The sequence below is a fragment of the Gobius niger genome, assembly GCF_951799975.1.
Source record: "Gobius niger genome assembly, chromosome: 8".
In the NCBI taxonomy this organism is placed as follows: Eukaryota; Metazoa; Chordata; class Actinopteri; order Gobiiformes; family Gobiidae; genus Gobius; species Gobius niger.
The window spans coordinates 20,443,037-20,583,067 of NC_136859.1; the positions used below are offsets into that span (position 1 = coordinate 20,443,037).

General features: G+C 40.5%; 12 protein-coding genes across 19 annotated transcripts; 7 read left to right on the top strand and 5 right to left on the bottom strand.

Moving 5' to 3' along the window:
- The first annotated feature begins 8,616 nt into the window (after window positions 1-8,616).
- LOC306966215 (uncharacterized protein) lies at window positions 8,617-16,630 on the top strand. Of its 3 annotated transcripts, XM_079560892.1 has the most exons (4): window positions 8,617-8,917; window positions 9,333-9,602; window positions 16,163-16,285; window positions 16,575-16,630. In XM_079560892.1, the coding sequence occupies exons 1-4, from the start codon at window positions 8,807-8,809 to the stop codon at window positions 16,584-16,586; spliced, it is 516 nt and encodes a 171-aa protein (XP_079417018.1). In that variant the 5' UTR covers window positions 8,617-8,806; the 3' UTR covers window positions 16,587-16,630. The 3 variants fall into 3 exon arrangements, with proteins under 3 accessions (XP_079417018.1, XP_079417017.1, XP_079417016.1); XM_079560891.1 differs by lacking the exon at window positions 16,575-16,630 and having other exon boundaries at window positions 9,351-9,602; window positions 16,163-16,357; XM_079560890.1 differs by lacking the exon at window positions 16,575-16,630 and having other exon boundaries at window positions 16,163-16,356.
- Window positions 16,631-20,225: 3,595 nt separating this feature from the next.
- On the bottom strand, window positions 20,226-25,210 carry sdha (succinate dehydrogenase complex, subunit A, flavoprotein (Fp)). Its single transcript, XM_079561808.1, has 15 exons — window positions 25,085-25,210; window positions 24,426-24,509; window positions 24,183-24,344; window positions 23,963-24,106; window positions 23,482-23,646; window positions 23,251-23,399; window positions 23,044-23,168; window positions 22,340-22,508; window positions 22,062-22,257; window positions 21,821-21,992; window positions 21,622-21,740; window positions 21,426-21,537; window positions 21,218-21,348; window positions 21,028-21,141; window positions 20,226-20,956 (listed from the first exon to the last, which is right to left on the bottom strand). Exons 1-15 carry the CDS (start codon window positions 25,202-25,204, stop codon window positions 20,870-20,872), a joined length of 2,049 nt encoding a protein of 682 aa, XP_079417934.1. The 5' UTR covers window positions 25,205-25,210; the 3' UTR covers window positions 20,226-20,869.
- A 210-nt stretch (window positions 25,211-25,420) lies between these two features.
- LOC306966409 (coiled-coil domain-containing protein 127-like) lies at window positions 25,421-27,246 on the top strand. Its single transcript, XM_079561171.1, has 4 exons — window positions 25,421-25,520; window positions 25,858-25,993; window positions 26,366-26,610; window positions 26,738-27,246. Exons 2-4 carry the CDS (start codon window positions 25,864-25,866, stop codon window positions 27,167-27,169), a joined length of 807 nt encoding a protein of 268 aa, XP_079417297.1. The 5' UTR covers window positions 25,421-25,520; window positions 25,858-25,863; the 3' UTR covers window positions 27,170-27,246.
- Window positions 27,247-29,251: 2,005 nt separating this feature from the next.
- mrpl32 (mitochondrial ribosomal protein L32) lies at window positions 29,252-30,343 on the bottom strand. The gene is made up of 3 exons (XM_079560911.1): window positions 30,143-30,343; window positions 29,681-29,880; window positions 29,252-29,608 (listed from the first exon to the last, which is right to left on the bottom strand). Exons 1-3 carry the CDS (start codon window positions 30,237-30,239, stop codon window positions 29,357-29,359), a joined length of 549 nt encoding a protein of 182 aa, XP_079417037.1. The 5' UTR covers window positions 30,240-30,343; the 3' UTR covers window positions 29,252-29,356.
- A 268-nt stretch (window positions 30,344-30,611) lies between these two features.
- psma2a (proteasome 20S subunit alpha 2a) lies at window positions 30,612-33,684 on the top strand. The gene is made up of 8 exons (XM_079561733.1): window positions 30,612-30,705; window positions 32,194-32,270; window positions 32,348-32,480; window positions 32,553-32,675; window positions 32,941-33,022; window positions 33,123-33,196; window positions 33,342-33,399; window positions 33,519-33,684. The coding sequence occupies exons 1-8, from the start codon at window positions 30,665-30,667 to the stop codon at window positions 33,633-33,635; spliced, it is 705 nt and encodes a 234-aa protein (XP_079417859.1). The 5' UTR covers window positions 30,612-30,664; the 3' UTR covers window positions 33,636-33,684.
- Window positions 33,685-34,635: 951 nt separating this feature from the next.
- Window positions 34,636-45,070, top strand: atad2 (ATPase family AAA domain containing 2). Of its 2 annotated transcripts, none has more exons than XM_079561221.1 (30): window positions 34,636-34,991; window positions 35,813-35,964; window positions 36,063-36,103; window positions 36,189-36,363; window positions 36,439-36,526; window positions 36,611-36,680; window positions 36,752-36,958; window positions 37,038-37,155; window positions 37,929-37,940; window positions 38,191-38,298; window positions 38,419-38,527; window positions 38,606-38,721; window positions 39,204-39,378; window positions 39,457-39,545; window positions 39,629-39,788; window positions 40,824-40,914; window positions 40,995-41,172; window positions 41,268-41,410; window positions 41,495-41,615; window positions 41,728-41,914; window positions 41,980-42,165; window positions 42,233-42,368; window positions 42,814-43,010; window positions 43,098-43,257; window positions 43,374-43,496; window positions 43,595-43,768; window positions 43,841-44,401; window positions 44,481-44,614; window positions 44,711-44,839; window positions 44,933-45,070. In XM_079561221.1, the coding sequence occupies exons 1-30, from the start codon at window positions 34,794-34,796 to the stop codon at window positions 44,966-44,968; spliced, it is 4,374 nt and encodes a 1,457-aa protein (XP_079417347.1). In that variant the 5' UTR covers window positions 34,636-34,793; the 3' UTR covers window positions 44,969-45,070. The 2 variants fall into 2 exon arrangements, with proteins under 2 accessions (XP_079417347.1, XP_079417348.1); XM_079561222.1 differs by having other exon boundaries at window positions 36,755-36,958.
- Window positions 45,071-45,556: 486 nt separating this feature from the next.
- On the top strand, window positions 45,557-53,462 carry zhx1 (zinc fingers and homeoboxes 1). 2 transcript variants are annotated; one of them, XM_079562347.1, is made up of 8 exons: window positions 45,557-45,938; window positions 46,820-47,011; window positions 47,329-47,789; window positions 47,889-48,098; window positions 48,216-48,431; window positions 48,550-48,714; window positions 48,794-49,942; window positions 50,153-53,462. In XM_079562347.1, the coding sequence occupies exons 2-8, from the start codon at window positions 46,828-46,830 to the stop codon at window positions 50,393-50,395; spliced, it is 2,628 nt and encodes an 875-aa protein (XP_079418473.1). In that variant the 5' UTR covers window positions 45,557-45,938; window positions 46,820-46,827; the 3' UTR covers window positions 50,396-53,462. The 2 variants fall into 2 exon arrangements, with proteins under 2 accessions (XP_079418473.1, XP_079418472.1); XM_079562346.1 differs by lacking the exons at window positions 45,557-45,938; window positions 46,820-47,011 and having other exon boundaries at window positions 47,254-47,789; window positions 47,907-48,098.
- Window positions 53,463-55,994: 2,532 nt separating this feature from the next.
- Window positions 55,995-58,943, top strand: cUnh8orf76 (chromosome Un C8orf76 homolog). Of its 2 annotated transcripts, XM_079562348.1 has the most exons (8): window positions 55,995-56,184; window positions 56,372-56,473; window positions 56,551-56,694; window positions 57,175-57,225; window positions 57,308-57,458; window positions 57,532-57,646; window positions 57,723-57,855; window positions 57,937-58,943. In XM_079562348.1, the coding sequence occupies exons 1-8, from the start codon at window positions 56,080-56,082 to the stop codon at window positions 58,090-58,092; spliced, it is 957 nt and encodes a 318-aa protein (XP_079418474.1). In that variant the 5' UTR covers window positions 55,995-56,079; the 3' UTR covers window positions 58,093-58,943. The 2 variants fall into 2 exon arrangements, with proteins under 2 accessions (XP_079418474.1, XP_079418475.1); XM_079562349.1 differs by lacking the exon at window positions 57,175-57,225.
- LOC306966040 (protein FAM83G-like) lies at window positions 58,190-61,972 on the bottom strand (the record flags this gene model as incomplete). Its single annotated transcript, XM_079560674.1, has 6 exons — window positions 61,001-61,972; window positions 60,799-60,936; window positions 60,381-60,496; window positions 60,024-60,191; window positions 59,462-59,586; window positions 58,190-59,384 (listed from the first exon to the last, which is right to left on the bottom strand). Exons 1-6 carry the CDS (start codon window positions 61,284-61,286, stop codon window positions 58,190-58,192), a joined length of 2,028 nt encoding a protein of 675 aa, XP_079416800.1. The 5' UTR covers window positions 61,287-61,972.
- A 162-nt stretch (window positions 61,973-62,134) lies between these two features.
- tbc1d31 (TBC1 domain family, member 31) lies at window positions 62,135-93,131 on the bottom strand. Of its 2 annotated transcripts, XM_079562343.1 has the most exons (24): window positions 93,121-93,131; window positions 69,353-69,435; window positions 68,950-69,090; window positions 68,533-68,648; window positions 68,274-68,452; window positions 67,940-68,091; window positions 67,687-67,846; window positions 67,284-67,484; window positions 67,021-67,182; window positions 66,876-66,955; window positions 66,654-66,800; window positions 66,442-66,575; window positions 66,192-66,325; window positions 65,940-66,119; window positions 65,618-65,850; window positions 65,485-65,557; window positions 65,192-65,271; window positions 64,977-65,112; window positions 64,816-64,908; window positions 64,466-64,594; window positions 63,917-64,111; window positions 63,775-63,844; window positions 62,768-62,965; window positions 62,135-62,419 (listed from the first exon to the last, which is right to left on the bottom strand). In XM_079562343.1, exons 2-24 carry the CDS (start codon window positions 69,421-69,423, stop codon window positions 62,262-62,264), a joined length of 3,222 nt encoding a protein of 1,073 aa, XP_079418469.1. In that variant the 5' UTR covers window positions 69,424-69,435; window positions 93,121-93,131; the 3' UTR covers window positions 62,135-62,261. The 2 variants fall into 2 exon arrangements, with proteins under 2 accessions (XP_079418469.1, XP_079418468.1); XM_079562342.1 differs by lacking the exon at window positions 93,121-93,131 and having other exon boundaries at window positions 69,353-69,518.
- On the top strand, window positions 70,214-73,667 carry derl1 (derlin 1). The gene is made up of 8 exons (XM_079562350.1): window positions 70,214-70,525; window positions 71,351-71,462; window positions 71,738-71,802; window positions 72,327-72,353; window positions 72,432-72,527; window positions 72,600-72,652; window positions 72,734-72,844; window positions 72,941-73,667. The coding sequence occupies exons 1-8, from the start codon at window positions 70,373-70,375 to the stop codon at window positions 73,080-73,082; spliced, it is 759 nt and encodes a 252-aa protein (XP_079418476.1). The 5' UTR covers window positions 70,214-70,372; the 3' UTR covers window positions 73,083-73,667.
- Window positions 74,699-94,569, bottom strand: zhx2a (zinc fingers and homeoboxes 2a). Of its 2 annotated transcripts, none has more exons than XM_079562345.1 (13): window positions 94,118-94,569; window positions 79,504-79,889; window positions 78,721-79,437; window positions 78,317-78,529; window positions 77,989-78,243; window positions 77,568-77,783; window positions 77,318-77,402; window positions 77,018-77,200; window positions 76,271-76,632; window positions 75,874-76,111; window positions 75,651-75,798; window positions 75,486-75,587; window positions 74,699-75,089 (listed from the first exon to the last, which is right to left on the bottom strand). In XM_079562345.1, exons 2-12 carry the CDS (start codon window positions 79,603-79,605, stop codon window positions 75,488-75,490), a joined length of 2,619 nt encoding a protein of 872 aa, XP_079418471.1. In that variant the 5' UTR covers window positions 79,606-79,889; window positions 94,118-94,569; the 3' UTR covers window positions 74,699-75,089; window positions 75,486-75,487. The 2 variants fall into 2 exon arrangements, with proteins under 2 accessions (XP_079418471.1, XP_079418470.1); XM_079562344.1 differs by having other exon boundaries at window positions 75,651-75,801.
- Window positions 94,570-140,031: the final 45,462 nt, after the last annotated feature.

Sequence of the window (140,031 nt, forward strand, 5' to 3'; positions counted from 1 at the left end):
AGATCCCACGCGAACCTCACTGTCCGCCCCTCCCCCTAGGCTTATTTATGCTATTTTAGGAGCCTTATATGTATTTTTTGTTCGGTTCTGATTGGTTTATGCCACAAATTATGTTTGGTAATTTCGTTATGGTTTTGGTAAATTCTTATTTTGACCAAATGTAGGCCTACTTTTCTTCAAATGATTTGGTTAAGTTGGCTAATCATAATTCATAATCATAATTTAGGTCTTTGTTATTGCCGTATTGTCTTTGGTAATGGCTCAGGCCCGGAGCCGAGACGGATTCACAGTTACAGTGCGCCCTCTGCTGGTAGGAGCGGATCCACGACGGCATTATTAGGCCCGAGCGGCCTGCCGTCGCAAGGGCCTATTGTAATCGCAATCACAGCGCAGTGCGCGCAGCGCACTGAACCTAAGTGCGCGGAGCGCACAAAAACAGCGCGAAGCGCTGTCCCCATGTCAACCGTAAACTCACCATGTAAAACAGTGAAGCCCACACCGGAGGTGTGGGCCCTTTATACTTATTATTGCATTAAAATGAATGGGGGTATATAGTGTGAATGGGGGTATATAGTGGATGACGAGCGCGAAGCGCTCGTCATCCACCCAGGAACCCCACGGGTGCGTGCGGATCGTTGAAAGCTTTCCAAAAATGTATAATATAACATTGTCGCGAAAGCGACTATATTGTTTTTCTCGGAAATATTATTAGGCCCGAGCGGCCTGCCGTCGCAAGGGCCTATTGTAATCGTAATCACAGCGCAGTGCGCGCAGCGCACTGAACCTAAGTGCGCGGAGCGCACAAAAACAGCGCGAAGCGCTGTCCCCATGTCAACCGTAAACTCACCGTGTAAAACAGTGACAGCCCACACCGGAGGTGTGGGCCCTTTATACTTATTATTGCATTAAAATGAATGGGGGTATATAGTGTGAATGGGGGTATATAGTGGATGACGAGCGCGAAGCGCTCGTCATCCACCCAGGACCCCCACGGGTGCGTGCGGTTCGTTGAAAGCTTTCCAAAAATGTATATTATGATATCGTCGCGAAAGCGACGATATTGTTTTTGTAAAAAATATTATTATTATTAGGCCCGAGCGGCCTGCCGTCGCAAGGGCCTATTGTAATCGCAATCACAGCGCAGTGCGCGCAGCGCACTGACCCTAAGTGCGCGGAGCGCACAAAAACAGCGCGAAGCGCTGTCCCCATGTCAACCGTAAACTCACCGTGTAAAACAGTGACAGCCCACACCGGAGGTGTGGGCCCTTTATACTTATTATTGCATTAAAATGAATGGGGGTATATAGTGTGAATGGGGGTATATAGTGGATGACGAGCGCGAAGCGCTCGTCATCCACCCAGGAACCCCACGGATGCGTGCGGATCGCTTAGAGCTTTCCAAAAATGTATAATATGATATCGTCGCGAAAGCGACGATATTGTTTTTCTCGGAAATATTATTATTAGGCCCGAGCGGCCTGCCGTCGCAAGGGCCTATTGTAATCGCAATCACAGCGCAGTGCGCGCAGCGCACTGAACCTAAGTGCGCGGAGCGCACAAAAACAGCGCGAAGCGCTGTCCCCATGTCAACCGTAAACTCACCATGTAAAACAGTGACAGCCCACACCAAAGGTGTGGGGCCTTTATACTTATTATTGCATTAAAATGAATGGGGGTATATAGTGTGACTGGGGGTATATAGTGGATGACGAGCGCGAAGCGCTCGTCATCCACCCAGGAACCCCACGGGTGCGTGCGGATCGTTGAAAGCTTTCCAAAAATGTATAATATGACATCGTCGCGAAAGCGACGATATTGTTTTTGTAAAAAATATTATTATTCTTTCTTTCTTTCTTCTTCTTTCTTCTTTCTTCTGCTCTTTGAGCAGGAATTTGACCCCCTGAACATAGTCGAAAACTCACCAAACTTTGCCCAAAATTCAGGTCCGGCGAAAAATTAATTAAAATGTGTGTTTCATGTTGGGGAAAAAAAAAATGGCGCGATAGCGCCACCTACAAAAGTGAAAATACATTACGCCAATGGGGGAGGGGCCGACGTAAACTTTGTCGTAGAGCGACGAGATTCGGTACAGATATTCGTCATGTGACGACAAATTTTTTTTTTTATTGTGGCCACGCCCCCTGACAAACCGGAAGTCCGCCATTTTGACAGGAAGCCCGGAGAATGCTGAGTCAGCGTTTTCGCTGACGTCGCATTTTAACGAACTCCTCCTAGGGCGTTTGACCAAATGAGCTCAAAATCGCTCCAGCTCATCTCGAGATGTGGGGCATCAAAAGTTATCCAAATTTTTTGGCTAAGTTTTACAGTTTGTTTGCGGCGAAGCCGCAATCTTTCCGAAGTATTTTGCGATTCATCAAAAACTAAAAATCGCTCCCATTCGCACAAACAAACTCCGATTAAAAATCGGAAATATACATTTTATTGACCTTTCACCACTGGACACAACAAATGTGAAAAAGTGACACTGGGCGCGATAGCGCCCCCTCCAGGTGCAGAAGAAAAATTGCATTATGGGAAAAAAATTAGTTTGTCGGAAATTAATGAAATTTGGTACAAAAATAGTTGATGGCGTCCCGATCCAAAAAGCCAATGAGACCCATATCGCACTTTGTACGGTATTGCCATGGTGACGCCCGGGGCCCCCCATGTAATTCTAATGGGGCTGACACATGAATCTCACATTATGCAACATTACAGCGCGTTAGCGCCCCCTGTCAGGAGCTTGTGGACAGTGGACATGGAAGTACGGCCCGTTAGGGCTGTCTGATGCTACTTGTTAAATTAAAAAGTTTATGGGCGCGCTAGCGCCCTCTGCAGGCTGGAGCCATTATTCACATGGAGAGGCTAAAAATGTAGTTTTGACGTTTACTGACAAATATTAATGGCACATCAGGGCAAAAAAATGCAGTGTGGCGCCCTTGGTACGGTTATGGCACGGCAATAGAGGCGCTAAAGGAGGCACGGCCCGCGAGGGCCGTTCGATGCCGCTTGCGGCTTTAATTCTTTCTTCTTTCTTCTTTCTTCTTTCTTCTGCTCTTTGAGCAGGAATTTGACCCCCTGAACATAGTCGAAAACTCACCAAACTTTGCCCAAAATTCAGTTTTGGTGAAAAATTAATTAAAATGTGTGTTTCATATTGGGGAAAAAAAAAATGGCGCGACAGCGCCACCTACAAAAGTCAAAATACATTACGCCAATGGGGGAGGGGCCGAAGTAAACTTTGTCGTAGAGCGACGAGATTCGGTACAGACATTCGTCATGTGACGACAAAAAAAAAATATTATTGTGGCCACGCCCCCTGACAAACCGGAAGTCCGCCATTTTGAAAGGAAGACCGGAGAATGCTGAGTCAGCGTTTTCGCTGACATCGCATTTTCACGAACTCCTCCTAGGGTGTTTCACCAAATGAGCTCAAAATCGCTCCAGCTCATCTCGAGATGTGGGGCATCAAAAGTTATCCAAATTTTTTGGCTAAGTTTTACGGTTTGTTTGCGGCGAAGCCGCAATCTTTCCGAAGTATTTTGCGATTCATCAAAAACTAAAAATCGCTCCCATTCGCACAAACAAACTCCGATTAAAAATCGGAAATATACATTTTATTGACCTTTCACCCCTGGACACAGCAAATGTGAAAAAGTGACATTGGGCGCGATAGCGCCCCCTCCAGGTGCAGAAGAAAAAATGCATTATGGGAAAAAAATTAGTTTGTCGGAAATGGATGAAATTCGGTACGAAAATAGTTGATGGCGTCCCGATCCAAAAAGCCAATGAGACCCATATCGTATTTTGTACGGTGTTGCCATGGTGAATCAAAATACATTGCGTCGATGGAGGCGGGACCAATCTGGGCCAACGTCAACTTTGTCGTAGAGCGACGAGATTCGGTACATATATTCGTCATGTGACGACAAACAAAAATTATTATTGTGGCCACGACCCCTGACAAACCGGAAGTCCGCCATTTTGACTGGAAGCCTGGAGAATGCTGAGTCAGCGTTTTCGGTGCCATCGCATTTTAACAAACTCCTCCTAGGGCGTTTCACCGAATGAGCTCAAAATCGCTCCAGCTCATCTCGAGATGTGGGGCATCAAATGTTATCAAAATTTTTTGGCTATGTTTTACGGTTTGTTTGCGGCGAAGCCGCAATCTTTCCGAAGTATTTTGCGATTCATCAAAAACTAAAAATCGCTCCCATTCGCACAAACAAACTCCGATTTAAAATCGGACATATACATTTTGTTGACCTGTCACCCCTGGACGCAACAAATGTGAAAATATGCCATTGGGCGCGATAGCGCCCCCTCCAGGTGCAAAATAAAAATTGCATTATGGGAAAAAAATTAGTTTCTCGGAAATGGACAAAATTCGGCACAAAAATAGTTGATGGCGTCCCGATCCAAAAAGCCAATGAGACCCATATCGTATTTTGTACGGTGTTGCCATGGTGACGCCCAGGGCCTCCCATGTAATTCTAATGGGACTGACACATAAATCTCACATTATACAAAATTACAGCGCGTTAGCGCCCCCTGTCAGGAGCTTGTGGACAGTGGTCATGGAAGTACGGCCCGTTAGGGCCGTCTGATGCTAATTGTGAAATTAAAAAGATTACGGGCGCGCTAGCGCCCTCTGCAGACTGGAGCCATTATTCACATGGAGAGGCTAAAAATGTATTTTTGATGTTTACTGACAAAGATTAATGGCTCATCGGGGCAATAAAATGCAGTCTGGCGCCCTTGAGTGGGTTATGGCGCGGCAATAGAGGCGCTAAAGGAGGCACGGCCCGCGAGGGCCTTTCGATGCCGCTTGCGGCTTTAATTCTTTCTTTCTTCTTCTTCTGCTCTTTGAGCAGGAATTTGACCCCCTGAACATTGTCGAAAACTCACCAAACTTTGCCCAAAATTCAGGTCCGGTGAAAAATTAATTTAAATGTGTGTTTCATATTGGGGGGAAAAAAAATGGCGCGACAGCGCCACCTACAAAAATCAAAATACATTGCGCCAATGGGGGAGGGGCCGAAGTAAACTTTGTCGTAGAGCGACGAGATTCGGTCCAGACATTCGTCATGTGACGACAAAAAAAAAATATTATTGTGGCCACGCCCCCTGACAAACCGGAAGTCCGCCATTTTGACAGGAAGTCCTGAGAATGCTGAGTCAGCGTTTTCGCTGACGTCGCATTTTAACGAACTCCTCCTAGGGCGTTTCACCAAATGAGCTCAAAATCGCTCCAGCTCATCTCCAGATGTGGGGCATCAAAAGTTATCCAAATTTTTTGGCTAAGTTTTATGGTTCGTTTGCGGCGAAGCCGCAATCTTTCCGAAGTATTTTGCGATTCATCAAAAACTAAAAATCGCTCCCATTCGCACAAACAAACTCCGATTAAAAATCGGAAATATACATTTTGTTGACCTTTCACCCCTGGACGCAACAAATGTGGAAAAAGTGCCATTGGGCGCGATAGCGCCCCCTCCAGGTGCAGAAGAAAAAATGCATTATGGGAAAAAAATTAGTTTGTCGGAAATGGATGACATTCGGTACAAAAATAGTTGATGGCGTCCCGATCCAAAAAGCCAATGACACCCATATCGTATTTTGTACGGTGTTGCCATGGTGACCCCCGGGGCCCCCCATGTTATCCAATGGGGCTGACACATACATCTCACATTATACAACATTACAGCGCGTTAGCGCCCCCTGTCAGGAGCTTGTGGACAGTGGTCATGGAAATACGGCCCGTTAGGGTCATCTGATGCCAGTTGTGAAATTAAAAAGATTACGGGCGCGCTAGCGCCCTCTGCAGGCTTGAGCCATTGCTTACATGGAGAGGCTAAAAATGTAGCTCTGATGTTTACTGACAAAGATTAATGGCACATCAGGGCAATAAAATGCAGTGTGGCGCCCTTGGTACGGTTACATAGACGCGGCAATAGAGGCGCTAAAGGAGGCACGGCCCGCGAGGGCCGTTCGATGCCGCTTGCGGCTTTAATTATTCTTTCTTTCTTTCTTTCTTTCTTTCTTTCTTCTTCTTCTGCTCTTTGAGCAGGAATTTGACCCCCTGAACATTGTCGAAAACTCACCAAACTTTGCCCAAAATTCAGGTCCGGCGAAAAATTAATTAAAATGTGTGTTTCATATTGGGGAAAAAAAAAATGGCGCGACAGCGCCACCTACAAAAATCGAAATACATTACGCCAATGGGGGAGGGGCCGAAGTAAACTTTGTCGTAGAGCGACGAGATTCGGTACAGATATTCGTCATGTGACGACAAAAAAAAAATATTATTGTGGCCACGCCCCCTGACAAACCGGAAGTGCGCCATTTTGACAGGAAGTCCAGAGAATGCTGAGTCAGCGTTTTCGCTGACGTCGCATTTTAACGAACTCCTCCTAGGGCGTTTGACCAAATGAGCTCAGAATCGCTCCAGCTCATCTCGAGATGTGGGGCATCAAAAGTTATCCAATTTTTTTGCATATGTTTTACGGTTTGTGTGCGGCGAAGCCGCAATCTTTACGAAGTATTTTGCGATTCATCAAAAACTGAAAATCGCTCCCATTCGCACAAACAAACTCCGATTAAAAATCGGAAATATACATTTTATTGACCTTTCACTCCTGGACTCAGCAAATGTGAAAAAGTGACATTGGGCGCGATAGCGCCCCCTCCAGGTGCAGAAGAAAAAATGCATTATGGGAAAAAAATTAGTTTGTCGGAAATGGATGAAATTCGGTACAAAAATAGTTGATGGCATCCCGATCCAAAAAGCCAATGAGACCCATATCGTATTTTGTATGGTGTTGCCATGGTGAATCAAAATACATTGCGTCGATGGAGGCGGGACCAACCGGAGCCAACGTCAACTTTGTCGTAGAGCGACGAGATTCGGTACAGATATTCGTCACGTGACGACATACAAAAAATATTATTGTGGCCATGCCCCGTGACAAACCGGAAGTCTGCCATTTTGACAAGAAGTCTGGAAAATGCTGAGTCAGCGTTTTCGCTGACATCGCATTTTAACGAACTCCTCCTAGGGCGTTTCACCAAATGAGCTCAAAATTGCTCCAGTTCATCTCGAGATGTGGGGCATCAAAAGTTATCCAAATTTTTTGGCTAAGTTTTACGGTTTGTTTGCGGCGAAGCCGCAATCTTTACGAAGTATTTTGCGATTCATCAGAAACTAAAAATTGCTCCAATTTGCGCAAACAAACTCCGATTAAAAATCGGAAATATACATTTTATGGACCTTTCACCCCTGGACACAGCAAATGTGAAAAAGTGCCATTCGGCGCGATAGCGCCCCCTATAGGTGCAGAAGAAAAATTGCATTATGGGAAAAAAGAGATTGTGGACAGTGGACATGGAAGTACGGCCCGTTAGGGCCGTCTGATGCTACTTGTTAAATTAGAAAGTTTATGGGCGCGCTAGCGCCCTCTGCAGGCTGGAGCCATTATTCACATGGAGAGGCTAAAAATTTTGTTTTGATGTCTAATGACAAGATTAATGACACATCAGGACAATAAAATGCAGTGTGGCAACGCTGGCGCCCTTGGTAGGGTTGTGGCACGGATAGATAGAGGCGCTAAAGGAGGCACGGCCCGCGAGGGCCGTTCGATGCCGCTTGCGGCTTTAATTTATTAATATTTTTTGTTTTACAATTATTTTTATGGTTAGTTTAGGGTGGCTAGGATTAGGATTAGGTTCAATCCGGTAGGGTTGGGGTCGTTAGTGACAAAAATAACAAGCAATTCCTACGCTGTTTTGTTATCTTGATCAATCAACAGAAGCGTGATTGCACTTCCCAAATGTGTTCACAAGATTTTGTTTTCATGAAAACATTGAATAACTCAGACTCAGTTACTAACTCCCCACGTGCGTTAAGTAGCCTCGATCTACATATCAGCTGATTGGTCTAGATCCGTTTTATCCAGCAGAGGGCGCACCATCACGGTGCATCACGCTTTCCCCTTCTCTCATGAGCCAAACCGTTTTTTGACGTCCTCTGCTACCCCTTATTTGTGTTCCCCCGTCTGTTTTTCATGTCATTTTTTTACTGATTAAAGCTCTTCACTGCACCTTTGGTGTCCGTGGATTTTATTATTGACATGGTATCGGACTATACTTTGGACATGCTTAGGGCGCAGCGAGCCATGCAGGCGTCATCTAACTTTAGAGCCTACAACTGGCTTCAAGTCTGGTCAAGTGTGACCTCTGGAGGCCACGCGCATCCGAGATAAAGCCTCTGACAGTAAAAGCCCAGCGCAAACGAACTAATAAGGTGAACAATAGGCCTACGTCATCGCCTTCCTCTTTTGACCCTGTGGCTATAAATAACTGGGTGGTCAGAAGAATCACTAAAACATGTCTGTAGGTTGTTGTAGTGACGGTGCTTGTGTTAATTCTTTTTTGACTCTAGTGCTTGAGCAATTTCAAAGAATTACACTTTTGCACTTTCTACTGGGCATTCCTGGGTCTAATTGTGAAGTGAGTGTCTCTCATTGCTGTTGCAGGGCAGGAACTCTAAGCTTACGGTTATTATGATTATATTGATTACTCTGAAGATGTAGGCGGAAGTTCTTTGCCTCATTTTGTGTTGTCGTCTATGGTTGTCGAAATGTCCAGTCCATAGTCCAGTCATTGGGCTTTACCAATTATGCAGTTGTGGGTGTGGCGAAGCGGACACTGCGCTCTCTGTGTGGCACAGGCTCCGTTACTTTAAAACAACAGGAGAAACGAAACGACGACAGAAGTGCGCTGCTCTTGTTCAAAGACGCAGAAGTAAATCATGGACTCTCAGTATGGGGACGAGAAGGCGTCTATGGCGCAGGAGAAACAGAACCCCCCGCCCTACCAGGAAGCGACTCAGATGGGGTACCCGCAGCCTGGTCCGGCACAAGTAAGGAAAACATTAAGTTTAATTTGCATCATATAGACACGACATTACATTCTTCTTTCTTTCTTTCATTATTATTATTATTATTATTAGAATATGGACTATTTCTGAGCAACATGTGAAAAAGACATCTGAAATATATTAATTCTAGATTAGAGATGTGTATCAATGAGAGCTATGGATAAATTCCACATTCTTCTGCCACTGAGGGCCTAGACATTGTCACTGCTATTCAATTTCAATAAGCGAATAGGTCTATAGGTATAATAACTCAAGCTGAATGTGAATAATTTATAGACTACATTTTATAGCCTAACTCTGAATCAGGAACTGGTTACGTTTGGTTTGGTTTAGATTAAACACTAGTCTATGTTTGAGTTTGCCCCAGTTAAACATTTGATTTTCCTTTTTTTTACAGTTTGGTGGATACTCACAGCAGCCGTACCCAGGACAGCAGCCGTACCCAGGACAGCAGCCGTACCCAGGACAGCAGCCGTACCCAGGACAGCAGCCGTACCCAGGACAGCAGCCGTACCCAGGACAGGTTTATCCCGGGCAGACTGTGATCGCTGTTCAGCCACAGATGCCTCTGGTCACCCCTCAAAAGGATTACCTGGGATACTCCATCTTCACTCTGCTGTGCTGCTGTATGCCACTGGGGATTGCTGCACTCATCTACTCGATTCTTGTAAGTTACTATTTTAGTTGCAGTTATCAGAAATCACCACTTTGTAAGCGATACACAAAAGCAGAAATACAAAAGGGAGCAGTAGATAGCTGCTTCCAAAAGTCCAGGTTTATATCAAAAGATTGACTTGTCTCGGCATAGAAAATCAAATGTTGTCGATTATCAATATAGGCTGAGTATAAGTACAAACATATATTACAAAAAGAGAGATTCACACTCAGCGGAAGTTTTTAAGTCTCTAAAATCATTATTAGACGGGATAGTTCAAGGTGAAAGGGATGAAGAGTGTGGAAAGACATACATCAAACTCAATTCATCAATTAATTTTTACAAGGAGAGGCAGATGAGTTATATGAGGTGATTCAATGAAGAGCAGTCTCTCTGCTGCTCTTCATTGAAATTGCATTGACTTAGAAGATGTGTTGTATAATTTTAGTGTCACTTTGCATAAGTAAAGTAAAGAAAATGAAATGAAAAATATTAAATGAAAAAAAAATATAGAGCCTCTGATACACCACTTTGCAATTTGGCATGGAAGATGCAGGAATAATATATAGATTATGGACAAAGGGTTGAGGGCCAGACAAATTTGCTTGGGGGGCCAGATTTGGCCCACGGACCGCAGTTTGCCCACTTCTGCTCTAGACACACCCATGTGTACAGTGTGTAAATGACTGACCCTCTGAGGAAGGGTGTGTAAGCAGTGTAGATTTTATTCTTTCTACTTTGTCTTCATGTGTATATTTGGATGTTTATAGGATTCTTCTTATGTGTTTTTGTCTTGTTCATGTCTTATTTCTCTTTTCTGCTGTTGCTGCAACGTCACTGCATTTCCTGACTCCTATCTGATGATCAAAGTCTATTATTTCTTGTCCGCCATTTTGCTCAAACTCAATTGCCTTGAAGCTGAACCTGAAAGACATTCTCTTAATTGTTTCTATGTGGATATACCCAAGTATTGAGCGAGGGGAGGGTGACTCCAGCTACTTTCATTAATTAGCTTCCTATGGTTTATTTGGTTGTTGTTTGTGTTATATATAAGAAAAATCTAAGTTAAATGTGTATTATATTTGCACAAAGATTGAATCTATTGTACAAGTATCTTCGAGTTGGACTTAGTAGTTGCGCTCATCACCAAACGCTCATGGACTGGTTAATACAGTGTACAGAGCTGAGCACATTATACATAATTGCATCTGGTCTTTATTCTGCCTCTGGGTCGCATGACTGGAGCCAATTTCCGGGAATGCCCACGCAGCCAGTATCCTCACTTGAACTTTGTATTTGAAGCTTGTGATTGGGAATAAAAGATAATGGCTGGTGTGGCAGGGAATGAAAAAAAACACATTTAAGTTATGGCATTATATAGTAGATACAAAATCACACATTGGTTCAGTCAGTAACCCTCTTTTGACATAACTGTTGTAACTACGGTAATAACATGGCAAAATGAGAAAACCGAGATTAGAAACAAAACACAAATTATACACTTTTAACATCATGCTTTTGCTACTGCCATAGCTCTGTTTCTGCAAATGAAAGCTAAAAAAAAAGGTTTCAGATGCTGATTATTCACTTGTACTCTTTTGTGTTCATTAATGTAGCTAATAGTGATGAATAATGGAAAGGAAAAAAAGTAAACTATTATTATTTAGTACATCTAAAAGATTAATACATTTTCAAAATTGATGAACCTTATTTTATATTAACTGAAACATTATATGAACCGACTGAATGTTGAGTAGTCAGGACATGTATATTGTGTATGTTAACTCATTTTACTATATCTTTCTTATTTTTTATCCTTTTTTTTGCATGCCCTTATAGACTTATTATTATTTATCTTATTACTAGTTTATGCTACATGTTGCACAATTGCACCGAAAAAAACAAAAAACAATTCTAGATTGTGAATGTATCGACACCGACAGTGGCGATAAAACGTATTCTGAAATAGGCCATTTTATTTAATGTCACGTATCGACGACTTCCTGTCACATTGGGGGGTTAGCAAGACAAAAAAAGAAAAAATATATATAATGGCATATTTTTTAATCTGACTTTATTGTTTAAACTGTATATTAGAAACAGTATTTTTCCATAGGAATATAACAGGACAGGAAGTGGCGTTTGAGCCTCACGCTCCATGAAAAGGGTCTGTTGTGTCCCAAAGTTAGAGGCACTTCAGGACTATTGAGCTCCACTGCAATGATAAACTGAAAGATAGATGATAATGATGAGAAAACTTGCATTGAGAAATATAATAATAACAATAATACAATTGTGTGTGAGTCTGATACCAACACCATATGGGCTGCTTTTATTTTGAATTGGTAAAAAAAAACTCCACCAATTGCCTTTCAGTAAAACATTACATTTTAAAGACTATAATGATAATAATAAAACTACAACATTTTAGCATAGTAGAATAAGTTTTGGCATAGAGTTTTAACCGTCAGAACCTGAGGAAAAGGTTTCAAATAAAAAAAATGATTTCATCAATACTACCATTCATCAATTCATCAATATTAACATTAACACTGAAATAACACTGAAATATTAGATTTTTTTTCTTCTAGTGGTTCATTCCCTTTTCTTTTCTGTGAAACAAAAACAGCACCTTTGTGAATTTTATAAATAACCATTTATACTGAACATTGTTATTTTATTTTTTAACCCTTTAATTACAAACTTTTGACCCAAAGTTACTGTAGTGCATGTTCAACAGCATGCACAATATTTTTTTTTTTTTAACTTTTTTTGTCATATATTGAAGGCCTAACTCTCCTCTTTACATACATACATACAAAAATATATAATAATATAACTTTTAAAATATTTTAACCCTTTCTTTGCCAACTTCATGTTGCAAAGTCATGTATTTACATCGTGGGCCACTTGATTCGAGAGACTTACATTGTAATCACTATTTTTGAAAAACCACCAATGTTAAACGGATTAAAATGTATTTTCAAACTTCTGCATATTTTCAAACTTCTGCTTCAAACTAACGTCCTGACACATTTTTTTCGCTACGAGATCATTTTCACATAGTTTGGCAAGAGGAGGAACATGGCTGTCAGTAAACAACTGCATTACTTCATTTTTACTGAATCTTGCACTTTATTTTGTGACTTTACGCAACAGAGTGAATCTGTAGAAGTGTTTAGTAAGAGGCAAGACAGTGTTAGAGCTTTTTGAACCAGTGTTTGTAAAAAAAAAAAAGAAAATAAAAGAAGTAGACGAACATTGGCATTTGAAAATAGATCAGACTTGATGACCAGCTGTAAACACAGGGTATGGAGATGACAGAGAATTCCAATATGATAATAATATAAGTTTTGAAAAACATGATATTTTAGTATATTATTACAAGTGCTGGTGTGATAAATATGAAAAAAAAAAAGTATTTCATAGCATATTTGTTGTGAGCAGCAGAAGGGCTTCAATGGGAAGTCGCTGCTTGTTCCGTTGATCATAAAAGGCAAAAAACAAACAGGCATTTTCTTCCTTTTGCCAAACAAGGTAAAAATTACCTCATGGTGAAAAAAATATGTCCGGGAGATAGATTGAAGCCTCAATGTTCAGAAAATATGCAGGAGTTTAAAATTACATTTCAATCCGTTTTTATATTAGTGGTTTGAAAATAGTGATTAAAATGTAAGTCTATGGACGACATTTCATTTACATAGTAGATAGTACATAGTTAATTTACACAGTGGTCCATTTGAGTAACTGCAACAGAAAGTGGGCAATGAAAGGGTGTAAGTATTTAAAAAGTGATATTATTTTTATATGTATGAAAAGAGGAGAGTCAGCCCTTCAAAATAAAAGAAAACGTTTCATAAAATATTAATCCTTCATTTTTTTTTATAGCTCTCTGAAGTTTCAAGCACATTTTTGTGTCGAAGGGACCTTAACGTCACTTTTTAAAGGTGTGATTGAGGGTAAAGTCCTGTTACAATGTGCAGTTAGTTAACTTCTCTTGAAACCAGTGTGGTGACCTAATGGAGAGATGTCAGTAAAGGGCATTAGACAGAGGTCTGTGCTGGGACAGTGAAACAGCGACTGCCTCTTTCTGTCGCAGTGTGTGGGAAACAGAGCAGCTCTTTGATTTCTGTTCCACACTGTCTTTCATCAACTGTATCCAATTCTTTCAGCCAACCCGTATCTGCCACAAGTGCAAGTTTCAACCTAGAGGAACTATTATCAAGGGAATTTGCAGAACAATACAAGCATGTAGATACATATTTTTGACTTAAAACTTTAGAGTCAAGAGAGACAGGTTGAATATACAAGAATGTTTGTGTGTATTGTAAACATTTCATCCTTTCCTATAGTTGAACTGAAAATGACAACTTGATCACTTAAAGTTAAGTGATCAATCATTATTTATCACATCATTATTCATCACTATTTACGATTAATTAGCAATTACATTTTTCCCCCTTTCAGCAGTAAAAGCCTGAGATTAAGTTTTGTTTCAAAGCTCCACTTAGAAAGCATGAGTTATTTTGTCTCAGATTAAGGTGAATACTGGAAATGTTCAGGCTGCTTCAGGAAATACTCTGTTTCACCCTGTTTAGTTTAGTTTAGTTTATTTCAGCTGTAAACATTCTGCTCAAAAGGAGTGGGCCGAAGCAAGAAGCTCATGAGCACCTAGGCAATAAAAAAATCTCTTTTCACAATAGTACAAAAGGAATATAGTAGAAAAGGAACATAGTACAACAACAAAGAAACAATAGCAAAAAAAAAAAATGGATTACATACACGTGCTTTATTTGATCATGGTAGAAATGTCCATTTTCAAGATGATGACATTAAGGAAACATTATCCTTTCGTAATTGCATTATCCATCATACAATTAGCAACATCATTTTGTGATTAGCCTCACTGACAAAAGCAGAAACCAAAGTCATAAACCACTGTTTGAACTGTTCATATACAGTACAGGCCAAAGGTTTGGACACACTTTTAGTGTCTTGGCTTTTCTTTATTTTCAACATTATTAACACACTATGATTCTCATTGAAGGCGTTAAACTATGAATGAACACATGGGATTATGAAGGAACAGGTTACTCCAAATATGTTTTATATTCTGAATTCTTCAAATTCGCGGCCCTTTATTCTTGGCATTTTCTCCATGAGCTTCATAAGGTCGTCTTCTGAGATAGTTTTCAACATGTTTGAGACGTCCAAACCATTTCTGTGACGACACCGTGAAGCTCACTGAGCAAATGTTAAAAGTGTAAAGCAGTCATCAAAACGACAGGTGGCGATTTGGAAGAATGTTATGTTAATATGTGTTCACTCATAAATGATCGGCTTCAGTGAGAATCAATCAAGGGAACAGTTTTGAAATGAAAGGAAGGCACATTAATATACATATTATAATATGTTTGCTCCGTGCTCTTGCTACTTCCCAGTTGTCTTTGCCATCCTCGGTTCAGTATTAATTTGTGTAGTGCCTTAAAAAGCCAGGGTGTTGAGCGGGCCACTTGAAGAGAAGAGGCTCAGTGCCCGGTCACATGCTTCACAACAGGAAACACAGGCTGCAGTAATTTTGGAGGTCTTTACATTCCAGGAGCAGCTGCTGTGAGGAGGAGTGAGGGGAAGTGATTCAAAGCAAAGATTTTGTGATGTCGTAAAAATGTGTTTTCCGAACCATTTTACAGACATGGACCACAGAAATTAAATCAATAACACATTTAACTGTATAATCAGCACATATCGTCTGTGGCTTATGTGTTTGGGAAGAGGAGATGATGAGGCATACACTCTTTTTTTTTATTTTTTTTTTACAGTTTTCAGGAAAGATGTTGAAATAGGTTTTATTGGTTGCTGACGTGAGCATGGATTGTAAATGTGTCACAAGGCAGTGCAGTGACTTCTATTCCTCTTACGATCATAGTTCAGCATATAGTTAGTACAGCAAACAAATATTTACAGCTGCTGCCAGGACGGAGGCAATAAAATAATGGGTAAAGGGTAATAAAGTGGATTACGGTTTGATAAGGTCAATAATAACTAGAATCATTGCCCATGTGAGAGTGAGAGGTCATACTTGTAGCTCAACAATTTGTGCAATTACCTCTGAACTACAAGATCCATGGTTGGGGTCCAGGTTTGTCTCTTTCTCTTTACTATTGTGTCATGTGAGAGAAGGACAAAGCCAGGTCAATGTGTCTGTGCTCTGCATGAGAACTTGCTTTCTTAAATGTTTGTTTCTTGTTTGTCATGACTATTTGACAATGCATGTGTTATTATGCCTATATAATGAACCTTTCAAAGCTACTGTCAATGTCCTAGAACTATATATTTACTATCCATATCTAAGTTAGCTATGCTGATGCCTGCTTGATATTATAGAGCCCATATTATTCTTTGCTTTTTCCTAATTTCAACTTTCAGCTTCAGCTACTGTATATGGTCAGAGACTTCCCATACTGTTGCTTTCTCTGTTCACTGTATCTCATCTAAGCACGTACAGTATCTAACAGTTAAGGCTCTCTGTTAGCGCCTGCTCAATTCACCATTGTATGTGTTTCTCCTGTCAGACCCGGGACGCCAACAGCCGTGGAAATCTTACAGAAGCCACGGAAAACAGTCGTCTTGCTCGAAACCTGAACAACGCGGCCCTTGCAGTTGGACTTGTGGTCATCATCGGCGCCATAATCTATGTAGTTGTTGTTGTGACACAAATAAATTATTAATATGGAGCTAAATGAGAGAACATAATGGGGTCTTATAAGCAAAATGTTAATGTAATGTTATATACCCATATCTTGTTATTGCTTCTTCTTATATGTAATAGAAATATAAAATAATACACTACAATACACTCCTTCATTGTGGAGGGTAGACACGTTTTCAAATCAAAGTCTTTGTAAACTGATTTCATACATCACTGCACTGTGTTCGCTGTTGCGCATAAAGCAAATAATTGTTGGTTTGTCTGTTCTTTTGCAGCTCAACATCTAGGAGTGTTTGGAGACACCTGGCTGTCAAAAGTGGTCCAAGAAAGATACAAACCTAATGACTCGGGATGTGCGTGTCTGTCTGTCCAACCCACATACCTAATGTGTACCATGTGTATCATGTTTGCTTTTTGTATGCTTTTGTAATCATGAACACTTTATCTGTATTTACTTGACATGAATTTCAAATAAAACACTTCTTACACTGTTTAAAGAGAAACGAGTCACACACTGCTCAGAAAGTCAATACCATAACGTCGGCGATTTTTGGGGGGGTGCTTTTTTAGGGAACAGAACAGAAACTTCTCTATTTACGTTTATCAGCTCCAACTAGGCTTAAAGGCTTTTTAGAAAATGTAAATAGAGCATTAAGATGTGGGAGGAGTGCCTTTTTTTTGGTTTTGTTTTTTTAATTTCTCTTAACTTTTGTTTAAGCTTTTGCTCTAATGGCTATTAAGCTGCTCTACTGCATAGCTTTTCTGAGGTATTTGTGTTTGTCATATAGCCATGTACACAATATATTTTGTTTTCACTATTTGGTATGATTGTTTTCTGCTTGGACTCGATATTTTTCGACTTTTCTCTTCGAACACAGAGGAAGTACAGATACAAGAAGGTAAGGTGCACTACACGAGTATGTTTCACAACAAGTGGGTGTGTTGCTGTGGTCAGACAGTAGGAATTTCTTGATTGTAAAAATAGAGGAACTGCCTCTCCTTGTTACTGTATGTTGCCTAACTAAATGGGGTGTTTTCACTTCCACTGTAACTATGGAGTCTGTCTCAACCCAAATTTACCGAATCTTAATTTTCTTCTTTGTCCCATCAGACCCGAGACGCGAATCACCGTGGAGACCGTGAAGCCGCAGTGCAAAACAGCCAATGTGCCTTCAAACTGAACAGCTGGTCGGTTGGAATCAACATTGCCGTCATCATTGTTATTATTACTGTTTATGTTATTATTGAATTAAATCATGACATTTAATTGTCAGATTCATGTAGCGCCTTTCTACCTGCTTTACATCAAGGGATCAATCACCCATATGCTCACCAGTGTACGCAGGCAACCGCAGCAAGGTGGGTGAGGTGTCTTGCCCAAGGACACAATGACAGTGTGCATGATCTAAACCCCCAACCCTCTGATCACAAGGCGACACGTCACACGCTCTACTACACTGTCGCCCCATTTAAGCTCACTATTTAATATAAGTAATTCACTTAAATTTCTGTCCCTTGTAGCCAATATCTCAAACATTATAAATAGCATTTTATGTGACTTGTCAATGTGTTCAATTGCTGGCAATTTTATAGTCCAAAAAGTTTCACAGTGTGCCTTTAAACTTGCAGTAACAATTTCCACAGACTCCAGTCGCAATTTTCGGGACTTGAGACTTACTTGACCAAAGCTGCAAAAAGACTTGACTTGACTTGGGACTTGCTGTTTGTGACTCGAGACTTAACTTGGACTTGAGGCCAGTGACTCTCAATGACTTGCTGTGACTTTATAGTTATTATTTATTTGAGTGAAACTGTCGAAAGATCAGGATTCATTGCGTAAAAGCGGCGCATCTATGTTTACATGATGGTAATTAGCCACATGCGTGTTCGGTTTCCGACACAGCGCTTCTAATCAATACAGCGCGTAAAGGCAGGAGGAAATATGACGTCGAAATACGTGCATTAAAAGTTTTCTAAACAGAGTGAAGAGGTGGAGATTTACGGACAGGAAAACGTTTGAAACAATGGACTGGACCTGCAGCGCAGACGGAGCCTCCAGAACGACGATGCGTAAGAGCTGATTAATCAACAGAAATCTTGGGGCTTTTCGATGTTTTAAGGTGTTCACACAAAGTTTACAGCATTTAGTGGCTATTTTACGCATCCGCACACAGCCCAGTGACAGCGGGACTGAAGGCTACGCAGACTCTACTTTGAGCAGGGGCGAATCCGAGTATACAGGGGCTGGGGCATTACAGGGGAACCACTGACAGAAAAACTGCCAGAAACTAACAAAAATAAACAATATTATTTTAGATTTACCTTTCAGACTGCAGGGAAAAGCAGCTCATATTTAAAACACTATATTTCATATTTTTTAAGTCGCCCAAGTACCCCCCCCCCCCCCCCTTTTGAATGTTGTGGCGTTTAAATATCAATTAGACTTTAAATCCAAATCCATGAGTTTTTAAAAGTTTGATTTTAGTCTAAATTTTCTAAATTACGGTATCTTGAGAAAGCACTTGTTATTTTCAAGATTAAACACATGAAAAGTAGACACGCTGGCGTTTGTGACTTGAGGTGACTTGCCGGCTAAAGCAAGACTTGACTTGACTTGACAAAAGTTATGACTTGACTTGACTTGACATGAGCCCATGATCGATTGACTTGGACTTACTTGAGACTTGGTCCTTCACGACTTGGACTTGACTCGAGACTTGCATTTAGTGACTTACTCCCACCTCTGACAATTTCTATCTCTGGCAATGTTTGCCAATTTGCCAAAAAATTAATCTGAGGGGCATTTGGCCCCAGGCCGCAGTTAGAGCATCCCTGACTTTGGCCAATCACATTTCACCCACATGAATGGGGGACTATAATGCATTGCTTACTGAAATCCATTTAGCCATTTATTACTAGGATCTTTGAAATGTGCATTATGAATGGCATCTGTTATAGCGCAAGCTGAACACTGATCATGTCGAATGCTTTCATGTGTACTGCTGTATTATGGTTGCATCCCTTTTTGGTTGACTACCAGTAAGGTGACTGAAGTTTTCTTTTTTAAAGTTTGTTTTAAGTGCACCATGTAGGTCTCTGAGAGAGGCTATTTGGCCAACATTTTGGGACGTTCTGAAGGAAAGATGTAGCTTAAAGGCAGAACTTCCTACCAATACTGTCAGCATACAAGATAAAATATACAATTTTCCTCAAGCCATATAATATAGGTGTAATAATTTCAGTACAAGTACAACTAATATATACAAGACTGTTGGGCGGCATGGTAACACAGCGGTTAGTGCTTGTGCTTAACAGCAAGAAGGTCTGCATGTTCACCCAGTGTTTGCATAGGTTTCCTCCGGGCCACTAAAAACATGTACAATAGGCCAGAATGAAAGAAAGAGTGTGAGTGCGGGACAACAGGAAAGTAGCCTGTATGCATGTATCCAAGTCCCGACCAAATTAACAAATAAAAAACATAATCGCACCTAGTTCACAATTATAAGCTTTAGGCCGGGGGCAATGTGTTCACAGGCCAAGGCCCCTTAACTGTAAGCAAGACTGAGGTCTCTCTGCAGACCCTTTTTCTGCCACTAACCTCATGTTGTAGAACCCTCATGTTCTATACCACAGATTATTTTCTATTATTCAAATAAAGAGCTTTTGAAAACTGCAGTAAATAAAACAATGAAATGTGGTATGTATTATCCTATACCTAAACTCATGTTGCATTTCTTTTCAAACTGTCCATGTGGGATGCCAAGTGCTTTGTTTTCACTGTCATAAAGCACCCTCTGATGTATTAAAAAAAATCTATAGATATCCGTGTATATATTTTTATGTAAAACTAAAACCTCTTGTGACATAGACCTACTCTAAAATGAAGATTGGGTTCTTATATATATATATATATGTATATTATTCCATGCAAGCTTTATTGAACACGTAGAAATGTGCCAAGAAAAGAAAAAAGAAAATAAATATTACAAAGCACTATCACAATAGTTTACAATAAGTAAAAATAGGCAGATGCAAACGTACTGAAGACACTTATGGTTTCAATCTGTGAGTCGCTATGTGTGATTCTGGATGTGCAAATAAAACTTTTGTGATAGCCGTTATTTGAATTTGTACAATATTGATTACTACCACACAAGACTGAAGGTCAAACAGTGTTCAGTTTTTAACACAGTACACATATAGTCATATTTATTGTACATTTATGCAGTATCTACACTTCCCTTCTGCTGCTTGAAAGCAACATACCATTTGAAAAAAATGCATTTCTAAAATCTTTTCACAAGAGCAAAGAGCTGTGAATAAAGACGTAAGATTGAATACTACACTCAACTAGATGAAGTGCCGCGACCAAAGAGAGCTACATTTCCCTCAATGAAAGATATGCAAGTTATTAGTGCTTCAACATGTCCGTCAAGCAGTGAAATTTGATATCAATTTTAAACAACCACGACAGGAGCATAACATTAACTGTTAAGTACTTTGATGAAATCTTTCATGAAGAAAATGAATGACAAACTCTCATGACCACAATGAATGAGAAAATATGTTCTTAATAAGAGCGAATGGCAGGTGGAACATGAGCGCAGTCCTGCTCATCCAGAGAGTGATCAATAACAGGACGGTACTCCAGTGTCACCTGCGAGAAGAGGAACAATGGTTAAATTAATCTTATACTGAACAAAATACAGTGAAATAGTGGCATGGTACCTTTCCAGTGTTATGATCGACGTATGACAGAGTGTGTTTCCTCCAGTGCTGTTCGTAGGGCGTTTTCTCCTGACCTTGCAGCGGCTTGGAGTAGTCATACTCGTCAATGCGATCCTAGAGAGGCAGAAATGTAAATAAAAACACTACAAAAAGAAAAGAACTGCACAACAGAGAAAGTCAATCAGCAAACCTTGAAGTCCTCTCTGGCGTGAGCTCCTCTGCTCTCCTTCCTTTGTTCAGCAGAGTGGATTGTCTGCACTGCATTCAACATGAGATTCTGCAACTCCAGAGTCTCCACCAGGTCAGTATTCCACACAATGCCTGTAAAATAATAACATTTTAGAAATAAAACCAAAAATGTGAATTGCATAAAGGGAAAAAAAAAGACATATTAGGACCTCTGTCAAATGTCTTGAGGTCTTCCATGGTTGAGTAAATGGCATCCATCTTGTCACAGCCTTCCTTCAGCACAGAGCCAGTACGGAACACAGCAGCATGGGTCTGCATTGTCTGGTGAAAAGTGGAAAATATGAACTCGAGTTAAATACATCGTCGACAGATTTGTTATGATCCATGTGTTAGTTTGTTTTTTACCTTCTGCATATTAAGCCTAATTTCAGACGTTCTCAGGGAACCATTGGCATATCTCATCTTATCCAAGTTAGCCACGGACTCCTCTCCTGCATTGGACTTCAAAGGGGACAGTTTCTCTCCTGAAACACCATCATTAAGAGTCACCATTAAGATGGAATCTCTCTGCCATAGTGAATGGCATAAAAGCAGAGATCCTCACCTGGTTTGTGTTCATCAGCAATTGTAAGAGCACAAGCTCTGCCGAACACCACCAGATCCAATAACGAGTTGGCACCCAGACGGTTGGCACCATGGACACTGGCGCAGCCTGACTCGCCACAGGCATACAGTCCTGGCACCACCTTGTCCTGTCCATCTTCATAAGTAATCACCTGAAAGGATACAGCAAAGTGTAGTAGGGCAGGATTTAATACAAAAAAAGATTTTGTGTGAACACCTACCTGTCCCTTATAGTTTGTGGGAATTCCTCCCATGTTGTAATGAACAGTGGGAAGAACAGGGATTGGCTCCTTGGTCACATCAACCCCAGCAAAAATCATGGCTGTCTCAGAAATTCCAGGCAGCCTCGTGGCCAGCTGCTGAGGAGGGAGGTGATGCAACTGCAGGTACACATGGTCCTTTTCCGGACCCACACCCCTGAAACATTAGGCACCGTATACTTCAATCATGTATGAATAGAAGTATAGGAACTCTTCAATAAAGAGAACATTTCCCATACCTGCCTTCCCGGATTTCAATAGTCATTGATCGTGACACAACATCTCTGGATGCCAAGTCTTTTGCATTGGGTGCGTAGCGCTCCATAAATCGTTCTCCTTCACTGTTGATAAGAATTCCTCCCTCTCCACGGCAGCCCTCAGTAATGAGGCATCCAGCTCCATAAATACCTGTAAGCACACATTAAAAATAGATCACACAAAGCCAATTTGTTATTAACACTGACACAGTTACTGTACATTAGGAAGGTGTCTATTGTGTAATTGTAATACTTCAAAGAAAACCTCAGTGTTGCCCCAACTGCAGTAATAATTAATTTCCCAGTTGAAAATAATTATTAATTAAGTAAATAATTGGGATTTAAATTTTATTTATTTATTTGTTTGTTTGGGACAGTGCATGTTAATGAACATACATGTATAAATGCATGTGAACACGCCAAGCCGCATTGTAACCTCACACTCTCAAACACGCTCTCATTCATCCTGGCCTATTGTACATGTTTTAAGCAGACATAGGGAGAACATGCAACCCAACCATACAAAAAATACTTATTGTCATTTCAAGTAATAACTTAATTGTGTAAAGTAGAAAGTAATTATTTACAGTAAAGATAAAAACACAAATAAAAAAACATGCAATACAATAGACATAAATGTGATATGTATAATTTATGTTTTGCTGCACACATTGATCATGTTCTACCTGTGGGATGAAACTGCACAAACTCCAGGTCTTGGCAGGGCAGACCAGCTCTGGTTACCATGGCATTTCCGTCACCTGTACTTGTGTGAGCAGAAGTACAGCTGAAATAGGCACGTCCATAACCCCTAGAAAGGACAGGTATAACATTGATTAATTTGAGCATCATGCATCAAGTTCTATTATTTTTTTAGTTGTGGCAGTGCCCACCCAGTAGCGATGACAGTATTGTTAGCTCTGAAGCGGTGGATAGAGCCATCCTCCATGCACAGAGCAATCACTCCTTTACACTCGCCATTCTCCATGAGCAGGTCAAGGGCAAAATACTCCACAAAATAACTTGTGTCATAACGAAGAGACTGCAGGAGGAGAGATTGTCAATATTTTGTGCTTGAAAGAGCTGCTTGTTAAACTTTTTAACTTTATTTATAATTAACCCACCCGTCCGTAGAGTGTATGCAGCAATGAATGTCCAGTTCGGTCTGCAACGCAGCAACAACGATGGGCCTGACCTCCCTTTCCATACTTAAGGCTCTGGCCACCAAAGGCTCTCTGGTATATCTTGCCATCTTCAGTGCGGCTAAACGGCATGCCAAAGTTCTCCAACTGTATAATATAGCATCGATTTACAAATAAATATTTATTGATCATACATGTGATTGTATTAATATATAAAAGTTATATTAAATTTTACTTATATTCAGATTTTATGCATGTATACAAACATACACATACATGTACATTTTTGACATAAATATGAGGAGGATATTCATTAAACAAGTGTCTTGTGATGCGGGGAGCGCTTAAGGGTGGTCCAATATACCCTATATCCAAAGTCTGTCTCTCTGTGCGTGCGTTCCCTTTACGAGTCTGCTCTCACAATCATATAATCACAATATATACATTGATTTTACAATATTACCTCTACTACAGCTGCAGGGGCTTGTTCCGTCATGTAATGAATAGCATCCTGATCTCCCAACCAATCAGAACCCTTCACTGTGTCATAGAAATGCCATCTCCAGTCGTCGTCTTCCATGTTTCCCAGTGCTGCATTGATACCACCCTATTTAAAAAGGACATGTTAGACGTTGCCTTAAATATACTAACAAAGTGAAATGGTCATTTTCATTTAGCTTTACCTGTGCCGCAACAGTGTGGGACCTGGTGGGAAACAGCTTTGTCACACATGCTGTGTTAAAGCCTGCTTCCGAGAGACCAAAGGCTGCTCTCAGACCTGCTCCACCAGCGCCAACAACTACAGCATCAAATTCATGATCCACCACTGGGTACTGAGTGGAGATCTGGACAATATAGATGATAATTTTAAGTGCCAATAAAAGACCAGCAGAATGACCTTCTAACATTCAACACGCTCAACTTACATCATCGGACACTTTTGCATTGTTCTTCTTCCCATATATGGAGAAGTGAAAATCTCTGGAGGTCTGCACTGAAACAGCAGGAATCTGAAAAAGCAAAATGTGTATAAACATTACCATTAGGCGATATACATTATTTGTGCACCCAACTATATTATCACTAAATCAATAAAGGGCTTCTGCACACAATTCAAGGTGCACAATCCGCCCCAATAATGGCACTGAAAAACAAATAACCACAATTGGACGTTGCAACTATTCAAACAATAAAAATGTGATGAAAACGTGAACAAAACAAAGTGCACGAGCCACAAAGCCATTTGCATTCTGTTAGCATGTTAGCATCAACAACCATTACACAAGCAAGGGCAACTGAAGTTGACATGGTCGTGTTTAGTCTGAAAGTGCATTCTTCACCTAAAAGTTACGATTTGTAAGTTATTTTCATATATTTTAACATTATCTAAAGCTCTAACAGCAAACGTTACATAGTTTTTGGAGGTGTCACATTGAAGTCACCGAAGCTACATAACAGCTTACGCAAGGCACGCAGTGTACACGTTACGAAAGACAAAAAACGACTCACATTCCTAAAAATGACTCATCCTGGAAACACACAAATCGAAATATACTGTAACGTGTCCATTAGCATATGTACTCACTGCTTTAGATTGTATTAAAGTCCTTTTGGAGAGGAGTCTAGAGGCTGCGCGAACACTGGCCATGTTGACGACTGGACTCACTGCCTTTGCTCTTTGCGGGGGGCGGTTCAAGGATCGCATATTCTGCTGCACAGGACCGAACCATTCTCCTAAAACCGGGGTGTTCATTTGATAATAATAGAATCAAATCCTTTAAACAAGCTAACACGTGATTCAATTTGGATTTGGGAGCCATAAAATCCTAAACAAAATATTATAATCGTGTATTTTTTACGTCTTACTATCCTTTGTAAACCTATAGGTAATAAAATATGTCAAGGGATAACCTGTTTTCAACACAAGTGCGCGTGATCCATAAACACGCAAGAATTGTATAATCTGAGGTTTGGGTGTGCAGCAGGACAAATGTATAAGTGACCTAGACTTTACTTTCAAGGTGAGCCTGTGCCCCGTGTATGTAATAGACACGTGTCAGCTATGTCTATAGTAATTCAACCATTGTTTCTCCTTTGTGTCCCTATGTCAAGTGCCAACAGGCTATAGTGCAGGCTAATAGGTAGCGTTAGCACCGGGGCTAGCCTTGTTTGCAATATTGACATCCAAGACTGGTCTTGCCAGTTTAACAACTGTGTAATAATGAGAATAGCAACTTAAACTATTGGAATGGTGGAACCCCACAATATGCATCAACAATGTGATAGCACTCGTTCATGTCTGCTCACAAGGATTTATCTGTGTCATAACCAAGTGAATATGTTTTTTTCTCATGATAGTCCCAAATGAACAACTTGAATGACCCTCCCAGATGGAACATTCAGCCAGACGGTAGAGAAAGGGGTCCAGGAGCTGGAGATGGGAGCCAGTGGAATTATGCTCTCCTCGTTCCTATGCTGGGACTGGCAGCTTTCCGTAAGAGATATTTCCAAAGTTTGACCCCCACTTTAACCTCCACCTTAGCACTTTTCTCCAGTTTTACCCAAATCTAAGACCTATAAGATTACAAAAATATAAGCCTCTTAGTTTTTGTTCACTTTCACAAAAAGTGACCAAGTGATCCAAAAGGATGAACAAAACATGATGAAAACAGAACCAAAAAGGACTAAAATATGACAATCAAAACGAGGAAGAAGCTGAGAGTAGTTTTTCAAATGAGGCGATACCTTTGCCTACAGGCTGTAATCTCCAGTCGAGAAGCTTTTAGATTTGAGTAAAGCTGACCTGGAGAAAATGCACTCGGTTAAGTAAGAGGTTATCATGTCATATGTATATATTTTTTTTCAGGCTGGATTTGGACAAGAGATTCCCAAAGGGAGATCCAAATGGTTAAATCTAAGTATGAAAGAGATGTGTCCATAATAAAAGGTGAAATTGAGGCACGTTACCAGGATACACTGACCGAGAGGCGAAGGGCAGCGGCTGCACTGGAGCTAGAGCTGGAGAAGGAGAGGCAAAGAGTGACGGGCTATAAGCAAGCTTTAATCTCACAGAGTCAGCAGCTGATGGAGGAACGAAAGAAGCTACAAGAGGTGAAGGAGATGTTTCCACCATTCACCTTTGTTACTTTACTTCTGTCACAGGAGAGCAAATTGTGTGAGATTGTATTGGCCAATCCTGTGCAAACCCAGCTGGATGATTGTGTTATTTATCTTTAAGGAACGAGATGCCATGGAGGGAGAGAAAGAAAGGCTGGTTAAAAGTGGAGCTGCCGGAGCACTGCTACACCAGGCTTTGGAGAGAGAGAATGAGTGGCACTGGCGAGCCACTGCCACCCTGAACGAGCTAGAGCACCTCCTGGTGGAGCGACAGAGTGCCTACTGCTCCATTATCCTGCCAAGAGAGCAACGCCTGGAAATGGAGAAAAACATTCTTTTGAAGGCTGTCAAAGACCCCTTAGTGGCAGAACTGAATCTTGAGTCGGACTTGAAGGACATTTTTAAGAGAGATAAGTATTGTGCAGACTTGCTTAACACTGACAAGCAAAAGAATGGTAGTTTAATGTGGGTTTATCTTAAATACTGGCAACTGCAGGTCACTGTTCAGAAACATAAGAGAGCTGAAAATGCACTTTTAGGAAAAACAAAGTGATAAATACCTGATCATACCGAATGAATGAATGAAGAAGTGATGTGTCTATTGTCTATTTTAAAAGGGAATTAGAAATGTTGTAGGAAAATATTGTAAGACGCAGGCCTTCCAGTCATTCTCTATTGACTGGAACAAAGGCAATGACGCTATTATATATTGAAGACATTTTATTTTTTCCAAAGAACATCCTGTTAAAAAAAAAATATCCTTCACAATTACAACACACTGTAATCTGTGTTTTCTTGGGTCTTCATGTATTACTTGGTGTGTGGTTTCAAAAATAAATTCTGCAATATATATTTTAATTTAATCATTAGCCTTTACAAAACAACTTAACAAAACCACCAAATCAAATATAAAGGCTGTAAATGGAAACCCAAGTAGATATTTTTTTTCGAAAGTATCTTATGATAAATAATGCACTGCTGTGACATGATTACAAAAGTAACATTAAGACTCAAGAGTTTTAGATTTTTTCTCCAGGATAGTGGTACAGTAGATATTTTCCACTTGTATGATAAAGCAAAGCTACTCTCTCTTCTGTCCTTAACGAGACATTTCCCGAGGTGAGGACATCAAGTTGACAGCTCTGAAGTTGGTTTGGATTGGTTTTGTAGGGTCGGCACCAGTGCTGATGTCATGGGTACTCTCAATTATTCTCTGTTGTTTTAAGGATTCTGATGTGTTTTCTTCTTTGGCTGGACCTCTGTTTTGCCAGGGGAATGGTAACAGGTGCTCTGTCGTGTCTCCGCTGCCGCAGCTCAGCTTCAGTGTCTGGTTCATGTTCCTCTCAACAATGAAGTGAGCCACCTGTTGCTGTTCATATCTCTCTTTGCCAATGCAGTTTTTTGCTGACATTCTTTGCCTAAAGAACACATGATAAACTATTGTACAATGGCAAACAATATCCACGTTACTTTACAACATGAAGCTATACACATCGCGTTGATTCTTTATTAAAGATAAAAAACATACCTATATTGCGGTCTGGTTTCCAAAACCAAACTTATCCAACAAGCCTGGTAGCTCTCTTTAGTCCAATGGTTTTCTTCCAGAACATCACTAAAGGAGTTCACGAGGTAGCTGCCGCCTCGGCTAATGCAATGCATTGAGCCACTAATTACAGTCAGTCTCCTGCTTGAGAAAAGCTATTTATGCTTTTAACACGGTATAGAGTCTCAGATTGTTTTGCAGGTTGGGAGCCTTTTAAATATCATTGGTGGTTTCTATTTTTACTCCTTTTTACATCACATCTACGTTCTCATCTTAGGCATCTCAGAGGATGGCTTTCATTTTAAATCCCTGGAAGTTTTGATTTTTTTTTAACTCTGACTGCACTTGTGTCCTAACTGTGTTATAAATGGAAGAAATGCTTAATTACAGTAATTGTAAATAATAAAGAAATGTCCAAAATATAAAGTCATGATTTGTATATATTTGATGTGGCATCTGACTGAAAAAGCGCCCTTTAGGGAAATCTATTAATTCCTTTCGTGAGATGTCTCTGACTTGACCACAAAGTAAACAGTTAAACATCTTAGATCAAATAGTTACATTAATACAGTCTTAATAAAAAAAAAAAAATCAGTTTTTTAAAATCTGATTTCAGATTCATTAACATACGAGCTGCATTGGGGTTCTACCTCTAGGTAAGGCAGTGATGTGTAGAACGGACTATCCCCAGAACAATAAAACACTTGGCGAGGGCATTTCTGGGGAGGGCTTTTATGTACAACAAGTAGCACTGACAAAGCATTTTCTAACATATTAGACTTGTGGCCTTTTTACTGTAATACACATATCACATGTTAAATTAGGTGCTCGCTTGATAGATGACCCCCTTTATGATTATTAGCAACATAAGAAGCAATTTTGCAAGCAGTTTTTCATATCCAATCTTTGCTACAGTGGCACAATGGTAAGATGCAACCAAAACAGAGCTGACTGAGCAACATTTTAGGTTTAGAAAAACAGGCATTTTACATCGATTACAGTGACTCATAATGTTTTGATTTTCAAAATGGATTTATTGTGCAGAAAAAGGGATAAACAGAGTTGAGGACATTCAAACAACAAAAACGTTCACTATTGGATTTGTGACGTCTGTCTTCTTTATTGTGCAGCAGTTAGATAATTAGTTCAACATTTTCATTTAAATAAAACCTAGATCCCTTATTTCCTGGTTGATCATACATTGAACCATGAAGGACGTTTTCTTGGCCTCTCAATAATCCTTTTATCTTTGTCTTGAGAGTTAGCGGTCTCTCCCTCATATAAGACAACAGTTTCCACTGTTGGGGCTCGGAAAGGTCCACCTTCCACTTCCTTAATTTGATTACGGATCTTGGCAGTTTCTCTGCAAACTTTAGCATAACAGAAACCACATAAGATATGCTTCTGCTTTAAATGGCCACACTCTGGACAGGGCTCAATGTTAGTCTGAGGAACAGAGAATGGAGCAGAAAAGTAAGTAAAAAATAATCAAACGATAAAAAATTAATTCATTTATACCTTGAGTTTTATGAGTTTGGACTCAGATCTTCTCCTTGTACGGTTGACCTCAATGGTACGCCTCTTTTTGGGTGCAGCCATCCACAGAATACCATCCAGCAGACCTGGTGACTGACATGGGCCCTCTACCTCCTCTTCAGTCTCCTGACCATTGTTGAGCTGAGGCAAAACACTTGGGCCATGTGCTGCCAATGCTGGGGCTACACACAAGCATATCACAATCTCAATATTTTTACTTATAAATGGAAATTATAACATTGAAAACAGATAATTAATCAACTCTAAGCCTAACCTACTCCATGTTTCGTTCATGCAATATCTGTCTTGTCATTCCACTAAAGTAAGCCAGTACAAGATGAGAAACTATTTATTCAGAAGACTGTTAATTAATGGATCTATTGTAGTTAAACCAAGTATAAATGTAGAAAACACGTGCAGCCCAGATCCAGTGAGTGAACTTACCCAGTTGCCTCTCGAGACCGGCTGCTTGTAACAATCGGTTTTCAATAAGCTGTAAAGACGTTCTCAAACTCTGCACAAATGAGGCTACGGTAAACATATTTCTTTATCTCACGCAGCGCTTCTGTCGTATATTTTTTTGTTTTTGTTTCTATCGTATGTCAAACAGTCCACGGTCACCGAAGATGCGTCAACAATCGGCGACAGAATTCTTTTCTTCTCCAATTTCTAGAAACGCAAGTGCCCGACAGCGCCACCTCTTGTTTTTATAAGTTCATTGTAAGATACATATATTAATTCCTTTTACTACATTGGGTGGTTGTTTCGTTGATATTCTAACGTAGATTGTATACGTACAACTATGTACGTGTCAGGCGGTTCATAACTTACCAACAAATCAAGCGTAAAATACATTGTTTTAAAAAGGGTTTTCTTAATTACTAGGCTCGCTGGGTGGCAGTATACATTCTCAAGTTGATTAGCACGCGGTGCGCCAATCTACCGTAGAAGAAGAGAAAGCTCAAGATGGCGGACCGTGGCTACAGTTTTTCTCTCACTACATTCAGGTAACTAAATATTATTTTAAAGTCAAGTATTTAACACTGACTGCTATATTTTCAATCTCATGAGATTTGCTGTATGTGGAGGTGGCAGAAGAATGTGTTTTGTTTGCCAGTTATTGAAAATACAGCGTTTTGATGCAGGTGCCGTTGATGCACAGTCATTGCCTCTCATTGTAACGAATGGGCTAACATTAGCATTGCAGCAAGCTCTAAAAGCGAAACCAAAAATAAGTTATGCTTTTGTGAATCTGTGTGTATTTTAGCGAGCACATCATTTAAATTAAGTATCTTTCATTGCTTCTATTGGTATACCTTGTAGATGTTGATCTAGATTTATTTTCGAAGGCAGATGCCGATTTGGGGGGTTTTGTATTGGCCAGTGCCGATACACACGGCCGATAGTTTTTGCCGATTTCCCCAAATGTCTTGTTTTATAATCCTGTGTATGATGCTTTTAACCTCTTAACCCCCACCGGAACCGAGCATATTTTGTCCAGTTTGGTTTTACCCAACAAAGAAACGAAAACGTGTCAGAAAGGCAGTAAAAATACAATTTAAAAAAACAGTGAAAACTTAACTTAAAAGTGAGCAACAAAAAATCACACAAACAAGCAGCAAAAGAAACAACAAAAATAGCGACATTTACACAATAATATGCAACAAAACACAACAGAAGTAACAAAAAAAGTTACAAAAGAGTGACAAAAAAGCAATAAAAACGTGACATAAACACGACAACAATGTGACAACAATGCAGCCACAGTGTGACAAAAAATTAACAATCAGGTCTTTAAACTCCAGTTGAGAAGCTTTTAGATTTGAGTAAAGCTGAACTGGAGAAAATGCGCTTGGTTAAGGCGGGGGTTAAGAGGTTTAACTGTAGCAAGTGTCATTGCTGAACTGTGACAGCGGGGAGCGCTTTATTAGGAGCAGAGGGCTTTTTTATTCAGGACATTCCTGTTTAGTAGGTACTTTAGCGGGAGCTCATTTTAAAGCCACACCGCGTAGAATTTTACCCAAAAAATAAAATTGAAAAACAAGCTTTTATGTTATGACAGATATTTTCAGCATTGAAAAATACCTCAAACAAACTGCAGTAATAGCCTTTTTTGTGTCGAGCTGGTGATTAGGAGCATGTATTGTAATGATGGCAACAGTATAGTCCAAAATGTTACGCAGTGTACCTTTTTAAAGTAATAATTCAGCAGACTACAACTGCAAGTCTCTGTCTCTCATGATTTCTGAAATTATAAACAAAAGTCTTCAACATCAAATATATATAATACAATCCAAGGTATTCAAACGTTGTTGTGGGAGGACTCATTTTAAAGCTCATTGTTTTTTCCAGTGCAAAAAATGGGAAGTCTATCACTTTTGGTTCCGGTGATATTGGCTTTTATCAGCATTATAGCGGCCAATAGCCGACATTGTAAAATATATCGATATATTCAGTCGGCCTAATATAATATTTCGTTTGATGTTTGTCTTCAGTCCCTCAGGTAAACTGGTCCAGATTGAATATGCCCTGGCAGCGGTAGCAGCAGGAGCACCGTCAGTGGGTATAAAAGGTAGGACCGTGCCAAACTGCAAATAAACTTGTAGAATTGTGTAGATTTAAAAGTAAATTTCATGCTTGTACTTTCAGCGACCAATGGAGTCGTACTGGCAACAGAGAAGAAACAGAAGTCCATTCTTTACGATGAGCAGAGCGTGCACAAAGTGGAGCCTATCACAAAACACATTGGGATGGTCTACAGTGGCATGGGGCCAGACTACAGGTATTTGAGTTAAGTTCGATGTTTTGGACAAAACATGCTTAGGTTTTGTATAACTGGGTGTCTGTGTTGCAGAGTGCTTGTTCGGCGAGCCCGCAAGTTGGCACAGCAGTACTTTCTGGTTTACCAGGAGCCAATCCCCACAGGACAGCTTGTTCAGAGGGTGGCTTCTGTGATGCAGGAGTATACACAGTCAGGGTAAAGATGGCAAAGTTTAAATGTGGAGTCTACATATCAATACACAACATCCTTCATTCATAAAAGTTGAAATTATCATTTAATTCTTAAAGTTAATTGAGATTAACATTTATGATAACAGCTACCTCTGCCATCAAACCATTTCTACATGGCACACAATGTTGACGTGGCTACAATTTTTCAGTTCTGAATACATTTTATTTGTTCATAAAAGTTGAATGTGTTGTGTATAGTTTTATGGTTTGATTTATGATCTTTATTTTAGTGGAGTACGACCTTTTGGAGTGTCCTTGCTAATCGCTGGATGGGATGAGGACCACCCCTACTTGTTCCAGTCGGATCCATCGGTATTCTATCTAATTTAATCTGAAAACTACTAAATGCGTGTCCTATGAGTTATTCATTTGTCTACATTTGTAGTAACACAAACTTGTATTTGTTATAAAGGGTGCATATTTTGCATGGAAAGCTACTGCGATGGGAAAGAACTATGTCAATGGTAAAACATTCCTTGAAAAAAGGTGTGTATGTTTATTGTGAAAATGTGTTCTGTAGTGGATTATAATGCACCAGTTGGTCATGTGTTGAAATGCTTTTTTTGTTGTTGTCCTTGATGCTTACTTACAGGTTATTAATCAGTAATTATTTTAACTACTTTCCTTTTAGATACAATAATGACCTGGAATTGGAAGATGCTATCCACACAGCCATCTTAACTCTCAAGGTAACATTTCTGAATAAACTACACAAATCAAATTTAGATCCATGTCATCGTAAACTTCTGTGAAGACTTGAAGCAGACTTCATTAAAAAGCAATGTTTTTTATTTTATTTTTATTTTAGGAGAGCTTTGAGGGTCAAATGACTGAAGAGAACATTGAGGTGGGAATCTGCAACGAGGCTGGCTTCAAAAGACTCACTCCTGCAGAAGTTAAGGACTATCTGGCAGCCATTGCATAATCTCATCCAGTGACCGAGCCACATTTTAAAACAACAGCGCTCAAGCCAACGTGGACATTACACATTGTAGTCTGGGAAAAGTCACTGTTTTAAACTTATAAGCAGTTTTCTTCTTTTTTTGACTCTCTAAACATACTACTTCCACCACTACTCTGTCAATGTTGTAATTTGGCTTCTGTGCAAAGAGAAATGGTAAAAAATAAATAAAACAAGCTTTCCTCTAAATATTTCAAACCAGCCTGAAAACAATTGACATTAATTTGGTTGAGGTAAATAAAAAAACATGCTTTTGTACGGCAAGTAATACATGTGGTTTAATTATTCAGTGGAAAGCATGAGGAATTGTTCTGTAATCTGGTTGGTTTTACAACATGCTTTTTCAAAGCAAAGAAAAACGTTTGTATTTTCACCTCTGTTATCTGTTATTCATTAGAATAAATACTGAAATGTCCTAATTGCAGTTTGATTTTTGTCATCACGTGGGCATAAGGCACATATTCGCTCACAAGAAGCTGATCATTGGTTGTGGGCACTGCCATAGAAATAAGACACTGCACTCTTATTAGAGATGATTCAATGAGGTCTTCCCTTCCCCTTAGCTTTGGGTTACAGAACATCCTCAACCTCTCGACGAGAAGATACAGGATATCTGTCTATTAAACCGCATAGTTTTGAAGCGTACAACTGCATCAACATATCTACTTTACAAAGTTCACAGCCCTTTCTGACTTGACGTCTGCTTAAAAGAATCTCCTCCTCTGCTCTAACAACTCCGTGACGTCATTGTTTTTGCAATTATCCCTCCGCGTAGTAGTGTAGAAACAAAAACTACGCATAATTTGACGACCATGCAAATAAAGTTCATTACAATGTGCCCTCATATCTTGCCAATGACTGTATGTGCATGTCCTTTTGGGGAATATGCATGCTGCTTATCAGGGGTCTACTTTGTTTGGCGGAAGCTGCTGTACAATTGATTCTCTGCCCTGATGACGTTTATGGCGCCAGAAATCAAGGGTTTACGGAAGCTTGGCTCTGTCAGATAGGCGGGTTCAAGCCAGTGGAGTTCGCGGTTTTGCGAAAGTACTGTCATTTTAGCTACACGTCTTATTATTAACCCTCTGGGCAATGGCATTGTAAGTTCGTTTTGGATTCAAGATGGTGATACTACGCAGCAGCGGGAATGCCGGAGCAGAGCCTGGTACAACCCCGAAGAGAAGGTCCTCTGAGTTGGATACAAGCTCGGAGTTTTTGTCGCTCCTTCCCGCTTCCCAGAGAAAGACCGCCAGGGTGACCCGCTCCTCCCGGGTCCTGGATGACAGTTTCAGCAGCCCTGAAAACTGCAGCGCTTCCAATGTAAGCTACAAACATGCGTAGCTAGCTAGCTTTAACGTGTCTCAAACTGTGGATAACGTGTGCTCGAGAACTAGCGGTACAAATCTCACTGTGCGATAACTTTGCAACCAGTAGCAATGCACTCCAGATCAGCATCAGCATCATATTAATACTTGATGTAAGAAGCTTGGCATTGTAATGACGGCTCTCAATGAACAAAATATACTTTATAAACTGAACATAATGTGCAAAATTCACGTTTTAGTTAACAAATGTAAATGAGTCCTTTATGAGTACAGAAAACCCGTAGACTTGTCTTTGTCAATTCTAATGCCTTTGCCATTTACTGATGCTTCTCAATAAGTAAACATTAAAGTAACAGTGCCATTCTTTGGAATCATTAAAGGCACACTGCGTAACATTTTGGACTATACTGTTGCCGTCAGTACATAACATGCTCCTAATGACCAGCTCGACACAGAAAATGCTCTTACTGCAGTGGTTGATCAAAGAATGGATTTGGAAGAGAACCTAGCCTGTTAAAATCTCAAATTCTACGGACTTTAGTCACATCTCCATGGAGACGAGCTGGAGACGTACCCACTCCTGGTAAAGTTATGTCATGTCTTAGGAAAGCTGAGCATGTTTGTTTGGGGTCTTTTTCAAAGCTGCAAATATCTGTCATAAAATGAAAGCTTGTATTTCAATTTAATTTTTGGGGTAAAATTCTACGCGGTGTGGCTTTAACACAGTCGTATGTTTGGCATTTGTTATTGTCTGGGAACCTGCTGTTTTGATTAGTTCTTGTAAATGTTTATAAAAAAATAATGTGTCTTTTGCAGGGGCACTATAGTAAAAATGAGGATAGAATAAGCCATTCTCCTTCTTTGAAGACCAGGGGGCAGAGAGTTAAACTGGAAGTGTCATTTTCAGACATGGATGCAAAAACAAGCTCGCCAGCAAATGCTGACAAGGCTGGCGTGTGCTGTACCAGGTATTACCCCATATGTATTGCTAAGTGCTTTTCAATCATAGGTAAATTGTGAAGCTGACAATTTGTAAATGATAGTTTGCATTAAATCTTGTCATCAGAAAATCATCCAGACTACAAAAAGATGGAAAATCACCAATGGGTGAGTAGTTTTCTTTATTGTATACAATAATACAGAGAAAGGTTGCACCATTACAGGTCTTTGTTGAATGCTTTCTTTGGTTCAGATATACACGACGAAGTAGAGGAGTCGTCAACTCAAAAGCGGAGTCATTTCAACTTGAGACACAGGGAGACTGAGGATGAGGAGGAAGATCATTCAGTGAGGCGTAGCTCCAGAATTACCAGGTACAGACTGGATTCACGGAACCAGTCTGTTCTGTACGATCGGCTCATCACTAAGTAAGTTTACGTTATTGTTATGAAAATGTAAATATTTATATCACGAACACAAATAATACTGTGATTGTCTGTTAGCACTGCAGAAGCTGTTCTCCAGAAGATGGATGACATGCAGAAGATGCGGCGTAGATTGAGGAGCAGAGACACAAGGTCACCAGAACAGGTAAATCCAAGATAATGTATTTTTTTAGACGATAATTGTAATGTATTCAATATGATTAATTAACATATTTTTTGTAACATTTAGGAGCTGGGTAGACTGCGCTCTCTACGATCAAATACTGAGGGAAAGGACACAGAAGAAGAAGAAAACCAAGGTAAAGACTTAATTGCACCAGTACAATTATTGATAGATCAAAAACCTTTTATTGTTCCAAATACTTTACAGTAGAAGATGATGAGGAGGTGGGGCAGGAGAACGAGCAGGATGAAGATGGGGACGATGACGAAGACGAGGATGACGAGGATGATGATGAGGAAGATGATGACGACGAAGAAGATGATGAAGATGGTGAAGATGAAGAGGAAGAAAACCAAAAACGTTATGACTTTAGACAACGGAAGGCAGTGGTCCGCTACCAAGCACCGCAGGAGGGTGTGAGACCTAATACTGAATGATTATATGAATTTGAGGATTTTTTGGTTGTTGACAACGTTTGACATAACTTCTTTAGAGCCCAGAGAACCGAGGAAACGCAGCATATACGATCACAGCTCACCAACCAGGCGCAGGTTTAGATTCAGCTCCACTGCCCCAAGAAGTCCTTACAGCAGGAGAGGCAGCAGGTTAGTGTGCAAAGATCCTAGTGACAAATATATAATATTTGACCTATAGACCCTTTGACTGCTTACATCATCAGTGACTAGGGCTGAAAGATACATCGTTATCTTATCGATATCGAGATATGAACATTCAAGATATCAATATCGCAAAAGAAAAATATATCATTATCATCTTGATACCGAGATATGAACATTCAAAATATTAATGTTGAAAAAGCAAGATATAATCAAGAAGGCTTTTTTTCATCAATAAAACTGCACTCTTTTGTATTATGATTTTATTTTTCTGGAGAATGCTTAGTTTTCACCTAACCCATAGTTGTATTGCATCGAGATCGGGATATCTAGCATAATTATTGAAATTATGAAACTATGTCCATATCGTTCAGCCCTATCAGTGACATCAGCTGGAGGCAGGAAGTGACCAAGAGAAAGATTAAACTAAAACTAGCGATTTATAAGTGTAAAGCTACAACTAAGAAATGTGGTCCTGTTTTGGCTGAAGGTGCCAGAACAAGAGGAATGACATTTCAGACGATAAAATAAGGTTCATCTGATGTTTCCAACTACATTAGACATTTGTCTATCGTTACTATGACAATAGCTACAATGGAAATAGATAGGAATTTGAGCTTCCCGCCTCCAGCTAAGCCGGGAATGTTTACAAACAATTGAAGGGTCTATAGTTTTTCTTTTGAACTTTTAGTCATTTTCCGCTATGATCTATACAACCAACATATTCCCTTTATTTTCTTTCTGATTCTTTTTATCACCCTCAGGAGTAGTTCTGAGAGGTAAGACTCTTATTATTCATATGTGGAATATGCCACATTTTTACCAATGTCAGTAGATGGATGGGACAGTGGTTTATGATTTGGTTTATGCGGCACGGTGGCGCAGTGGTTAGCACAATACAAGTGTAAGCCATTATTATTATGTGACTCTTGGTAAAGGTTGGGCATTTGGTGTAGAAATGTAGAATTGGTTGTATGGGGTTGTTGAAGACTGCTAAGTTAAGTAGGTGATATGTTTTTGTAATGGCAGACGGCGACATGCTATCCACAGCAGTGACTCCACTTCCTCCTCATCATCATCAGATGATGAAAAATTCCAGAGGAGGAGAAATAAAGGAAGGGCAAGGTCTGTCAACAGGTGAGTGTACCAGCAACATCTCTTTAGACTGTGAATAATAAACTGGTCACTAATTCACAATCTGCATGTAAGTGTGTTGTAAATGAAAATGATAATTAATATTCTGTGATTTTGTCGAAGATGTCTGCCTATGAATCTTGTTAAAGAAGACCTTCTTGGAATCCACAAAGACCGAATGAAGATAGGAGCAAGCCTTGCTGATGTGGACCCAATGCAAATCGACAAAACGGTGAGCTTCATGCCCTGTGTGTGTCATCATGTTAAAGTTTTGTTTTATTGTTGAAACTGATGTGTTGTTTTGCCTCAGGTGCGTTTTGACAGTATTGGAGGGTTAGGGAAACACATCTCAGCCCTGAAGGAGATGGTGGTCTTCCCTCTTCTTTACCCAGAAGTCTTTGAGAGATTTAAGATACAGCCACCAAGGTAAACATCAAACAAGTATAATCTTAAGTTTACCAGTAGTTTGCCAAAGATTTTATTGCAACATACAATATCTGCATTCAAGTGGAGGTTGGGACCATAGAATGTAGACTAGCGATGGACTAAGTGAGAGAGTGCTGCGGCTTCTCCCAGAGCGTACAGTGTGGGCTAACTGAAGCTCAATCATGCTAGCAATTGGACTGGGTTAAATTAAAATATAAAAAGAAAAAAGAAAAAAATAGGACAGTGTTAAGACATTGGAGGACTTGGAGGTAAGAATGATAAGCCTGCGTCCAATGAACGTCAAAAAAGATCACTGTTTCAAAAGTGCATTACAGCAAAGAACTTCTGGAGCCTGCAACCACTTCCCATTAGGTTTCCCGCAGCTAATAACAATGCTATGTCCATATTTTTATACGTCCATATTTTTGACTAATTTCAATGTGTTAATCGTATGATATGCATCTTATTCCTCCATTCTTTAGGGGCTGTCTGTTTTATGGGCCACCAGGTACTGGCAAAACCCTTGTAGCAAGAGCTCTGGCAAACGAGTGCAGCCAAGGGGAAAAGAAAGTATCTTTCTTTATGAGGAAAGGAGCGGACTGCCTCAGTAAGTGGGTGGGAGAGTCTGAGAGACAGCTGCGACTTCTGTTTGATCAGGTAAACCAAACTGTCTATTCAAATATGTCTGTTCTGTGATAAAGAACAATCCACATCTTCTTTGTTAAATCAATTCAGGCGTACCAGATGCGCCCATCTATCATCTTCTTTGATGAAATAGATGGTTTGGCTCCTGTGAGGTCAAGTCGACAGGATCAGATTCACAGGTGAGATATCTGGTCTGGAATGCATGATATATAAGAACAATGTGGTGTTGTATGTGGGTGGTGACCTAATTTGTCTCTATCAGTTCAATTGTATCCACCCTCCTTGCCCTGATGGATGGATTAGACGGTAGAGGAGAGGTGGTTGTGATCGGGGCCACAAACCGTCTTGACTCCATTGATCCAGCTCTACGACGACCAGGACGCTTTGACAGAGAATTTCTGTTTGGACTCCCAGACAGAGAGGTAAGCCACCATCACAACCTGACACTTAAAGCCACACTTCAGTCCAGGCAACTACTGTGTGATGTTACGTTTCAAGAGTGTGTGATCAAAATTAAGCATTTGAAAGATGATGTGATGTATTGACTAATTGTAGTAAAAACAAATCAGCATAATGAGCTGGTCATGTCCCACTCCTGGCAAAATGTGCAGATTTATGGAGAAGAGCGCCCACTCACAGAAACCCACATGTTTTCATTTATTGTCATTCATATTTTTAGTTTCGATGGTAAATTTTGAAGGCCATCCGTCATTTTTACGGATTGAAAATAAAGCTGTAATGAAAGCCCAAAGGCACTGCTCTACCTCAGACCGCACGGCCTTCTGGGCTTTCCCTAAAGCGCAGCTACGTCTCTGTGGAATGCGACATGGTTTTGCTTTGCATTTCACACAGCAACGAAACCATTGCAGCCTTTTACTGTCTGCGATGGTTCCAACACAATGCACACTCACATTGGAGCTGAGAGTGCATTGACTTGGATAAAAACGTGGAGACGAGAGAGAAAGAGGCGTGGTGCGCAGAGGTATGAGAACACGGACCTGTGCGCGTGTAGAGCAGGCTTCAAAGACGCACATGTGCTGCTGAATATTGCCCCATTGACCGTTCACGGTTCGCCCACTGTGTTACTTGAACTTAAAATTGAGGAAAGGCAAATAATAAGCCTCAATTTGAGCCTTAATATTGACAAGCAGATGATGGCTCTGAAGAAGTTCTCCTCTGAGACATTTACGCACAAGTTATGACACGTTTTTCCTGTTCATGTATGTTCCACGATTCTGTTCTGAAATAGTTTATTTTAGCTCTGTTTATTATGCAATATCAGATTTTTTTTATTTTTTAAAGTTGATATTTCATCGTCAAAATTACTATTTAAATTGTTGACATTCGCAAATCACACAGGTTGCAATTTTTGAGGAACTTTATCTTTGACACCAAGTTTTTTGTTTTGCTTTTTAAACCAAAATCATGCAGCCCTTATGTTTGTGAAATTCTGACAGGCAAGAAAGGACATCCTTACAATACACACAAGGCAATGGACTCCATCTCCCTCTGATATTTTTCTCGAAGAACTATCGGAAAAATGTGTTGGTGAGTGGCTTTTCCTTGTATGCTCTGCATTAAATTCGAAGTTAATTTGCCTTAATAAATTCTATTTTCTCGCTGATCAGGCTATTGTGGTGCGGATATCAAAGCAGTGTGTTCTGAAGCAGCACTCTGTGCACTGCGACGCCGTTACCCTCAAATCTACTCCTCATCCCAAAAACTCGTGCTCGATGTCAATTCCATTTCCATCACAAGCAAAGACTTTATGACTGCTATGACCAAGATGGTGCCAGCTGCTCAAAGGTAAAACGCATTTCACATTTGTAGTGGCAGTAGTGGTTTTTCTGTTCATAAGTGTACACATTTAGATGGTATTGGGGTTTTTATTTCAATTGCAGAGCGGTAGCATCACCAGCAAAAGCTCTGATCCCTGCCATCCGTCCTCTGTTGATTGCTGCGCTACAAAACATTCTTCAGACAGTAAGCAGATTGTTCCCACATGCAGAGCTGGGCTTAAAGAAGAAGAAGAAGCGAGATCAAGGTATTGGGATGGTTTCTTTCATCATTAACACGATTGCAGCATGTATTTTCAAATCTTTGTTGTCTTTTTTTTGGTCCAATATAGATCTTACTTTGGGAGTGTCAGAGGATGACTTGATGTTTAGTGACGAGGACGCTGAGGTCTGCTCCAGTGGACAGTCACAGGCCCAAACTGCATCTGCTAAAGAAATATTCAACCTGAACAGGTGAGCTTGAAAGTTAAGAAATATACAGCAGAACCAAGCCTTAAAAGTTAAAAATATTTGGATAAAAGCAGTGTTTTATCAGAAGTATGCCCTCATCCATTTTATTGTTTAGGAATGTGCTAAGCCAACCCACATCGTACCGGCCGAGGCTGCTGCTTCAGGGCAGACCGGGCTCTGGACAAAGCTCTCACTTGGCTCCTGCTGTGCTCCATGCGCTGGAGAAGTTTACAGTTTACACTCTGGACATGGCTGTTCTGTTTGGAGCCAGTGCAACTGCCCCAGAGGAGACTTGTGCTCAGGTGAGTGACTAGATGATGACCAGATAATCATAGATAAATAATGAATGCTTATCCGCGTGATGCAGATCTTTGTGGAGGCTAAGCGGACATCTCCCAGCATCTTGTACATCCCACACATTGGACAGTGGTGGGAAACAGTTGGCCCAGCCTTACGAGCTACCTTTCTTAGCCTTCTTGGCTCTATACCTGCCTTTGCTCCTATATTGCTGCTTGCTACTTGCAGCCTGCAATACAGCCAGCTCAGCTCAGAGGTATTCCATCAATGTTTATAGTATGCTAACTTTAACAACTGTGTTAAATGTCCCTTATTACCTCCAGATTCAGGAATTATTTCGAGTAGAGTATGGGGAGGTGTTTCATGTTCAAGTCCCTACAAGCAGAGAAAGAACAAGCTTTTTTGAGGATCTAATCCTAAATCAGGCTGCCAAGGCTCCTGCCTCAAGAAAGACAGCAGGTGAGAACTGAAACTGTAGAAACTCTGTTTTTTGACCAAATCTCTTGTAAAATGCACCAAAATTCAGGAATTTACCTGTTCAAAACTGTCTGCAAACCACCTTGCCCTACCATGGCCCTGAGAATTGTCCCCTTGTTCACCATGTTCGTCTGTGTAGCAAACCAAAAAGCGCCTGAACAATTGTTAAAACCAACTCCTCCACCTCCACTCTAAGGGCATCCGTGCTGTTTCTGAATATAAACACAGTGTGACGTCAGAGCATTATTGTGGCAGGCATTGACTGCTTCCTGAACTCCATTTAGGCGTTTGTGTGTGGTGTTTTTCCAAATATGACTTTTACGTTTTTAATCGGGAATATCTGCGGTTTCATGTGGATGACGGCAAATATCTTTGTTCATTGGGATACTTTATGTGTGGACAAAGCCTTAGTATATCTGTTTTTCAGTACTCCGTGCCCTAGAGGTGCTCCCTGTTGCACCTCCTCCTGCTCCACGTCTGCTGACTACAGAAGAGGTTAAAAGACTGGAGGAGCAGGAAGAAGGCACCCTCAGGGAGCTCCGCCTCTTCCTGCGTGATGTGACCAACCGGCTATCCCAGGATAAGCGGTTCAAAGCTTTCACAAAACCAGTGGACCTAGAAGAGGTGGCTGTTTGTAATTACTCCATTGACAGTACAATTCTTAATGCTTATTATTAGATCTTACCTTATTAAAATTGTACCTTCCTTTAGGTTCCAGATTATGCAGAGGTGATTAAGAAACCTATGGATCTGTCAACTGTCCTCACAAAGATTGACCTTCATCAATACGGGACAGTCAAAGAGTTTCTTTACGATGTGGACCTTATTTGGCAAAATGCACTGGAGTACAATCCAGACAGAGACCCTTCCGGTACACACAGTGACCTATTTCAACATACCGATAATTTTAGTTAAATGGTTCATAAGTTCTGTTAAACACAAACTTATTTAATCATTGATTCAAGAACATTTGAATGTTTTCCACAGATCGTCAGATACGACACAGAGCATGTGCATTAAAAGACACGGTTCATGCCATCATTAAAGATGAACTGGATGAAGATTTTGAGAAGATTTGTGAAGAGATAAAAGAGTCGCACAAGACGAGAGGTGAATGTTGGCTTTTTTTATGCCAACCAAGGAAAAAAAATCTCATTTGTTATGGGTCATTAAAGAACAATGCCATCTTTGTTTTTGAACATCGCTAGGTTGTGGTGTTGCAAAGCTTGCGCCATCTTTCTGTCATGTTCTTCCAAAGCCCAGAGTGTCTGTGGAGGCCAAGATCTCTGAGATAACCCCACAAAGAGAAGCAGCCAGCAGCGCAACTGCTGTCACTCCAGTAAAAACTGCAGTTTCAATTGCCTCAACACCAAAAAGCTCAGGTAAAAATCACAACATGGAGTACAATAATCAAGCACAAAGTCACAATCTCAAACATTATTGTATTTCCAAAGGTCAAAAAAAGAAAAGAAGGAGATGTCGCTGGGCTTCTGGAATCATTGCCAAGAAAAGGGTGTCCTTGTCTATGCATGTGGCTAAAGACAACACTCAGTCTGAGGATGAAGAGGAGGATGGGGATGATGAAGATGAGGGTGACAAGGGAGGTGATGAGGCGCAGGAACAGGAGCAAATGGTTGCCAATGCAGAGTCTGCAAATGAACAGGACCAGTGTGAAGAGAAGGGGGAGAGCAGTCAGCCTATTAGAAATGAAAATGCACAAGATGAGAAGTTTGGTGAGGACAACCAGGCACAAAATACAGAGGGAAGCATGGACAAAATGGAAACTGAGACTGAGTTACCATTGTTGCAAAATGATGACGGTGAAGCACCGAAGGAGAATCCTGCCCAGGAACAGTCTGAAACATTACAAAGCAATAAAGCTGCCAGTCAAAGCTTGTCAGAGATGGAAGTTGAGAAGACACAAACTTGTCAGCAAGGTGAAAAGGAGCCAGTGGAGTCAAAAAGCCATGGTGATGCAATGGAGGTGGATGAGACTTCAAAAGAGGATGATGCAGGTACAGAAGTTCTTTTTAATGTATGTATTTGAAGAACAAAAGCAAGCTTGATAATAATGTCATCTACCGGTGTTTTTAGAGCGAACTGTGAGACGTATGACCCGAGCTCTAAAAAATGCTGTACAAAAGCAACAGATGATTAATGTGGACCAAGCTTTGCAAATACTGGATGAGGAAACTCCCCCTTTGGTTGTAGACAGAGACAAATTACAGGTGAAACCCACTAACTTTTTTTTTTTTTTTTTTGCTTTGGTCTTGTTTCCCTCTTCTGCTAAATAAAAACATGAATGATTGTGTTCTTTGTTCTAGGGGCTGCTGGAGATGTTAGTGGTAAAGACTGAGGGCTATGAGGTCCATCAGCTTGAGAAACTGTATGCTCTTCTCTGTCAGACCATCTACAGACACCGAAGGGAGCATAATAAAACTGTGCTGATGCAGGTTGGCAACACTTGGATTACTCTAAAACCTTAACACTGACTAAAGCAATGTGTAATTACTAATTGACTATTGGGTATTTTGTTTCCTTTTCAGGAGTTGGAATATGAAATTAAAGACTTCTGTTGTTGACGTCTTCACTGCAACGATGGCCAATTTTATATTATGCTCTGTAAAATGTAAATATAACCAGTTAGATTTATTTTCATAGCTTGAGTAATTTTGTATGACTGATTGTTTTTGATGACATTCGATTAAAAGTAGTATTAATTTTGCACTAATATCTGCTATGCATCTTTGTCTTCATTGGAAACACCAATATATATAAAGACTGTATAATGTCAAAAGACTATAAGTAAGCGCATAATGGTAAAGCGATTCTTTAAACGTGTTTGCCAGTGATATTTGTACAAAAGTGAGTGCGGTTCATTAGACCGGTGTGTTGTCCTCATGTAGCTTAGCCATAGACTATTGCGCGGGCGGGTCACATAAGGACAGACCGCAGACATGGGGCCAACCAACCACGAGAAGTATCAGGTTTTGCTCGCTGTTTGACTACACATATGTTCTCTCAATAGACTGAATTATATATTGTAGTTCCAACAATACTATGAACACAAGACAACAATGAAATATGACTTTAAAAAGTGCATGGTTGACACAAAATTACAGGAAGATCTCGAGTCGCTGCGGAATGACGTCAACGCGTATCACTGAATGATGACGCTGCTTGATCATTAAAATCTGCCCTTAAAAATATCAGAGAATTGGGTCGGCAAAGTAACGCTGTTGCAATGGAAACCCTCAATTAATTGCCCCGTTTTGGGGGATATAACGTTATAAAAGCGAGAGTGGACCTATAAATAGCCAGATCCAACGGGGAGAATTGAAAAAGATGTCCGGTGTTTTGAGCATCTACACACGGGAGCTGTAGCAGTTAGACCGGTCCTGTCCGCCTCTCCGCTGGGCTTGGAAACCTGTGATCCGCGGCGGCCTGAATGCTTAGCCGGACACGGAGGGTCAGCCGGAGCCGTGTGCGTTGAGACCCCAGGACCCCACTATCTTCTCTCGACAGCCTGGTTGCGCACATTTCTGTAGTTCTGTAAGTTTACCACCAGACGTGATCAATAACAGTGACTGGCCCAGCTAACATGGGCTAGTTGGCCCATTACGTGCAGTATTCTACACGCCATACAAGCCACGGAGCAACGCAGGGTAATGCGCGCAATGTGGAGTCTTATAGCATATTCATTAATAGTGTATTAGCTGTTTTTAGCACCCATGTGTTCCTCTAAATGGCTTCATAATGACAACACTGCATTGCATTTTTTGACAAAGTCATCTGTGTAGTGGGACTCAAATTGGCTCTAATCTTATGAACCTGAATTTAACAGTATGTCTCTGAGACGCCACGGGGGCCAAAATCCATGCATATAATACCCCCTCAAGGATTACCGCCAAACGGTACACACAATGCCCTTCACGATTATAATAATCATTTTGCTTTACAAAATCTACAAATTCATTACTTATTGTTATCAGAGTTTATTAAAGCATTATTAGAAACTACTTATAGCATTTCAACTGCTCAAACAGGTTTAGCAGTGGCTGGAAGCCTTGTTGTAGTTAATTACTTATTACAGATTTGGTATTAGAATTTCAGGTGCTCGGCATATAATTAGAATATCATGAAAAAGTGCATTTACTTCTACTATGATAGATACGATTACATGTAAAGTGAGATATGTCGCCTTTTTAAAAAAAATCATTTTTGATTGTTATGGCTCACAGCTTGTAAAAACACCACATTAAAAATCTCAGAAAATTCAAATATTTTGAAAATGGACTCTAAACCATAATCATCATTAAAATTATAACAAATAAAGGCTTGATATTAGTTTCACATTTTAAGTTGAATAACAGAAAGAAATGCCCTTTTTCATGATATTCAATCTCCCCATTGATCTCTTTCTTTACTGTTAGAAATTACAATGTCTAGCCGCCGAAAATCCACTACACCTTGCATGGTGGTGCCCTCTGATGTGGTGGAGCAGAAGACTGAGGGGCCACAGGAGCTGGAGTCAGAGGTGAGAGGTAAAGAGCCAGAAGAGCAGGCTGCTCCGCCTCAGGACATCGATCAAGCCACGGTGATTGTACCTACTCCTCCCGATACAGGCAAGAAACTTTCACTCAAAAAAATCATCTTCTTATTTTCTCAGGCTGAGGGTGCACAGCCCAAGATTAACCATGTGTTTTTTGCACAAATTCATGTGAATGACAAGTTGTTTGAGAAGTTGCCTCTTTACAGTACCTACGCCTGTACGCATTTCACACTATTGATCAAAAACAGAAGTCTATATTTAATGCCAGATAAGAATAAGATAAGAAGTGAAACATTTTAAATTGTCCATCTAACGTGGTTATAAAATGTTGTTGAAAGTGAACTGAAAGCTGTATGCAGATTGCAAAACAACTCCACTTGTGTCTTCTAGATGAACCAAGTGTTTCTGCTGTAGAGGACAGCGATGTCAGTTTCCCCTCTCTGAAGCAAAGAACTACAAGCCCTTCAGAAGAAGCCAGCAGCGATCAGCCGAGTGTTGAACAACAGTGTGATACCCCTGATGAGGGATCCGCAGACCCCACAAATATCACTGCCATCTCTCTCAGCAAGACCCCCATTATGAGGATGAAGACCAAATCTGAGCCAAAGAGGATTGCTGTGTCCCTGAAATCGACAGATGAAGCAACAGAGGGTTTTGGAGGAGGTAGTGAAGGGGATGTGGGGGGAGAGCAGGAGCCCATAGAGGCCCCATTGGGGCCTATGACAGCTGTGGACATGCTGCTGCACGACTCCATGAAGCTGGGAGGGGGTTTGCTGGTTAGCCCTCCATTGGAGCAGCAAAGAAAATCATCACTTTTAAATCCTACTGTTATGCCTTCTGGTTTTGCACAGGTAGGCTGCATCACTGTAAATATTTCTTATACAGTATGTCCAACTGACAAAAGAAATTGTTTTTATACTGTTAATTTTCTACCATTGTTTTCATTTCAGGTGCTTTCTGCTTTCCAGGCCCAGCAGAGCACAGGATCCACAGCTGTTCAGCCTCAGCTCCTGATTCCTCTAAGTAGCATCCCGTCCTACAGCGCAGCGATGGACACCAACCCTCTGCTGGGCAGCACTTATAAGAAGTTTCCTTATCCTTCTATGGCTGAGATCAGCAGCCTGGCAGCACAGACACAGTTCACAGAAGAGCAAATCAAGGTCAATAAGAAACAACAATATTATTAGCAAATAATACTGCTTTCACACGTGTAGCCCGTATGCATCCTTAATTACCACAGAGGAATTACCACTGACTGAACATTATGGCTTGTGCAGGTGTGGTTCTCGGCTCAGCGGCTGAAGCATGGCGTCAGCTGGACTCCAGAGGAGGTGGAGGAGGCTCGGAGGAAACAGTTTAATGGCACAGTGCACACAGTGCCTCAGACCATCACTGTCATTCCTGCTCACCAACTTTCAGCTGCTGCCAATGGCCTGCAGTCCATTCTCCAGACATGCCAGATAGTGGGGCAGTCTGGCCTGGTTTTCACGCAGGTTAGTTTTAAGAAAGTATAATATTTAATAACTTGCATGCAACATGTTCCATCCATAATATAATCCCGCAGACTAGGACCTATACATAGTTGATGTGTTTATTGTTCTGTCCCTGGAGGTTGGCCCAAGCGGAAACCTCCCTGTGACAAGCCCCATCACTCTGACGGTGGCTGGACTGCCCAGTCAGTCTCAGAGCTCCAGTAGAGTGTCCACCCAATCCAGCTCATCCAACAGTGAACTAAAACGAGCAACTACTGTCCAACCTCCTTCACTCTCTCCACAGGTGGCACTATGTGTTTTATTTACAGTTTAATTATATTAATCTTGTCATTAATATGTATGTTTCTATTTTTCTTTTAAAGGAGAACTCAGCTCTTTGTGCTGACACATTTGGCATGCGTCCTAAGAAGTCCAAAGAACAGCTTGCAGAATTAAAAGCAAGCTACCTGAAAAACCATTTTGTTACTGATGCAGAAATTGCACGGTTGATGAAACTAACAAACCTGACAAAAGGCGAAATCAAGAAATGGTTCAGTGACACCAGATACAACCAGCGTAACTCTAAGAACAGTCATATAATCATGGTTCAGGATGGCACTCGTGGCGGCAGCAGTGCTAATGCCACCATCGTCATTGACTCAAGTGACGAGACCCCCACTTCGCCTCACCCTCCCCGTACTCCTCCAGTGAAAGAGAAGGAAACTCGCACAAAAACATGGAATCCATTTCCAGATTTCACACTGCAGAAGTTTAAGGAGAAGACGCCAGAGCAGTTGGTGGTGTTGGAGGAGAGCTTTGAGAAGAGCAGTACTCCCGTCGACGAGGAGCTTAGCCGCCTGAGGGCAGAGACCAAGCTAACGCGGCGAGAGATCGATGCCTGGTTCACCGAGAGGCGCAAAGTACCAGCCGCCACCTCTCCAGACTCTGATGGGGGCAAGCTGGAAACAGAGGAAGGTGTAGAAACTGCTGGCTCAACAAAGGAGAACCAAACTCCTCCTGGAGGTCAAAGTAAAGAACTGCCGTCCACAAGCTGCAGCAGCAAAGACATCAAAGATAAAGGTAAAAAGTCCCCAGAACAGCTGCATATGTTGAAGTGTGCCTTTGTGAGAAACCAGTGGCCCACAGCCGAGGAGTACGACCAGCTGGCAGAGGAGAGCGGCCTCTCTCGCTCCTACATTGTCAGCTGGTTTGGAGACTCGCGTTACTCCTGGAAGAATGGTAACCTAAAGTGGTTTGTTCAGTACCAAAGTGGCAATGTGGAGGCTCCGAGCAGTGGAGGAGGCAAAGCAGGCGTAGGGCGGAAAAGACGCGGTAGGAATCGTGGCTGGGGTCGTTCTCGAACACGTAGGCAGACGAGAAGATCGTCCTTCAATAGCGCAGATGTGGATGTGCCACCAAAGAAATGTAAGACTGGCAGAGATGTCCTCAAAGACTATTACCTAAAGCACCGCTTTCTCAACGAGCAAGATCTGGATGAGCTTGTCACCAAGACCAACATGAGTTATGAACAGGTAAAGAGAGTTCAACTGTATTATCAAGTACTGGTAATGTTGTTGCACGTAGTATATATTACAAGCAATACTACTGGTTAAAAATGTGTAATTGCTACTTAAACATTTAGCCTTAACACAGTTTTTTCTATGTGTATCAATAACATCGGAAGAATATTGTCTCTAAAAGCGGTTGTGTCTAGATGCATCATAAGTGTGTTCTTATTTGAGGTGAGAGACTGGTTTGCTGAAGTCCAGAGACGTTTGGACATGGGACTCGACCCCTTCCAGGACCCATCTGTGCTGAGGCCACATGGAGAGGGAGAAGACGCACATGGCCCAGGAGGAGAGCAGTCTGGTCTGGGAGAGGATGATGAAGATGAAGATGAAGAGGATGGAGAGGATTCAGATGACAGTGAGGTTTGGGAGCCATCAAGAAGTGTGAGAAAATCACTGTCAGTTTCTGAAGACTAATGATTGTTGATTTCAAATGGTGCAAGAGAAATAATATTGTTGACGTGATGAATGCTGGATAATCAAGATTTTTGCACCAACGTGCACAAGTGCACAATTCAATTCACTGTAATTATGAGTATTATGTCGAGACTATTGATTTTAGCTTTAGTGTGTTAGAGTAAATCGTCCCGATATCCTGACAATAATCTTTTGGGAATGACTGAGACACTGAAAACCAAATGTTGTTGCTTAGAACAGTTTGTCAGTAAGAAATACCATGAAGTGCAATCCTCAACTGAGGTTCAAGAAAAACTCCAAAAAGAAGTTTCGACACAATCTTGAGGAATGAATGCTATTGAGAACGGGCGTTTCCTGTTGACAGAATGATGCTGCATTTATTAATAATCTTCATCGTGGATGTTTCACCTTTGGTCCTAAACTGCTGAGGCCAAACTTGGATGTGATGTGTTTACAAGGGTGCTTAAATGATCGTTTTCATTTGTGACCATGAGATGGCACTACTGAGCAACGTCCTATTAGGACTGGACTTGACTATGATCTCGTTTTACTTGTTTACCTGTCATTTTAGCACCTGCAACAAACCCACAACCAGTAGTTACTATGTATACAATCATTTTGAGCCTGAACTAGTTCTCTGTAAGGACTAAATGTGATATCAGAGAAGGTACCTTTGGATTTTGGGATGTGGGATGTCTACTCAAGTCTTCCCTTTATATGCCCCTATGTTTCCAGGCACCATAATTATTATTGCATACTTTTACCTGGATACAAGTGTGCCCTGCATTTAATACTGTAGAAATCTTTTGAAAGTTTTAATAGCACCAACTATATGGTATCGTGCTGTGCTATTACTGTTTTAAAATGTTAATTAATGTGCCAAAGTTGAATGTGTTGCCCTCGGAGCAATGAGGTGATGGCACAGTCTGTGAACAGTTGCCTCGGTGTGTTAGTTCTTGAGTTTACTGAAACTGAAAATAGAAATGGTACTTTTGAGTTTTGTATGTAACCTTATCAAAGTCATCTGCTTCCAGGAGCAAGCTACTGCTTTGCTTTGCTTAGAGTAGGAGCTGAAAATAAGTGGTTTGGCAAACTTTTTACAAAATCCTGGTAAAAGCTGTACATTCATTTTCAGCTTTTATCTGGAATTATTATTTAGTAACCTTTTCCAGACTCTGAGGTCATACACTACAGCGCTGTTTCCCATAATGTATTGCTGTAACTGCTACACACAGTTCAAACATACAACTAAGTCAGTCCACAATCAAAGTACAATCATCAGTTTGATTTATCTTCTCAAAATGAGGCCTGTGAATATTTAGTCTAATATTAATGAACACTGTCTAACAGTATTTTGAGTAAATATTTCACTCCGTTCTGCACTGAACTAAAAACGTTAAGCACCTACTAAACCTTTAAAATGCACTTTGTCCACATTTGTACTTGTGGACTAAAACCTGATTAGGCACCTTAATCTCATGATGCCATAAAATGGCTCAGAGAGACCAAATCGTTTGTATGGCTCCAAGCTAAATCAGTATTTGCCTTTTATTCATTGATTATTTTTGGAGGAGGGACCTTAGCAGTTTATTTGTATTATAGAAATATATGTAGGATGTTTGAATGGCTCAAAATAGCTGAACAATCAGTCATTAAAATTGCACAATAAGAGCCAATTTTTATGTACTCACTTTAATAATTTCCATCTGTTCCTCTCCTCCACTTGACTTAACATCAAAATCTTAAGCTCTCCCGAGACGATTCTGTAGATGTTAATGCTGCTTTGTCTTGGTGAATCACATGTGACAGACAGATGCACAGCTGATGGGGTCTGTCTGATGGAGAACGGCGACAATGAAGCTTTGCAGATAAACCTTTGTGCCTCCATGGCTCGTACTCTTGGTTGAACTAAGTTGCACTAACTCTCAATGGACACTTGGAAAGAAAGAAAATGCTGTTCATAGTAAGGGTAACTGTTGTTCAAACTAAGAAGTGACGCATGGTCAAGCTCTGCTTTCTTGGTGATGCTCAAAGATGCCTATAAAACCCTCGAGGTTGTGCTATAATATCCTTGTCCTTGAATCTTGGTGATGTTTTTATATTTTGACACCAGGCATTTGTCACAGGGCTTTCCTGTCTTGTGTGCTCACTACAAATCAATCGTATTAACTAGTATAAACCTGGCTTTCAGTGTTACACTCTTCATGTGACAAGTGCCTGGAGATACAAATCAATTCAAAATGTTGAGCTATACTGTTGTCTAATCCTGCATGCAATAACTATCAATTGCATATTTTGTACATACTATAGTATGGTTGTGTAACTTAGGACAGCGAAAGCCTAACCTGGCTATAGGTCGCTTTTATCAAATCGTTTTACAGGCACCCTCTTTTTTCAACACATTTTAACATTAAGTTGCATTTAGCTTAATCCAGTTTTCCTAAGTTACCAGGTTTGGCTTGACCCTGTTCTTTGTTATTCAACCTTCCTTTTCCAATGTATTCTTTCATAGTCATTGTTCATTGTTTTGAATACGTCTGTGAGCTCATATCTATAAAACTGTGTCATTACAGCTCTGTCCAGATATAAGTGATTTGTAAGCAACACAAACCCCTAAAATTGTGTGTAACAGTGTTTTTCGAATACACTTTTTTTAATTTCAAAGCCGCTTTTTGGTACATATAGATTGCATTGAAATGTAAAGTCACAACTCTAGGGCTGCACAGTATTAATGCTTTTTATTAAAGATGTGATAAGTGTGAGTATGATTGGCAATGTTTTGAGAAACTTTTTAAAGGTGCATTATGGAACTTTTTATGCGGGGGAAAAAACCCTTGATATTAGTTTGACCTTTTTGCGACCCGGTGACTGCAGTCCCAGGGTGGTTGGCATGGCGCCTCTATTACAGCGGCCTCTTTAATTCTCCGGGATCAGTTGTTTTTAGGGTTTCTCGTAGGTTTTCACCTCTGATGGAACTGTCTTCATGGTTACGCAATCAGTCCATCCAGAAAACCTACCAGAAACCCTAAAAACAGATGGCCCTGGAGCGTCATAGGGGCCACTGTGATGGAAAAACATCAAAAGTTCCATAACGCACCTTTAACATTGAACGCATAAAATAATGAAAAGTCCAAAGTTGTTTCATGATCAAACTTACATCCACGACTAAACTAAAGTCAGTGACGTTATTGCAATAACATTTTTTTGGGTAAACATTTTTAAAGATTTTTTTTTCTTCTTTTTTTGAGTCGTGACTTTATATTAGCAATTTGTGCAGTAACGCTAAGAACAAACAGTATTTTTGTGGTCTAGTCTGTTTTCCTGCTTGTCCTCACGTGTTCTCTGTATTTAGGTGATTAGATCAATAGCTGGTTGAATGTTTTTAAGGAAAACTGAGATTTATGAGTTTTAACTGTAAGCCTGATTTTTTTTTTTTGTAAAGTACATGCTGTTTAATTTTTATTGTAATATTAAATGTCATTTTGTAAACTCACTCACAATATCTTTTTCTTTCTTAAACAATTTGTTTGTTGGGGTCTCCACTGAAACACAATACAAGCTTTACACATACTTTCAATTTATAGTACATGGGGCAGCCTCCTTGTAGTAATTTTGTAACAGTCTTTCTAAATACTCCACTGTTGAAGCTGGGGTACCTGAATTTTCCTGTTAAAAAAAATGAAATGTCCCAAACTCATTTCTAGCTGTCACAATCCCTCCTACACACACAATTTGTTAAAGCAAATTAATTATAGGCACGTTTCATGCCTATGTACACCACATTCCAAATTATTATGCAAATGACATTTTTCTCTGATTTTCTAAACTGTCAACTCAAATGAGAGTCAGCTTAAGTTAATTTAACTGTTAGAGGATCTCAGTGATAAAATAAATATAGTAAAAAAAACTCAAAATCCACTGTTCCAAATGATTATGCAACTCATCGTTTCAATACAATTTAAAGCTTGTAATTAACTGAAAATGGTCATTTGTGGAATTTGCAGCATTAGGAGGTCATACTTTCTGAAATCAAAAGCTATTTCAATCAAAAACATCTTAACAGGTCAAGTTATATTTCAACATTGGAGCCCATCTTTGAGCAGCTTCAAAATTCTTGAATTCATTAAACTTCTGAGTGTTTGGATAGTTTCTGCTTGGATTTCTTTGCAGCATGTCAGAATAGCCTCCGAGAGCTGCTGTTTGGATGAAAACTGCCTCCCACCCTCATAGAAGTTTTGCTTGAGGCTCCAAAGGTTGAGATTGAGGTCAGGGCAGGATGGGATCCACATCATGAGTTTCTTTCCTTTTATGTCCATAGCAGCCAGTGATGCAGAGAAAGATGCGTGAAGATGATTTTGTTGGGAAAAGCATGGCTCTTCTTTTTGTACCATGGAAGACAGTGGTCAGTCAAAAACTCCACATATTTTTCAGAGGTCATTTCACACTTTCAGGGACCTAAAGGGACCGACCAGCTCTATCCCCATGATTCTGGCCCAAAACATGACTCCACCCCCTCCTTACTGACGTCACAGCCTTGTTGGGACATTGTGGCCATTCACCAACCATCCACTACTACATCCATCTGACCATCCAGGGTTACACGGCCTCATCAGTGAACAAGACTGTCTGAAAATGAGTGTCTCATTAGCATTCAATTAACAGTTTAGGGGAGGCTGGATAGGCGGTTTATGCACAACTGCAGCCTCTGGTCCTACACCTTGATGTTCGGGAGACTCTAGAGGCACCAGCAGCTTGAAATACCTGTTTGCTGCTTTGTAGCAGCTGTTCTCTTAATCTGATATATTTGTCTGGCAGAAACCGTCCATATTTCGCCTTTATCTGCACAAACCCGTGTGTGCTTTGAATCAGCCACAAATCTCTCAACAGTACGATGATTATGCTTAATCTTGCATGAAATATCAAAGATTTTCATACCAAGGCATTCAACTATTTCATCAGCAGAGATACTTTTTCTTTCCCATATTGCTTAAAAATGAGGGTCTGGTTAATAGTGTGGAAAGTCCTTTTTCAGCAGTTTTCCCTCAACTGGGCTTAACCTGACAACTAATCATCCTAGGCGTCTGAGATTGATGTCAGTGATTCAGAGAGCCCTGATGTAGTAGCCTTTATTAAAAAGGACACAATACCATCCATGAGTTTAATTGAAAAACTTTTTTTTTTACCTTTTTGACACTGAAATACAAGATACATAATAATTTGGAACGCAGTGTACAACTTAGTGAAGCAAGTAGGAGCACCCACAAAATAAACTGCACTAGTTCTACTTCTATCTTCCAGCTTTAATTAGTAAAGCATTTACAAGCATGCCCAAAAGTGTCCAGTAATAGTTTATTGCTGAAGCAGGTCTTCTTGGACAATACAGTTGATATGGTGATGTAGCAGCCTTATTAAAAAATACATAAATAATAATAAAAAGATCGTGCTATTACGGGGTTTCTCAGAGAAAATATAAATAGTAAAATCTGAAAAGTGAATTTGGAAAAGTTACATTAAGAACTGCTCGCGGAACCTTTGTATCATGTCCCACGTGGCGGCGGGCCTTTTATAAAGACGTACGTCAACAGCTGCGTGGGGCTCTGACTGTAAACCACTGTAAACACGCTTGCTTTCCAAGTTTTGAAACCACAAGTTAAATCATCTGTTTGTTTGTAACTGCCTTTAAGATGGAGCTTTTTGGTAGCACGTTTGACGACTCCATGTTCTTGGAGGAGAGGGACAAAGTGTCAGAAACGCTAAAATCGTATAACGCCAAAGTTTGCGAATCTCAGGTGAGCCCGACAGCTAATGCATCTTTTCTCGTCCAAATAGATGAGTTTATCAGCGAAAGCCAGTGGAGCTAAACTGAGTCTACAAGCATGCACGTACATAATAACTGCTTGTAACCAGTGTTTTGAATCAGGGTCGTGATCATGTGTTGTAACCATTTTGTCCATGTTATTTCGTATCCGTGCGCAGTGGTTTTGTGCGGATGCTGCTCTAGATACAGACGATTCCTTGGAGAAACAGAAAGTGATGAAATTCAGGGGTGACTTGGCTGTGAGAAAGGGAGAGCATCAGGTGTGTATTGATTGAAAGTGATCAAGCATTTTGGTTATTGCTTCATGAATTACAAATGCCTGTCGTTTTATCTCTAGAAAGCCTTTGAAGCATATCGTGCATGTCTAGAGTGGATCTCTGAAAGCAACTTGAACATTAGGAGAGATGTGCTGGAGGGAATGGCCCGATGCAGCATCAACATGGGACAGAAAGATAAGGCATTGGAGCTTGTTGAGTTACTGGTATGTGATTTTTTTTGTTTTTGTTTAGGCATTTGTTGTACTTACTGTATGTTACAAATGGATCTTTACTTGTACACTGTGTGACCATCCAGTATTTTCTGTAGAAACAATATTGAAACTACCTGTGATAAGTGATACGAGTGTGCAAGATATGGGTATGCTTGCTGTGCTATATTACTAAATATTACTTCAATATTTTTACTAAACCGTTCCATTACATTTAAAAACTGTGAGGCATTTGTTTTTCAGCAATAAATGTAAAACTTAAACTTAAAAACAAAACAACATCACAAAATCAGGAGCAAAACAAGGCTATTTATAAGTTCCATGATTTTTTTGTCTAGTTGAGTTTGCAAAAAATTGTGTCAATGTCATCTGGTACTTTTGTGATTTTCTTTTTTGCAGCCCTAATGATTTAATGATCAGAAAAATAATTTGTCAGAATGTGTGGTCATGCTTTTATTTTTGTAACCTTTTTAGAACAAAGAGGCATCCAACACATGTCACATGACAAGCCTCCTTTTGCTCAAGGTCTGCACCGCATTGATAATCATCTACATTTCCTCCCCCTTTAAATATACATATGAAATAATATGGTAATGTGTTTGTTCAGGTCAGCATATTCCATAATTTTGGAGATGTAGGAGCAAAGATATTGTGCTTGCAGCAGCTTTGCAGCTTGTTACCCTTTAACCCTTGGCACTGGCTTGACCTTGGACGCACTTGCTTGCAGCTGCTGGGGAGTGATAAAACTACAGGTGCAGGTATGCACCATTTTAAGATTGTTGTCGAAAAGTTTAGAATATTTAGAAAAACTATTTATAATCTTTTCCCCAGAATCCCAATCACTTAATGGTTGTGAAGTGTCCAAATTGCAAAGTGGAGTCGAGGCTGCAAATGATGATGAGGACACGCACTGGCTCAAGGCTTGTATATGTTTCATCAGGACCAGGTACGATTTTACCCTGTTATAGCACACAAATGTACAAGATATATATATTCATGTTCTTGGACTTTTGCCTTTGTAGACTTTTGCTGAGAATCCTCCAGCAGCAGCAGTCTTCCTTTGTGCTAAAACGCAGTGAAAAGGCCCTGGAGGAGAGTGATGAAGCACTACAACATCTAAACCCCACAGAAACGACAATACAGAGACTGACAGAGGTAGATCAAATGAGTAATGTAAGAGTCTTGTTGAGCTGCGCTAAAATATATTAAACTATTTTCTTAACTGTTTATTTTCAGGTAATGTCGGAGGATCTTATTCCAGAGAAGATGAAGGAGGATTCCCAAGACGGAGAAAGTTTGACGAGTGTTCATGTCCAGAGCTTCAGACAGCGCTGGTGGGACAGGGTCCTACAGTTAGCAGTGACTCAGACTCAAACACACACACATTCATGATATTTAATGACTCTTAAAATGTAAAAAGTTGTAAAACTGTACTGCATATGTAAGACTTATAATAAACCACTATTTTCTTCATGGTCTTAACGGTGGACTACTTAAAATTGAGGCTTGTTGCTGGTCTCTCGGTCATGCTTTTGCTCCGTGCTAATTGTTTTGTCGAGGCGTTGTGAAACTGCCTCTGTCCATCCATCTTCTGAACTGTGTCATAGGCGTAAAAGGAGACTGGTCGTGTCACATGTCCTGATCTCACCGGGTTATTCTGAGTCATCCAGGCAAGTCTTAAAGATGGTTTCACCTGCGACGGGGCTTTTGGCTCCAGGGCCACCTTGTTTCTTGTTGCTGGTGAGAAATTAGACTCAAGTTTGGGTTGTGTTGCAATGCTGGTGGTTGGGGATCGCATTGTCTGTGACTGAAGGAAGTGGTGTCTTGGGGACTGGTCCAGCATTTTCATTCCACTGGACTTTACTGTAGTTTGTAATCTGTAAGCTGCCCCTTGAGAACTGTTTATGGGAGACTGAACACATTGCTCACTCTTCTCTTGTGACATGAAACGGTGCATAACCTTTGGATTATTAGGGGGGTTTGATTTGATTTGGGAAGTGAAGCGTTCTTCTCTGAGTTTGTTGATGCCTGCTGCAATGCCTGGAGGTGTCATGACGGTCCTGCTTTGTCTCCGATCCCAGTAATCTTCATGGGCAACATGGGGATTCCGATCGTTGAAGTCCTTGTTTTGGCCAGAACCAACAGTTTTGTCCTGTCTATGAGTGAGCAAAGCAGGATTTGGACGAGCTGCCCCTTTAATCACCACTACACTTTTGCCTGTTGTCGCTTGGTTAACACTATTTTGTGGAACCCAATTATTTTGATATTGTGACTTTCTTAGAGAGTGAAGTTTATGCAGAACATCTCTTTCGTCCTGTACTGGTAGCTTCCTGAACTTTTCCATGCACATGTGCTGCATTACTGGTTGCCTGAGAGGTCTTGATAATTGCGGTGTGATGGTGTTCATTTGTGTCCTTTTCTTTGTGTGACTGTTTAGACCATCTTCAATCCAGTCCCAGATGCGGACTACGTCAGTCTGGCCTGTTGTAATCTTGCCCCTCTGCCGGTCTGTATTTTTGTGTGGCTGTGTTTTAATGGGCAGCGTGAAAGGCACATTTGTGAAACCAGGCATAGGTGTAGAACAAGAAGAGAGTCTTTCAAACTCCTCAAGGAAATGTGTGGCAGCGCTGCCTTTAACATGAAAAGCCAGATTCCGATGGACCAGCCAAGAGAGCCAGGAGAAACTATGGAACCAACACACACAATCTGGTGTGAACAAAAAAAATGGCACACAGAAATAATTACATTTTGTCCGTCGTACCTAAAGGAGCCAGTCAGAGCCTCTGTCCAGTCTGTGATGATAAACGTTTCAGAAATTTGACCAGTTAGCTTCCTGCCCGTCTGGGCGCAGAAGGTTTGTCCCTGAACACTGTGAACTGCGAATTTCTTAAAAACGGAAAAAGAAAAAAAAATACAATTAATTAATTACATTTAAATTGTCATTTAAAAAAAAAGCTCATGTAATGTTACAGGTAAACGTGTTAACAATTCAGGTTCACCAGCATGTGTTAAACCTTTTCAGTCTTTATAGGCTACTTAATACATTCTTTAGTAAGATGCTGCTGAGCACTGCATATTTGATCGCCTATGTAAACATCACAATAACATGGCAAAATGGAGAGAATGAACCGTTCTTTCCCTGTGGAAAGTGGATGAAAATGTGTTTCCATGTGAGGTCTGTTAGAAGTTTTTACCCGTAGAAGTTTGAACATATGTTGCATTTAGGGCAAACTGCGTTTCTTGTTGGATTGAACAATTTATTAATTTATTTGACTATTTTATTTATTTATGCACATAGTGGGAGTGAACATTGTGTAACTTACAGGGAAGTCCTTGCCCTGGAGTTTGAGCTCTTGCCACATGTCTCTGAAAATGTTCAGGTTTAAATGGTCCAGAAGGAGATGAACTGAGACAAATCTCTTCTTACTCGCCTCCAGAAGGTCACACAGCAGCTCCACGTCACTGAAGCTGTCTGTCACTATTGCCAAGGACTACACAGGAAAAAATGATACAGTCAGTAACATGTTAGTTATGGCATCAAATGATAATCAACTGTGAAGTCTCTTCTCTTCAATTAAATTGTCCTTAAGGCACAAGACGATCTATTACATACAACATTAAGACAAGTACAGACATGAGGCGTGTGCAGAAGCACATGCAGGCACAAAAACATTCAGTACCTTTTGAGCTTTTCTGATGAACTCTCTGATCACGTCTTTGAGCCCAGCAGCCTTTTTCTCTGTGTTGAAATATGCCTCCACATTCAGCTCATTGGACTCAAAACTACCATCCTCATCTAAGATGCAAGAAAAAAAATAAACGGAGCATACGAGTTCGAATAAAAGTGTTTGGAAGCTGAAAATGATCCAGTTTTTCAATGAACTATGAAAACGATTTTATTCAATAAATAAATGGTCATAAACAGCCTATGACTATTGTTAAAGTGTATTTCATATCTTGTACAAACATTTTTTTTTTCAAACGGGTTGATTTGTTGTTCTTTTTTTACACAAAGTGAGTAGGCTATATAACAAAGAATAAGAATCATTTTAGCAGGACTGTGTTTTTGGATGAAAATAGTGCTATATGACTCAGTACCTTCTTTTGATCTTAAAGCAGCTTCAGTGGTGTCACTGTCTTTGAACACTGAGGGACACTGTGTAGCAGAATGAGAGCTGGAGGATAAGCTTTCAGACTCCATGTCACTACCATCAGCAGCATCCGCATCAGGCTCCACTGTAATGGAGCACGATACGATGTCAGAGTAAACAACATGATTATTTATTAATTGTTTACTCACCATCTGTGTGACTTCCATTTTCCAAAAAGTAGTTCTTCTCGCGCTCTGACAGGAAGTCCACCTCTCCTTGTGTTTGGAGCGCAGCGTGGTACCCCTCCAGTCCCTGAGAGAGGAGCCCGTCCACTGCCAGCCGCGCGCCTTCATTGTGGCTCAGGTCCGGCAGGGGCCCGCTGACCCAAAAACTGAAACTGGAGGAAGACGGTACTCGCAATTCCTGTACCCTTCTCCTGACCTTGCCCTGAGGTCTTACCTTTCTCTGCCATTGAGAGATACCGTTTGCATCCATGGGAAATTGTAGGAGCAAATATCATTGTAAGTCCTCCAATAGATGCTTGACATGAACCAGTTAGGTCTGAGACTGCACGTTCCTGCATGGAGGCTGAAAATGTTCCGCTTTTTGAAAGGAAGCGAGGGGGAAAACTTTAAAACACGCCCCTGCTTGAGGCAAGAGTCTAACACATGACTGGAGATGACAGACAGGCCCTGCAGCAGTGGAGAAAAGTCAATGATTTACAAATAGACGGAGCAGAAAAAGTAAATTATTTAAAAAGTTGTGTGGTTGTAACAAGAAAAAGAAAAAAAGAGATTGTTATCGAAGCTATGTATTGTTTTATTGGCTGGTTTAAAGTAATTGATCTTCAACTCAAGAGCTCTGCAAAGGTCAGGTCATGTTAAAGGGAGGAGGTCAGAACATAATGAGTGACAGGTATGGAGATGGGTGTCAGCATAGTTCACGTCACAGACTCACACCTGGTGCTTTCAGAGCTCCCTGGCAGACTGAAACATGCTCATAAATAATTTCTGGAAGGAATTTCTAAATGATATGGGATGGACCTGGGATAGTGTTCACACATGTGGGTGTGGATCCAGATTGCGGTTTCCACATTGATATGTGTTATTTTGTATAATTTCTGTTCATGAATACCGACTTCCTGAAATGAGTTTTCTTTTTTTGTATATTCTTAATTGAGTCCAGGCACAATTGCTTTAACATTGCAAGATAAGACCAGTTCTATCTTGATATAAGATTTTACAAGTGCCGTGAATGTTGATACACGTCATGTTTTTTTAAGCAGTGGAGAAAGTATTACCTACAATGATGACAAAAAAGCCAGTGGGGATAAAAAAAAAAAAACTTTATAAAAATAAATAACACAAGTAATTTAAAAATAAACCAACAACGACTATGTACACAAGTTACATTCTCCTAAAAAGCAGGCCTTTCTCATACGGACAATAAACAAACATTGTTGTCACACAGTCACTGAGAAACAGACGAGGACAGTGTGTGGACAGAGTGAGAGGACAAAGAACTTCCTTCTTTAGTCCGTGAGGCCAGTTTCTGTCTCAATTCACGGATTTCCTTTAGAAGCTCTCGCTCGCTGTTGTCCAGCTGCGCCCGACCGCGGTCCAGAGAGACTTGAAGAGGAAATGACAAAAATACATTAGGTCACTCAACAGAGCAGGTATACAATGCTTAATGCTATAGTGTGAAGTTCGGCTATGGATTCTCCTGCTCTGCATCAATTGTTTTGCGTACAGTTGTCATCGTTACCAAAATAGTTTCTGCACAACTAGCACGCTTCCCTTTTTAATCACTTATTCAATTTGTTTAATCACAACAATGAATTCGTATACTCTAATAACACAAGCAATGATATCTGCTTCAAACAATGCTTAAATACATAAAACATCTAAGTCTTTTCAAAACTTTTTCTTTTAAAATATTATTTTACCATTGATTTCTAGATGATCCTGAATACTTACAGTTGGTGGACGTGCTCTCGGTCGGCGAGCTGCTGTTCAGACACACCATAGCAGCCCCCTGTTGCCGGGGAGTGGCTGCACTGCTGTGTTTCTGGGTCAAACATGCAGCACTGGTACTGGGAAGGTTGACCTCAGCGGTGCCGTTTGAAGTATGAGGGAGTCCCTTTGAGGAATGAGATGATCGATCTATGTGGCCGGCTGTAAAAATAGACGAGAAAACTCTTATGACAATATATGCCACACTCAGACATTAGAGACATTTTTCTATTTCCTTCGGGATCAATTAAGTATCTACGTTAGCTCGAAATGACCATGCAAACAGTCAGGGAGCCCCACTGTAAAAAAACAATTGCTGCTTTTAATAATTTCATGCAGCAAAACTTAAACAGGGGTTGTATTGTATTGAATTATAAGTACTGTATATGACGTTTTGGTAACAAGGGTCTTATGTGTTATTACATTATGTACCTCCAAAGTACTAACACACATTGTTCCGTTGTCAGCTTAGTAACGTTCATTGTGTCTACTTGTGTTACTAGCATAACTTTCAGGTAAAGATTTCAACATCTCTAATCCTAGTGTCTGACCAAATAAACTCTAAAAGTTATATCATTCCTACATAGGTACTAGTTATTATTACAGATTGTTAAAAAGCAGATTACACTGTACTAAATTTAGCTAGGTACAATGTATGAAGGCAGTGTTAATATAAACCCCCCAGGGTCAACCCACATTGGCTACACTTTGTTTGTATGGAAGGTATGTTTGACAGTGTGGCTTGGGGCATTCACGACTTCAAAAGGTCCAAACCGACTTATTTCAGTAAAAAGTGGAATTACTATCTTATCCTCAACTCAACAAAACAAAACAAAAGATTTGTCATAAATCAGAGGCATTGTGTATGGTGCCTTTATTTACCCAGTATAACAGATGGTTAAGTTTATTGAGAGGCCCAATAGCTCCAGACCCTCCTAGATAGTTAGTTAATAGTCGTATTGTACTCAAACCTGTTTTTCCTGGAGACAAGGGTTTATGTTGCTCTGTAAACCGTGCTCTGGAGCTCATCACTTCTTCCCACTAAAGCACATAAATGATTAGAGGTTTACGTTTTCCTTTCAATATTTTAAAAGAAGCTCTGGTTGTCCACACCTTCTTCCCTGCAACCGCTCTCACGGTGTCCGTCAGCCTGCTCTCCTCTGCCTCTGTTTGCCAGTGAATCTCTGTCAGCCTCGCCCTCTGTCTGCTCTGCTCAGCCTCATCCTGCTCCAAATGCTCCAGCACCTCACGCTCCCAGACCAAGTTTACATCCAGCTGACACGCCTCTGCCAGGGACGCCTCATGATCCTGGTTTCAATTAAGAAGGTAGCAATTAAGATTATGCGGAGTCACAAACAAAGCTGCAAAAATGTGCAACGGTGCAGCATTTCACCAAGTTAATATATGTTATTTATTCCTTTGCATCTTTTCTGTGCTGTACTTGATAACACACAGCAAAAATATGATTGTCTTGTTTCAGGTATATCTGTACATTGTTTTTTTTATTTTACAACAGATAGATCTTGTACATGTTGGTTGGCCCATAATGGTGACGCACCGAGTCGCAGCGGCTCAGGACAAACCCTCCATCTGATCTACGTGATTTCTCTGTATAATATAATAATGACAATAAAAAAAGTACATGATTTGTAGTAACATTACCTGGATGTTTTTGTTTGGTTTGTGGAGTTGTTGTGCAATGCTCTCATTTTCCCGTTCTGCTTTTCTCAACCGTATGGTCACCTCATCCCCGACTCTTCGCTCAGTTTGGTCCTGCTCTTTCAACAGGTGCTAAATGAGATATAAAAGAACACATTGTTTGAAGATAGAATACGATATTCTTATTAAGAGACACATAAACATCAGCCAAAGTAAAAGCATATGTAGAAGTACAATTTAAGAATCTAGAGAGTGAATTAATACCAGAAAACACAGTGCATGAAGTACATTAAAAACAAAGGAAAACAGCCTAAGTGATGGGGATGACAAGCAAAAGGACAAGCATTTGAGACCTCTTCAAGTCGTCTCCTTTGAGCCTCTAGCTCCATCTGCCTCACTTCCAGATCCTCAATGGCTGCAGCTGTTTCTTGATCACGTAGATCCATCTGTTGATGTAGGTTTATAATTATGTGACTGAATATTCAGTGCTTTGTCTAGGAATCAATAGATGAACCTTTCTATTGATCTCTGTGTCCAGCTTCTGTATTTGCGATGCCTTCACTTCCTGTTGGTGTTTCAGAAAACGTCTTCTGGACGCATCGAGCAGCTGCAGCTCTTTCACCTTTAGCTCCCTCTTCATGGCCGCCAACCTGCACAAAACACCAAACATCACAGGCATTAAATCCCTGCTTCATACATTGTATTTATTAGTTGAATCATCAGGTTTACTTTGCTCTTTGCTCAGTCAGCTTGTCCTCTTCTTGTGCTAGGACGTTCCTGCGCTGTTCTTCAGTTTTCTGCAGCAGCTCCTAAGCTCAAGAAAAAAGTTTATAAATCAATTGAAATGTACAGTATTAGGCAATTTTACTTTAATAACCCACTGCGAAAAATAGCATTTTAGCAGAGCATTTGGAGCCCATTTATTTATTTCTTGGGGTTTTATGAGTTAAGTTGCTCTTGTGCTTTAGCAATACGCTTAGATTTTCCGCAATGTGGCTTTACATACACACATTTCTACCAACCTGCTGTGCATAGTAGGTCTCTTCTTCAGCTCGTCGACGTACAAATTCGGCATGCATTGCCGACAACTCCTGCCTAAGAAAGCAAAAGATTATCCCACTCAAGCATGCTCGATTTATTTAATTTCTCTTTCACCTTTCACGCAAATACTCCATCTCCTGCAGCCGTATCTTCTCCCTTTCACGACTTTGGTACTCCACGATGAACTCAGGGTATTGATTGAAGATTGGATACTGTCCCTGTGTGAGTGGTGAGAAGTCAGAAAGCATCTTCTTTGGATGAATGTCCGCTGGTGTGTTGCTCATCAAACGATATGCTTCTTTTATCATGGCTCCAACATCCAGATTGTTACGATGGTGAAAGAAATACTGAAATAAAAATGCAAAATAATCCACAAGAGATATGGTCAAAAACAGGTAAATTATGACAAACATAATACCTTATTGAAAAAGGTTACCTCAAAGTCTTGTTTTTGAGCGCACTGTAGCAGAGGCTCGCGACTACATGTGATATAGGCCACACAGGTCATAAGCAGAAATGATGGGTGATTGGTGAAAATGTTGTCAAAAAGTCGAAGCCACTCATCTCGAGTGAGGACCTCAGAGAACAGGGTTTCGAGCAATGGCCACACATATAGCTGTCAAAATAGTAGAAACGGCAAATGTAAGGTTTCATTTGAGAATGAAATTTACATATTGGGTGTTGATACCTGTGAAGTGATGCCGCAGTCCACCAAGTGCTGCAAGAGTTCTTTGTCGTGATGGGCCAGGACATTTTCAACCATGCTCAAGATGTTGAGTGGAGGATTTGGGAAATATTCAAACCAGTGCTGGCACCAGTTTACTATGAAAAGAAATGTCAATGTACTTAATCACAAAAGTACATGTAGCATAAAAGGGCAGATCAAGGCAGGTCATCATTGAAAATGATTTAAAAACGAAACAAAATAAAACACATACCTATAATTGTGGCAACCACCTCAAAGCAAAGCATGGGATTGTTCTGAAAAAGCTTCACAAATGGGAAGGCCACAAGAGGAAGATACTCCACCTCCCCAAAGATGGCTGCCCAGTGTGCCAGAGCAGACAAAACTCTGTGGAGAAGGAGGGAAGCCTTGTTTAGGTACTTAGGCAGGAGTTCATATTATGAAACCTTGGAGCAAGAATCCCACCTTTGCAGTCCCCGCTGTAGTTTCTGGCTTTTGATGGGATATTTATCACCCAGAGCGAGGTATGCGGTGTGGAGACCCTTGTCAGTCAAACTGCTGTACGCTGCATAGTTTTCGGGCAGAAACAGCAAAGATCGCCACACAAACATTCTGTGAAAAGCAGCCACATAAAATAATAATCCGTGCACGGACAGTGAGTCATTACAACACCAAAGATGTCTTCACCTGTATTTAGCTGGATATTCTCCAAATGCTTTTAACATAGCCACCAGTCGCTTTCTATTCAAACCAGCCGGCAGTTCATTCTAAAGACACACATCTTATTTTATTTACATTCTAGTCTCAAATGACAGTTAGTCACCATGTTTACTTCTTTATCATCGACAGCTGTGTCACCAGGCTTCAGGCTCTTTGCTTTTGTCCGTCTCCCTGAAAATTGTGCCGTTTTCTGCACCGCACCTGAGCGAACTTTCACCTTTGGCACAGTCTGTACAGTTTCCTTGCCTGTGACCACCACCTGAGACTTTGGAGGCTGCAAAAGGAACAGACACATTTATAAGGATATTGATTATAAAATGTATTATGTATCTGAAACCAATATGTTTGTGACTACGATCTTACACCAAGTGGTACCTGGTTTAATTCTTCAGTCAGACTCTGCACACTGTAGATATTGATGCCACCATTATCCATTATAGCAACAACATGTCTACCATTGGGACCCACTGTCACAGTAGTTATAGCATTGTCAGGAGAACCAATTTGAAACAGAAGCTTGCAAGTGTGGATGTTGATGAAACGCATTACGCCATCCTGGCTCAACACACCCAGCGTCTAAAACAGAGAAAAGCTGGAGATAGTGAGTGCTGTTCTCAGCATCTGAAATGGCACGGCAAGCTTATTTGTAGAGCGCAATTCATACACAAGGTAATTCAAAGTGCTTCACAATCAAATACAATTACAAGAAGGCGGATAAAATCAATCCATAAAACATCAACATGAATAAGTACATACTTCAAATACAATTGTGTCTCACCTGGTTTGCTCCACTGTCAAAAGCGTCAGGTAGGAATTCAAGATGTCGGATTGTTCGAACTTGTGAGGGCATCTGAATCACCCTGGTCAGTTGTTTATTCTCCAGACACCAAAGATGCAGTAGGTTGGACCGTCCGGCTGATACAAGGGACTTACCATCCCTTTTAATACATTAGAATGAGGTTAGGTCAACTGCCATAAATTTGTTTGTGAGCTGTTCCCTTGATTTACATTAAGAGGCAAAAAGCCAGTACCGTGTGACAGCAAAAGCCTTGTATGAGATTCGTGGTCCACAGTCTGGGACAGGCAACTGGTATTTGCAGGACAAAGTATCACTTTCCCAAGCGAAGATGGAGTCATCACTGAAACAGCTGAGTATAGTGTTGCTAAGTGGCAGGAAAAACACCTATAAAAAGAGCATTTTCAGTAATATTATTATGTAATTACTAATTAGTCAAAAATACTGAAAAACATTCTCCATCTCATCTCCATCTCAAGCAGCATAAACAGGTTGCTGAACCTCATTGAAATGCTCATACTGTGTAAATGTATTTTTCAAATGTGTCATTTTGGATTTAGCATCCTTACCCTCTGTATGCCAACAGACTGTCTAACGTTGAGCTTCCGCTTTCTCTGGAAGGTGTCCAGGTCCCAGAGCTGAGCTGTGTCTAAGGAGGAGGTGATGGCATATCTGCCTGAACTGTGAACAGAAATGGATGAAACTGCTCCATCGTGGCCACGCATCCAACTCACAAGCTGCTTTGTGTCTGTCCAAAGACAATAGAGATCATGTTAAAATATTTACACTGAGATGTTTGTACAGATTTACACATTGTGCCCAGCCCACCTTTATCAAAACATTTAACAGTGTAGTCTGCAAAAGCCACAAGGAACTCTGTGGTTCGGCGGAGAGTAAATGCCAGAGCAGTGCATGCCTGTCCTGTCTTCTGCACCAGTCGAAATCTGTCCCAAAGAGAACACATAACAAGAAACAAGATGGACCACTGTTGCAACACTGTCAGAATCATACTCTGTAATCAGCAGAGAATTTCAGATTGATTTAGTAAGATTTACATGAAACTAACAGTAAAACTATTGCTTTTATTTGTTTTGTTTTCTATTGAATTTTAATGTTATATTTTACTGGGCTACAGCAACTGAACTAAATCCCTTGTGGATTAATAAAGTATCCTAATTGTTAAATGTATAGATCCGACGGGTGAGGCCCTTATGGTCTTGTGTTTACACAAACAGGCAAAGTCACCTGTTTCTCCCAATGTCAATCACATAGATGTTTCCATGGTGATCTCCAGCGATAAAGGACTCTCCTGTGGTGTCAAAGGCAACATGGAGGAAGCGCACCGTCTTAGCCTGTTGTACAGTGCGTACCACTGTCACCATCAGCCTGAAAGAGACAACAGCACATGAGTAAAACCAATCACTTTAACGCAAGGGTAGATAACAAATAGTGCTTCATACACAAGACTGGAAGGCTGCATAAAGTTATCAAGTCCGAATAAACAGAGATCAACAGGTGTGTGGTGAAGCACCGGTAAATAACGTTACAATTAGAATTGATTAATGCATAACCTACTTAAAATCATCCAAGATTATTACATAGTATTTAGCTGCTGGCTAAAGACTTTGAAACAATTCACAATTCTCACCCTTTTGCCGAAGTAGGCTTTCTGTGCCAGATCTTCCCATCTTCTTTGTTCCCAATATCAGTCACTTGCATCGTGAAAAACTACTAAATGTAAGCTACTCAATATAACTGAGCGTTAGGGAATCTATCTTGTCGGTCAACACCATGTCAACACCCACAATACACTAGTCAAGATATAAAGCTAACAAAGCTAACCAATAATCTCTGCAGGCGGCACAAACAGCGCGAAATTTAAAAAAGAGCTCGTATTTCAGAATTCAGATCTTTAAACTTCTTTAAGGTTAAAATTAATCACAGACATTAAGAAGTGGTGCAAACGTGGCAACTCAATTTCATATTTGCGTAGTTACTTTGTGATACATAAATGTTGGCAACGCTAGACTTCCCAACCTCAAAAGGAGTAAATACACAAAAGACTGGTGGGATATGTAGTTCTAATGGATACCACATTAGAGATAAGAGCATTGTTTTCAAGCGCACAAGCATAAAGATTGTTTTTGTTGTGTGTTGCCACCTCCACCTGTTGAATACTAACTTACTACCCCTCGACCAACAACTCGATCTTTCTGTGCTTCTTTCCCTTGATATGATTCGAGTTTACATAAAACTACATCCAGCACTTCTGTAGCTACATCCGTCTATGTATTTTCATAATAAATGTATCGTTTTACTAAACTAACCCAAAAATCAATCTACTTATGACAAAACGGCAAAAAATATATACTTACAAATTGTAAGGGCACTTCACGTATATACTAGATACTAAACTTAAGAGGAAGATCATATTGCATTCATTTTATTATATTTCAATGGTAATTTATTTTGAAAGCCAAACAGGATCCATCGCTATGTTTTTGGTAATGATGCTATCTACAGCTAGCTGATTAGCCACGTCATGTAAACTAGCCTAGAAGCGAGTCTGATTAGCCGAAAAACACAGTCTTTTGGGGGGTTTGGGTCGACTTTCCTCCAAATCAACAGAGACTTGGGGAAATAGATTTGGTTGTGATTGTATGGAAAGATGTCAGATATCGGTGACTGGTTCAGAAGCATCCCTTTAATCACCCGATCATGGTTTGCTGGATCCGTAATTGTTCCCTTCATTGGGAAACTGGGATTAATTAATCCAATGAACCTTGTGCTGGCACCACAGATGTTCTTCAGTAGATTTCACGTAAGTGGCTTATCCTTAAATCGCAATCTTATTTTGTTTTTGTTGTTATAAATCAGTTAGCAGGTGGCTAGCGAGCTCCTGAAAGGCCTTAGCTTTGTAACCAACCAATGGGAGAACGCAACGTATACAAGGACTTCCGGATGCTGTCAAATCATTATATTATTGCTTTAATTTTTACTTTTTCGGTCTATTCCTGTCATATTTACTCAGATAATTTTCTGGAAATTGCGACTAGATGTTGCTGCAAAAAAATAAATGGCAAAAAACACAATGTATGTACTACTGAGGCTGTCGTAAGGATTATTACAAACGGATCCACAGATAACTTCAGTTTGATGCAATCTGTGGGTTATAATGCGACCAATAGTATAAGGTTAATCTTTTACTTATAGTAAAAGCAGAATTAGAATGGCAAGTCTGCAGTCTTCTTCTCTTCTTTGTCACTCAATTTGCAATGTTGAAGGTTCTATTTAGATTTAGATTTAAAACACGGCCAAACACTGATTATGTTGAATAAAAAAAGATGATGAAATAAAAAAAAAGTGTTAACATCACCAGTTTAATTACATCTATGTGTATCGCATCATACAGGGTGTAAATATTGTATGTTTTTTGCAGATTTGTTTTACTTTCACTTTTCTACACTTCACATGAAACAATACATGCTTTAACATATTAATTGGCTTGTGAATTTTGATCAAACCTTTAGTTTCTCAATTTACACGTTGTGCCAGTAACTCGTGGTTAATGTGTAAAATACTAGACATCACTGTTTGATGTTAATAATGCAATAGTTTAAATTGACATTGACCTTGTCTGTTGCAGCTATGGAGGCCTGTAACGTCCACCCTATACTTTCCAATCTACCCAAACACAGGATTTCTTTACTTGGTCAATCTCTATTTTCTCTACCACTACTCCACAAGACTAGAAACAGGTAAGGACTTTCTATCCACATGATTGTTGTCAACTCAAAAGGAAATTAGACACTGTATTTTCTTTAACACCCATGAACTGATTATCCCATTGTGTTCTGAAAGTACCATTAGTTTATTGGTTTGTAAAGATTCAGGTAGAGCAGCTGAAACGGTGAAATATAATATAAAATAATATTATAGATAAAATGAGCTTTAGGCTGTGTGAAGTGGGTTGGTGCAAGTGGCATGTATTTCTGCTACGTACAACTTTGTCTTGATTTTTTTTTTTGAACAGGGGCTTTTGATGGCAGAACTGCAGACTATGTTTTCATGCTCACCTTCAACTGGCTCTGCATTGTTGTATCCTTTAAAATGATTGTTTTTGCTCAGATTAAGCTGAGTAGCATTATATGTAGTAACACTTCCTCAGGCTATTTATCCTTTCCTTTCCTCTCATCTTGTTCTTTGTGCTACTTTTTTGTTGTCCATTCCCCACTTCTATTCTCCAATCTTTTGTGCTCTACTCCCACTGCAGCACGGTGCCATGTCAGGGTGGCTCTGTGCCAGTGCCCAGAGTCAGTCTACCCCTGCAATGGAGAGAAACCTAATCTAGGTCATATGCGGCAGAGAGGTCCAGCCTATCTTTTCGCTGGCTTGTGCTGCTTGTTATCCTCTCTATTTGAAAGTAGCAGGTACAGTTAGTCTGTTGCAAGTACTATCTAAGGTTGAGCCAAATGTTTCCCTAACATAAAGTAGATTACGTTCACATAAGGTAAACAGGGGGCATTGGGTTCACATAATGCTTGCACAGTAAAATAAGGCACAAGGTGGCAGCTTTGAGTCAAGCAACTCTATTATTGTAACGTCCTTGACTCTAACTATAGATAATTGGGCTACTCATGGACATGCAGGTAAGACACTTTCACACCATACATTTTTAGGCATCCTAAATTTAGTAACATTGAAATAAAAAGAGTTTGTTGTTTCAGCTGCTGATGATCCCACTCATTATGTCCGTGCTGTACGTCTGGGCGCAGTTCAACAAGGACACTATTGTCTCTTTCTGGTTTGGAACAAGATTTAAGGTACATTTAAACAACATTGTATAGGCCCCTACTTGTATTTAATTCATTCTTTAACCTGAGCATGTTTTTTAGGCACACTATCTACCTTGGGTGATCCTGGGTTTCAATTTCATCATCGGTGGCTCGTCCGTAACATCTTGTCAATATTAAGTTTTCCAAACTGTTTGAAATACTTCTTTTGTGTGAATGAATGTTTTCTTTTGCAGTTTTCTGAATGAGCTGATTGGAAACTTAGTTGGTCACCTCTACTTCTTCCTTATGTTTAAATATCCCATTGATCTCGGTGGACGGGCCTTCCTCTCAACACCAGAGATATTGTAAGTCATACCAGAGCCCATAGTTTTAGCAGAAGTATCTTTTTACTGGTCAAGTTTGTGTGAGCATGACCCCGTTTTCCTGTGTTCTCTCTGCAGGTACAGATTCTTCCCGAACAGGAGGGGAGGGGTGTCGGGCTTTGGGGCACCTCCCACTAGAAGAGCAGCTCCTCAGGAACAGGCTGGGTTTGGGGCAGGAAGACACAACTGGGGCGAAGGATTTCGTTTGGGTGGTGAATGAGTTTAATGTTTGTGTTGAGTTTTGTGTCTGCCACCATTTTACCTTGAACAGATGGAAGCGCAGTTTGAAATTTAGCAGAAACGTATGCCTCTGTCTGTGCACTTGAAGAAAAACTCCAATTTCAGATCAGCAAGAAGCAGACATTTTAGCACTGCATTGCTCCTTTGCAGAGCAAGCTTTGCCATTACTACTGTGGATGTGCCCCTGCGGACAAGAAAATAATAAATTTGTTTATATATTTCAATTTACTCACCTCACATTTTTTACTACGTCTGCAAATGACCTATTTACCATCAGTTGCCAATATGTCAATGGTTGCTGCAGAGACATCACAGCTTAGTTAATTTGATCTAGATTCTTGTCTCTCTGTTGCCATATCAGATTACATTATAATTAACAGTGTACTGGGACTTTGCTCTGCCAACCGTGAGTACAGCTGTTCAGAGCTCTGTTTAGAAGTCTGTACATTGGTGTAAAGTGTTTCTTAAGCTGCTGTGGAACAGACTCATATTTGTCTTAATAGAAATTCTGTAAGGATTAAATTGATTTTTTTTTGTAAATATAAACTTGTTTATTGTAAGTATACGTTGTCTGTTTTATTAATTTGTGTCTTATGGCAAGGTTTACAACCTGCTAAAACCAATGTAATTTGCACGTAATGTGTCCATTAGTTGGACAGTGGTGCATTGATTCAGTTGAAGCAGAACTGTTTAAAAAAGAAAAGGCCAACAGTGTTTCCTATAAGCCAAAAACAATCTTTATCCCAGATTAAACAAAAATCTTAAAGCAGTGCATTGACAGACATTGAGCAAGCTCAGCTGTACACCTGTTTTAACCAGTTTGTAATTAACGGGATAATGTATGCTGCTGCTTGCAAAAATAATGCAATTGCCAATAGATGACCCTTAAGAGTGAACACAAAGTCAGTTACAGATCACTAACTAATTCCATTGGAGCTCAGTGAAAAAGCCCTGTTGGAATTAAAACAGAAAAGGGAAGTGCTATTGTCTTTTTAAGAAAGACAGAAATGTAAGCAGAGATGTGTGATCACAGATCACAAAGTATTCCAACTTGTCAAAAAAGGAGTTTGATTATTTCACCATGCATGAAATATTTATGCGTAAATATCTGCAAGTTCAGTCAATAATATTTCAAGTTTTTTCCAACAAAAATGAAGGGTTGTAATTATCAACAGCGATAATTGTTTCAGGAAAATGCCAGGTGAAAGCTCAAAAGGCAGCGTGGCACAACTAAAACTGGGGAAAAAAAGAACAAAACACATTCAGCACTGTTTGGGCCTGTTAAGCACATCTTGGATATTGAGGCAAAACATTTCCAAAGAGAAGACATCAGGACAGTGCTTTCATTCCTTGGTCTGTGCTAATGCAACTTTGCTCAGAGCTGCAAACCCTCAGTAAAGCTGCGGCATTGTCTCCAAACACCGTTTCCATCTAATTGCACTTCTAGCACCTTCCAGTGTTGGTGATTCACTCTCACTAGAAAAGTATTAAGAAGTCAAGTCAAAAAGCTGCAGAAGTAAGGAAAGGTTAGTTTCCCAATAGCTGGTACAGTTAAGCAGAAAATGCAACATGACTTATCTATAACTATGACAGGACTATGTACAGTAAGTGCCATCAGAGATGTGATTTCATGTTGAGTTTCAAAAATATGACGATATTTTTGTTAATTATACACTTTGATCATAAAACAAAAACATCGAGGTTTGGGGCCGTATAAAAAAGTAACCAAAAGTGCCCTCTTAGTAAAACTGTACAAACGCTTCATACAGAAAAATATTTACAATGGTGCTTAATAAACACACTTGGTAGTAAGAACAATGCATCAAGTCCAGCTTTGGCACTCCTCTTTTGTCCATTTACGCATCACTCTTAGTGTTTTTCAGTGCAAATCTCAGGTCCATGGTGCTTCACGATAAGATCTCAGTGAGACAGCATCTTCACTGATGAGATCTACTTTTAAGTACTTTTAATTGAACGGTAAATACCTCTGAAAAACAGAACAAAAAGATATAATTACAAGCAGGAAATAAGCAAAGGCTGGCTCAGTCTTTTTTGTAAGCATGTGCACAACATGCTAATGATCATGTGGTCCAAGTATCATGCTGCCTTCCTGACCAACCCTGGCACATCTCTGAAGAACCAAGTGTGTTAATTATTCAGTAATAACGCCCTGGGTGAAAGGCGCTGCAGCTGTGGCATCTCAAAGAAATAGTTCACTATTTTCTCCATTTCCTCACCACTCTCTATTCTATTCATCTCGTGAAGTTGTGCTCTTCGAGCTGTCGTTTCCACTAGTGACTAGAGGCTACTGCCAGCCCAACAATCAACAGGTGAATAGTACTATACAAATAAACAGTTATTTAAGGATTATTATTGCACCAACCATCAGCCTGTAACTCTGCCCGGTTGCTCCAAAGCCAGAATGTCTGAGTCTGTTGCAGCTGCTTGAGGGTCCTCTCCCAATGCCACAGTCACCTTTACCCACCTGACAAGAGGACATTATGAATATATACATTTATACAAATATACATTTGTTTCAAAGACCAACCTCCCACTGTCAGCAGTGTTGTCACTGGTTTTGTCCGGCCGTGTCCGGCTCAGATCAGCTACTCCATGGTCCAGCCTTTCTGATAAACATTGCACTTTGTCATGGCCCAACAGCTTGGAGTGCTCTGAAGTGTTCTCACCAGCATTTTCTACTGGGATGCATAAAGAAAACACTCAAGGACATTTAGTAACATTTTATTTGCTCTATATAATTAGGTTTTTACCTTTTGCTGACAAGGTTTCTATAGAAATGCACTGCTGTTTTTCTGATTGTTGAACATTAATGGCTTTCTGTTGATCAAGAGTTTTTGGAACATCTTCCATCCACTCCAGCATTTCCCCATTTTTTAATGTAGAGCGATGGTCCTTGAACCAGCGCACGATGTCTGTGCGGCCCAAACTGGTTTGGACCTCAAGCTGACTATACTCTTCCGGAGAAGGCCACTGTGTCCGACAGAACATCTGTTCAGGCAAAAATATGAGAGGTTTGTATTTTTTAATCTTGTGAGTAGCTGGTTGCATTTTCATAATTTATATATGATTATGGCAATATAACATTAACATCTTAACAATGGGAAGTACATTTCTCATGTAAGAATGAGCAGCATTTCTTATTTTTACCTCTCTGAGCAAAGTGAGGGAGCGGCTAGTAATGGGCGCGGGGCTGTTGGAAGCGGACAGGACCGGGGGATGGGGTGATGAGGAGGAGGAGGATGTGAGAATGGGAGGAGAGGCGGAGGAGGAGAGAGTTGGCGGATGTGGAGAGGATGAGACCAGGACTGGAGGAGACGCAGATGAACAAGATAGGACTGGGGGGTGAGGGGAGGAGCGGTGAGCGGCCCCGTTTTGCAGCACCCCGGGACGATCTTCTGCATTCTTCATGCTGAGCAGAGCCTTCTCCATGTTGTCTCTCAGGGCTCTGCGCTCTGAAAACCAACAGTCCACCTCGGTTTTGGAGAGTCGAGTGTCAAGTGCGAGCTGGTCTGCAGGAGAAGAGAGATATCACAAAAGAGGTTTATTAAAGATGTTTTAATAAACCTAAACCTTAAGTGTGGTTTAAATCCTGACGTAAAAACGGATTCATTAAACTTTCTTGCTATTTCTGTTAAGTCCACAACCCCAAGAGACGGCACTGCATCTCTAATTTGGATGCAAAATATAGACTGTTGTAGACGTAGACTATTCTTAGTCATTTCTTGCAATGTTACATAGCATCAACATGATCTGGCTTACAAGCTCATTAAAAACAATACTCAAAAGAAACATACTCTATCAGACACACACAAACACGAAATAGAAAATGATAGTTATTTGAGCCATTTGACTACAATACTAAGATATAATGTACATTATGCAGCGTAACAGTACCTAGCTCAGCCTCTGTTGGAGAGCTGCTCTTCTGGAAACTCTCCTCTAGAGCTTTCAGCTGCTCTGAGGACTTGCCCTTGACTCTCTCCAGCAGCGGAAACTGACTTGGGACAGTCTTTTTAATAGGGCCATCTTTAGGGGGAGTCACCTCTGCTTTCACCAGCACAGGGGGGGGAGGAACACCTTTAGGAAATACAAACCATGAACGAGAATCACAAGGCACATGCCAACAAAAAATAAATAAACAGAACATATTTGAACCTATTTTTCAAAACTAGAAACATTCAGAGAATGTTGTACCTTTAAGATTAAGTAATCTCTGTTCACTGAACCACTTTTTAATTTCTCCTCTGGACAGCCCTGTGTTCTCTATCAGTCTGTAGATCTATAACATTTAGAAAACACAAACAGTAATATTATGACCACATAAAATTTGTTTCTCTTTTTATGCCAAGTCAGTCAGCACTGCAGTGTACAGTGAACATGTTTGAGAATTCTGTTTAAGTGGCAGTGCCCCATGATAGACCCACAGTCACTCGCATATATTTACCTCATCTTCTTCAGGGAATGGGCACTGTGTGTAGCTCGCTCTCAGTACAGAAAGCTGCTCTGCAGTTTTGTTTGGATCAACAGTGAAGCTCAGGAGTTTGGGTGAAGAGAGTTTGGGTGAAGGCATAGGGACAGAGATTGTCTGAATTATGGACGGCCGTTTGCTCTCTGTTGAAATCACAGGGGAAGCCAGGGGTCTTTTGAGCGATTGTGCAACCTGTTCAATTCAGAATAAGAACATCAAAACATAAGATATGACTTGCTGACATGGTCAACTTGATAAAAGGCTAATTGTAAAATCACAAACCATGTCCAAACATATGTATTTGAAAAATATTTAGACTTTTTCAAACGATTCCAGTGAACCGTATGGAAAAGTTCTTATTGTGGTGTAATGACATGTGTTAGGACACTTTGTGTACCTGGTTAGCCACAGTCAGAGCCAGTGGCGCACAGGTGACAGTAGATCCATTCGCCACAGGTGTGAGAACCAGGCTGGTTTGTCCCAGGAGCTGACAAGGCAGTGACTGCAGGACAGAGGCTGCAGGCTGTGTGACTTTGGAAGCCGAGATGGGGGTTGCAGAGTTGGTGGATGTTTGTGTGTTGAGCTGAGGAGCCACTACTGCAAATGTTTGGGAGATTGTACCATTGAACATTTTCTTTCTTGCTTCTTCAACCTATTATTGAAAACAAAAAACGTCATAAAAAGAAAAACTATTGCCAGCAAAGTGATGCGGGTGTGACATGTACCTCTTCTGGCGACCAGCTAATACCCTGTTTTAGTCGTTGTGTCGTGAACCAAACTTTGATTTGCTCTTCGGGATGTTTGGAGGCTGCCGTTAGCCATGACAGCTCGGCCTGTGTTGGATACGGAAACTTGTTGAAGGAGGAGATGAGGGTCAAGTTCTCGTCAAGCGAAGGGTTGTACTTGGTTGTGTTCAAGGGCACAGCAATCTTGGGCACCTGGAACAAACAGCAAACTTAACATGTAATCTCGAACTTTTTAAATACTCCTATGAAATCCTCCATTGTATTAACCCAAGAATAAATGAAGGAGTGAGCAATTCATTTCTAGCTGGCTTAAAGCATATCTAGCATCCCAATCCTTCACAGGGATGAGTTTATAAGCACATTTTACAACTAGAGTGTCAAACCTGTGTGTAGTTGAGAGGCCGCTGTAGTGAAGGCATGATGTGTGCAAGGCTGTCCGCTTTTAGGAGAGTCGACTCTGGGATGATGACCGTCCCGTTCACATTCACTGCTGTGATTGGCTTCTTGATCAACTCAGGAGCAAGTCTACCCAACTGTCCATCTGTCCTTTTATTGTCCACAGACATTATTTTTGGTTTGTTGATTTTTACTGAGGTGGATTTATTCATGGACAAAGCACCTTGTTCCTCCGCTTTACCAGAACCCGCGTTGGAGGAGTTGTAGATAACGGCATTGTTACTGCATCCCTCTATTGTCTGTTCTAAGATTGTCTGATTGTTCATTTTGATGCGTTTGAATTTGAAGTTGCTCTCTCCGGGATGGCACCTCTCGTTGTGCTCGGTCAGGGTGTCGAACTTTTTTGTGTTGAAATTGCAGACGGCACACAGGTACAAGGGGTTCAGAATGACGTTGGGGTGATTTGCATCGACATGTTCTTTGAAAGTGTTGAGGTTTTGTGTGGAGAAGGGGCAGTATTTGCACTCATAGCCGCCTTGTTGTTTTCGTTGGGATTTAGTAAGATCTGTTGATTCTTCTGCTTTGTCTGTTGAAGACTGGGAGTCCGATGTCTTATCCTGTAGGTCCAAGTTCGTAGACTGTCCATCTTGAGGTGAGATATCAGTTTCCATTGGCATTGTCTCTGTGTGGTTATTACTGCTGGCCTGAAAGTGGATGAAAACAGTGGTTCAAAACATGAAATAAAATAAATGCACAAATGAATGTATTACCTGTAAGTCACATGAATCCTCAGTGTCGTCATCGTCTGACTCCACTATGGTGTGGTCTGGCCGGATCATGCAGGGTGTAGAAGCCTTCCGTCGACTCGCCATGATGCAGGCTTATCCCAAATGATTTGTTTTTGTGCTTTAAGTTGTGGGACCAGGTTGCACCACCCAGATGTGTGAGTGGTCAACAGTCTTGCAGAAGATGCAGCAGAAAGCCCAGAAGAAACTGGTAAAATATGATGACTATCCAGTATGAAGGGGCAGGACAGCTAAAGGGCCGACGTCGCTGAGTTTGTCCCCTCAGCCAGGAGACATAAAGGTCCAGTTTAGAGCTCGCTGACAGTGTCAGCTCCAGTTCTGGAGGACCCACTGCATGACGCGATCTTCCACTAAAAAGAAACACAACAAATATAATCAGCACACACTCTCTATAAGTAGAACATCACACAAGATACGACACTAAAGTATAAAGATAGGCCGGTTTGTGCTCTTGCCTCACAATATCCCAGGGCATTTCTGTGAGGACCATGTTTCCTCTGTGTCTGGGTGGATTTGCATAACCCCATAACCCCAAAACTGCACATTAGGTTAATCCTCCCACTAGCTGGATGAAGGATGAGTCAAAAGCAGACACATTTCCCAACAGAAAAAAATAAACATTTGATAATTTCTGGAGGATTTTGGTTGTAACATGTGTGCTTCAGTTGTGGGGATCTAGAAATGTATTGAAATTGCTCTAAAATCGATTTCAACTGCATAAAATGTGAATCAATGTCAAAAATAAAACAATCTAAGTAAAAAAAAAAACTGTCTAAATGATTAATTCATTAATTTTCATGTCTTGTAATTGTTTTGTGAGGTAAAGTTCTCATAGACAACAGTAACAGTTTGTTACAAAGACAAAAATGCAGATGTGAAAGTAAAAGAAACATCTTTTGCTTATAAAATGAGTCACATTCATTTTGTATAAAAAAAACAATAGTTACATCCCTATTCAGTTAAATCATATGTGGACTTTGTTCAGCTCAATTGCAGCTCGTATGTAAGACTTTTGCCGAGACAAAGTTTGACCTCAGGCTAAATACAGCACTGTCTTTCATTATTTCTGACATCCATTAAATATTTGACATTTTACAAACTACTCTGAGCTGTATTACTGTACTTTGATGAATGTGCTTTTGAAGGCATAGCTTGTGGGCAAATGCAGACTTGACAGGTTTGTAACTTTCAACAGATTTAAACTAATCCAGCTCCTGTTATATCAAATAAAGCAGCAAAGACAAAAATAACTTTACAGAAGAAAGAGAGGAAAATGCACAGTATGTGATTGATTTGAATGGCTTGATTTATTAAAAAAAAAAAAAAATCGGATGATGTGGCATTCAAAACCAAAAATTCAGAGCCTACCCAGGACGACAAAAGGATTTAATGCAACCACAAAAGGAAATGAGCTTCTCTCAAACTATGTCCACATGAATTAAATCATGATGAGAAAAAAAAACTCCCATTGAGTAACACATCTTAGTCAAAGCAGCAATATACTGTTAGTGTTTACTGTTTAAGTTGAAATGATACGACAGTTTGGCCTCACAAAGTTTTGACATCCCCAGATTCTAGCTTTCCCTCCAGTCCATTCCATATTAATTGCTGTAGCTCGACTCCATCTCGTCACCGTCCTGAACGAGAGAGACGGCCCGTAGAGCCGCCGTTACGACAACATCGTTAGAATGCAGACTCATTACCGCAGCAGCGTCACTATAGCAACTGTGGACGTCTAGCTGTAGCAGAAACACCCAACCAGAGACACTGTATAACATCACCTACCAGACAATAGGCAGATATACAGTAGGAGAATTGGCTTAGTTCCTATTTAAAGTAAAGGAAATATTTCTCTGCAGGCCTGTATTATATTAGTGTTACTTTTTCAAAATTAACATTTTGACGAGAATACAAGGAATAATTTTCATTTTTTATAGAACAAGGTTAAAAACGTCTCTATAACACACCCTGCCAGATAAACACACAGCGTAAATACAGTATTACTATGCAAATAAGGTGGCAGCATTTGTTGCTCCCACTCATCCACTATCTGTGTCTGCATTCATCAACCAGCCACACTCACACTAACCCCCAGCACAGAGCTGGGGCAACATCTGCTGGCTTCATCCAAATGCCACTTTATATGACCTACTGAACTTCCACTGCTCCTCGGCTCTTACAGTCTCTGAGCGCTTATCAATGCGTTTGTGGGCGATAGTGGCACGATGACGCGAGAAAAGCAGCAGTCTGCAAAACCCACACAGGTAGAGAAAGCAGAGAGAAACATTTCATTTGTGTGAAGTCTGTTCGCAAGCTGTAACGCTGCATATTTTATTATTATGCGTAGCCACTGGCCGTTCAAGTGACAAGGATTTATATGAATTTTGCTTTAAAGCGTTGAATGTAAACAGAAGTGGGTTGGCTTAGGATAATAAATAGAGGCGTAATGAGCCACTTCGACTAAATATATTCGAAACATTGCCAACGCTGGAAAGACGCTGACTCACTACAATAGGAAAACTTCACCATGCAAGCACAAACAGCTTGTTACATACGCAAAACTCTTTCACAGAGCGCCTCGAACAAAGTCAAACACTGTAATACTGCTGAACATACTGGATCCTCTGGCACAAGCTCTATCCTCTTAAATCATGTTTGCAAGAGGAGGACAGAGAGCTGTTTGCACTGGGAACAGAGTCTACCAACTGCAGTGTAAAGATATTTAACACACACACACGATCTATGCACGCATGGTTTACACCAATTGAGCATGACGTTATTTTAAAATGACAAATATGTAACTCCATATGCTACTAACTGTTGTACTTGGCTATGACACCAGCGTTGACTTCAGCAATGCGATCTACAGTAGCCCCACTTAGCACACGGCTCACCAGGAAGTCCAACATAAAGAGCAGGCTTTGGAGACGATCCATAACATTTACAATCAAAACCTGCTTCTCCTTCAACACATATTATTCTACTAAAACATCAAGTGCGACTCAACTCATTCAGTTTATGACTTCAGCTGTCGGTGATCATTAACGGGCATTACTGTAACACATATTTGCAAAACTGCTATTAACGTGTATTATTGCCATCGCAGTACATTTCCAGGGTTCTTTTTCTAAAATGAAAACCAAACAATTGAGGAAATTATAACACACTAGTTGGGAGATAATTTGCTTTTGATTGACTGGCCCCAAAAGGGAACAGCCGCAAGAACAGAGGGAGGTGATAAACAACGGTGTGTGTGTGTGTGTGTTTGTGTGTGTGTGTGTCTTCCTTGTCCTTGGGAGTGTGTTACTTGATCACTTCTGCTGTCTTCCTTTAAAATCTTTTCCTCCTGACATCGTCTTTTGTACATCGTGATTTAATTTTAATCAATGTTTTATTTACACACCAAAATCCCAAACTTGGCCGCTTCAGTCTCCACCTCAGTCTCCCCCCACCTGTTTGTTTGTGAGTCTAGTCCAGTCAGCCTCTCTGTGAGCTCCCACTGTCTGATGCTCATTAAACTTGTATGAATACTCAGCCGGGCATCCTCTTGCCAGCCTGTCTGTCTGTACTTGCCTAATGTCTGCCAGTGTGATTGCTGCGTTATATTACTGGAGCCGTCCCTCTGAAAAAGTTACCTTAAACGCCACGAGGCAGCTAATACATTCATCTGCTGTAATCAGTTCAGACTGCACACTGGCAAACACACAAGAACCAACTCTGGGAAAAACAATCCAATTTTATGAACCACAGAGGCTCGCTAATGTCCAAAGACAGAGGAAACCAGATAAATTGTACAGTTACGATAACTTTATTTTTAGAGCAGAGAGAATTGTACGAGATAGAGAAAGCAGCTTCTCTGGCCTGAAAATGGGTAAGCAATAAAGGGAAGAATGGAAACACATAACGCAATATTGGGGTGCCCAGTACATCGCAAAACATATTGTATCGCAAGTAAAGGGGATGCAATATCTGTATCGTAAGAGTCCACAATACATCGCGAAATCACTAGTCTTCCATCTGACTGAGATTGACACATTTTGCAAACCCAGGCTAAAGCAAAAAAATGTATAGAACTTATAAATGTTGCACACTTGCGTATCGCATATCGCAAGTTTTCCCCCCATATCATGCAGCCCTAACACAACAAATCCTAATATTAATCAGACAGCAAAATGTTTGGTAAATCTTTGTAATACTAAAGTAGGATGGGATTGAGTTTTCTCTTTCGTGAGTCTTGATCTTCTGTGCATGTTTTTGTGGCATCTTTGCTTGAGCTTGGTACAACAGAGTACGCAGGCAAGTGGAGCAGACATTTAGGAAAAAGACATGCATTAAGCATTTCCATAAACTGAATGGCAGTAAAGCTCCACTTTGCTCCCTGAAAGTTGCAATGTTTGCAACGCTAGAAATATGTTAGGAAAGTTAGGAATGAGTCTGAACCACAGCCATCAGTTTGAATTGTATTTGTTTCCTCTTTGAGTGTTCGTAAACTCAAAAATATTTCAGGTACAAGGATTTGGTGGGGGTTATTTTTGTGTGTCATCATGCATCCGCATTTTTTTTCTCAAGGCAGTGTTTTCTTCTTTCTGCCTACGGAGAGTCCAGCATATCTTTACACAGGACAGCAAGTTTCATTGGGATATTAACTTCAACACAGCTCCACCAAGCAACACATCTATATCAATAAAAGTAGTTTTTTTCCTGGCTGTTTTGTCTTCAAACCATAGACAATCTAATCTAATACAGCTAGCACAGTATAGAAAGGGACAAACTTACCCCTTTAGGGCCTATTTCTTTTGCCATCAGTCAATTGTAAATGTAGAGAGCTACAAATCATTTGCATCGAAATACAGCACCTTTTTTGGGATTGCAAAAAACATCCTGCCTTGAAACTCTCCTAATCTATTCAGGTCAGCAATCAGAGGGACCGAGAGAGCTAGAAATGAGTTGGGGCTGCAGCCAACAGTTTCAACTCCTAAATTAGGACCCTCCACTTTAAGTGATAGCTAGAAGAGTCTTTCTTCACAAACTGACTGAGCTACTTGGGTTTCTACTGAGCATTTCTCACTGCAGAAAAATGGAGGCACCGACTTAAGCAACAGAGTGCCAGGGTTTTTGAAGCATTCAGTCGATTTGAAAGCTCGGTGGAGGACTCAACACACAGAGCAGACTTTTAAAGGTTATTTCTCCCACTACATTTGCAGAAACAACAATTGCCAAGACTTTTTCTTGTTCCCACATATTGCCTTCAACATACTGTATATCACAACCTGCAAAACTGTACTCCTCAGCATCAGCGCCGTTAGCATTACAGGACGTGCATCTTTGCTTTGTTTTCCCCATTGACTGCCTGTTCCACCGCTCAGCCTCTGCAGAAGAGAGGACTCAGTCAGTGCACTCTGAGTGGATAGAGACGCCGAAGAGAAGCATTAATACAACAGGTCCCAGCAGGGGTGTGCGAGGCAGAATTTCGGACCGGCGCAGAATTAATTTAAATCTCATCACGAAGCTCCTCTAGCGCGCTGCAAAGTGGTGCACTGTGCGGCATGTTCTGCATAGCAACAGAATCGTGCAACTTGTACAGGAGAGGTGAACAATGACTGATAAAAATAACACATGCCGAAGCTTAAATGCTCTCTGTGCCAGTCGCGAAAGCGGACAAATTGTAAGCTTTTATTAAGGAAGGCATCCACAATGACACATCACTTCAAACTGCAGGCAATATTTGTTTGTGTTGTCTCCTGAAAGCCAAACACAAGCAGAAAGAATTAAAATGGCAAAGGGTGAATAAACTCTAGTAGCTTATGGATATTAAAATAATCGTTCGTCGCGTTCATCTTTCATGGGAACAAATAACGAGCACCAACAAGTTTTTTTTAATCTGGGCTGCAGACCTCAGCAGTTGTAGAGGACTTAAACTTACTAGTGTGCTATGCTGCACTTCGTGTTTTATACCGGCTTCTCGTTCAAACCTGAAGCTAGAAAATCCCTGTGAGACGTTTCAACAAAGCTGCCACATCAGTGCAATACGGGCCATGGCAGCTTTGACCTTGTTTGAACCAAAACAATGTCGAGAGACGCTGTGGCCTATATACAGTGCATCACCAAATAGTGTCGAGCTGCTCCGCATTCAACGGCGCACTCTTCTCACTTTTAAACTCAAAACTTCCCCCGGACTGGAGGAAATCATGCCTCTACTTAAACAGTTCATAGGCTTTAAACAAGATTTTAAGCTGGCGACAATCAGCTTCAGCAATGGATGGTTGAATTGTTTAATAATAGAGTTCAGGAGGGAATGTTACATGTGCACTGTTACTATGGCGATACACCATGTTAGTGAGCGCTAGCAAACATTTTCCATAAACAAACATGAGCTAAAATAACTGTATAAAAAGTGAAGAGACACTACTGGGAAATACACCTAACACAATGTAGTGTCAAACTGTTTTAATGTGAACAATATCTCCAGTATTTTACCTTTTAAAGTCTCCATTTCTTTATTATTGCACCATGCTGCTTAGCGATGGGTCTTTAGATTTTGTAGTGCCATGAGTGTTTCTAGATGTAAAATAAGTTGCGTTGCACTTTCAAATCTGACACACTAAAGACACAAAGAAAGAAATGTATGGTTTGTGCCGGTGTTTGCTTGATCTAACACGAAATGACAAAATAGTCTAGTGCTAGAGCGCAGGACATCAGTCAGTGAAAATCAGTTACTTTGCAGTTGGTCCACATGCCACACATGAAAGCACTTTCAACAAGTTTCAGAGCCAGAACTGACTCGATATACTCACTCAGAAAGGGCACGCTTTAAAAATATCCATGTCACCCGCTCCAAGGCTGACGCTGGGGTTTCCACGGCAACAGTAACCAACAATGATAATGTTTAGTGAAGAAGCCACTGAGCCGAGGTCAATCAGCGACAGCACAACCTGCATATGTAACGTCAACCAAACACTTCATTACAGACACAAAACAGATCCCACGTTTTCATAATGATGCAAGATCTTTCTTTTTTGAATCCAGTAAAAGCTTCTGTTGTGTGGATCTATTTAGATTTGACCTTTAACAAAGTCCCGCTGAGAATAAGAATCTACTTTTCAAAAACACTGCAATTTAGGCAAGTGGTAATTGTGAACACAGCTCCAAAACTTTCTGAGGAAAACGACAGAAACTCACTCCCACGGTGGAAAGATTTTTCCAAGACTGACACTTACAGTTGTTTCTCATATCAAACTAAACCAGGACACAACTCTATATAAAGATGAACGACAACATTTTATGAGGAGAGAATACAGAATGTTCCTACTCTACTTTTCATTTAATTTGCCGTAGTATTGGCCCAGTTATGGCTGTTAGTTAAGCTTCTTGTATCTACTCATTACTCAACCTTATTATTCTGATATTAAGACCATAAAACATCCCTAATTTTTCTTAATATAGGAATCGCTAAGAAATATGGCAAATAAGTCCTCATTTAGAAGTTTCTTTGAGTCCATCAATAGTAAGAAACCGCGACCAAACTAAAAGATATGAATTTCCACATTATAAAAACATTTTGACAGTGGTAAATTTGATTATAAAAACAACACAGTATTTCCTCAGAGTTTTGCCATTTGAATGATCGAGTAGACAGGTGACTCACACAAGCAATTTAACGCAATATATCAACCCCCCCAAAAACTTTAGGGTCCCGACCCACCACAAATCATACACGCAAAAAAAGTCTTCCTTTATACTTCTGGCATGGAATTGGTTGTGAACAGCCCTATGACAAAAACTGAGAATGATCAAAGTTAAGGTTGTGATTTTGATTAAATGCCGATCACTTGCACAGCTCCGTCTTCAAATAAAGGGCACTCTTAAACCATTAAATGAACAGATATGATCACAAAACGCTTTTCAGATTTGGTTTAAAATACAACTTTGGTGTGATAGTCGAGAGATGCCAAATGCTGATTTAATCCAGGAGACTTTGCTGTTCATTATTATGTGTTTACCCAAGTGTCCCTGAGCTCTCTCTGCGTCTATAGACCAGACTTCCCACCTGTCAATCGGTGGCTTCCCTGCAGTGGGTGCGGCTTAAAGATTCTCTCAAGCTTCTCCTCCTTTTTGGACTGAGCTGGTATGAGGTCTTTGCCTGTGCAGTGTCGCGGGGCTGACGTGGTGCAGTGCAGAAAGACTCCATAGTTTGCTCTCTCTCCCTCTCTCTCTCTCTCGCTCACGCTTCTCCACACTCCCTCCCTCGTTTCCAAACTTGAGAGATTTGGAGGGCACAGTTAGAACGTGGGACAGCGTCCGTCTACTCAGGCAGAAAACGACCTAGGCTACATGACAAAACACAGCGAGACCAGAAAACTTTCTCAACAGCTGCCTGCAGTACCGCTGCTGTTTTAAATTTCACCAGCGCAATTCAATTTGTCACTCAAAGTAGTCTAATTTCCTGCGACACCGTGCAGGCTGGCAGGCGTAAACAGAAAATTTAAACTCTGTAGTGCAAAAAAATATCCACAGTGCTGGGAATAACAAAGCAAATTCAGTTGCAAATATAATCTTTGGCAGAGGCATTACTGTGCAAAAGTTTATACGAGTTTTCTGTTATAATATCCAACTACAAGCACTCAGAAAACATCAGAGCTCTGCTTAAAGGGTGGTGCAAAACTTAACCATCTAGTTCAAAGGGTATTAAGTCTTTTAGAACAAGAAAATGTATATATTCGGTAACGCTTAAGGTGTACTCGTTGAGTATTAATAAGGTATTAATAAGCATTAATAATATGCTTGTTAAGTATTAACACACCGTTCAATATACTTTTATCTGTAAACATACTAATAGGCCATTAATAATACGCTTATTCATAGGGCTGGGACAAAAGATCGGATGGGATTTGGATATCACATACTGTCAATACTTCAATAGGCTTTTTTATTCTGCGCTCCTTTCTTTTCCTGTAACAGCACTTTGTTACATTTTGTGTTAATGCACCAGTGTTAATTTTGACAACATATTATAATTTAGTTTTAGTCTTTAGACGAAAATGTAATTCGATTTTAGTCTAGTTTTAGTCGACTAAAATTGCAAATAAATTTAGTCGACTATACATTTAAAATATTCATTATAATCACATTTAATCACAGTCCTCTGCTTCATGGAGCTGCTTCCACATGAACAAAGCTCAGAGCTGATCCTTTGACAGAGAATTTACATGATATGAGGCTCTTTCAGACGGTCAATAGAAGTTTGGATGATTTTAGTCATCAAAAATATCACTTTGACTAAAATCAAGACTAAATATTTTAGTTGATGAAATTAACACTGTAATGCTCTTAACACTTCAATAAATGGCATTTGGTTTATAAACATTGGACACATGACTGTTTTCACATTTTAAGGTAAACATATTACAATCATACGTATCGGATCGGCCCCTGAGTATCGTGATACACATCAGCTCGTGACAAAAGTGGATCGTCCCAGCCCTACTTATTCTTCGCCAACCCTTAACCTTAACCCTGACTTTAACCCTAACCTGAAAATGATTACTAATGCTTATTAATACTTAATGAGCACACCTTAATCTAAAGCGATACTATCTTATATACGCACTTATTATCATGCAGTTTGTCACTTGGAGACCATCTTAAATTTCACTCTTACACTGCTTTGCCATTAACATTTGCAAATATACTTCTTTCAACCACGTTCGATGACACCTTAAGATACAGCCATTGCACAAGCCAATACTGCCAACTATGTTAGTGTGATATTGTGCACACTCTATTAATATTAATTATGTTTTTAATGGTTTATCTAGAGTTTTATAGAAATTGAATTGAAGCTATAACTGCACTGCAAATGCCATCCCTTGTGCAACCAATCCCAGTTAACAGAGCGGCGTCTTCAAACTCCCCCATGGCCATGCTGGGCTCCACCCACAGGTGATGAGCTCATCTCTGTGGTTGCCTTAGTCACTTCACAACACGTCCGAGAAACGACGGCCCAGACGCTGATTCCAGAACATGATGCTCCGCTCTCAGATGGGAGGCAGGGGCAAGTAGTATCGGCTTTACCATTGCTTCACGAGAGATGTCAAAACTAATGTTCGCTCGCTGTCTCCACATGCATTATATACAGTTAAAAAGTGCCCAACACTGTGATGTCATCTGAAACCCAGCATTGGGAAGTGATCCGAAAGCACGGGAACAAAGGCCTGTAGATGTCGATGACGTCAGCAGCGCGGAGCCAAGCAAAGCACGACCGCCACGATGACAACAGCCTCCATGTAACCCACGATGAGTCAGTCGCTTCAGTGGGAGAATGAACACGTATTATTATATAGTCCTCCAGCTACTTTGAGCTGTGTTTACAAGACCAGCAAACAAGACTGGACTAATCAAGGTCTAAACTGGACTTGTGGTCCCAACCCACTCGAACCCATGATGAGGACGAGACCCTTAGCCAGACAGATCAACTGGAAGGCTGAAAAAAAGAAAAAAACAGTGCTTCACTTTATACAAGTCTAGAGTGAAGGGGGCTCAATGTAATATCATTTTTGTTGCATTTTGTTTTTTTCTGTGTACAATGATATACAATGATATACCTTTTGAGACAGGCATGAGTCAAAACATAATAATTTCAAGAGACCAATCTAGATTTACAAAGCAATATTAAACAGTGTAAAGCAAATGCGCGTACACTGTATGCTACCGAGACGAAGGTTCTTGAGTCATCATCCGTACTCTGCAGTTGAATGTGCTCTGTAATAATGATATGACAGTTTACTGTGAAGCGATGCATTAATGAATTACATAAAATGCATTTTTGTAAATCCAAGTATTGTTTTGCTGAAATATGAGCGGTATCAGTGCTGCTCAATTACAGAAAAACTAAATACATCCAGCCACAAATGAAATCACGATGATTCAGACAATTATTTGTTGATTGAAAGGTGTCTCATGAAACAACGCCATGGTAAAGAAAAAATGGTAATTTACAAGGGATAATGCATTTTACAGCCACGTCCATATTATTGCCAAGAAAGTTTTAACCGTGACTTCTGTTAATTTAAAGTCTTGATAGTGGGTAATGGTCAGGGATATGACTAATCATATCACCACGGAATAAATTAATGTGAGTCCTGTTTCAATGACCGTAATTACAATGCTATTACACTTAATACTACATTATTACTGTGTTTTCTCGATTATGCAATTTTTAAAAATCATTTTATCGCCCCAGGTGGTAATATGAAGTTAAACTCCTAAAATGCCGGCTTTGTCTTAGTATTTCAACTACACACACCACCTGCTTTTCTTATTTGAATCAATGACAGCAACTCTGACAGAACTGAACAGTCAACATGAAAATATCAAATCATCGTCGCTCATACAGAGATGAATTAAACCAAATGTTTGGGCACTCACAGCTGTCAAAACAAAAAGCTCTTCATATTATGACTCAATTTGTGGGTTGCAGTTCGACACCAGTGCTGTGAATTTTACAATTGGAACTGACGGTGACAGACATTGCCTTGTTCGTTTTTGTTCTTGCCATCTGACGACTGTAAATAGTCGAGATGTAGCAGGAACAAACGGCACACATCGTTTCGCAGCCTGATGTTTTAGGCCGCGACACTCTTGAGGTCACACGGTGCAATGTAAAAAACGCTGGTATGTCGCTGGGGAAACGGATTCAGCAGAGGTGGATTTAATGCTTATACCGAATTCCTAAAATAACATCTGGCCAAAAATCTGTGTATAAAACCCTCCTTTTCGCTAAATGCTTGAGTTCTCGTTGTCCTGACGGGAGAGGGGACAATGGCGGTGAGGTAGCAACATCTGTGCATCGCTATAATCCCTGGGGAAACAGTTGCAACAACCAACATCTTACACAACAGCGGCAGTATTCAGAATGCCTAAAACGGGCTCATAAGAAATCCTACGAGCAAGGAAAGACACGTAAATAAGCATAAAATACCCACAATAGAAGAACTACAACCTCTGTCCAGGCACTTACTCAGCATCAAACCCAACTCAAATCAAACTGAGTCACCCTTTGCATCATACGGCATCAACTAGATTGACTACATTCAGAATAAATCATAATTCTGACCTCGACCTGTAAAAGGCCTCAAAGCATCAAGTTTAAAATCGACCTACATTGACCTAAATTATCTCTAGATGTAAACCTTGCCTAATAATAATAATAAAATAGACAAAAAACAAATAATACACATGAAATTGCAGCTACAATTGCAGATGATCCACCTAAACAAGCCCAAGTGCCACCAGTGGTCCACAGTGTGAGAAATAATAATACAATGGACTATGTGAAGAAGAAAAAAATAAACTAAACCACGCACACACCAGTTCCAGCAGCACATAGTTCATTGCTGCTCACCGTATCTAAGAAAATTCCTGCCTGTGATTATGGGATTTGCTTTCATCAGTAAAAGAACCGCCTTTGTTGCAGGATCAAAATTCAAAAATGAGCCTGTTGTCACTTGATATTACGATTACAGATTTCCCCATGTTTTGACAGATCACGCCGCGAAAAACCATATGAAGTTGTTTTCCCTTCGCATGTGAAGTGCAGGAGTCTGTACTCAGAGGGATTACAGCAACACAAACGACAGAAAGGTTAAATAAAGCTGTGATCAAAATCCGCCTGGCTCCTTTGATGGGAGGTGGGACGGGAACGGCATTAGAAGAAATAAACATTGAGGTCGCGCACGGTGCATTCTAAACATTATAGGCACGTCTGACGTTTTCGAGATGACACGCACTTAAGTGACATCTTCATGACAGGGTTACATCGTTTTTTTATTTTAATGGGCCCATTTACAAGGCCCACCTGTAGCGCTGGCACGTAAGCCGAGCAAAATGTTTGAGAATCGTGATGCCATTATCCAATTAAACAAAATAAACAGGTGCCTTCTAGCGGGATAAATACCATGCATGTAAAAACCTTTTAAAAACAAAAGCCTTTTTGTGCTTTTTTTTGAGCTGAACCAAGGTTTTAACAGCAGGGCATTTCTCAAAGTACAGATAAGCAGTTATTATCGTATTACTACTTTTCTCTACTTATCTCAGTTTCTTCTAGCGGCAGAGGAAATATTGAAATATTGAAATGTGTCAAAGCTTAAAGCGGTTTTGCGTTATCGCCCTCGTGATGTTTTGTGTACAAGTGTAATGACTTTATGTAATAGCCCGACATTCATTTCTGTCAGTGCGTAATTGCAGAGTGTACATATACAAAAGAGGCATGAAGGAGGACATGCTCGTCATTGCCTGAATTGATGTGATAAATGACACACAGTAGCTTAATGAACGGTTTCAGTTTTTACACCCGAAAACTTCCGAACTGTTACCTCGACTTGGGGTCACCAAAACTTCAAAGGGCTTCTGAGAAAAAGAGTCACACTGGGTTGATGAAGAATGATTATAAAGGAATGATATGAGAGATGTAACACCAATGTGCTTTTGAAGTTGCAGCTCGTGCCAAGGCTAATAAGATGGGCCTGGTGACTAAGGATTTTGAAAAAATGAATAGCAAACAATACCGGTGTGCTGATGTGTCACATAAATGTAGGCTGTTAGAGTAAAACGATACAAAAAGAGCTTAAAAGATTAGCCTGGGGTTATGCTACTATGTAATTGGACGATTATTAGGAAGTGCATGATGACTTATTGTGTAAAAAGTGCAATAACATCAGAACGAAACTCCCATTAGTAAAACTGCTGGAGAGTAATCGCCGCACTGTAACTTATCCAAAGTCGGAGATTGCGCCCATAAACAGTCTCTTCAGGAGCATAATTACTAAGTATCCAAAAGGGGGTTTGTTCAGAGAGAGAGGGAGACAGACAGAGGGGGAGATATGTGCGCTCACATTCTGAAGGTCCTGAGCAGCGCTATAGCACAGCGTTTGCAGCGCGAGCCGTGGACGGGAGGGGAGGGAGCGTCACTCGGGGTAACGTTACGCCTACATCAGAGAGAGTCGTACAAATCAAAGTCTATAAACAACACCGGACTCCAAAAGTTGCACTCACTGAGGGCCACTGTAGCTCTCATTTTTGAGTCGGTCCGGAGGCGCGCGGGGGAGAGTTTAAGCGCGGCCAGACGTGACGGAGAAGGGGCTCCCGAGGAGAAGCGCTCTCCCCAAATGTTCCCCCTTCTCGCCGTCGACGTAACAACATGTCGGCAACGGACGGCCATGTTTTGCTGGTTATGTCGACACGGGGAGGAGGAAAAAAAAAGTAGACACGATGTTCTCCGTCTCTGCTTGCTACCCCGACGGTCACCACGCATCCGAGCAGAAACTTGGCCCAAAATAACAACTTGCTGGGCATATTGTCGGCAGGTGGACGCGACGGGGGCACGCAAAGTTCATGCGCAAAAGACAAGTTAAAATATTTACACTGAGGCTCGTGGCGCTTGGGGATCGCGTCAGGCGATGCTAGCAACTCGAAGGGTCCAAACAAACAATGTATGGTTAGTTATAACTTGCGAGACTTTTTTTTTGGTGGGAGGGGGCGTTTCGGGGCAAACACACAGAGGGAGAGTTTATCCGTTTCTTACCTGCCCGCGGGTTTGACGCGATGCTCAGGTGAAGTCGTGGGTACGTGGGTGACGGAGTGAAAGCAGCCGTGAAGCCGCAAAAATAGCCAAAGCCGGGCTAAACAACCTCCCCGCGGTCCGGTAACCGAGCAGACAACAGGCGACAGGAAAGGAAAAATTGGCGATCACAAGGAGACTCTACGCCAAAAGCCACATGACCGCCGACGTCAGAGTGCGTATTTGCATGCCGTGCCGAAGCGCCGGTGTCCGTCCACAGCGGATCCATATAGCGCAGTAGTCGGGAAAAGTTGGGACCCAGCGTGGGGAAAGTGGTACAACGGAGTGGCCGGGCTGCCGCAGTCATACCGGAAGCTGCACAATGCACGCTCGCCGCTCTAAAAACGCATGACCTGGTGTTGTGGTGCTGTCAACTTTCCCTGAGCTGATGCCTGCCTGCCTCTTTGCTGTGACCTAATTGAATATTACATGATCAATGGGACGTCCGTGTTACCCCAAAAGCTCCACCCCTTGTTTTCCACCACCCACCCTTCTCCTGTGTGCATGTGCGCGTGGAGAGGGGTGTGTGGTGCTGCAGCACTGCTGTCTATGCGGGGGTTACCTCGGCTACAGGGCTCCTGCTTCCACTCTTCTCTCACAGAAATCCTAATAAGTGTATCAGTGTGCTGAAAGGTCAATCCGAGGTCAGTGAGTATTTTGTTCTGGATGGGAGGAGGCACAACTGTCCTGAAACAACAGACAACTTTGAGCCGGATTCACACCCGACAGCGCCATCTGCTGGGAGAGTCTGGCATTGTTTTCTTGACCTTGGCCCACCCCTGCATTGCTCTTGCAGTAAAGCTGCTTTTCAGTTATGCTGCCATGTAAAATGTTTTTGTCTCTATTTGAGCCGTAGTCTGCTGACAAATACCAAACACAATTCATTACACCACTGATCTCATTGAGCAGAGGTCTGTCCTCATATTTTGCCTTGGTGGTTTAACTAAATAAACCAAGTTGGTCCATTTAGTTAGATGCTTGTGTTTCTTTACTTATGTAAAGTTTATAAGGATATTTTATTATTTTTTTCTTGGAGAGAGGAATGGAGGGGAGTAGCACATCTTTAGAGTCTTTAGACTGTAAATAACCTAAACCTGGGTGTCATGTGAAATTGCTTAGCACCAAAATAAAGATTTTCCGATCATGAACATAAAAATAAATACATTTTAAGTAAAAACACCTCCTGTTGATCTGTTAACACCAGATCATGTGATTACATATACCCAGTTAGATTTAATTACTGGGGTTGTCCTTCGCTTTGGCACATTTAGCTCAGATCAGATTTATATTTCTCAACTTTTTGGACATTTCTTAAAACACTTTAAGTGTGACCTCCTGACACCATTTTACAGTCTACTATTTTTGACTCCAACTCTTGCCTTGCTAAGGAGTTCACTGTAAAATACCCCAGACTCCCTCTGTCATCCTCCATGATGAAGCCAAACACCAACAACTGCTGCGCCCTGAACACCTTCTCTGGATCCTGCTTTCTACTTTAATTCCAGTTCTTGTTTTACATAATTCTTCATATCTTTGCCAATGCATCTAGCTGAATTTGCTCTGACCTTGTCTCTTACCTTATGTGTAAAATTAATATGGCAGATCATGTGAATACTATGCCTGACAGATTCTGACAGTTGGTGGCAATATCTCAATACAATGAAGCAATACTTATATTTTGAGGGGCCTGACTATGCGTATAATCAACTGGGGAAAAAACTAAATCGAATTTGAATTTTGAATTGAAAATTACTTGTCCCTGTGCAATGGAGAACAGCTGTTATTAAAAAAGAAAAAACAGTTGTATCCGCTATTGTTGGGTTGCAGGTTCTAGAATATGATGAAGTCATCGAGCCGTAGCTAAAAAGAAAATATATGTATAATTATATATATAATATATATATATATATATATATATATATATATATATATATATATATATATATATATATATATAATGTATAAAAAAAGATCATTAATATCAGTCACTGCCATGACCTCTCTGTACAAGACCAAACATTTCCTCAAAAACAAACTCAGTGCAACTCAGCAATAAGATCCTGACAATTTATACACAAAAATGAAACGCCTCTTTTTCGCCTCCCTTTCATCTAAGTGTGATTGACATAAATGGCCACTAGATGGGGCCAAATGGCTGCTCTTCTAAGGTTCCCTCAGCGGCAGAAGTTGCAGCTGTTCATGACTGGCACATAATGTAGTAACAGTAACCATTGAACTCAACCTTCTCTCATTTATTTGTGGCTCAACGATAAAGTTTAAACCCACAAACCTGGTGATGGTTTGTTTCCTGAGGCATATTGCCGGTTTGTCCACGGGCAAGACACTTTGCCCACCTGTTTGCGAATGTGTTTTTCAGTGTGTGCTTAACGTAAATGTTTTTTCTGGGGTGGTCAGGGGGACCGTAGGCACAGATTGTAAGCCACACTTCCCTTAATGGCCCCAGAAAATCACTTCATAAGACTAATTTGATATCTATTTTTTATTATTACATGTATAAACAATGGCTTTGTAACCAACCAAAGTCTATATACCTGACCGGATAGGTCCAACTAAATATTATCATTACAAAATCACTTGTAATATATTTAAAATCATCAATGAAAATGATGGTGACACCCATCTGTATTAGAATTGCTTGTGGGCGCCTGCTTCATCAAGGAGTCACCCACTGGCGACTTTTTTTTCACAGAGCAAACCAAATCCCATCCTAACAGAGTCCAGAGATGTGAAGGTGAAATGAGTTCATGCTGTAGTTTTAGTAAATACCTAGAAGAAGAAGCAGATGAAGAAGAAGAAGAAGAAGAAGCAGATGAAGAAGAAGAAGAAGAAGAAGAAGAAGAAGCAGATGAAAAAGATGAAGAAGAAGATGAAGAAGAAGAAGAAGAGGAAGAAGAAGAAGAAGAAGAGGAAGAAGAAGAGGAAGAAGAAGAAGCAGATGAAGAAGAAGAAGAAGAAGAGGAAGAAGCAGATAATGAAGAAGAAGAAGCAGATGAAGAAGAAGAAGAAGAAGAAGAAGAAGAAGAAGATGAAGAAGAAGAACTAGTCTTGTTTTGGATCAAGCCATTATACAGTGGAGTTTTATTATTTTAAACAATACTTAGAGGTCTCCTGATGGTTTGGCAAAGCTCAAGCCCCAAAACGGTTTTAATGTGTTCAAAGAAGTTGTGGTTTCTGGTCTTGCAAAACACTGAGAAATTGGTTGGTCTTAAATTATTTGGCTGTTAAAATCAGAAATGAGTAAACTTTATATTTCCTAATCATTGGAATAAATTACATTTGATTAAACCAATCTGGCAATGGCGGTGAATGTGGGGAACAGAGTGGTTAACAGTTTGGTTCTCAGAAACGAGGCTGTTGCAATTTCTCTCTTTTATCACCCGAGCAGCAACAGGCCTGCAGAATTAGGTGATGTTAGATACATTTAAATGTTCAAACTCATGCATTTAAAGACATTGACTTACTAATCTAAATGGCTTTAAATTGGTAATTGGTAAAGTTAAATTCAGTCTTGCCCAGATAGGAATCAGTATGAATAGAGAGGTCAGGATGCATGTTTAATGCATGACTTTTGGCTCATTGTAAACAAATAATTTAAGCGTTAAGTGGTTTCCTTCACTCTGGCTCACGATCAACACAGTTCATTTGTTTTCACTTTGAAAGACGGCATTCTTTCTAATTGAACAAATCTGCACAAACACAATGCTCAAAGCTTGGCATCCTAATGTTTTCCCAAGGCTCAAGAAAAGAGGAAGAAAGCTGCAGACAGCAATTCATCTGCCCGATTTAGGTCAAAAGCTTATCATTGTGGTTAAGGATACAGTAACTTAACAGCTTCTCTATCCGTAAATGTCTATCACTGCAACAGGTTTTGTGAGGATTTATTTTATTTATTTGTTTATTTTGTTGGGGCAGTGCATATTAAAGGGACTACACGGAGTTTAAAAATGTTAAAACTAAGTATTTTCATCCCCCTACATGTTCCGGCCATGTTCTAATGTGTAGAATGAGCCCAGACCTGTTACTCAAAAAGGTCTTAATTTGGGTCCGACGTGCCGTCATGCACAAGTTTAATATAGAAGGTGTAGTTACACGTAAGACCTGAGGTGGAAGTGGTGAGCATAAAATGACTAACTTGCATCTAGCCCCTTTAATGAACATACATGACTTATGCATGTAAACACACCATGCAGGATTGTGGCCATGGGCTAATTTCCACTTGTTGTCCCCACTCACTTTCTCAAACAGACTCTCGCTTAACCTCGTCTATTCTACATGTTTTTAGTGGTTGGGGAAACCGGAGCAGACCCACAGGGAGAACATGCAAACTCCTCACAGAAAGGCCCCGTCGGCCCGCGGATTGAACCCGGGACCTTCTAGCATTAAAGCACAAGCGCTAACCCCTGTGCCACTGTGCGTCTTGTCTTCCTGTCTGTGATGGAGTTGTGCTGCTTTGGTACCGAGGTGCTGCCATGATGCAAGTGGTACAAGTTTGTTTAAACGTGAGCCACCTCTGTGCAGTGAGAGAGGAGTTCTCAGAGACTGACTGAGCTACCAGTGTAATCATCAAACACACACATGTTTCCTATTACACCATATGGTTTTGAGTCGCAGAGTGAAAGGAGAGCGAGCAGTATGAGAGAGAGAGAGAGACATATATGCCAAATGCATTTTACTGAATCCAGAGCAAGTGATACAGACAGGAACAGTAGATAAGGACATCTTTAGAGGGATTGTTGGATACAGTGATGTATTGAACATCCTTAATACGTGTCAGTGGGTTTTTCATCTCAAGTTCCCAGAGTTTATACTGAATAAAGAAGAAGAAGAAGAACTTTATTTATATAGCGCCTTTCTTTTACATTCACCCAAAACTCGGTGGTGCTCAGTTTCCCCTGAGGGACACTTAACAGAAACACTGTCGCGCCTGCACACATCTGCACCAATGGTCCCTCTAACTACCATCATTCACCCTGACCTATTGTACATGTTTTAGTGGTAGGGGAAACAGAGTGCCCGGAGGAAACCTACGCAGACGCGGGGAGAACATGCAAACTCCACACAGAAATGCCCCCTCCGGCTGGGGACCGAACCCGGGGCCTTCTAGCTGTGAAGCACAAGCGCTAACCACTGCGCTACTGTGCCACCGATGTGTATATTTTCACATTTATGTCATGGACAGCAGTAAGATAAATATATATCAATGCGAACAGCTGAGGACCCCCAAAAAGTTATTCCAAATCATTTCAAATCTTATATACATGGATGGCCGCATATTGAAGCATACACGGGGTAATGGGCCGCAGATCGGTGGTCAGTGCAGTGAAACCTTCGACTGGTGTATTTTTCAGAGGTTTAAACCGTGCCCCACACATTTATTTATGCATAGAAGCTTAATGTCAGCTCAGTCTCACAATTAAATGTTAGCTGTTGAGGTTATTGTGTTTTATTACAAAAAGGCCCATCTCTGGTGACATGTGCCGATTCTGCAAGAAGCCCAAGGGCCACTAAAAATGGGTCTGAGGGCCGTATTTGACCCTCAGGCCGCACTTCAGGCGCCCCTGCTCTAGTGGATGCTTGACTTTGAAGTTCCTGCAGGCCTTTAATGTTTGGGCCATCATGCTTTGTGCTTCTGACACTTCTGGCTTGTTAAATATTCTCCAATGTCGTTTTGTAACTTTGGGATGTTTATCTACTGTCTTGGTGATGGACTCGTAACAAAACATTTTCTAAGAACCATTTTCTCCTGAACAAACTAGTCATTTTTGGCTGATAATAAGAGCACATTTATTGGTGGAGCTGTGTTGATGTCCGGGGGAGCTCGCGGCAGACACACTGAAGGGAAAACATATCTAATTTGGCATCGCACACGGCTCGGGACTCACCAGAAGGATCTGCTCTGTGCGTTTATTGGCCCGCTTCTTCATGCTGTCTTTGGTTGATTTAGTGCAGCCTGACAAACTTACAGGATAAAGGATTGCACAAGGTCAAATCAATATTCAGTTCATCAAATATTCTTACCCCACGTAAGAGCTTGGCCCTCGACGGTTTTGTGAATGAACACGAACTGCCTTTGATTCTTGCTAAGGAGAATGGGCCGGGGCTTGATTTACTTTTCCGACGTAAAGAAGACTAACTTTCTTCCTTTTCGACTCAGTCTGGTTTATTCATGCGTGATGCACTTGAGCTGTCGGCCTGTAATCAGTGTACACAAGACCAACGGCATGTAATCTGCTGCAATGTGTTGCCCATTATGGGGTGTATTTCCTCTTTCATTTATGTGTATATTGCATTTCAAAACTTCGCTCCGGCTTGCCTTGTCGAGAGCCAACATACATCGCAGAGCGGACTTAAGACAGGCTTGTATACACTGAGGTCGCTGCATTTGGTAAATAGAGCTTAGATTGAGTTTTTATTGCAGGGCCTGGGAAAAAAGGTTGTAATTGAACAGCATCATCATAGCATTAGTGTGCTTAAACCTCTATTTGATCTAATTTACGCAGTGGGTATTGTATTTCGCACTTGGTCATTAAAAGAGCACTGGTTTCCTCCCAGACTCTTCCTCTTTTCTTTGTGATTTAAAAGCCGCAGCATTTTTTGAATCATTACAAGTTTGTCACTGTTAACTTTATAGACCCTGATTACAGATGCCTTTCAAGACTATTTATTGCTCACATCCTATTTCTGTCTACGGCATCCTCTCTTTTGAAACGGCTTTGAAACGGAGGATCACCACCAGGTTAGTCATTAGGCATAAAAAATGAGTCCAAAGATGATTAGAGATTGTAGATCCCAGGGTGACTCCAACATTTATGCCTCACTATGGAGTTGAAAAGTCAGCATTGTGTCATAGAAAGCAGCAGTTTAGACAGTGAGTGGCTGGAGACCCATATGCATTTGTTTATGTAGGTCTCTGATGTCAAGATGCAGCTAGATTACTTAAGACAAGCAGGATACACAGACTTATGCTTTCGCTTGGCATGTGTAATATATTCAATGTGCTGTCATAATGAATATTGGATTAGTCCACTTTTTCAGAATCTAATGTTAGAAATTCAACATTACACCATGAAATTCTGACATGTTTTGGGGGTTCAAGCTTTTGCCCAAAGACTGTCATTCACTGAACAATGTAAAAAAAAACGTTGAAACTTTATTTATAGTTTCACAGACATATTCGCAAAGCACTTTACATGGGACAATTTTACATTCACTCCTTACAGGATGGTGGTATATGTTGTCACCATTGCTGCCCTTTGCGGTCACGCAGACCCATTGCCTCAACCATTCATTCACTCTGGACTATTGCACATGATTTTAGTGATAGGGAAAACCAGGGCACCGGGAGTAAACCTACGGTGGCATGGGCAGAACATGCAAACTCCAGCCCTGGAATCAAACCAGGGACCTTCTTGCTGTGAAGCCTTAGCGCTAACTGCTGCGCCACAGTGCCACCCAATGTAGTGGTAAAAGCCACAGAACAAGGCCACACATTTAACATTTTAAGGGATATTTCAATATTTTTATTCTTTTATTTATTTAATTCATGCAGTCCATATATTTGAAGAGTTTAGTCGTGCTGGGCTAGTGCTACGCTAGTGCATGTCTATAGTAGCCTGCGTTAAAAACAGTCTGACCCAAGCACAGTGCACCTGAGGCAAATCACTTATAACACCAGACTACCCATATAAATGTCTGTGTTGACTGAATAATTTTTGAAATATAACCATTTTACATGTAAAAAGAAGCTATATTTGAGCAGCATCAGCTTCCTGGTCCTAGGCAGCGGTGGAGTGATCTGCTAGGTTACCGGATCGGTAGTTTGTTTACCTGCGGCTGGCATTACTACACGTGGAATTCACAAAGGAGCTTTCTACAAATCAAATATGACAACGCTTGGAGGACTACCCCATGATTTTGAAGAGGTTTTTAAGTAGTTACCATAGACATGCGCTCGTCTAGCACTAGCCTAGCACCACAAAACTCTTCAAATATAAGGACTGCATTAATTAAATATATATATATATCTCCAGAATCAACAACACTTTGGATAACTAGGAAATTAGATCCTATGTCAAAAATCCTGAAATATCCCTTTAACACACAACAGTGTCCAGATTCTTATATTGATAACCTGTTTTACATTTTAAAATTTCTTATTATGGCATTCGCCAGAAATCCCTGAAATCTTAGTGATTTTGATCGGAATATCCCAAGCTCTATTGATTGAGGAGTGCTGATGTACATTTAAGCTTCATTGCCAATTCGGGTTGTCAACAAATCCACCAGAGAGAATTGGGGTATTGAATATCCTGTGGGATCCCATGTGATAAAGGTCTATTTCAAAATGCAGCCTTCCTCTCCAGACTTTATCATGTACCATCTCACCTTGCCTGAACTTTCTCCCCACTATCAGATCAGCCAGTTTCTATAGCCCTACGGCAGACAAGTGAAAACTATTACACATTAGAAACTGTGCAACTTATGTGTCGTATCCACTCTTGTTCATAGACTCCTGTCGTCACATTAAAAGATAAGGTAATTGGCTCGAAATGGTTGAAGGATTACTGACTGATGGTATCCGTTTACTTGCAACTGGACCAAACCAAACTGCACTGCGGGGACCATCAACCAGTCGAGTCAGCATGAATTCAACTCAGCATTGCTTTTGTTTGCTAATGCACTGTGATTATGTGTATATGTACATAAGTAAATGATTAGTAAATGTAGTAAATGATTGATTGTTTTAATGTACATATTAAAACAATCAGTCATTTACTAGGTGAATGGTAAATAAAAATAATAAAAATGATGATTATCAAATAACCGCTGCAAAATATGAACATTGAAAAACTCCTTGATCTTATGTTCAGGTTTAGAATGAACAGCAACCAGTAGTTTTCTGCAGGAAAGTAGCAGAAATAGGCAATGGTCACAGTAAATGAGTAATGATGGCACAGCATATGCTTTACTGAGGTTCATCACCTCGCCTATTACTAGATTATCTGGAAATCTATATACCTTTCCCATGGTTTATAGATTAGCCATGATATTTTAAATGTACTTTTAGAGAAACTATCTGGATGCAGATGCCTGCTATAGCATTTGTCACAAAATATTTGAAATTGAACAGCTTTACTTGTATGGCCTTCAAAGAGGAACCAAAGACAATCTTCTACCATGATCTTATTTAGACTTCCTCCTAGTCTGAAGTCTGTCTTTTATCTGCATGGGAACCAGAACTTTACTTGCTGCAAAACACTGGTTTTCTTGTAAAAGTGACCGCAGTCTGTCTCTTCAATGACTTTATACTTACATCTGTGTGTTGGAGTGTGGCAGAGAGAGGAAGTTGAATGGCACTCTGGTTTCCTTCCCTTGGCTCCATAAAGCCTTGGGGACCATTTGTTAACTGTCAGTTGTTTCGCCTCTGTCCCCACTCTAACCTGAAATAAAAATCTTTGAACATCTGTAGCCGGGGTTTGGAAAGGTGAAGCACACTGCTACTTCCAGTGTCTACAGGCCGAACCGATTAGCGCCATTTGGTAGTGTCTTTGATCCGAAGGGCTTTTGAAGCATGGTCCACAGGCGGTTAAGCAGCTGTATCTTAAAATGATACTGGAGAACACAATGAACACTGTGATTCACTTCCATGTTGTGTTAAGAACGGATGGGCCCATGGGGTTGATCTTGAAAGGGGTTTGTCCATTGATCCTCAGTCCTTGAAGGTCATACAGGTAAATTATAGTGGATAAATGTACCCATGCAGACGCCTTTAACAGATTGTTAATCCTCATTTTTAAGAGAAAATTGGGTCTAATTCATTAAAACATATTGGGCGTGAATGAGTCCCTTGTTTTATACATTGCTCTCAGCCTTTTCTCAATGATATGGTGAGGTTTACCTTCATTATTATAGTGAGGAGAAAACAAACATAAATATATTAACAAAGATTCAAAACAATCCTTCAGTTGTTTCATTCACACCAGGTATCTTTCCGCAGCCATTTGTCATTGAATGGAAGAACGGGAAGAGCAGAGGGCGCGTTGAGGTCATCTGACGTGTTGTTATTGGGTGGTCTGACACTTCGAGAACCTCCAGTGACTCAATAAGAGACCATCCTTTGGGAGCCTGAGGCAGAGCAAACACCAGCGACTGACGCAGAGCTCAAATTACCACCCTGAATTAAAATATAAAAGTGTTTATATGATCTGTGATGTCATGATACAGAGGTCAAAACAACCAATCTCTGCATCACGTATGGGGTCACACACCGTGAACCCAAAGAGATTTAGTGGGTTAAGCCATTTTTTCAGAGCTCCTTTTTGTTTTAATCATAAACGTTTATTTTCTACTTCAATAAAATCTGCTCTACAATGTGAAAAGATAGGAAACAAGAACATGTGTTGACATAGGTTCTCTGATCAATGAGCCCAGCCGGATGCTTTTAATTCTATTGTTTATCAAGCCTTCAAATGGTGAGAGGCGAAACGTCTTCTAGTCTAAACAACCCAGTACAGATGAGGACTTGGAAAAACATTTTCTACAATGGAAAACTCCTGCACTACTAAGACCCACACAACAACCATAAAGTTTGAGTGTAGATTGTTCTTTAAAGAATGAATGAATAAATAGACAATTTTAATACTCCAATATAATAAGGAGCACATGATTACTTCCTGAACTAATGTACTTTCTCAAATTACTCTTATCTTTAAAAAAAAATACACATTAACACTGTGGTATATACGTAACAAATCAAGTTATTGCCATAGTACATAATATTTGTCAAACATCACGCTTTGTCTTTCAACACGGATTGGGTAAAACCCAATAATCTGTGTAAAAATCTAACATACTGAAATCCCTCTAAGCGGTCATTAAGGAGCTATGGGAATATGCAACCATTTTCAATCCCAAAACAATCTGCAGCGCAATGGACTCTCTGACGAACTATGGGGGCTTTGTTCAGGCTTTGTGCTTATATCTTAAACACATAGAGGGGGTAAGTCTCGGTGGGGGGCACACACAAAATGAATCTCTCCGTGCACTTACCGGCACAGAGCAGAGAGGCTACTGGAGGTAATTGTGTCAAAGATGTATATGGAGAGGGTTACAGCAGAACAGAGGGGAGAGAGAGGAAGCAGGAGCTGGAGGGGGCTGTGTACTAATGGGAGCCAAATGGGCAGCAAATGAAATGAAGTGGTTCACTGTGTAGTCACTTACGCTCTGTTTCAGCCTCATTTTCCCCCCGTCCCGTGAAAACGAATTAGCAAATCATTATGGCGAGGTCTGCCTTCTTGTTCTAAGCTTAAATCTCAAAATCATTTATCAATTTTGATTTCAACATATTTTAATATTGTAAACTGCCAAAACTTAGGAGAAACAATAAGGCTATAATTCATCATATATATAAAAATAATTATTTGATCATATAAGCCACGATTACAGAAAGGTTTAAAAGTGACAAATGTATTGCTACAGACTATACTTCACTTAAAATGAAACTTCTCGCATGCATGGGGTAAGATAAGGCGTAAAAAGAGACCAAAGCCAACAAAAAGGAGGTATGCTGAGGACAGTATTAAAATGTCTTACAAACTATAATGCCGAACAGAAAGACGCTGTTAAAATGCTGTTACAAATCTGTGGCTGTTGAAAATTTAAGAAGGACTTGTTCGTTGTGGGACTTTACACATTGCATAAAATATGCTAATGTGGCAGTATGAATGATGCGTGGTTGCCTGCCGGCTATAAATAGGGCAGCAGTCCCCTTTGTTCGTCCCACCTGACCTCTCCCCTCCGTGACGTCACCCGCCGACCAGGAGCTAGCAGCTAGCATAGCTGTCAGAGCTTCGTAGTGTAATAGATCCATGAGTGTAACATGTATGAAGATTGTCGCTAAGAAAGAGGAAATAAGGCGTCAAGCCCAGTGTTCGGAGCATGCGGTGTAGCATGTGCTCTCGGTGAGTGGCAATGAGATCATTATTGTTCGTAACTATCAGTTGTGCGCTGAGCTAACACTAGCTAGCTAGTTTGTAGCTTCTCGGCTGTGCGAGGTCGGCGCGTTTAATATAATAGATCCATGGGTGGGCTTCGCGGCTGTAGCCCTCGCGTGTGTGTGTCTGGATGTGTCACAGCCACCCGGTATGTGCACGTTTAGTGTCCCTGTTGTAATGTAAGTAGATTTATACTGTTAGACTAATTATACTGTAACCTCCTAGGCTGCTGGTCGGTGGGAGAGCTTCCCTTTCTCTGTCTCGTGTTTCTGTCACCTGGTCCTTCCTCCATCACACAGCGTTGGACTGGTAACATGGACATTGTGCATTGGACGATTGACTGACAACTATGCGAAATTATGTATTATTAATCAATGAACTGTGAACCTGTCAATGTGGACTGTGAGAAAGGAACGTAACCGACGTGTCTAAACCAAAAGACGAACTATATTTTAAAGTCAAAGCAACGAAAACGTATTAATACATTGACCAACTGTATTACTGTCTCGGTCCATAGTTAATACGAACCTGTGGTGCCTTAAGCGTGGGGATACTTTCATTTGCCCAGTATAACGCTGGGCTGGCGTTGTTGGTTTAAATGGTAACATCTTGATAAGATAATGCACCCCTGCGCCCCCGCATGGTCACACTAAAAATATGCTAAAATGTCAAAGTAGTTTAATATGATCTCTAGAAACACTTCTGTAGATCAGAGAGCAGGTCCAGGAGAAGCCAGAGACTTGGAGCAAACTGGGGAGGAATAAAAACAAAAGCACACAAGTACAGAGGAGAGTGGTGGAGGCGCTAACAACTGCCCACTGTGCACAAGACTCCAGGACGGGGTTGTCAAAACACTACTGAGCTGGAGCATTTGGAATTATACATATTTTTCTTTTTATTATAAATGGGATTGTGTAAGATTTTCTTCAAGCCCCCAACTATATGTGTAAAAATAGCCCCGCCCACTTAGTCACTGTTGCTAGGTCCGTCAAACTTGCTGATGCTGATGCTGAAGTGACCGCTGCTAGTGCAATCCTCCAGATCAAGGCAAAAGTGGTTGCGATCTGCAGCAGAGGGAAATATTCAGGCAAAGTACAGCGGTTATGCCAAACATACAAAAATCAAACATGATGGTACACATGGGGTATTTATCAGAAAAAGTCCCCTTGATAGAGGACCTCCTTGGACCAGGTGTCTCTGAACGCTCTTAAATAATGAGCTGCAAAAGAAAATCGGCAAAACAACATTTTTTATTCAAAGACGACAAAACGTGTCTGCTCTCCACAATAAAGGAGTGTATTTACAACAAGCAACATCTTTAAAGATGTTTTTAGTGTCAAGAAAGGTGTGTGGGGCCTAATTTGGGAGTCACAAAAATATCAATTTAAAAAATAACTTTTTATATTTCTATTACATATAAGAAGAATCAATAACAAGTTATGGTATATTTAAATGGAATAAGATTTTGCTTATGTCCACTATGTTCTCTCAATTCAATCATTTGCTGCTGATTAAAGACTGATCACAATAACAGTTGTCATGACGATGGCGAACAAAAGTCCAGCTACAATGGTCCCGATAATCCCTTTTGGCACAAGACGACTCATATGCGCGGCTTTCATACGATCTCCACAGCGGTTGGCGTTGCGGGTCTGAAAGGAGAAACACATAATATAAAATGGTGAATTGAGCAGGCGCTAACAGAGAGCCTTAGCCGTTCGATACATGCTTAGGTGAAGATACAAGATGCAGTGAACAGAGAAAGCAACAATATGGAAAGTCCCTGACCATATACAGTAGCTGAAGCTGAAAGTTGAAATTAGGAAAAAGCAAAGAATAAAACTGGGTCTATAATATCAAGTATGGCCGCAGCGTAGCCAACTTAAATACAGATAGTAAAGATGTAGTTCTAGGACAGAGACAGTAGCTTTTGAAAAGTTACTTACCGTATCTTCCGGACTATAAGTCACACTTGTTTTCATAGTTTGGCTGGGAGTGCAACTTATACTCAGGTGCGACTTATGTATCAAAATATATAATTTCACATGTTTGTTGTTTTCATACTGACAGCCGCTCGAGGCCTGTGCACCAGTATCTGCTACGTTACATCCGCGCAGTATTATCTTCACTTTACTGTGCGGACGACAAAGTACTACTGGTATCATTAAGACTTACTATATAGTTCCCTTTTTTATCCGCTTAGAAAATCCACATTGTTTAATTTTGTGTAACCATATTTGAATTATGCTGCCTAATAAAGAATTTAAAGACTTCCCCGCAGTGTACTCTGAGATTTACAACCTTTTTCTCTAAATAGTTATTGAAGGGCCTATATCATGCAAAATCGACTTTTTGGAGCTTTTAGCCATGTTGTTATGCTATTTCCTTCTCAAAAACACCCCCAGAGTGGCTTTTGTCTTCATTCAGCAGTTCTCAGCAATCCTCCTGTTCCTGCTCTCTGAGCAGCTGCTCCGCCCTCTGCTGGAAAATGACTCAGGAAGAGCACAACTTCTGTAATGTAGTGCCTTACCGTCTGATTTTAATCTATAAAACAGCTATTAAAAAAAATGAAAAAAATTGTAGAAAAAAAAGGAAGCGCTTCCATTTCAGGGCTTAAAACAAACGCACCCCTGAGCGTCTAAACTATTCTGGACACACCTGTTCTTTTTTCTTACCTAACAATAATGTCACAGAGAAAAGCGCGTTTGGCCACGAGAGGTGCAGGACTTATTTCAACCTTTCCTAAAGAAGAGGACACACGCCAGAAGTTGGAATTTCTTACCGGGATTCAGCGACTATCAGCCAAAATAGTGTTTTTCTGTGACTGTCTCTTGATGGATGTTTGGTGAATCTTCTCAAAGTGGATTCACTTTTATAACCAACCATATAACTTTTATAACCAGCCATTTATGAAGCTGTGTTGCAGATATCAACTCATAACTGTATTGTGAAGTAACTTCACTTATTGCTGTGATATTTATATTTATTTTACTGCTAATAATGCATGGGCAGATCCGCTCAGAGAGAGGGGCGGAGTTAACTGAAGCGTCTTGTCTTCCGGGTTTGCAAAACACCCCCAGAAAATACTTATGTTTCTCACAAAAAAATAGTGCTCCATAGCGGTAGAGGTACAATATATCATATAAATGCCTATGCTTTACTTTGGGATGGCTAAAATAGCATGATACAGATTGTTTAAACATTTGATATTCATTCTTTCTAAGTCAATCTTTTGAAACCTGGACCTTTGAATGCAGTTATCTACTGCTCCCATTTGTATTTCTGGTTTTGTGTATCTCTTACAAAATGGTGATTTCTGATAACTGCAACTAGAATAGTAACTTACATAAATCGACAAAGTGAGTGGAAGGACCCCCAGTGGCAAAAAGCAGCACAGCAGAGTGACGATGGAGAATACCAGGTAATCCTTTTCAGGAGGGGACAAAGGGGAGCACTCTGTCTGTGGCTGAACAACGAGCACAGTCTGCCCGTGCACGGAATAAACCTGTCCTGTGAAAAGCTGCTGTCCTGGGTACGGCTGCTGTCCTGGATATGGCTGCTGTCCTGGGTACGGCTGCTGTCCTGGATACGGCTGCTGTCCTGGATACGGCTGCTGTCCTGGATACGGCTGCTGTGAGTATCCATCAAACTGTAAAAAAAAAAAGAAAAAAATTCACCTTCAGCTTGAGACAATTATTAAACCTATAGGCCTAATTGCTTTTTGAAAGTTTTGAAATTGAATAGCAGTGACAATGTGTAGGCCCTCAGTGGCAGAAGAATGTGGAATTTATTTTCTCGAGTGAGGCTATAACTGACATTGAAACACATCTCTAATCTAAAATTATTGAGAGGCCATATTTCAGACTATTATGTCATTTTTCACATACTTTTCAGTAATGGTGAATATTCTACTAAGAAAAGAATGTCATGTTATTAAATATGCTCTACATGCTATGTGGCTAACAATATGCAACTTTATGTTTTCCTTACTTGTGCCGGACCAGGCTGCGGGTACCCCATCTGACACGCTTCCTGGTAGGGCGGAGGGTTGTCCATGATTTACTTCTGTGTCTTTGAACAAGAACAACACACTGATGTGGTTGGTGTTTTAAAGTAGCCGTAGCCTCTTCCGCACGGAGAGCGCAGTGTCCTTCGCCACACCCACAACTCCAAGCCTAATGACTGGACTATGGACTGGACATTTCGACAACCATAGATGACCACAGCACAAAATGAGGCAATGAACTTCCGCCTACATCTTCAGAGTAATCATAATAATCATAAAAACCGTGGAAGCTTTTGATAAGAGTTCCTGCCCTGCAACAGCTTATGAGAGATACTCAGTAAAGAAAGGGTCAAAAGCGACACAGGCTAAACGATTAAGTATTGTAATCGTAATTGGTGAGTTTGTTTGCTCTGGGGCTTTTTTGTTAGAGCGCTTGATCTCCATTGTAAGTGGCCTCACAAGGTCAGACTTGAGCAAACTTAAAGACATACCAGCCACTGAAAAAAGTTTTTTGTTGCCGTTTTTAAACCTGGGTATCTAGGTAAAAGAAACACTGATGTGTGTCTTTTAAGGCTGCAACGAATCGATTACGTAAAAACGGCGTTGACGCGTCGCTTGTTTACATTTCACTTCCAGCATGGCTGCGCGTAATGCAGACGCTGCAAGCGAGGGGAAAAAGCACGCCAAAAGTCGCTAAAAGTCGTCAAAAGTGTGGGAGTATTTCCAGAAACTGCCTAATAATGTTGTTGTATGCACACTTCGTCTTCTTCTTTTTCTTCTTGGTTTTCTTCTTCTTCGTCGTCGTCTTCGTCTTCTTCTTCGTCTTCTTCTTCGTCTTCTTCGCCTGGTAGGGTTTTTGGTGGTTAGCAGCAAAGTGCATCTTCTCAATGCTAAGTACATTTCTCCAGATAAAATGAAGATATTTTTATATATGAATTAAGCCTTCATTGTGTATGAAAAATGTTGATATCCCTACATCCCTAATTTGATAATGAATCCCAGAAAAGCATTACTAATGAAAATCCAGAGTAAATGTAATATTTCTTTGTGATCAGATGTTTAAAAAGATCCTTGTAGTCGGCTCTACAACAGACTAAAATCAGCTAAATCCCATCGATTACATCATTACTTAAGAAACGTAACAAACACACAAGTGAGCATGGTGGATAGCGGTGGATAGCGGTGGACATAGTGCGGCGAACGTGAATACTGATGAAAACATCCCGGAAGTTTATTTATTTAAGGTGGGACAGTGCATTAATTAACACGAGTCCTCAAAGTGTATGTAAATATGCCACAATGGCAAATTTTCATCTGTTGTCCCAGGGCTGGTTGCTGTTCACAGACAGAAAAGGCCGCAGAACACAATAGACATGAACAAAAGACAAAAGACATGAAGTTGAGATTGAGCAAGCCCTGCAGATTTTAAGTCAGATGTGAGAAGCATTTTGGCTTCACAGTGTAAAAAAAAAAAAGCTCAACGAGTTAGAGTGGTGGACAGACAATGGACCGTGAACAAGCACTGCCAAACTGCGATAAGACGGGAAACACGAGCGAACATGCGGAATCATCTGACTCTTCTCCCTTGCAGATGTCTTGATCTTTCTGAAGAAAAACTTTAACATAAGCTTAAGGCTAGGTCCGTGTTTTTCAGTAGGCTTTTTGCCTGACTATTTTATTAAAGTTAATTTATGTTTTTAGATGCTCAAGTGTTTGAACAGGCTGTTTTTGTTTGCGTTGCACATTCATGATTGATTTGACAGTTTACACAGTTTACACAGTGATGGTGTGGATTCACAGACTTGGGTTATGAGGCAAGTCCTCACTACACTACTATAGTAAAAAGGGACAGTGGAGGCAAGACTTGAAATAGTTGGCATAATTAGACCATTGTAGTGTGTGTGTCCGTCTACTCCCGTAATAAAAACTCCCAAGAACGTGAATAATTCCTTGATCCAATTAAGTGGTGGCCTGCCAGGTCACAGCCAATCAAGAGAGACAACACCATGTGGTTGTTGGGAAAGGTCCATAAGCCAAATACTACTTATCACTCTCGGTATTAACTTCATGCTGGATTTATGTGATGAGAATGATCGGAAATTACATAACTTTACTGGCACAATTTCACCACTCTCGGGTTCACAGCAGGGATATATCGACAATCAAAACAGCCCAGTGACAGACAAAGTGAGAAAAAAAAAATCCCACTTTTCCCCCTCTAGTGTCAAACCTTCTCCAAACCACCTTTATGATATTGCAATCCATGACCTTTAGCCACTTCTTTCAGGTTCGTCAGCTATCACTTTGAGGAGCAACATGCTGAGGCCATTGAGGGATGCAAGTAAAACGCCCTTTCTCCAAACATCTGGGCAGTAATGCTTGGGTATCTCCGATGATGGTGTATTCATTAATATATAACTAACCATATATAGAACAAAATGCTACCTTCAATTTGATCCCTCTATGTATTATTATTTTTGCGAGTATTGTTTTTATACTAAATGCACAGTCACATCAAGGACTGGTTCAGGTTTGAGCTGGCTGACCTCTTGTTGTGGATGTACACTTCCTTGGCACTCCTGCTCCAATAGTTGAAATCGTTTGAATCATTTTTTTCTGTTGACATTTTCTAATTGTATGCTCCGGGATAAAGACACATCTGTGACTTTTGCACATGTGGAAATGATTAAACATGGATATCATCACAACCATGGAGAAATACTGTAATCATAATCATGTTTGCGAATCCCTTTTGTCTGGGTGCGTTAATGAAATTGGTCACACCGATTAGTTTTTTTCATACGAGGTCAAATCATGGAAGTGTCAGCGAAAAGGCTAAGACGGGGAATAAACAACACAACATTTGTAATCATTATCACAAACGCTGGCACCTCACGATACTTGGAGACTTAATTTAAGCTCTGCTCCAACACAACTAAAGAAACTACATTATCCAACATATTCCCATGACAGTCACTGCTATGTTAATATACAAGATTTCCACAATGAACAATAAAGGGGGGACTGCCATGACTGGAGTAGACTCTAAGAGACTATGCGGAGACCTCTCGGAGACTATGCGGAGACCTCTCGGAGACCATCCGGAAATCTCTCAGAGACCAGGCGGAGACCTCTCTGAGACAATGCGGAAAGTCTCCATGTGATCTCCGCTGAAATCGAACATGCTCGTTTTCACAAAGACTATCTGAAGACTCGCCTTCTCGAGTCTCTTGCTAGTCTCTAGCTAGCGCCGAACCTGGGGAGACAGAACCTTCTCCATAGCCGCCCCCACACTCTGGAACTCACTGCCCCAACCACTCCGTGCCTGTTCTGACTTCCCCACCTTCAAGAGAGAACTCAAAACCCACCTCTTTAAAAAGGCTTTTAATGTCGAGTAACTGCCCTCTATTTTAATGTGCTAATTTTATGTGTGATTTTATTCTTGTTTTCTGTAAAGCGTCTTTGAGTGTCTTGAAAAGCGCTATACAAATAAAATGTATTATTATTATTATTATAGTCTCCAGGCAAGTGAAATAGGGCCTTATGGCACTGCTGTCCTTGACACATGTAAGTGGAAGAAAATATATATATATTTTTAAACCCATTTGAATATATGCATTAATGTACCATTCATTTTTGTTAATGGTCATTACCATCAGTTTATCTTCATTTTTGCCTTTCAGGCCAAAGGGGCACTAATTCGCCTCATATGGTCAGTTGTCTCTGCATAGCCTAGTTCTTTTTAGTCCATTTCTCTGTTTATTTGTTTATGGGATTGCATGTGTGCGGTCTTCTGCTTTCATCCTCAGGACCAATGTGGTTACAGTGAATTTTATACATTTAACACTGCATTTAACACTGTATTTATATTTGTTATCAAGTCATTGTTGTCATTGTATTGCACAACGTTAAGCAGAAGTGACCCTTTGCCATTACCATACTTTTTGGCAGCTATAACTGTCACCTAATTCTTCTATTAGTTGCAGAGGTAACAAAAGTTTTGAGAAAAAAGAAAAACTCCTGTAGGCAGCTGAGGTTATGTGGGGGCACTCTCTGGCAAACCGTTTTTTTCTACAGAAGGGGTGGACTCTCGTCATGTCTGTTGCTTGCGTCAGAGCCCTTCCACAGTAATTTCATCAGTGTTTTATATGTTGCAACATCAGCCCCAGTTTTGGATGCTATTCACTTTATTGCTATGGAGATGATTGTATTATAAACAGTCAAAGTAAAACTCTATTTAGGCTCAAAAAGATGACTCTAAAATATTTATCAACACCTAAATCTCCAATATCCACTTTAACGTAAGGCATGAGATCAAGTTTAATAATGGTAGCCGTAAAGTATGACATGTATCAAACTGAAAATATGTTTATTAATTTTTTTAATCAATACATTTTCAAAATCATAAATAAATGTCAATATTCAGCTATGACCTCAGACGCTAATCATCACCCTGGACGGATGGATTTACTACAGCATGCTTGGAGTGGTCTGTTGAGTCGGGGCCCAGGGGAAATGCATTTGTGTAATCATTCTTGGCCATGTTTTATGAAGAAACCTTTGTTCTTAGGTCTCAATTACTATCTGGAAATGTTTCCAATTCAAGGCATTGTGAGAATGTTTAGTTTCTACATTTTTTCTTACCTCATTCTCTTTGATGTTTTTATGCTCTCGCAACTCATCAGTAACATCAGTCAAGGTAATCCTTTATCACCTCATCCATTTTAGAGATTTTGGCTTTTGCTTGCCATATTTCTGGAGTAAAAGGCAGGTTGGGAAGTTTCTCGATGCTAAAAGTAGTTTTAATTTCTGACTACCTGATATACCATCAAATATATCCTCATAAATTTTAAATTACATAAGGCCCTTAAAGGTGTCTTTCTCATGTGCAATGAGAAAAGCATGAAACCACGGAAAAACAGGTGGGATAATGCAAAATGATAAAAGAACAAAGTGGGAAGGTTTACATGCTTAAATAAAGCATGTTGTGGTTTCCCTAATCACTGTTGAAGTGTTGTATAGTCCAGTGCACTGCGGCTGCTGCTTAACACGTGGCTTTATGTGAACTGACAGCCCACTGCAGTGCGGACTGTACGGAGACCAGGACTACAATACAATGTGGAATGTTATGCTAACTACATTTGTCACAGAAACTGTAGATTGTGTTATGATCCTTTAACACTGACCCCGATTCACACAGAGTATGCATAATGTGAAACTGGATTATCAGAATGCATTGAGCAACAAGTAAGCGGATACATTACACTTTTACACAGTATATTGTATGGTTCTAATCCACTCTAACAGAGGCCAGCTGTGTGCTACAGCCTTTTCTGTTGCAGAAGAATGGTTTTGTGTGAACATCGCACAAAGGAGATGAGCAAAGGTAAATCAGTAAGCAAAATATAAATGCTTAACATATTTGAACCAATGTTGATGGGATTCTTCATGTGTTTTCTTTGACGTTTTTGAGCAATGTACAATGTAGTGGCAGTCCAGGCCTGTTTGATGGCCTGGGTGAAGAAAGGAAATGGGATATTTCAGGATTTTTGACATAGGGCCTCATTTCCTAGTTGTCCATAGTGTTGTTGATGTCTGGAGAGAGATATATTTTTTAATTCACACAGTCCTTATATTTGAAGAGTTTAGTGGTGCTAGGCTAGTGCATGTCTATGGTAACTTGTAGCCTGCATTAAAAATCTCTTCAGAATCGTAGTCCTCCAGACATTAACATATCTCATTTGCATAAAGTATGTCGCAAGAGAGCTAAACCGTCCTGTGTACCTGTTTCCAAGTTAAACCATTTCACACAGAACATTTTTTTTTCTAGTCCTCTCATGCTGCCACGGAACGTAAAGAATGATATGATGATGAATGATGATATAGTGCCTCATGTAGTTTAGGGGCAGATCTTTTCTCCATTTGGCTACTGTCTCAAAACACACTTAAACACATGTACAGAGACAGACTTCAAGTTTCAATATAATAAAGTGGGGTTCTGTGTTGTATCACCATATTAGGACATCATGTTTGCAAGGCTATTTGCTTCGTACTCATCATTGACCTTGAAGAATAGATTTAATATAGCACACCTGTTAAATTTAATGATAGCAAGCACACGTTACAACAGCCCATCAGAGACCAGTACTCCAGACATCAGTCACATACACAGCCCAATAGAGCTTTATAGTTTGGGAGGAATAAACTGACCAAGATGAAAACCAGCTTGATTGATTGTAATGATGCAACATGTGTGTGATTTGGAAGAGAGTGGTGTGGAAAGCCCCTGAATAAAACAGTCCATTGTGTTGCTGTTGTGATAGAGAAGACTTTGTTTCTACTTCAGCTGGACCCTCTTTTACCCCTTTGGCTCATGTTCATGGGGAAGAAACTGGGGGACAATGGCAACAGTTTATAAGACCCAAACCTTTGTTTCATTGTTGAATGTTTGAACATAACATTGGCCTGTGAATTTGTCTATGCTTACTCTTCAATAAAAGCTCATACTTGCACAAAAGACAATGCTAATGAATGTAAACAGGCCATGGACATGTTTTCACACTCATTTATGCGCAGAAGAATAGAATAGAAGCAAGCTAGTTTAAGAGTTTTGCCCAAGAACTTTGTTTCCGAAATCTGAGGAGATCAGGCATCCCAAGGTGGAATGGGGGCATGCCATCGTGTTGGTTTCAAAACATGTAATGGCTGGCCAAGTTGAACCATGCCAAACCACTTTTGACTTGAGATTTCACTATAGCGTTAGCTATATCAATCATTTTAATGGACAACGCAAGGTTGGAACTGTAATCATTCTTAGAACTGTACACCTCCCTGCAGAGTCCAGTTGGATTAGATTTTTTTAAACAGCTTCTGTCTTTCTAGGAAGTTATTGAGCAACCCTTGGATTTTAATCCTCCATTTCTACATTTCACTCTTGGGACATGAGGCCTGGAGTGTGACAGGCTGCAGTCAGCACTGCGGTGAAATTCTGCCACAATTACAAGAAAACTTGTTTTGTTACCTCACTGTTATTGCAAGGAATTGATAAGGAATTCGAAGGGGGTACTTTGGAAATGAAGGTACTTGCAGGAACATGATCTTGTTGTGTCATGGATTTGTCACGTCGGGATTGAACTAGTGGGCCTATTGTACACCTATCCTCACTGCGTCACTAACCTTTTCAAAATGATTAGTATTATCACAAGACACAGGCCAGACCGTCTGACTAACTACTTCCCTGGAAACATTCAGTTTCTCTGAACAGGAAGCAGATAAACTCCCACGGGAGAAAGATCAGAAAGCTACTGTTAAGGTACGCATGAGTAATCAGATAAAATGTGCCCAAATATTTAAAGAAACATAGAAGTATAACCAAATTGGTATGTCCTACATCAAATCCTGCAAACCTACCGCTAGTCGCTTAAAGAATAAACCAAGGCATGTAGAGGCCCATCTTTTTAGTTTCTCTGCCCCGTAGACTCCGGACAAAACAGTGTAGGGTGAAAGGGGGTGGACAGCGGGGTGAGAAAGTATGTCCTGCGTATGTGGGTAAGGCTTCTAAAAATGACCAAAGCCTTAAACGACCTGTATCCAGTTTCTCAAACCATAACTTTTTAAGATTTAGGATGAAATTGTTAGTTGAGGTCATTCCTAACACATCCTGATGCTTTATGGAAATAAGATAAGCATGTTTTACAATTTTCAGGGGGCAAAGTGGAGCTGTACCTTTCTGATATGGAAACAACTTCACCTAAACTTTACTGTTGATAAAAAATATTTCATAATGGGCTTCCAATGGTATCTTTCCCTCATTCAAATGCCACTCTGCTATGGAGTAGCTATCGGAACTTTACTGACGATGGTAAACGTCTAAAACAGGTAAAGCTATAGGTCATTGGAAGCTTTTCTATTTTAGCTACACAAACCCACAAAACTAATGATTACTGTATGTCCTCACTTGTTTGAATAAAGTTGTTTTTGACCAAAAAAAGAGCCCAAAGCTAAAAGGCGCATATGGAACTGGTCTGAGTTATTCTATGTTTATGTTGCTGAGATTGTTGAAAGCATAAGGCATGAACCGCAAAGCACGAAGCCAAAATATTTTTTCACTATTAGCATATATGAGGAAAGCAGACTAATCATTGCGTTAATTTGTAATCCCTTGTACCTTTTTGTGGTTTTCCTGCCTGAATGCAAAAGGATCAAGATTGACGCAAATAAACAATATTGAGTTTGTAGTAACCGCATATCCATATTGCTTAAAGGCCCATGTGTTAGAGTAGTGTTCAAAACATTTAGTTTCGCTCCACGTCTCGACCTCCCAAAGTCAGACCAGTTCGAAGACAGAGAGGGGGCTTTCCATTGCCCCCATTTTTGACGACCCTATAAGGACTTTCATCTGGCTGTGTATCAAAATGCAAGTCAGAAATCAAAGGCATGATGCGAATTACCAGCAGCTGGCTAAATACATTCTTGTCACATTACATGAAACCACAATCTCATTCACTACCTCCGCTACAGTAGTTAGTCAAGTCAGAAGCATCGACCTGCATTCCCCTCACCAGATTCATAAAGTGACTCTGAGCGATGCCGCAGAGGAAGACAGACCTCTGGAACTAAAAGAATTGAACTCTGTGAATATTTGTGGTGAAATTTTAAGACTCTTAAATCCAGAGGGTCTGACCAAAGCCAAGACTGGACCTCTCCAAGTCTAATGACTCACTATATGTGGACATACTCGGGAATATACAGTGAAACGGTCCAGATTTAGAAATACTATATCTTACATTAAATCTGTTGAGAAATAACTAAACAAATGCTGTATTCAAAACAAAACGACACGTGCCGCTTCTGCCCTTTGTCATACTGTATCTGCAATTTTATTTTGGTTCTTTTAGGAGAAAACTATACTGTACTATACTACTATACTACTACGGTTTACTATACTAAACAGTATCCCAGTGAAGAAAAAAAACAACTGTCTTGTGATCAGTGTTGGGCAAGTTACTTTAACATGGTCATTTATTGTATATTAGTAGGTACAGCTTTAAACATGTAATATGTTTGTATTACACATTACTGTTTCAAAAATGTAGCTGAGTTACACTACTTTGAGTTACTTCTGAGTTACTTTGGCAAAATATAAACTGAAGATAGTGATAATGCCACTGTGCAAAAGTGCAGTCAGAGATTTATTTTTCCTTTGCTTTCCCCATGCTATTATATTTTGTTTTAATGACATTAGTTCACGCAACTGCAGATCTTATACACCAGCATCCAACTAGATTTGGTGACTCATTTTATTTGGGGAAGTTTGGCCTTTTTTGTTCCTACATCAATACAAACCATTTAAATGCACTTGTAACTTGAGTTACTTGTATTGTAATGACTAATATATTTTGTTTAAGTCATATGTTTTAATCTTCGTTACTGAAAAAAGTAATATATTTTTGTAACAAGTTACTTTTGTAATACGTTGCCCCCAACACTACTTGTGATTGATTTATCCAAGCTCCCGCCTCACTTACCTTGGCCTAATACTAATACTGGTCTTTGTTGTCATTTCTCCCAACAATATGATGTATCCACCATGTAGGATTTTTATTGATTATTGTAAAGAGCCCATAACGGTCCTGAATAAAGCAGCTATTTAAAAGTAAACAGCTAAACCCAATTGAGACCTACAAATTGCCACTGAAGAGGCACCAAGAGCCCCCTACACCTGCAGCACAGTGGAGGCGTCACAAGAGGAGCTACAGGAAACAAACAAGGGACAAACGAGAAGGTATCCATCCGGCTCATCCCAGAAGATGGTGAAAAACAGCTGTGGGGCGGAGGGAGCTGCGCAGGAGGAAGAGGAAGGAGGAGGCGCTGACCAGTTCAGGACACCACGCTCTGAAGAAGGGACAAACCCAGGAGGCGCTGCACCGTTTCAGAGGAGCATTGAAGGTATTCAGGTTTCCTCCAGGTGCTACGGTTTCCCCGACCTCTAAAAACATGCGGGTCAGGTTGACCCACAGTGGCGGCGTGGCACAGTGGCGGCGGCGTGGCACAGTATTTGTCATTGTACAATGACAAATAAAGCACTTACTTACTTACTTGTCACGGAAAAACAATTTTTAACGGCCTTGAGAACAAATCTTTTTTACTTTTTTTGTCATTGTGAGATCATGTGTAAGCCTACACAACAATGCACAAAGCTACAGTTCATATCAAGGCTTGTCTGTTCCTTTACCGATACCAAATGCTGCAATATTTCGATCTACTGAGCTACAATAAAGCAATAAGTTAATTTAGTCATTGTTTTTCTTGAGTAATTTCTTCTTATATTGCTTTTGGGACTTTGGAAACATACATAAGCTATATTGTATTACATACGTTAATTCGTGGGTGATATTATTTTTCATTATATCTTCAATCATCTCATTCAAGTGTCTCTGTAAAACATCAATAGTGTGACTCAACCGGCCGTTTAGGCTCATCACGACCACCGCCTGTGCTCCACTAAACCACACATAAACACGCATAAACAAGTGTAAATACTTGAAGATAGTACATGAAGAGATCAAGACGGCAGATTGTCAAAAGGGGCTATAAACATGATTACTGTGTCCGGCAAGAGGAAATAGAGTGAATCATGAAGCGTGATTTAAACTCTTAAGGGACCATTTACTGTTTGCTCATGTGCAAAGTGAGTAGTGAGTAAAAGTCATTTGTGCATTTTTTTGTGCAGACTTACTCTTTAGATCTTGATAAATGACCCCATAGTACAGTTTAGGGCGGCGGTTTGGGGGATTTTTAGACAAACCCTTTATGCAGAATAACTTGACAATGATAAATGTGACCCCAAATTTCATTTAATCCAAAAAAAAATAAAAAATTGCAGATTCAGGCCCGTGCTAGTATTTTGATCACAATATATTCTCTCTCTCGGGCAGCGTTTAACTCACTGTGGGATAAATAACGTTTCTCCTGTGAGAGCTGCAGAGGGATGGAGCCTAAATGTTGAAGGAAGTGCCTGAGGCAGTGCGATGTTAAGGAGGAAAAGATTTTGAGGCTGTGGAAGCAAAAGCAGAAAACCATGCCTCAGTCTATCTCTTTTTTTTAAATAATTGACGCCCTTTAGCCACTGGGCGCAGTCACAAGGCGCAACCATGGGAGAACAATTGCACACATGCAAGATGACAGTTTCGTTTGGACCAACGCTGTTCTAGCGCCAAGCGGAAGATTTATCATCATTGTATTCTTTTACCTGTGTGAATGGTCTTTTTCTGCCTTCTATAGCCTGCAATGTATTGATTAGTGTACAAATTTAAAGTGAGTTCTGTAGTAAATGTGCTGTTACTTCAAGCCCTGTGAGCCTAAAATGTTCAGAGTGAGTGCTCCAATGATTGGTCTCCTCTTGAACCACTCACTTTCTAAATCATCAGACAGCCCATTCATCCCCTGCTCTGATCAACTGCAGTCTGGCTCCAAATGCTTGGGTTGGACAGGTCAAAGGAGGTTGTTAAATATATTTTCTATTGTGTAAACCCATGTGTGTACCACTAATGGGAGATCTCATGTTGGCAGGACAAAAAAATCACATTACTGAAAGTGGTTCTTGATACTGAATACAGTTTAGCAGCAAGTTTACATTTACATTTTCGAAGCTTGAGTTCAAGTACCTGTTACTGAGTCTAGAGACTAAAATTGGTTTGATTTTTTTTTAAATTTACATTCATCCATTGACCCTGATGTCTCATTTTAGTCTGTACAGTCAACATAAGTCTTGAAAATTTGGGTGGCGCAGCCATGTGTTCAGAATGAGATTTTGTTGGAGATGAGAAAAAAAAAATCCTTGTTTGAAGTAGCTGAGAGTGCTATATACATGTTCTGTGTCTGTATGACTTACTGTTAACACAACTGTATCAGCTGCATTTTGATGAAGGCTAATGGCTGGTGCAGCGGTTCGTGCTCGTGCTTCACAGCAAGAGGGTCCCAGGTTCGATTCCCACCAGGACGGGCCTTTCTGTGTGGCGTCTGCGTGTTCTCCCCGTGTCTGTGTAAGTTTCCTCTGGGTACTCCGCTTTCCCCTACCACTGAAACATGTACAATAGGTTCCCCTCTGAGACCAGGACTTCCCTGGGAATGAGATTCCTTATCTCAGTGAGACTTTCCTAAAGGATAAATAAAAATAAGAACATTCTCTGAAAATACCCTATACCCTTTTATCACTTTATTTACACTCATTGTTTGTAAACTTTGAACCATTTGTGTCTAAACTCATCTCCAACATTCATAGCATATTTCTAGCATCCCACTTCTTCAGAGTTTATAAACCTGTAAAAATGATGCTAACAACAATTTGCCTGCTTGTTCTTGAAAAATATAATCAATATGATTAAATGTACAGTTTTTTTTCTTTCAAAAATGTCTGCTTTCACAATTCACTTAAGCAGGAAAAAACATGTTAATTCCATCACCTGGAAAAATATCAGGTACAGGGCCTTTAAAAGTCCCTAAAACCTTCTCTACCTTGGTCTTTGTACTGTGATGTTTTGTTTTAGATTATTTTCATTCATGTGTCACTATTATTTGGTATTATTGTTTTTTGCTCTAATTTTAAATCTGCACATGCAGGCTCAAAATATCTAAGATTTGTGGTTAAGATTTCTGTTCTGTCATGATTGTCAACGCTAAAACATATAGTCCATTCTGTAGCGCTTGTATTGCTTTGGCAGCTGAGAATACAGGAAGTATGGATGTAAACCATAGCAGGAAATGTAGGCCAAATCTTAGAGTGAGGTCACCGCTGGTTTTACTCCGTAACAGGGATGAGTGACACAGAGAGGACTCTGTGTCACTTCGGGGGCGGTGATTGGCTGTGGCTGCTGGGGAGCTGTCCTGTGGGTGTCTGGATGGAGGTGTGTTGGTGCCCTGTGTTGGTGCCCTGTGGCTGCAGCCGAGGTGCCGCTCCCGATGCAGACGGCTCCTTGGATGGTGTTTCCTTACCTGGTTTATCTGTACCCAGCCTTACCTCAGCTTTATGTCCATTGCGTCCATTGTTTTACTTTGAGTGTGTGTGGTGAGGGAGAGTGTGAATGCGACAATGTGTTTGTATTTGTGGGAGAACGTGGGTGTGAGAGAATGTTTTTAAATCTTTAAAGCACCTTGTGTTGCATGAAGTGTATGAAAAGCGCTATATAAATAAAAATGTATAGATTGATTGATTGATTGATTGATTGACTCATGCAAGACACTGGAGCTGAACGCATTAAACAAAGCAATAAATATGTGTACTGCATAGGTATCAATTTGTGTAAAGCAGTTATTAATGACATTTGTGAATGTCTTTTTGCAAAGGGTCACGAACAACAAGACAACGTCTTCATCATTAAAAATCCTTATTGTATGGAGGGACCCCCATGTCCCTCCATACAATAAGGTTTTTTAATTGTATAAGTCGGTTGTGCCTCGGACCTCCTTTCTAATAGCTTATGCATATCTGGTGGATTGGAACTCAAACGTGGGCCTCAGTGAGTTGCAAGAAAAATCCCTTAAAAATCCCTTAAAGGGGCTGGAAGCAAGTTCGCCATTTTATACTCACTACTGCCACCTCAGGCCATATGTGTAACTGCACCTTCTATATTAAGCTCGTGCATGACGGCAATTCGGGCCGAAGTGACACATTTTTGAGTGACCCTACAGGATTTTAGAGGCAGTTGTGGTGAACAGGTCTGGGCTCATTCTACACATTAGGACATGGCTGGAACATGTAGGGGGAGGAAAATACTTAATTTTAACATTTTTAAACTCCTTATAGTCCCTTTAACCTTAAAAAAAAATCAAATGTATGGGATGTGATTGGTTTACATTCATTTTCAGACTCAGATTAATTCATTGTATTGTTTGTCTCCCGAGGGAGAACTTTGACGGAGGAGGAGAGTCAGTTGCAAACATAAACACAAACACAAGGACATAAACACATTACAAGTGGCCCGGCTTAACACAGACACAGTCACATTAATTAATTTGATGGAGTGCCGTACAAATACCGCACTCCATCAAATTTTATAGCGGTTGTGTGAACAAACGGGGATCCTGAACCTCTTCCCAGACGGCAGCAGCTCGTACTGACAGTTGAGCACACGAGAAACCTATGATTTTACGAGTCAATGTGGACGGATCAAAAATGTCCTGCAGGGAGGCTGGAGGAGAAGACATCCCCATGATTTTACCAGCCAGATTTACAAGTCTGACAATCTGTGTTTTATATTGTACAGTCCGGTCACCAAACCAACTTACAATTCAGCGCAGTTTCAATACACGCTCTGTAGAAAGTCAACATTATTCCCCGACTAACCCCAAACACTCTTAGCCTCCTCAAAACCGGTGATGTATTTTTGCACATTGTTGTACATGTTCATGCCAGCTCATCTTATCATCCATTTGTTTAGACTATTTTAGTATAATCCCCTATTGACCTAGGGCCCACAGTCATTTCCCTTGTTTTATTTACATTAACTTGTAGATAATATTCGCAGATAATCTTGCAGTCATAGAATCCCTCTAAAACCCCTAATCCAAGCGGTGACCTGCATGAACAACTGTAACTACTGACTGTTATATGTTCAAATCTGTCACGGAGGATTTCCCGTGAGGTGCCGCTTTAACCTACAGCGCTTGAGAGTAATTTGTCTGGACTCCTGGACCTGGTCACGCCTCCACACGCTTCAGACCAAACATCTTAATAATGAGTCTCCCATGACTGCTTCTTTGGACCCTGACGGGAGCATCACCCCGACCTTTGACCCTCTCACAGAAATCAGATGACGTTATTCATACGTGGGTGATGCATATTGTGTTATTGACCTATTTGCCTCCAAAATCTATGTTGGTTTAATGAGTGATTGAATGGTTCAGTGATTCCTTGATGCTTTGACTATGATACACACGTGACCATTTACCATATTGCACAATCAGAATCAAACTCATTGTACTTTAAGGTATTTGGAAATGTAATAACAGGGACTAGTGGTTACTCATTGAAACATGACACTCCAGTCTACTTTATTTACGGACACATGATCCCCAAAGATTGCAAATTACCTGAAAACATCTACACACTAATGCTAGTATTAATAATGTGCGACCAGTTTAACAATATATTGAACTGGAGCTTGGTCGTAACTAGGGATGGGCACCGTTAAACGGTTCCTACTTGAGGCGGTATCGAAAATGTTTAATTCTTTCGGTGCCAACTTCCGGTTCTTTTTCTCTCCAAACGTCAATATATGACCCTCAGCGAGTCTTAAAAAAGCAACATGAACGTGTGCAGGTACTGAGCGGCTTCAGCGCAAATGGAGCCAAGCAAAGATATATTTCATAGATGTAGCCTAACTTATAGCGAAGCAAAGCTATGACTTGCTAAACTTCTGTAATAGAGATGGCAGAGCCGCGGTCTGCGTCAGGACTGAGCAGGACTGAGCCAGGACGTGGACTACACCGGGTAAAACCCAGAGCTAAACAAAATCAGTTATGAACCAGGACTAAACCAGGACTGAATAAGAAACTTGAGCTTTTAGTCAAATTGAAAAGCAAAAGAGAGCAGTGACAACAAGAAAGACGTCTTTACCTATAGGGACAGACCCGGAGGCTGAGCTTACGTTTACAACTTTACAGCAGCTGCAGCGACAGGAATATCAAAGATTGTTTGTTGTTTGTTGAAAGCGAGCGCTCACTCTGTATTAGACATTGTTGGTCCAGTTTTGGTAAATTGTCAGTGGCAGAGTGAGCGCTCACACCATGTAAGGATCTTTGACGTGTGAAGTTGCTTTCGCTTCGTCAAACAGCGCAGTGTGTTTAGAAAAGTTTAGCTGAAAGAAAACCATGTCCTGATGTGGATCTGTCCTGTCTCTGCAGCTTAAGAGGTAATAACGTCCTTTCATTCTTTTTAGTACTGCTTAAGTGGAAATTGTGCTCAAAACACGAAGTCACAGGCGACGCTGCTGCTCCTGTGTAGCTTCTGCTGTGCCGTTTTAGGATTTTTTCCTGAACTATACTTTTAATACACGTTTTTTTTATTGAATTAAAATAACACAGGTATCGAAAAAAGTACCGTTAAGGCACCGGAACCGAAGAGCAGGTATCGTTAAAGTACTTGGTATCGAAAAAAAACGAACGGTACCCATCCCTAGTCGTAACAGTGTTCGGTCTTACCTCAGTCTTGGTGGGTTCATGCTCAAAGCTAATAAATAAAAGATCCGCACAACTTAGTCGCTCCAAAGCTTATTTAATGCTCACCAGATAGTGACGTTTCGGGCCTTAGCCCTTCTTCAGACAATGCTCAAAGCTGACATGAGACAGTGAATCAACCCTGTCCGCTGTGATTAGTAATTAAAGCAGTCATAGGTGGGCTGTAGTCAGTGAGCCGTGGCCCTGAGCAGATAAAACACGCCCCTCTCTCTGGGACACAGGTCACTGACTCTGACCTCTCACTCTGGAAATGTGCCACAGAAAAAGTCAAGATAAAGAAAATGTTCCCGAATAAGTTGTCAGGAAAAGCTGTTTTTTAAACTTTAAATTACTTAGTCTGAATCCTTATGATAACAGTAGCATCCTTTTCCAAATGACATCATAGTAAATTAGCTGCACTGATAAGTAGTAGGGAGTTGAGATAAAACATTCAGTATCCTTTGGCTATAGAGATATTAAAATATTTCACACAAGAAATTCTGATTGCCTATTTCTTCACAGATATTAAGAGTTTTCTGAGCATGCACATCTACCCCCTCACAGCTGTGAGTTTAAGCTTCACCCATGAAATTTTACAAAGCTCTCACTTTGTTGTGACAGCGACAGGAACCACATGCAGATGACGGAGACTTCTCTCAACAGGACAAGACCCGACTACAAAATTTGACTTGCACATCCTTTGAGGTGAACAGAAATGGAAGTTTTGGCCTGTGTCTTAAATGTTGACAGTGTGTCGGCTCAAAGGAAGCACCTGCCCTGTGTCTATGTGAGCCTGGGGGGGGGGCTACAACAGCTCTTTGAACTCGAGTGGAAACTCACACATAGACACATACAAAGCCCATCTCAACACTCACTCAGAGTGTGTGTGTGTTGGTTTACGACCAGTGAAAGAAGTCATCAAAGTACAGTGTTTGGGCTGCGCCACTCGGCACCGATAGGACCACACAAAGCACAGCCACTTCTTTAAGCTCCTTTACTATTTTCTTAAAACTAAAGCCTTTCCATCAGAATGTATCAAATGACAGAATGATAACAACATGCGTATAAATTCCAGCATGTGAAGAATTGAGATGTGCAAAGAGGTTTGTGAGATCGAGAAACATGCTTAAATTAAACTCACTACAGAATCAATGACTCTGATAGCTTTAATTCAAAAACTATGTACGCAACAATACTACATATATTAGCAAGTGTCAATGAACGACAAGATCTGCTGATTCTAAGCTAAGTTGCCTTTAGAACCATGCTTTTGGAAACCACTGATCCCCCTTTTCCATCTTGTAATTTTCCTCTATCATTGTTCTGCTCAGTAGTAACCACCTGCTTCAGTCTCAGATGGTCTCTCGTCTTTATGAGCTCCTCTCAGCTCTGGGTCACTGGGTCAGGCCTCTACGCTGCACGAGCCATAAACACTTCCTCCCCATTTGTCTCCAGCAACAAAACAAAACAAAACATCTCTCAATGCTTCTGTGATAAATGATGAAGAAGTGCTCATTTTACTTACTTACTGTACTTACTAAACAAACAAAGAAACAACCTTGCGATAGCTCAGCAACAGTGTGATGTGAGTGAAATCCTAAACACCCACATGAGCCCCTCCAAACCTACTTAATGAGCTGATAGTCAACCTTTTGCTCCTTACAGCATTGCCTTCCAATAGATTGTGGATCAAAAGTAAACCAATATTCAACAAATCTCTCGTTCCAAGCACTTCTTCTGCTTCAACATGCCAACAGACACACACACATCCTCCCTGAGAATCACCACGGCATGCAAATTTATTATTAATTGACTTATAGGAGGATATACTTCCAGTGCACTATTTATTAAACTTTGGAAGCCTCATAGCCAGCTACTCCCATTGGAAAAATATAGAAATCGCTGCTGGAAGGCAGATAACTTGCAGTGCGGAGAAGGACAATTTGGTTCAAATTAGAGAAATGATTCAACAATAAATAATGAATGAAATCTTTGGGTAGCTTCACTCTTGACCCGGTAGAGGCACAAAGCCACACACACAGACTAAACCTCTTCATACATTCTGGGGATTCCACATAAAGTGTCCTCTGCAAATCATTTGGCTACCGTTGGCCCCTAAAAGCTCAGTAGTGAGCTGCCATCTACCGATTCGTCCTTTAAAGGTATAAGCAGACCAGACGAGCAGCTGGACCCTCTGCCCAAGATCAGGGTTTTCCATGATCTCAACAGGTTTTTCCAGGATACGTCTGCAGCCAGCGCCATTACGTACAGCGCCTCATGTCAGCCTCACACTTAACACAAGTTCACTTTCCACCATCCTCTTTACTCCTCCATTATCCTGTCAGTACATGGTTTGGATTTAGACAATGTGTTTGTACAGTACCCATTCGCAATTGTCGCACTGGCTTTTGATCAGGTAGTTATATTGGCCAATACTTTCATTTTATCATTTCATCATTTATCATAAGCATTCTGACTATATGCATGTGGATCCAGTGGCCCGGAGGGAATTGAACCAGTGACAGTCTGGTTAACGACTAATGAACTAAACTCCAAAGACTTGACAGTTCATACAGCTCTGCTATACCATTTTAAGTTCCCATAGAAACATAACTCTGACCGTCGACTTCCAGCTCACCGTGGCCGTATCACATTTTATTGGCCTGACCAGAGGATCTACGGCGCTTGCTTTCTGCGCCTTGGGTTACATCACTTCCACTGGATTGAGAAACGGCATTACTGCAGTATCCTTAGTATCCTTCAGAGAGCCGTTTATGTGCAAAAGGAGTGGCAACTGGCCTAACTACACACTCACCTATCATAATTATTTTCTGATTTCTATTTTGTGAGGGCTTCAGGCCTAGATTAAGGCTCGAACTACATGTCCATCAATAGCTTTTAAGTGAAAATGAAAACAATAAATTTGAGCACAAGAAAAGGTTATTTTTAAACTTTGAATGGCGTCCGACCTGCCTTGACCTTTTTAGATTGTTGTATTATAACAAACCTGCTCTCGGTCACGTGCGTAACTAAGGCGCCCACTGGACAAATATTGTGAAGTAATAATGCTGTAATCAGAGGGAAGAAGTTAACTCAAGGTTATGTAAACCACTCAGCAGCACTGTAGACAGTAATAACAGTCAGACCAACAGTGACGTGACACTGGGCTTTCCACTAATGACCAAATTAGGATTGAACTCAACCCAAGACACATTGTTTTGAATTTCTTAAAATTATAATAATCCAGTCACATGTGGCCGTGAACAAGTGTGTCTTACCTTATTTGGGGTGACAGTGGCGCAGATAGTAGAGCGGGTCGTCTCCCTGACAGGAGGGTTGGCGGTTCAAATCCTGCAGGCACACACTTTTGTTGTGTCCTCAGGCAAGACACTTTGCACCCAGTGTCTGCATGCACTGATGTATGAATGAGAATGTGAATGGGTGAACGGTTCCTTGATGTAAAACGCTTTGAGTGCCTAAAGCAGGTATGGCATGAAGAAGAAGAAGATCTTTATTTATATAGCGCCGTTCACAGACATAGTCACAAAGCGCTTTACATGAGACAATTGTGCAATTGTGTGATTGGGGGGGAGGTCTTTCATCTCCCCCTGGTGTCTCTGGCCAGAAAACCATACTTGCAGCATTCCTGCACCGGGTCAGAGCCACCAACACACACTAATGGAATCATGAAGATAAGCTAACAGGCTAACGGGCAAAGCTATCTTAAGGCTAGCACCACATAAACAGTATACAGCCAAGTTTGAGCGAAAAAAATGATTTCCATTGTGTAATTGGATGTACAATATCCCTCTTTCCCTTTGTCTTTTCCGTCAGCGTAACATTTACTCTCACGGACAATTAATGTGTAAATAAACGTGCTACGACACCTGCAGTGGTGCTTTTGGCCTCTGGGGGCAACATACACAAGTAAATTACGGCGATGTCAATGCATTTAAAAAGGGGCTCAGCGTTATAGAACGAATTAAGTGAATAAAATAACAAAGTTTCTGAACAATAAGCAATTGACAGAACTGTAAAACACTCCTCCAAGCCTCATGCTGTTACTGCCTTAAGACGATTTCATGATTAAAGCTGCCCCATCCCGATAAATGAGAATGACTGCAGTTTAAATTGCAATTTGATTAAAATTAGCTTAATTGCACAGCCTTACTTTTATGGGATGTTTATTATAATCTGTGTTTAAGATATCTAATCTAACAAAAGACTAGATAGGATCTGTGTACTGTGCTTGCAACCAGGACAAAAAATAGTTGACCTCTCTTTTAACATAACAACAACCATCAGCATACATCTACACTACACTGTTCTTGTTTTGCTGCAGTGACGGAGCAGAGAGGAGCATTGCTGACCTTAGATCTTCTGACCCTGCCACGCCTCAGTCTGCAGCTGAGAGCTCACGCCCGCTCAACAGGAACGAGGCTGCTATAATCACTCCACATTGTTACACTGTTTAGACTATTCTTAATATCGAAACCGCAAATTGCTGAAATCTCTCCTTAGCCTCGCAGGAAAGTGGTCTCAGACACTTCTTACGTTAACCAGACGTCAGTGGCTCGGCGGTGTCAGGAGGTGAGATCATTTGGGAAACTTACTCCACAACTAAAACTGAGCAGACATAAACATGAGAAACAGGGAGCGTTTGTGAAAGGTAACAGACAACGCCAAACACCAAAAAAAAACACCAAAACAAATCCATGGGTTACAAATCTGACAAATGTGGTGCTTCGAAGAAAATCCCCCTTTGAACAAAAATGTGCCACTTTATTTTTTAAATCTGTCTGTGTTTCATTATTTCATCTGTTGTGTTTCCTTGACAGATCAAGCACATGGTTTTACACAGAGTCAAACAGTTTCAGAATTGGTGCAATGAAATACAATTATGTGGTGTTTCTTTATGAGTTATTAGGCAACTATTGCAGCTCACAGAATCGATTTTCTTGGAAATGATGTTGCTACACCGGCTACTATTTTTTCTCAAAACCATAACAACAGTATATTTGTAAACGCAATGTAGTTTCCAAACGTCCAAAGGATTTCCTGCACTGGGGACCATCTCCTGATTTTGATCTATCGGCTCTTGATAAGAATGACCAGACTGGAGATTTTTTGTTTTAGTCACAGGGGAACCCAAAGTGCCTTTACATAGACACAGAACATGCAAACACCAAACTATGGACCCTCTTGCTGTGAGAGCTCTAACAGCTCCGCCATGTGCTGCCAGGTTCACCATCTTTCCAAGCCTTGTTGTGGTGACAAATTGCAGGACTTAAAATATGCATCCAGTAGCAAGAAAACATTAATTGCTACAAGAAAAGCTCTTTAAGCATAGTTGGAGTCTTGGGGCTTGGAGTTTAACGCAGATAATTCTTTCAATGTTTTAATCATGTCTATACGACCAGTGGGACCAAATGTGATTGTAGCGTTTTGCGTCATTACAAAACATGCTCTGTCCTTAGTTAGCACCACACGACAACTCACTCAGATGTTTTCTTTAGCTTAATTGGCTGGATGTAGGTATGATGACTTCACTAACCTTAGGTGGATTTTACACACAAAGGGTGGGAATGTTATTGATTATCACCATGGGAACAACTTAATTGGAAAGACCGTGGGTCAAAATCTAAATTTATGTATGTGTTTTATTGCAGTGCAGAAGTCGGTGAACTGCGTTCACATAGGCTGCACGGATCCAGATGTGAAGACATGTTTGTTGGTGACACCCTTCATAAATCACGCAAGTCTTAGTAATGAACACATCGAGGAAACAGAAAAACATACACAAGAAAATGGGGAAACAGCAATCAGAAAATATGAAAGCTGAAGTCACTTAGTCACTTATCAAAGATAACAACAGATCTCAAAGATGCTTCACTATCTATTCTGAAAAATCGTCGAGCCTTTTCTTTGTCTCAGTTTGAAAACAGAAAAAAACATATAATGCCTCTTTACATCAGTCAATGTGAGAGAAGAATTCATACAGTTTTCAGAAGAATCCATGGAAAATGTAGGGCATTTCTGTGGATCACAACCTCCATTTTAGAGTATTACCAAACACCACTAAGTTCGGTCATGGTTATTACACGAACAGGATGTCAAGGCTTTTACAAAATAACAAAATCTAAGTTTGCCTCACAGGATCTTTGCCCAGCATCCATGTGTTTCTCATGTGGCAATTTCCACAGGCTACATCTGCAGTAAGTCCTCGTTTGGTTTAAAGGCTGAAGTGAACATGTTCCAAGAAGGTTGTGTGATATCAGATAATACTGAGGGGATTAGCCAGTTCGGTGGGGCATGTGGCGGTCACTTGACTTTCAGAAAGATACTACATAGAGGGGAAAAAAAGGGTTTTAAGCTTTTTGTTATAACTCATTGTACATAAGAAACCTCTATTTAACTGTTTGCACATTTCCTGTCTATTTTGCACACCCTGAGAGTTTTTCTTCAGAGCCGACTCTAACAAGCGAATTTCTCCTTTGTGAGATTAATAAGGGATTATTTTATCTTATTTTACGCTTTAAACAAAGGAAAGCAAATGGTAAAGTAAAGTACACGATAAATCAATGTGTGCTTTGTGTTTGAGCCATTAGAAGTTGCTTTTAATTGGATGTGCACATAGCCCCATGTGTAATACAGAGGGCAGGAGAGGTGACAGTACTTCCTATTCCCACCAGCCCCCCACATGAACATTAGATTTCTCAATGTCTCAATGTTTGGGCAAGCCCTTAATCCCCCACAGCCTAATAGCACACACACAGACAGGCCTGTCACCGTGATGCATCTCCCATGGGACTGCTGTATCTTGTCTGGGTGTTCTGGTCTCTCTGAGTCACAAAGGCCCTGTGACGACAGCTGACGTGAGCCTGACAATGGACGACGTGTATGCAGGAGGTTGCTCAAATACCCCTCCCTGTGTGGTGCAGGGCGGGTTGACAAAGAGGAACTTTTAAATTAACTTGAGGGAACCTGGAAGCTTATGAGACATTTATTTTTAAAGTCATTAAGAAGGGTGGGGCATAATAAGGTTTAACTTCTTCCCAGTCCCTTTGTGCATATTTACCATTATAAATGTTTGATAGAATTGCTTTTGGATGCACAACTTGAAATATTCCTGCACAATAGCAAGTGTACAGTAAACTTCCCAATTTACAAGGTACTTCTGGTGTATAAGTGGACGCAGATATCCAGTACTATTGAGCCACATTCTTATTCTCTGGAGTATTTTTGATCCACTCTATGGAGAAGCCAGTGCAAACTGTTGTTATGTCCCTAAGTAACATACTCCGCCCATAAGGTTGGAAAAGTCGAATCTACCAGCTTTTTAACAGTTCTGCTTGTAAAAGGGCAACCACTTGGGCAAACCTAGATCAGCATTACCTTTAAACCCTGGACTTTTAGAGGCAGATTATTTGAAAGACTTTGTTGGCCAGACTCTAAGGGTGAGGTTTTAGGGAGTGTCTTCCAAATTCACTGCCTCAGTGTGACTTGAAGTGAACAAAATATCATCATGTTCGATGATTATTGAGTTGACATGGCATTACACAACTATATTTTCTTCCAACTTCAGGTTTTAATACCATTATTTTCACATATATTTGTGCCAGCTGAGGGGCACATTGGCAAACTCACTGCACATGATCTGATATTCTGTCTCACCACTCTCAGTATTTTGTCATCCATTGTGCACAAGTTGTTCTCGCCAAATGTAAGTGGCTCTTACTCAGTTGTTGGCATTAGGTGTTTTGAAGCGACCCAACAATATTGCAACACAAAGCGTTCTGTAATACTCGCCTGGGATCGTGAGACAAAGTTGCTGCTTTCTGGGAAATGGACAAAATCATTTTGATGAGGTGAACGGGATGTTGATGATGATGGTGATGATGATGGTGATGGTGATGGTGATGATGATGATGATGATGATGGTGATGATGATGATGAGGATGATGATGATGATGATACCTGCTTGATCTTGTACAGGGATACACTGCTTACTTTTTTTCTTCTTTTTAGTAATTTGAGGTAGAAAACAGTTTTTGGCAAGACTGCGGTATCTGGAATGCTTATTGATTGGATGAATGAACGAGACAAATAACTACTGGGTGTGACATGAGTCAGTCACAAATGCACCTCATCAGACATTTGTCCACATGCTTCCATTTACGTGGACTGAGCCCCGGCTGCGCAAATGCTAAAGACAGGATCTCACCAAAACCTGACGTCACACATTATCCTACATGGTTTTGAGTTCCCAGCAATGAACAATCCAATCCATATTTCCTCCAAATTATTATATATTGAATACACATTTGCATATATTGTTTGCATGCGAGGCTGGTTTCTTATTGCCCAATAATATAATAAAAATTAAAAAATAATATTTGACTGGGTTAATAAACCGTATGACAAATGTTTCATGATGGAAACTTTAAACTTTAGTCTTGAATGAATGGATCCTCAAAGGCCTCAGCTGGAAAGTGTCAAGTGTGTGAATCAACTGGTCTTGTCCCAAAAGCATCATAATTTTGTCACTATTTGTCCACACAATTCCATAATAACTGAATTTGGCTTGTGGACTTTTTCAAGCAGTCAAACAAATCTGGATTTGTCTAACACAGCATCAAACACAGATTTTGACTATGGCCCAAGAATGATTAGCAACACTTGAAACTCACAGGATGTTTGAAGTGTCTTTGAATATACACTTGCCTTGTGAGCTCATTTTCTTTTGAAAGCACTTCCTCAACTGGCCTGTCAGCTGCTTCACTGCAGAAAAGCTACCAAATAAGAAAAGTGAGAGTGAGTCTCCAACATGGAGTTAAGGTTGTTGATTCTTCCCGCTTAAATGACAGAACATCCGACCTGTAACCAAACTGAGAACGATGTAAGTTTTTAGAAAAATCAATCAATCAATCAATCAAATAAAAAAGTTCATTATAAAACCAACAGTCTAAAATGCAAGACTGTCTTCTACACATAGACAGAGTCCCAGCTCCAACAATTTGCTTAATGTCTCTCACCACTCTTCACCCCCTTTCACTCTATGATGTCCTGTCTAATAAAGCCAAAATAAATAAATAAATAAGGGCATGTTGCATCTCATTTACCATTTGAAATTCTGTGTATTACATTACTGTGACAGAAAGCTGGATGAAATTTTAATTTTTTTGTGCAAATATATACATGTTGCACCCAACGATGTTTGACGCTCCAGCAATGTCCTAATCATAGACTGTAAAAAATAATGGTCTTCTGCTCACTTCTCCCCGTTTACCATAATGACCACGGTCGAGGGGGAATTCATGGAGGATTTACAGACTCCCCCTCCCCAGCTCTGACGATTATGTTCCTAAAAAGGACATACAGGCGGGATCTTCACCGTAGACTCGGCCCTTGCGTGACGTGTAGCTCGCGCTGCTCCAATGCTAACAGTCCGACCCTCATTAAGTACGAGATTTTTAATTGTTAATTGCTTTCTAAAGGTCCAATTGTACTGTTTTAAAGCCATACCATGTAGAATGTTTTCCCAATAAATAAAATTGAAATACATGCATTTATTATATGACAGATATTTTCATGATTGACAAATACTTCATAAATGTACAAACAAACATGAGCCTTTGCTGAGCGGCTCAGCTCTTATAAGACCTGACTGTAACTTTACTGGGTACGCCTCCAGCTCGTCTCCATGGAGATGCTCACGAAAAGCAGCAGAATTTTGTCCTCATCCAAATCCATTCTTTGATCACCCACTGCAGTAAAAGCATTTTTATTGGGAGCATGTTTTGCACTGATGGCAACAGTATAGTCCACAATGTTACACAGTGTACCTTTGAAGAAAAAAAATATATTCATAATAATATCACAATGAGAATACAGAATACTTGATTCAAACACGTGTCTTCTCAGGGTCCCAGTGCTTCATTGTGAACATCTGGGTTCAATTTCACACTTCAAAAACATCAGGAACAGCACAAGCAGTGTTGGCCGGTGCTGTGTGAATGTGGTGTTTGTCCTATTGGAGGTTGGAGATTTAATTATCTCCTGCTTATATTGTTAGACTTCCCCCCAGCAATGCCACGGACAATAGCTGGCACTGGCGGTCTCTCTGAGTAGGGGGCACACAGGGACTGGTTGAACTGTGGCTAGTGTGTACAGAGCTGATTTTGTCATTTGACAATGAACCTCTCACAATTGGCAGAAACATTTGTACTCAGGCATTTCTAAGTTTGCAAAAAGGAAGTTAGGCTTGCGACCAATGATAAAAATGATAGAATATGAAGACCAGGTCGCTTTTCATTTTGAATGTACAAAAGACAAGAGAGCAGATATTTGTTTGCAAAGTTAGAAAGACAAGTACATTAAACTTTCTGAAATGCATTAGTTACTTGGACATACCTGAAAAATTACTATTTTTTATTCTACAATGTTGGTATTTCTGTTTTTTCGTTTTGTTGCAATGCCAACGGCTATAAGTGATGGAAGCCCCAATAGCACAATGACCTGTTCCTGGGAATTTGGGCAACTGGCGCCATTATAATCTTTAAACTCCAGTACAGTGGTACATTTAGTAAAGCTGTATTTTGCTGAACTGCCTGGAGCAAATACCCGAGATAAGTCCTAGCATATGAAGCTAATGCTAGGTCATGAGACTATTTACTTTGAGATCAACCTTTACCATAAATTCACTTTGATCACAGGTTGGGTGATCCTCATAATTCCTTTTAATATTATTCCTATCTATACTATTATTGGAGGCTTCTCTGCATTCCTCTGTCTTGGAGATAGTTTTCCGAATATCATCCATGGCCCGTCTTTATTGCTTTTTGGTCATTCTCTGTCTCTGTAATGACTCTTTAAAGTTTACATCCTTGTTGTAATCAGCTGAGTGGCTCAAGTGGGAAATCCTCCTGAAATTGCTACAGGAACCACTCAAATAACTAATCTTTTAGTTAGAGGGAGATGTGTAGTGCTGAAGACAGGTGGACCACACTGAGTTCACCAAGTGAGGATCACACGCTGATTGTAGGTCGTCCAAGACATGGTCTCTGAGGACATAAGCTGGACCAACAGGGAAGAGACTAAGACTAAGACTAAAACCCCAGATCAGGTCAATGGCAATGGGTGCTTGTGAACATGGGTGTAAGTTTGCATGGGACCATGGGACATGTCCCCTCCAATACTTCACGATCACCAAGTTGTCCCGACTCCCCACAAACTTCATGTGGAGTGTACGATCTTTCACAAAGACTTAACTCAGATGTGGGTACTTTAGGTTTGGAGAGAGGACGATCGTCTTCACAACACTTTTTGTTTCGTGTTGCTTGAGCAAATATTCGTGGAGATTTTTCTTTGCAAAAGGTTCATAATGTCTTTTTAGTTTAAAGATTGTTCTTTTAGCAAGACAGAAGGTTTAGTTTACCTGCTTTACTAGTTTCGATCACTTCCTGTGATCCTCCTCAGAAGCGTCACCTGGTAGTGAAAGTGAATCCATCGAGATCAGGAAATGTGCACCAACATCTATGAACCGAGATGACGGATCGTGCACCTTATCCCACACCTGGGACGCCGTCCTGGAGAAGGCGTCAGTCATGGGGGCAAAGCTTTCCCTACTGACTGATAAATCCATAGCTGCTGACGACAAGTCACTTTCATAGTCCCACCAGCGTGTTATTTTCAGTTTTTATTTTGCCAAAAGTAACTCAGAAGTAACTCAAAGTAGTGTAACTCAGCTCCATTTTTGAAACAGCAATATGTAAAACAAACATACTACATTTTTAAAGCTCTAATCACTAATATAGAATATATTTAAATTAATAAATTTTCCCAACACGGTCAGGTGGCTACGAACAGACAATAATGTGAGCAGATTAAGAAATATAAAGTCCTTTATCAGATAAAATACTAGTGCATGTCTCTCACTATCACTTGCCAAGAGTGTCATGTTGTCTTTGTCTCTATTTCTTCGTATAGATAAGAGTGAAACACCGCCATGTTGTGAGCCAATCCCTCCAGTATTCAACTGTTCACCTTGAAGGACCCAATCAAGCTGCATTTGGGTCAAACTTTGTCCCAAAACCAGCTGTCGAGCACACACAATGTTACAGCACTTTCCAGGCCGGGAGCCCCACATAATTTATTCTGTGCATGAAAACCATTTTCATCTTTAGAGCAGAGGAAGCAATCACAAAGCAAATTGCAGCTGAAAAAGGGGGAAAAAAAGAAAAGAAAAAAAAGGCAGGATCATATGGATTGGACCTTTTGTCATTATGGGTGTAGGAGGTAGGATGAAGCCTGTTTAAGGTTAAGACGTAGCATTTTAACATTTTACTTGTCAGATTAGTTAATGACATCACTGGGTGGGTGGGCAGTGGAGAGAGGTATTACTTGGAAACATTTAAAGAAATTCACGGAAAAAGTCATGACATTTTGGATTTGGGGTAATTGGGCGTAATTATAGTATTAGTAATCATTTGCGAAACTCTTTAATGTTTAAGACCTTGTTGTGATTCTTGTAACACACCCAGTTCTGTTTACAGCTCAACAAACTCCAAAGACGAATGCGCTCCTCAGTGATACTCGTGTGACTATGCGCTCTGTGACCGTCGAGTGTGTAGAAGAAAAACTTGTGCTGATTATGAGCAACAACCACATGCAATAAACCACTGAGGTGTCAACAAATGTGGCCTCTTTTCCCGGTTAACTGAATCGGTGAAACATAATGAACAGATGAATATGCGCCGTCTTCTCCCGGATCAATGAGTGGATGGAGTGAGGTCAACAGAGGGGCCGCTGCTTCACGCTGTGTCCGCCAAAGGTCACGTTGTATCAGGCCATGAGAGTGCAAGAGGTTAATGACTTTGGAATTGGATCTTTATTCACAGTGACTCCATTTGCAACGCATCCATCATCGGACATTTGGGACGTATAGGGTATGGTGTCGAGAGTAGGCAGGATTCAGGGCAGAATAAGAAGAGGGCGATTAAGTCTGAGAAAAGATGATTTTGTGGTTCTATAAATGCACCAGAAAGCAACGACTCAACATTTAAAGTGACCAGTACATTCATATGCAAGCTCATGCAAGACACTTGAGAAAACCAGGTGAGAGAGAATAACAAAATATAGATGGGAAATTGATTTTCTTGAGTCAGTTTTGACACAACTACACGCACACTTAAACAACTGCAGGGATTAAATTGAAAAGTGTGGGGGGTGGGTGGGACATAAATACAAAAGGCAATAGTTTGAGCCCTTTAATTCGAGAAACTTTTGAGTAAAATGCAACAATTCTAGGATCTGGATGACAGACGATAGAATATGAACTTATGCAGCCCACATTTCACACGTAAGCTTTTGAAGTCATGGGTCTAAGTGATCAATTACACCTTTCAGCAGTAGTCCATCTTTACAAATGTTCTTCCTCACTTGCAACAAATCGTCTGGGGTTATATAATGCCTGTGTTAGACTAATATAGGTTTAGGGCAACATTACCTTTTACTAACCTACAGCTGTCATACAAAATCTCTAAATAACACACTGAGGTGTGATGAAAAGGGAAATCAAAAGTCAAAGGGAGGATCTGTATCATGAATGACACCGTGAAAGGTGCATGGAGAGATGGCATTTC

Excerpts from the sequence above, each read along its gene's own strand:
- LOC306966215 (XM_079560890.1), top strand. The coding sequence starts at position 8,807 with ATGGACTCTCAGTATGGGGACGAGAAGGCGTCTATGGCGCAGGAGAAA. Across the intron at positions 8,918-9,332 it reads CGCAGCCTGGTCCGGCACAA|TTTGGTGGATACTCACAGCA; the intron begins GTAAGGAAAACA and ends TTTTTTTTACAG. Across the intron at positions 9,603-16,162 it reads CACTCATCTACTCGATTCTT|ACCCGGGACGCCAACAGCCG; the intron begins GTAAGTTACTAT and ends TTCTCCTGTCAG.
- sdha (XM_079561808.1), bottom strand. The coding sequence starts at position 25,204 with ATGCGATCCTTGAACCGCCCCCCGCAAAGAGCAAAGGCAGTGAGTCCA. Across the intron at positions 24,510-25,084 it reads CTTTAATACAATCTAAAGCA|ATTCCTGCTGTTTCAGTGCA; the intron begins GTGAGTACATAT and ends TTGCTTTTTCAG. Across the intron at positions 20,957-21,027 it reads TCGATCATAACACTGGAAAG|GTGACACTGGAGTACCGTCC; the intron begins GTACCATGCCAC and ends CTCTTCTCGCAG.
- LOC306966409 (XM_079561171.1), top strand. The coding sequence starts at position 25,864 with ATGAACAACTTGAATGACCCTCCCAGATGGAACATTCAGCCAGACGGT. Across the intron at positions 25,994-26,365 it reads GCTGGGACTGGCAGCTTTCC|GCTGGATTTGGACAAGAGAT; the intron begins GTAAGAGATATT and ends ATTTTTTTTCAG. Across the intron at positions 26,611-26,737 it reads AACGAAAGAAGCTACAAGAG|GAACGAGATGCCATGGAGGG; the intron begins GTGAAGGAGATG and ends TTTATCTTTAAG.
- mrpl32 (XM_079560911.1), bottom strand. The coding sequence starts at position 30,239 with ATGTTTACCGTAGCCTCATTTGTGCAGAGTTTGAGAACGTCTTTACAG. Across the intron at positions 29,881-30,142 it reads CGGTCTCGAGAGGCAACTGG|CCCCAGCATTGGCAGCACAT; the intron begins GTAAGTTCACTC and ends GCTTGTGTGTAG. Across the intron at positions 29,609-29,680 it reads CCAAACTCATAAAACTCAAG|ACTAACATTGAGCCCTGTCC; the intron begins GTATAAATGAAT and ends TCTGTTCCTCAG.
- psma2a (XM_079561733.1), top strand. The coding sequence starts at position 30,665 with ATGGCGGACCGTGGCTACAGTTTTTCTCTCACTACATTCAG. Across the intron at positions 32,676-32,940 it reads CAGGAGTATACACAGTCAGG|TGGAGTACGACCTTTTGGAG; the intron begins GTAAAGATGGCA and ends TCTTTATTTTAG. Across the intron at positions 33,400-33,518 it reads CAGCCATCTTAACTCTCAAG|GAGAGCTTTGAGGGTCAAAT; the intron begins GTAACATTTCTG and ends TTTTTATTTTAG.
- atad2 (XM_079561221.1), top strand. The coding sequence starts at position 34,794 with ATGGTGATACTACGCAGCAGCGGGAATGCCGGAGCAGAGCCTGGTACA. Across the intron at positions 36,681-36,751 it reads AGAAGAAGAAGAAAACCAAG|TAGAAGATGATGAGGAGGTG; the intron begins GTAAAGACTTAA and ends AATACTTTACAG. Across the intron at positions 40,915-40,994 it reads ACTATCGGAAAAATGTGTTG|GCTATTGTGGTGCGGATATC; the intron begins GTGAGTGGCTTT and ends CTCGCTGATCAG.
- zhx1 (XM_079562347.1), top strand. The coding sequence starts at position 46,828 with ATGTCTAGCCGCCGAAAATCCACTACACCTTGCATGGTGGTGCCCTCT. Across the intron at positions 47,012-47,328 it reads ACCTACTCCTCCCGATACAG|ATGAACCAAGTGTTTCTGCT; the intron begins GCAAGAAACTTT and ends TGTGTCTTCTAG. Across the intron at positions 48,099-48,215 it reads TCACAGAAGAGCAAATCAAG|GTGTGGTTCTCGGCTCAGCG; the intron begins GTCAATAAGAAA and ends TGGCTTGTGCAG.
- cUnh8orf76 (XM_079562348.1), top strand. The coding sequence starts at position 56,080 with ATGGAGCTTTTTGGTAGCACGTTTGACGACTCCATGTTCTTGGAGGAG. Across the intron at positions 57,647-57,722 it reads ATATGTTTCATCAGGACCAG|ACTTTTGCTGAGAATCCTCC; the intron begins GTACGATTTTAC and ends TTGCCTTTGTAG. Across the intron at positions 57,856-57,936 it reads CAATACAGAGACTGACAGAG|GTAATGTCGGAGGATCTTAT; the intron begins GTAGATCAAATG and ends GTTTATTTTCAG.
- tbc1d31 (XM_079562343.1), bottom strand. The coding sequence starts at position 69,423 with ATGCAAGTGACTGATATTGGGAACAAAGAAGATGGGAAGATCTGGCAC. Across the intron at positions 68,453-68,532 it reads TGTTAAATGTTTTGATAAAG|ACACAAAGCAGCTTGTGAGT; the intron begins GTGGGCTGGGCA and ends GTCTTTGGACAG. Across the intron at positions 66,120-66,191 it reads ACTGCGGCATCACTTCACAG|CTATATGTGTGGCCATTGCT; the intron begins GTATCAACACCC and ends CTATTTTGACAG.
- derl1 (XM_079562350.1), top strand. The coding sequence starts at position 70,373 with ATGTCAGATATCGGTGACTGGTTCAGAAGCATCCCTTTAATCACCCGA. Across the intron at positions 71,463-71,737 it reads CTCCACAAGACTAGAAACAG|GGGCTTTTGATGGCAGAACT; the intron begins GTAAGGACTTTC and ends TTTTTTGAACAG. Across the intron at positions 71,803-72,326 it reads TCAACTGGCTCTGCATTGTT|ATAATTGGGCTACTCATGGA; the intron begins GTATCCTTTAAA and ends CTCTAACTATAG.
- zhx2a (XM_079562344.1), bottom strand. The coding sequence starts at position 79,605 with ATGGCGAGTCGACGGAAGGCTTCTACACCCTGCATGATCCGGCCAGAC. Across the intron at positions 79,438-79,503 it reads AGGATTCATGTGACTTACAG|GCCAGCAGTAATAACCACAC; the intron begins GTAATACATTCA and ends ATCCACTTTCAG. Across the intron at positions 77,784-77,988 it reads CTCTGACTGTGGCTAACCAG|GTTGCACAATCGCTCAAAAG; the intron begins GTACACAAAGTG and ends TGAATTGAACAG.